The 122388-nt window shown below is 42.1% G+C and overlaps 2 protein-coding genes across 4 annotated transcripts; both read right to left on the bottom strand.

Annotated features, from left to right (window-relative positions):
- Positions 1–4028: 4028 nt before the first annotated feature.
- TNNI3K (TNNI3 interacting kinase) lies at positions 4029–98495 on the bottom strand. Of its 3 annotated transcripts, XM_059822081.1 has the most exons (25): positions 98398–98495; positions 97653–97761; positions 91838–91923; positions 89594–89691; positions 86002–86112; positions 77174–77272; positions 75558–75696; positions 67600–67744; positions 67404–67508; positions 66646–66740; positions 65845–65994; positions 63135–63221; positions 61771–61827; positions 60663–60755; positions 60519–60576; positions 60209–60403; positions 59746–59850; positions 40993–41045; positions 39542–39594; positions 38190–38322; positions 32762–32871; positions 19454–19513; positions 17435–17604; positions 10727–10806; positions 4029–5516 (listed from the first exon to the last, which is right to left on the bottom strand). In XM_059822081.1, exons 1-25 carry the CDS (start codon positions 98435–98437, stop codon positions 5440–5442), a joined length of 2508 nt encoding a protein of 835 aa, XP_059678064.1. In that variant the 5' UTR covers positions 98438–98495; the 3' UTR covers positions 4029–5439. The 3 variants fall into 3 exon arrangements, with proteins under 3 accessions (XP_059678064.1, XP_059678063.1, XP_059678065.1); XM_059822080.1 differs by lacking the exon at positions 4029–5516 and having other exon boundaries at positions 9865–10806; XM_059822082.1 differs by lacking the exons at positions 4029–5516; positions 10727–10806; positions 32762–32871 and having other exon boundaries at positions 17568–17604.
- A 10795-nt stretch (positions 98496–109290) lies between these two features.
- On the bottom strand, positions 109291–114292 carry FPGT (fucose-1-phosphate guanylyltransferase). Its single transcript, XM_059822083.1, has 4 exons — positions 114214–114292; positions 113794–113961; positions 112084–112176; positions 109291–111210 (listed from the first exon to the last, which is right to left on the bottom strand). The coding sequence occupies exons 1-4, from the start codon at positions 114290–114292 to the stop codon at positions 109766–109768; spliced, it is 1785 nt and encodes a 594-aa protein (XP_059678066.1). The 3' UTR covers positions 109291–109765.
- Between the last annotated feature and the right edge of the window lie 8096 nt (positions 114293–122388).

Here is a 122388-nt window from a genome sequence, read left to right as displayed (position 1 = left end):
AATATTTGTGCTGCTGAAACTGTATCATGCAGATACCCATGCAAAGCAAATGCCTGTGGCTTGCGAGCATGACCGTACCAAAGCCGTTTACAAATGCACGTTCACACACATGGGGTACAATTCAACTGTTGCAGATGAACAAAGGCAGAGGGAGGAGTGCGGGGATTTGCCTCAGCGGGGGTTCCCTGGAAGGGTCCGGATTCAAACTAAGGCTGTACTTGGGCAGGTCATGAACCACACTGGCTTACTTGACATTTAGCTGCTTTACTGAGCACAGGATAAAAATGTGAGAGGTAAGAGGTGTGATTCATTTGTCGTAGGCAAGTGCCCGAGTGATCTGCAGGGCATCTCAAAATACTCTTAAGTAATGCTCTTGCTCTGCAGATGGAGAGCAGCAGGAATGGGGTCCGCACTCCAGCGCTGGCTCTGCGTCGCGTTAAGGGAGCTGCAGCCACGCAGGTGCCCCGAGCAGCCCTGTTCTGCCCGAGGCACAGGTCCCGTCTGGGCTACAGCCTTGCCCAGGCACTTCTGAGGGGCTGCTCTAGAGCGTGCGCTGAGCGCCGGGAGGGCGGTGCAGAGGTGGGACGGCTGAGCGCCCCGGGCAGCGCTGCCACTGGGGCTGCCTGGGGGACAGGTAGTCCTCAGGCTGGCAGCAGTTCCTGAAGCAGGTTTCTCCTCGCTGCAGCCTCTCGCCGGCTGCCAGCCCCCACTCCCAACACTGCAGCCAGGAGGGAGGGTTCTTTCCTTGTGGGTAGGAGCATCCTGTAAAGAAATCGGCATTCAGAGCATGCTGAAGATGATTAAGTGGCATGATGAGTTCGCAGCAGCAGCAGACTTGACTAGATCCACTTCAGCCTTTTAGGAAAGAAGGCAAGAGTTGGTAACCAAGAGGCAGCTGAACTCCCAAGGCACGCTTGGGCTGCAGAAGACCTGGGGCATCAGGCAAGACCCAGACGAACCATGCAGTAGTGGTTGTAAGGAACTGGAAAGCTGACAATTCATTATTTAAAATACTTAAAATATTTATAAGTGGCACTTGTACCTATGATTTTAACAAACAGGGAAACGAATCCTTTGGTTAGGAACATGCCGGCTCATACAAGGTCTTATATTGCTCTAAAAAAATTGCACTTCAAATACTCTGGTTTTATATACTGATAGAAAAAAAATACCAAATTTCCCAAGAACACTCCATAATTTCTGAGCTCATATCATATTGATGAGATCATCTGTTTTCTCTCATGCTTCTTTCTGACAACTATATTTACAGGACAGACACAGGCAAGGTCTGATCTGTGGTAAGGAAACAGCCCTTACCCCCTCCTGACGGCTCACTCCCCACGATGTACAGGACGGTTTCCCCCCGTTCGGATACTCGCCTTTTCCCTCACCACTTGTTCCGCACGCCGGCAGTACCACGGGCAGCTCGTTGGTGCGACACGGCTGTGGTGTGGCGTGGGTCAGGTTTGTGCCTGGGACGCTGCATTACTGTTCACATGTCTGGCTCCTTTAAGGCAACTGATTTCTAAAATGGTCAGAGGACTTGAACCAGATGTGGAATTGAGTTGCATTTGGCAATTTCAGCTTCAGAGAAGGGCTCTACTACTGCTGGTGCAGCTGTTGAAGGTGTACCTTTTGTGTGCTTTCAAAACGTGGGTATGCCTGTAATCTCAGCAGGTGGAATTTTGGTAAGAAGCAAACCCATCAAAATGGATAATTTTATGGTTTTGGAAATTCTACTCATGGTGACTTCTGCTCTCCTATCCATTGCTAGTTAGTAATTAACTTCAAAGTGAAAAAATGTAGGTGGCACTTAGGGAAAAACAAGATGTGCACCAAAAAAAAAAAGGAGACTAATTATTAAACTGGACATATGTCAGAAAAGCAAACTATCTAACAGTATTGCCACTGGCAAAACTCATTTTTGGCTCATCACAAAGGTTTTTTTAACTCCCTGAACTGTCAGGTATTCTCAGTAGCTTGTCACTGGATGCTGATGATTGTGTCTCAGATGCATCATTACTGGCTTACAGAGCTGCAATCATACCCTGTGACATTACACAGGCATTTCACCGGTTGAAAAAAAAAACCAGCTGTGTACTATGGACACGCTATCAGAAAGATTGTTCAAAGTCCGGCTCCTGGAACCGGGTGCCAAGCCTCTGGCGTCGCTAGCGGGGCTGTAAGATGGCCATCTTCACAGCCGTCGCCTGGAAAGCTTGCGGCGGGGAGCCCTTTGCGGGTGGTGCGTGCATCTGCCTGAAGCGCTCCTGCTACAAGGTGGGTTTCTCCGGCTGGGAATTTTCTGTAGTGTTTTGCAGGCTCAGCCGTACAAATCAAGTGCGACCCACCCCTCCGCCTGCCTGGCGGGGCTGTGCTCACTGAAGCCGCCCGGGAAGCCGGCGGGGGCCACCCTGCCGGAAAACGCCTCCGGCCCGTGGGCTGCCCCCAGGTCTCTGCCGGCACAGCCCGGCCGCCAGCCGGGACAGCACAGCCTCTGCTGCGGAGACGCTGGACTCGCGCCTGGTTGCGGTGCAAGCCCTTGTTTGCTTGGACACCAGTTTATTTTAATCTAGATCATCTACTACTGATATGTTAAACAGTTTGAAATACTGCCACGGCTACCAGGCACTGGCTGGTCTTAAAAGCAGGTGAGAATCCTTGGAGTGTCTCATTCTTTATAAATATCTCACTGTGCTGGTCTCCTTGGGCTTCTCTGGGAACAGCACAAACTAGTTTCATTCCCTCAAACAACTTCAGAGCATGTTCTAATTCAGTAATTTACATTTTTTAGTGTTTTCATTCACTCCTATGAAACATGCTTTCCTCCTAAGCCTGATGTTTCTTCTATAGAAACTAATTAACTAAGACACTGTTTTCTTCAAGGAGTCAGTAATTTTAATTACTAGTAAAATTATTTGCAAGCAGTTGGCCTTGTAAAGAGCTTTCTAAACTATAAAAGTTTTGCCTTCAAAAGCTTTCAGGTTTTTTTTGTTGCTGTTGTTTCTGCGTGTCCGCTTCTGACACTTTCCGAGGAAGTGCTCAGAGATCATACCGAGCAGCTCAGGTACAAGTGAGCACATGGAGTTATTAATGCAAATGAAGTCTACTTCCCTTGCTCTATTTTCTGTTCTCTAATCCAGTTTAGATTCTGGTTTTCAGGTACAGCTGCTGTATTTTGGTTGGACTTGATGATCTTACAGGTCTTTTCCAACCTTAGTGATTCTGTGATTCTGTGATTAATGAAGAGTCCGCCTGATTGTTTTAAGCCAGGTAAAAAGACATAGTGTAGAGGTATTTGTAAGAAAAAAAAAAACACCTGTTGAAAAGGAAACTTAATGCTGGAACTGATTTTTCAGATATGACAATTGATCCTTTCTGCCTTGTTAGTGTCCCAGGCACTGGCCAGCGCAAAAACCAAGGAATGAGATCTAATCTCCGTCCGCCCCTCCCTCCTTCAGCTTATTCCCTACCTGTGCTTCAGTAGCTCTACCATATGAAACAACTGGTCAACTAGATAGCCAGGTAGGGAATTTTCATCAGCATTCCAAATGCACCTTCTCCCATGTGCTCCGCATGCCTTTCCTCAAAGCATGCTAATTTCCAGTGTCACTTTTACTTCTAGAAAGGATACGACATATTTCCTCCAGTTGCAAAGAAATCTGGGTGTTGCTTTGTTGCGGTTTGCAGTGTGGACATTGGATTGTTACAACGGATGGTTTTCCGAGCAGCTGCTCGTGGCGATGGGATGGTTTTCCCAGCTGTGCTTCTTATGGGGCTTGGGGCATTTCATACAGGGTCCGACAAGTCCTGTAGTGAGCTGCATCCCAGACCTTTCTGTGTATTTCTGTGTAAATGAGACTGCAAGTGGGACATGAACCCAACAGAGCAGAAAGTAACCGCTGGGTGGTACCAGGGCCTGGCAGCAGACCTGCAACACTTGACGGACAGCTTGCTTTCCCTTTCTCCCCTGTTGAATTTTTCAGGAAGCGAAACAAAACAACTGAACAAACACCTGTAAACCTTGCTAAGTGAAATCTTCCCCATTTTTATTGCTTCAGGATTGTGAAATTAATGACATGCGTGGAAGCTGTGGTAGAGCCTACTATGCATTTACAGTTCATGTGTGTCGCACTGCATGATGCCTTATCACAGACCTTGGTTCAGGGATCATAGTCATAAGAAACCAACATCCTGACTAATATCCACAGAGCAACACACAGTAATTGTGAACACTGATTTCTATTCAGCCAATAAGACAGTTGTGTCTTTCAATCCAGTTAAGGAATAATAATACAGCAGGATCACTCGCAGCTAGATTTTGCTAATTCAAAAAAAGACCCCAGAAAATAACAGCATCAATAACTCTGATTGCTTCTAGAAGAAGAGTTCAAGTTCTCCTGCCCTCCCTCTTTTTTTTTTTTTTTAATTCCCCGCGATCAGAGTTGCTGTTGCAAAGCCTGGTCGTGGCACTTACCTAGCTCATCCAGCTCAGCACGCGCTAGATGGCACTCTGCTGCAGTTTTGCCCGGAGTCAAAAATGTAACTTTGCACTCTGTTAAGATTATCATATTTGTGACAAAATTTGGCATATTTTCTTCTGGTTTAAAGTTTGTTTTGGAGTACCTGTGTTGCTTTCTGTAATACCTGAATGAAATGTCTGAATGAAAGCTTATGCTCTTTGGGAAAAACAATCACTCAAGCAAAACAAGAAAGTGGGTAAGAAAACACAAATGTCTGGAAGAGTACAATTATGATGGCCCCCCAAATATCTCTTTATTCTCAGCAAGCAGGAAAGCATCCAAAGATCAGGACTCTGAAGAGCTGCAGCCATGGGGCCGCAGTGCTGGGGACCCGCGTGAGCCCATGGTGATGAAGATGAGGCACGGGACATGTCTGGGATTGCGGGGAACTCACAAAAGAAGCTAGAGCTGGTTCAGAAGCTGGGAGCAGGAACAACTTTGCCTCTACCGTGGCCTGGATGGTGGTGGGGAGCGACAGGCTGCTCCTCTTCTTGATGAGGACTGGGCTGGCAGCTCCCCGGTGCCTACCGGTCAGGGAGGGGTCTGGTAGCCCCACACCTTAGTGCAGTCCAAGGTAACAACAACTCGCCTTGGAGCTCTGAAACTATAATAGATGCATTTTTATTTTCATCTCTTCAAATTATTAATGCTCAAGATGTAAGCGCAGCATTCCTTGTGGACATCCACTTCGTTAAAGACTAGATGCAGACCACCAAAAAGACCAACCCTCAAGCAGGTCAGCAGAGAAAGATGCTAGGGCAGAACTTACGACAGTGACATTTGCCATCAACAAATAAAGCTTTTCAGTTCAGGGACCTTCAGTGTAACAGACGATGCCTGGGAGTTAGGCTGATACGGCGAGAACTGTTGCTGCCAGCTGATGGCGAGCCTCTCTGCAGGCGGAGGGTTCATGCTGTCAGCTGCTTTCTTCAAAGCTGCCACTGCTGCTGCAGGAATGAAATCTCATGGTGCTCATGGGGTCCGACACGTAGCCTGCAAGGTGCAGAGAGAAGTTCACGTGTGGCTCAACAGAGCAGCAGTTCTCCCCCACCTTTCCCTGCAGTGACAAGTCAGCAAAATAAGGTGCGTGTCATTTTAAGATAAATAGGCACAGATCATGCTGATACCTTTTTGCTCTCTGCTAATCTCCGTCCAATATCATCTGCTGAGGAAAAATTTAAATAGGAAGTAAACAGACCCTGTCATTCATGCAAAGAATTCACAATAATCAAGCACAAAGAATCTTTGGTAACTGACATAAACCCAAGAAACTGAATGTTTTACTAACACAGTGGAAGTTTGCCATTAAAAGAAAAAATACCTTTTGTCCTTTCAACTAGAGCTTTGGAGGGCTCAAAATTAAGCATTCTCGTAAGTGTTTTTAAAATATTTTAATTCTTGACACTACAAACCAGAAAGCAACTGCTCTTGCCAGCACTGTATTTTCGATGAGCTGCTCTAACAATGCCAACGAAAACTTTTCTCCCTTTACACGGAGTCGTTGATCAGCTGCTCTCATGCTGCTTATTTTACTGCACTAACATTAAAAATCCAGTGGAGCCCACTCAAATTTCTTGATAACTAGCCATTGTACAGAGATACTCAGATGCTCGGGAAACAAGAGAGCAGAGAAACTAGGACATGAAAACTTTCTGGGGCACAGGGTGGGGTGGGAGAAGGGATAGAAAACATTGCTAAGGCTCCTGCATGCCAAATTCCTATTGCCAAGCATAAAAGACACACAGCTGCACAAAATTAAGACTCTGGTATTTGCAACAGTACTGACCACGGCATCCCTAAGCTGTAATCCATAAGCAACCTTGGTTTATCTCCTGATCATGACACACCGTGCTTTGAAAGCTGGCAGCAAAGCTTTTCCTTAAGGGCATGTCACTCATGTCCTAAATACGCTGGACCTTAACGCTGCGACTGTTCTCACGTGGGCTGAACGCGCCCCGTGAGGTGAAGGTAGCGTGTGTCATCACTGAAGGCAAAGCCATGGTGCATCACTGTGTATGTGAGGAATGACGATCTGTGACGGGGCACGTTACAAGAGCAGGACGTACTTTTGAGGGCCTCGCCAGCCGTGGTGGCAATACTTTGCACTGTGCCGCGGTACGTTGACCGTGCGGGGTGGGAGACTGTCCATGTGCTCCGCTGTCACTTCCGTTTGCCTTACTGCTGCCACAGAGTGGGAGACCTTCACTTTAATAAATGCTTTCATGTTTCCAACCCCCTTGACCATGTCCTATGTTTTTTTCTTTTCCTTCTAGTGCCCATGAGTTTCACACCAGCTGGGTTGAAGACCACGAGGATGCTTGCCTCACTCCCAGGGGTCCCTTCTTGCCTGCCAGTGATGCAGCTCCTCTCAAATGGATGGGGCCCTTTCCAAGTGCCAAGAGGGATGACGCTATGCCACACCACAGCCTGGGCTTGCACTGTCGCGCGAGTGCATGCACTTGCTTGTGTTGCAGGACAGCTTCTGTGCTGCCAGCCTTGCCAGCGCCGCCTTTGCATTTGGGAAACTTTGGTGACTGCTGCAGCAGCATCATGAGCTTGTCTGCCAGCATCTGAGAGCTGCAGTGAGCAAGGAGAAGCCAAAGTGAAGTTAAACTCCATGTTTACACCTATCTTAAATTTTAGAGGTTATATGGTTTTCTTTGGGCATTGTGTATCTGCCTCGTGTGATTTCACTGCTTTCAACATACTGTTTAACTCACAATTTGTGAAACTTCCCGTGAAGAGCAGGTCCTTTGCTTTCACTGAAGAAGTCAGGGCTGTGATTATGTGTCGAATGCCAGTGAAGAAAATTGTTCATGGCCAGAATGGCTCTTGCAGGAATGGGAGCAGGGTGCTTTTGGGGCTTTTATTGAGAAAGGAAAACAGTGAATGTATTCTTTATTGTTTACAGACTGCAAGTGCAAATGAGGATAATGGAAAACATTAGGCAAAAAGCAAATAGAAAGAAAAAAGATCAAGATGGACATGGATGGGGAGAGACAGCAGAAAAATTGGTTTATGTGGCATAAATAAAGAGTGCAAATATTTGCAATCATTAGACCAAGCACTCTAATAAAAAAAGGCTCAGGGCTTTCTGTCTTCTGGTGTGCTGTTATGCATTGCAAAGGCATGATCACTTTACCAGGATCTCGAAGCATGGGATGGAGTCAGAGCAAGGGGTGGCTGGGCTGCAGAGTGCTATGGTGGGTCTCCGGAGCAGCTGGGTTCGGTGCTTTGCGACAAGGGATGGCGATTCTACTGTTCCTCAAGATACATATCCTGGTGACACTTCAGGACTCAACTTCGAGCTGCCTAAGCCTGCTGAAATGAAGTACGTGGCAAGGAGTATCTTTTCCAGTCCTGTTGTGTCTAGCAGCCATGACCTTCACTTTCCTCTGTACCACCCTGGCTTTTTCCATTGTTACCTGCGTCAGCGCAAGGCTCAGCTTGGCCAGCTCTTGGCTGTGATCAAGCTGTGCTGCACCATGGTCCTGGTACCCTGACCAGCAATGTGGAGGTCTGGCTGGGGCCACCTCCCTTCCGCTCGCACGCTTTGGTTCCCTTCTGTGGAAACTATAATTCAAGGAACAGGTATATTTGAAAATACATCTTGAGGTCTCGTGAGTAGAGTCTGAAATCACTCCTTAATCCCACAGCTTAAATGTAGCCATGGAGAGTCTCTTCTCCATCAGCCCTTCATTCCCTTGTGTCCCTTTTTAGTACAGACTTGAGAAACCCTCTCCTGTCTTGCCTGGATGGTCTTGCTCTGGGAGTTCACTAAACATTTCTGTTTCGTTCTTGTTTTCTTCCTCCTCAAGTTTTCCGGTTGCCAGGTGCCTGATGAAAGCTGTGCCCCGAGGAACTGCTCTCTGCAGCTGTGGAATCCACGTACGACAAGAAATAACAAAGTTGTTGTTCTTTTTTCAGTTTCAAAGGTCATTACCTCACTACTCATTATGACAGCAACACTGCTCTTAGCGTTGTACTCAGTAAATATTTATATGACCAGTTTTCTCTTTTTCTCACCCAATGTGCTCAGTTCAGAGGAGAGGAGGGAGCGCAAGAGTCATGCTGAGGCCAGTGAAAAACAGCAAAGACGACAAGCTGATGAGCTTCTGATACATGCTTCAGGCAGAACAAAACACTGAATTCTCCTGGTGACAAAACGGGTTGGAAAGCAGCAGGGAAGGGAGCAGATGCCAGGAGAGGAGTGAGAAGGCCCCAGGGCAGGGGAGAGCAGCAAACTCTGAATGAGGATGGCAACAGCATAGAGTCAATGGGTCCACTCAACACTGTTCCCATTTGAAAACAGAAAAACGTATGTAAGTGTAGAACATACAGAAAACCCATATGTTTTCCTTGTACGTACTCAGCAGGTGTGCCTCGGAGAAACAGAGACTCTACACAGCTCAGAACAACTCTGCTCACAGCAAACACAGAGACACCTTCCTGCTGGGCACTCCTGGGTGGCAGCGACCGTGGTGTACGCGTGCCCTTAGAAGTCCGTGTTGTCCATCAAAGCCCAGCCCCACTCCTTGGTACTGAGGGTGTCGCTGTCGTCTCTGCCATGTCAGCCTCACAGCTCCTGCCATTTTTGTTTGTCTCCTTTGTCCATCACATGCCAAAGTCTGATACGAGTATCAATGAAGAAAACCTCTACCCAGCTTTCAGAACAGACGTGGCTGGCACGGGCAGTGTCAAAGCCTCGTTCTCTGCCTGGTCTGCGGCACCGTGGTAAGAGGGTATCGGAGTCTGGGTTTGCATCTGGTGTTGCCGGGTGTACTGCAGTGCTCTGGTGTAGTGATCCCTCTAGCAATGGTTTCAGAAGACACCTTCTCGCATTGCTCTGTCTCCAGGGCTCCCTGGACTTTCACACCTGACGAGATCCAGCATATCTGGATGGCTCCGGGCAGACGGGGGAAGCATGGTCTGTGGTGCTGTCATCGGGCGAAGGTAACCGTGGGTGCTGTGCTGACGTTTGCTCGGCAAACGCAGCAGCCACAGCGGATGGGCCCTGGCCGTGTGTCAGCACTGAGACGGGGCAGTGACGTCCTGTTGACATGGCCCTGGAGCAGCTTAGGACGTTTGGGTAAACAGATCAGCTGGTGCTGGTGGAAGGAGCAGCACCGTGGGACAGCAGCTGGAGGCTTTCCAAAATCACGCGCTCAGTAGGTGTAGTCCCACTTCAGTATTGCTGCACAGAAAGTCACTGAGCTGGGATGTACTGTTGTTTCACACCTGAACATAAAACACGTACTACCCTGACAGCATACAGTGAAAGCGGCTTCACACCAGCGGCAGGTCTTTCTAGGACGCAGCAGCCGAGCCTAGTGTGAACGAAGATCGGCACGAAGGCGAGATTAAGAGTCTGACCTTCAGATCCACACCAAGACAGGTTTACCCAAGATGTCTGAATCCAGTCTGCTTGATACCACCCTAATGCCAACTACATTTTCATATGCTCTTTATTTTAAGGTTTTGTTTACACATTATGCTGCTGGGCTAAAAACGGCTCTAAGCTGATAACCATTCTGTGCTTGGGAAACCGTAACAAACCAGGCAGTGAGTTCGTGAGCCGTTTAGAAAGGGTGAGCGAGAAACAGACTCCCAAGGAGCTGCCTGCAAGACAAGACCCGAGCAAAGGCTGTTCAGCGAGAGGTTACTGGGGATGATTGCAAACGCAGGGTCTAGGAAATGCTGGAAAGCAGTTTGTGTGGTGATACATGAACACACGCTTGAATGTGGTAGGACAGAAAGCCAGGATGGCAAGAGGAAGAAGCGGTCTGTTCACGGAGGGGAGCAAACGACGGGATGCCCTCTGAGCGAGCAGTGCGAATGGTGAAAAGGATATGTTGTGTCATTTTATGCTCCCGTGGTACTCCAGAAATAGGACTGTTGCCTGCTTTTTGCAGAAGCGGCCTTGAGGATATAATGCCACATCATCGCTTTATTCACAGAGCCGTGCATGTAGACAGAAAGGACGGACCATCCAGGTCCGAAGCGCTTGGGGCGCACATGCAGTGAAAGCAGCCATGAGCTGCAAGGGGCACAGGGTGAGACCTTGCCAGCTCCGGCTGACCGTAAGCAGCAGCCTCCACTGAACATTAGTTTTCTTGTGGGACTTTTTGGTACCTCAGGAGACTGTAGCTCTGCGCTGGTTAACCACACCAAGGTGCTCAGAGGAGTATTCTGCATTAACTCACCATTTTTGTCAATTGGTGGGTACTGGAAGTTTCTTCTCATGTCCTCCAAAGACAGACCCTGAGAAGGGTGTTGCCCAGTGCTGCAAATAGATAGGTTTAGATAAGACTGATAAAGTCACATCTGCAGACCATGAGAACTTTTTCTACAGAGTCAGAAGGAAAAGACAGTAACATGAAATACATCAGCCTGATGCCCAGCCACTGGCATTTGCAGTAAACAAAACACAAGAAAAAGTTATGAAGCAAGAACATGAAACACATGCATGCTCACATTTCGTCCATTTTTAAAGTGATTTCCCTCAAATATACTGTTTGGAGCTTCACAACTGTTTATATGCGTCTATTTTAGAAACAATTCTAGGCATCAGTCCAGGAACATTGTAATGTATTTTATGCATCACTGCTAACAGATTTCTGTTAATAAGTTTCTCTGGCAAGGAAGATTGCTGAATTATCTTCCAGTCATTGACCAAAACCACTGTCCTGCCAACAGGTATTTGTCCCTGATCCTAAGGAGCTATCACGTACAGCACTGTCCTCTACCAGCTCTTCTCAGATTACAGGCTGACAGAAACCAAGCGCACACAAGAACAAGAAGCCCAAAGCATTCTTATTTAGCCCTTAGCTCATTTATTTCCAAGAAGGTGCCAAAAGAATAAAGCAAGGGATAATGGTTACAGGGACACAGGGAAGCAGAGTAATGCACAGAGGTGCTTCAGAATGGTTTAGATATGATGGAGAGCCCACATCTCTCTGACCATATCTGATACTTGATTGGGGGACTAAAGAAGACCTAATGGATTTAAGCGTTCCATGAAAATAACATCTGAGTGCTGTGCTTTAGAAAGAGGCTCTTTCATTCGCTCTCCCTTCGCTGAGTATGCTTATGTAAACCTTGAGAAGCCTTTTAATTGAAAATACTATCAGCCATGGTTCTCGGGCTTCGACACTTTTCACGGTGCAGGCAGAAGGCACAGTACTAAACAGAACTTTATATCAACTTAATTAGATGCTCTGGTTATTATTTATTTCACAAAATACAAAAAACCAAAGGTCTGCCACCACTAGACTATCTAAACTTAACAGTGTATTCATGGCTTCTGGCTCCTAGCAAGGAGTCACTAAGATATTCTTTCCGGTGATCTCTTTGTGCAGTTTTGGCAGGGTAACAGGATTAGGTTTGCTGAATTCCACTAACTGCAAAGTAACGTGACATCAGCTTCACTTACTCGTCAAATATTTTCACTGGCAAAACTGACCAATCTAGCTTTTCAACCTCTAAAAGGTGAAGTCATGAAATGGAAAAGGTGACTCGGAGAATCGTCCAAGCAGCAGAACATGAGACATTGACAGCAGCTGGCAATGGCGGGACACAGGCTGGTTGTTTCAGGTTTCCTTGGAGCTTGTCTGCTTTTCTACATCGAACACAACTATTACTCTACCACTGGTGCAAGTGCTGGGAGGCTCAGGACAGGTCCTGTGGCTCTGGCTTTCCCAGCTTCTTTAAGAAGGGTGGACGGACGCGGGTTCCCTATAGCGACACTGCTTGTCAATGCCTGGAGCAGCATCGTGCCCCGCGGGAGGAGGCCGGGCAGCTGCCTGTCCGGCTGGAGGCAGGGTTTAATGAGGACCAGGTGTACCCTGAAGGAGCAGGGAAAGCTCACCCCACCTTTTCACCATCTCGTCCTTCTCTGTGCTGCTTCTGACTTCCCTCTCTTTCACCTCTTTCCCCACTCTGCTCCCTGCCACCCCAAAGAGCTGTCCCTCCTCTGTGCCACACAGCTCCTCCACCACCACCACCACTCACCCCGCCGCTTGCCCTGCTGCCAGCGCAGCCGCCCTCTCCCCGACCCCATGCCTGCGTGCCTGGGAATGGAAAGCCCTTTGAGGGCTGACCCGCAATGTTACGGAATGCGTCTACGTTTACTGTATCACTTGCATTATTGAAGCTCATTCATAATTAAGGACAAGAAGCCCTTCTCCGGGCAGCGGAAAACAATAAGGAGGTCTATTTTGGGAGAACACTGTCCAGTCAGAGGCTGAAGCAAAAAGCCAGTTAATGACTGGCTGGCAAATCTGCATCTGAAAGGACTGCAGAAAGCTATTGCAGCATCCGCAGGCTGTGGGAAGAGGTCTCCAGGGGAAGAAATAAAACATACACTTTGCTTGAATTCTTAGGGCAGCATTCATGGAGTAACTCCTGACGTGTTAGCCAAGAGAGACGGGCCTGGGGCCAGCCACGCTGCCGAACAGGAGGCTGGCAGTGCTGGCTGCGCCGGGGACGCCCGCCTGGAGCTGCAGCGGAACCACAGCGGTGGTCTGTCCTACGCATGGATTGCCTTAGAAAGGAGAAACTCTTAAGCAAGTTATTTGGCCTCTTTGCCTTTGGAGCAGCTCAGAGCAAAACCAGCAGACAGGAATCCTCTGTTTTTGTAAACATAAACAGAAAAAAAGATGGAGAGAATTGCTGCTAATGCACAGCTGTTGGGAGGAGAGCTATAACACAACTCTGTGATAAATAACACACCCCACTCTGCCATGACCCTGACTTTAGGAGAAGGCAGAAAATCTTGAAATCTGATGATTCTCAGGACAGCTAATGGAAGCCCACTCAGTCACTTTGCTATATGTTTTTCTCTTCAAATTTCTTGTCAGTTGGGTAAAGGTTTATGTTAACTAACCAGAAAGGCTGAAACCATTTTCAGTAAATTGTTTAGCAGCCTCTCTAGGCATTAATTCTGGAAGGGGAAGAAACAGCTGCTTGGAAAGAACCTGAAAAAAGCTTGGAAAGAGTGAACTTTCCCTTGACAACAAAATTAGAACTTTTGTCTAAGGGATAACTTGGCTTTTCTCTTCTTGCCCTCTGTTCTGTGAGAAAAGGTGGTTTGTAAGGGACCAGGCACTTGTCATCAATCCAAGAGGACAGCTGCCTGGCAGAAAGTACACTAGCATGAAAGGTGGAGAGAAACCACACGGGTGATAGCGTCTACTGCGAGTGTCTGCGGGACTGGTGCTTAGCCTGGAGAGAGAGCTGTTAGCAGGAGAGGAGAAAAGGACGTCTTTCAGATAGAGGAAATAAGGCCATCAAAATGCCTTGATTTTCTGCAGCTGTTTCCCTTGCAAATCTGCGCTAAGGCATTAAAAGCAGGATGCTGCATCCCGTGATCCCGTGATCTTTCAGAATATTACGACATAGCATGCCATGCAGACATGTACTTGCTATTTGAGGCAGCCTGTAGTATAGGCTAAAGAGCAGCCCCTGCCAAGCCTGTCGGGCACGTTAATATCACTGTGCAAAGATACAGAGAAAGGACACCCCAAATATTCCTGATTTGGGTTAATTGAGAGTTACTTAAACAAGAAAAAACTATTCTTTTGCAGATGTTGCCCTTGGACTCTGTGGGCAATGCTACAACTGTAAAAAAGTAGAAAATCAACAGTTAAAGCTTGTATACGGTGATGAGTTGACATGTCAAGCTGCCCTGTCAGACAGACAATTGAAACGCACTGCTATTGCATCCAATTCATTACGAGACTCCTGCATCCCACTATGCCAGGGAGCGATCCGCTAAACTGACGCTAAAGTTACAGGGCAAGAAACAAACGAATAAATTCAGTGCCACGGCTGTTTAACTCCATGCATGGTAGAGGGAGATTTCATCAGACAAATTGTTTCTGCCGTGATGCGGAGTTGCACGCTGCGGTGTTTCATAGGACATGAAGTCGTTGGAGCAGATGGAAACAGGAGGCAGCCCAGGAAATATAGTCCAGCTGGGGAAAAACCAATGTGACCCTTTCCCTCTGAAAATGCCTACACTTACAAAAATGAAACCCTAAGAAACAACTGTCATTAGGAAGTGAAGTCATTAATCATCTCAGTGTGTTGTATAATTGAAAAACTACTGAAACTGTGGAAAACATCCCCTTTTTGTTGAGTGTTGTGCCTCTGGGTGAATCTTTCTGTGTGCTATTTATAGATTTGAACGTTGTTAGTTTGTATGGCAGAGCATTTGATAAAAGAGCCCACCTTTAAATAACTGCTGGGGTTACAAAGGAGCCCATTTTGATGGGCTAACAAGTCTCAGTGCTGCACTGGGAACACTGAATTACAGGACAAGAGGGGCACTTGCAAGTGCCCCTTCTCTCTCTCTCATGCCTACACTCTCCTAGATATGTCATTTTCTTATTCCTTTCATGCAAATCTATTACACTCCACAGCAAAATCTGGTCCTTTACAGAAAATAAGAGTCTAGCTGACATTGCCTTCACCCTGACCTCAGTGCCACCTCCATGCCCTGCTCCAGCAGCATATGACAAAAGCAATGCAATTTATAGGATATTGCATTTTGCCAGATGAACGTTTCGGGTCTGATCTATATTTTCATGTAAAAGATTTCAGTGCCTGTCTGCAGGTCTTTCCCTTCTGCCTCTCCATACGAGCCCCCGAACAGGCAAAGGATTGATTCATTTTGCTCCTCTATTCCAGCTCCCCATTTTAGCTGATTGTATTTCTGACTCCACACCCCGGTTAACAGGGATGTACCACGAGGACTGGGCTTGCTCTGCTATTACTGTTTCTGACTGCAAGTGGTGCTAAAGGGTAAAGTTTAGACGAAGTGCATCGCTCTTCTAGCAGAGATTAAGAGCAGCATTTCATTTTCAGAATACTCTCACTCCCCATGGGATAGAGATGGGAGATTGCTAAAGATGCCCTCAAAACCAGGTCTCCCAAGTGGTATGGTAGACCGCCTCAGATATTAACTTAATGGTACAACAATATAGAGAAGCCACATGTGACTTCGCCTTAAAAAACATCGGGAGTTCTTCTTACCCCTCTGTGATCATAAATTGAATGATCTGCAATTTTTAGGATGTACTCCGATAGGAATAGCCCCAGCAATGCTGACTCCCACACATCTCTGTGAGGCTGAGATCCTTTTCCTCTTCCTTAAGGAAAAGGGACTTGGCATTTGTATCTCCTGCCCCTGTACCTGCTGGGACAGTCCGGTTTCTGTCTGTCTGTCCCTGCCCTTCTCGGCACGGACACCTTCACCTGCCGCCCTCAAGAGCAGTCTGGGATTTGTGACGGGCGCAGGTGACGGCACCAGTCTGGCGGTGCTCTCTCCTGGTACTGCAACACCATCTTCCAGTAGCACAGCCCAGTTCATTCGTTTAATCGTATCACAATTTGAGATCAAGATGAAAAAACCAAAAACTAAAATCCAGACCTGAGAAACACAACATCAAAAAATGGCACCTCTTCAATTACTTCGCTTTTCTACCACTGCCGCTGTCTGGGATCACTAGTCTCTCCCCATGTTTTATCTTCATCACAAGCTCTTACGGTCAGGGAACTGGCTGTTCTTCCTGTCCATTAAACTCTCTCTCATTAAATAAACTCCACTAATACTAAGAATCTCATAGAGCTGAGGGCATGTTAGGAAACAGTTTTCAGGCCCTTGGTCAGATACAACCTATACGCTCCATAAAGGGGACATATACATATAGATGTAACAGGAAACAAACTTCCTCCTACATAATAATCATAATGGCATTTCAGTGTGACCTTTCTTCCCAAATTTGCTTATTTCTAGGATTTTCAGCTGGGTTTTCCCAAGTGTGCCCTATTCCTCCTAATCAGAAGGATGTGTCTGCCTTGTATTTTGGCAGAGATAACAAACCATGCTTGTGATATGAGTCAGAAAACATACTTATCACATTTCTGCAGGGCTTAGATTTCTGCTGAGAGAGGTGAGCTCACCAGATATCTCTGGCCCCGCACAAGGACTAGCAAACCCTGCCCTCCTACGCTGATGCGACACACTAACAGAGCCTTCTCTATTTTTCAGACAGTATGTAGAGGTTACACTGCCTCCAGTGTAGCAAACTGGTCTGCCAACCACAAAAAGCTTTGGCAGGAGTCAGCTCCCCTAAATCGCATTACTTCACAGAAATAACTACACGAGCAGTTCTCCAAAAGGTGAACAGTGCCCACACTGTGACGGAGGCTGGTACGGCTCTGTGCCACAGTGCCACCCGATGCCTCCAGCCACGTCAGTTGGTACTGAAATGCTGCCCATGGTCTAACCTGCGCTTTCCATCTTGCCACTGATGCCACACACTGGAATATTTTTTTCTTTATTTTTTTTTCCAAAGAAACATTTGTCTTTTAGCTTTTCTTTGGTGAAATTTTTCAAACTGAAAACACATTGTGGTATAAACGCTGGCCTTCCCAGACCTGCTGGCAGGTTGTGAAGGTACATTCATCTAACGGCCACTCATCTCCGTGCCCTCGGATGGGAAGTCATCGGTATTTGTTTCATGTGGTAAAGCAGCGGTACTGCATGTAGGCAGGACTTGATTTTCTACTATTTTTATGTTACTCAGAGTGAAAATGCAAATGCTTAGCAGTTGTCTTGGCAGCAGGATGGCTTCCACAGCATTCAGATAACACAAACACCCTGTGCCTCAGCACTCACAGGAGAAGACAAGACTGCAGAAGTGCTTTCCTCGGCTGGCCCTGGCAGTGGATCAGCTCTGGGGTGTGTCTACCGCTGGTTCCCCACGCAGCCACATCCCCAGTCGGGAACAATCCCTGCTGCAGGGAACTCCCGTTTTAGGCAAGTGAGCCGCGCAGTCTTGGGGTGGACTCTTTCTGCCTCTGTCAGAGTAAGCGCTCTCCTCGGCCCTGTGAGGACTGGCACGTACCTCTGTGACCAGGCAGCATAAGCTCGTGCATTCAAGGCATATTCCAATTCAAACCGACTACGTAGTGCTGCAACGTGACTACGGCCAGGACCTCCTCGTGCAACGAGACAGTCCGAAGACGAGGAGGGAGACAGAGAGCCGCTGCTGTTGCTGGAGGCTGGAGACATTAACTGGATTTAAAAAAAAAAATAAGAAGGCAGTGTTATTACATATTTACAAGTCTCTCCTCAGCTCTTTCTCATAAGCTGTGTGTCCCACGTTTCCTTTTTAGTTGGGCTGTAAAATGCAGAGCCTCCTGACTGTGATCAGCTGAGGAGAGCTGGATGCTGCCGGCCAAATAAAGCGGTCAATTCATCATTGCCTGCGGGTTTCCAGCTGGGGTTGGATGGCTTTCCAGAAGATATGCTTTAGTTCAGCCATGAGCTGCGAGCTCCTCTGTGCAGCTGGGTGACATCACTGCCTCCCCAGCGGGAGTCACCGGCTGAGACCTTCCCATCTGTACCTGAAAGGTGGCAGTGCTGTCCTATCACCGAGTGTCCCAGGACAGAAATTTGGGCTGACGGGGCAATGTAAATGCACCATATATGTGTGTGTTATATATATCGATATATGGGTTGCGTTCAAGTTGCGCCAGGGGAGGTTTAGGCTGGATATTAGGAAAAATTTCTTTATGGAGAAAGCGGTGAAGCACTGGAAGAGGCTGCCCAGGGAGGTGGTGGAATCACCATTGCTGGAGGTGTTCAAGGAAGGTGTGGACGTGGCACTGCGGGACATGGTTTAGTGGGCATGGTGGGGTCGGGTTGGTGGTTGGACTTGATGATCTGACAGGTCTTTTCCAATGTTAATGATTCTGTGATTCTGTGTTTATACATACAGACCAACCATACAACACAGGTACCTGCAGCAGCAGGGACCTGGACTTGCTGGCACAAAAGGTCCCTGCCACTCCCGGTTTCAGAGATACTTAAAAGAAGCAGAAATGATTTGCTGAGAGAGGAGAAGAAAAAAGAGAGGAAATAAATAGAGGGAGGTGGAGAGAGAAAACTCCCCACCTTCACCCTTCGTCGGCTGCAGTACTTAACTTACTAGAGATCTTGTTCCTTAAAACTCCTCTCAAACAAGGCTTTGCCCTGGACACAGTGGAGCTTCGGTCTAACTCCCCAGCTAAATAGTGTTTTCTTTTTTTCTTTTTATGTGTAAGCTCTTGTCCCAGATTTCTTCCGCATGCACTGCTGCCTATGTATCATAGAAGTAAGGTCTCCCATGAGATGACACAGTTTCTTGTGATATAGTGCTTCACTTTTTTTTTACACTTAAAAGCTTCCACCTACGCATAAAGCAACCAGCCTCAGTCAGAGCATGAAGAAATGTAATAGATTATGTGTGTCTTTTCTGACCCTTAAACTCAAGAGGAGCGATCCATTTTAAAAGGAGGTTGGTTTTGTGGTTTTTTTTTTTAAACTCTCACATGCACACACACACACACAAACACACAGAGAAAATATAATTTCAGGAATTGCAGCCCTGAATCATTTACTTTCTGTTTGACCACTTATCTTACACCAGGCTGAAGGCTGAGACATCCGTGTCACAGCCGCAGTCCAAAGCAGGAATTACCTTTGAATTTATCCTTCTTACGTTTTCTCTTTTTACCTTTCTCCCAAGGGTCTTGGCCCTTTTGCCTTTTCTTCTTTTTAAACCAAGCGGTCTCGGGAGTAGAAGATTCTGCCCAGGCCTGCTGTGCAGTGCATCCCCACAGCTCTGGTCATGCTTTCTCTTCAGGGTACCTCTCCGAGTAGCTCCTGACAGTCACAGCGATATCTGGTCCCTGCCTCCTCCTCCTGGCACCCGTATAAACCGCTAGTGACGATGTGCCTTAAAAATGCAGCGTGTTGGCTCCAAATGCAGCTTGCAGGCTCCAAAGCCAACACCTTCCTCAGCTGCTGCTGCTCTCCCCATTTGTACTCCCGACCGCACAGCACACGCACAGACACTCCGCAGTGGAAATAAGGTCCTTACCTCAATATTGCACAGACATTCTTCTAATTTTGTGACTACTTCCGAAAACTCTGGTCTCCCCTGTGAACACAATAGAAAAAGCAGAGCTGTGTTAAAAATAGAAGGGGGGCATATCCTCTGTGATTAAACTGACTCATAGATTCGTGATGAATCACAGCTCCCCTCCATTTCCCTTCCTCTGAATTTCATGGCATTGCTTTCAGTCTGCTTGGGAATCTGATGGGAACTGCAAGTTTGCTACTAAGCTATGAAACTAAGAGGTGTGTGCACAACAACTTTAATAGCATTATTCTTCTCTTTTTTCTGTAACCATTAGATCTAAGCTAACAATGACTAGATCATAAGATTACAAAAATACTAACAATAAATTCTTGGCTCTGCTTATGTATTAGGTATGCTTCCTCTTTGCCCATAACCAAGACTTTGAACACAGCAACAGCTGTGAAGAGCAGAGGACAAGCTCCCGACCCACACTGCACTTACGGCCACCCTCTTCCTTCCCTTGCTGGGGTACTTGCATGACGCCATGTGCGCCGTCTCCACAGCTGCTCCCCGCTGCCTGCCTGACCCATTCCCGGACACGTGTCTCCATCTCTGTGTGCTTTATGTGGCACAAGAGGTTGTGGAGGCCATGGTAGGGGCAGGACCAGGCGACTGAGGGGAATGACAAATATACTCCTCCTTGTTGTTGCTGATCAATACCCTGCTGCAGTTTACACCAAGGAAGTTCAGGCTTAACTAAAGCATTGCATACAATGGTGTTTGACAGAGGAGGACTGGGAATACCTTAATTAAGTAACTGTTAAACAAGCTCCTCATTCCCATCACCACATCTTCCTCAACAAAATTGCCTGCAATTATGGTTGGCATAATTTAAGAGCTTTAGGACAAAGTCCTGCAGCCCTCACATCTATGAGCGATAGTAGAGGGATGATACACACACATAAGACTTCAGGTTTTAGCCCTTTGTGAGAATGTATAGTAGCAAAATGGGTGTTAAATGCTTTTCTTTCTCAAAAGGGTAAGAAAGAAAATGACCAGTCCATTTTAAGTTCCATAGACTTATCCTTGCCGGCAGTTATGTAGGAAAGGGAGGGAGAAGAGTGTGTTTACTGGTGTCCACAGCAGCGTCCTGGCTGATATATGCTCCTGGTGGTAGTAGCTTAAGGCAGTGAGACGATCCACATCCTTCTGCCCTCCCGGAGCAGCAGGGTTGCTCCCGCGGCGAGTCCCCGCAGGCCAGCTGCAGCGTGCTGGCTGACGAAGAGGAGCTGTGACGGGCTGCTCTGCGGAGAGCCGGGGTGCAGACCTCAGCTGGTTTCTCCTGACTTCTCCCACCAGCCTTTCTACGAGGGTGACAAGCTGGGGCAGAGACAGGATTTCTCCACTGACATTTGGCAGTGCCCTGGGCGCTTCCTTCCTCAGCCAGTCTTTAAAGCCTTCTGCTCTTCCCACTGCTTCAATCGTTGTGCCACACGATGCCAAGCACCGCACTGAGATACTCCACTTGAAAAAATACTTTGGAAAGACACCGTTCCCACAAGAATCGCAGGCTCCAGTAAGCACTGCTGTGAGTGACTTACGCCTAGGAAAGTGTTGGAGAAAACTACCACGGCCAAAACACCCTCTGAACACAGAGTCCTTCACAGGGACAAGGAGTCCTCGGGGCTGGCTCTTCTTTATCTGGGTGAAGGCTGGTGGGAAGAAGGGAGATCCCATCCGATGACTTGACTGTGAGGTGATTTCAGTGGTTCCTTTCATAAAGAATTCTGTTATAAAGCGGTATAAGACCACATTAGAGTATCCCTGAGCTCTGGTCTATAAAGTGTTCAAGAAATACTGCATTTACTGCATGTGATAAGCTCTACCAACTTCAGCGGAACTTGATCGGAGCCCATCGGATTAGCCCATTGGAGACCATGGTAGAACTGTAATATTAGAGTTGTTAATAAAAGTAAAACAATGTTTGTTTTCTTTATGGAACTAAGCCCCAGGTACTATAGCAAATACTTTGACTCTAATTAAAGCTTACAAATTAAAATAGCTAATGAAAAATGCTGCATAAGAGACACTGTCTAATTTTCTAGTCATCAGTTTGCCTTTGGAAACAACTACTGTCAAAACTTTCTGGAAAACAGATGTTCAAGTACCTGATAAACAGTAACAGTGACATGACACATGGGAACTAGTTTTAAGTCGGGATGAACCTTGAATGAAATTAAAGACAAATAAAAGTATGAATTTTCAAATTTGGAGGCATTTCATAGACATCCAGAAAAATCCATAGATATACTCCATTTTCTGCCTCTTTTTTTTTTTTTTTTTTTTAAAAACTGAGCAAATCTCTTGGAGAATTCTGACCTGTGAACACTCGTTGAGCCCCCAAATTCACCTTTTTCCCCTAACAACTAAACTCTCTTTTAAGTAAATATCTTTGTTTATGCATCTACAGCGAGATGCTGTAAAATGGATATCAATATAGTGATACTTTTTCTCTTTTAGATATTTTGCTCATGCTGCTTGTTACGGTGTTTCACTAATAGCACTCAGTCCCTCCTCTTGAGTGGTATGCTCAGGAGACATCACTGTGTCAAGGATTATTATGCATACTGGATAACTAAGTGAGACACTTTGAAAGAATTGCTTGTTAATCTCTGCAGTGAATTTACAGCAGTACTGTAGATTTGTGTTGACTCTTTTAGGGTAGGCTATTGAGTGCACAGCAAACATTACAAATGCTGACGATAGGGTGATAACACAGCTTTATTTTTCTCTGACCAGTGGCCCTCCTGAAACTATTCCAAGGCCCTCAGAAGTAACTCAAAACCTTTGTTACTGAGAATGGTAGCAAAACACCTTTAATAAAGCTCATTTTAATAAGTTTTTGCCCACATCTTGTGCAAAGTTCAAGCCATCCACTGGCTGATTGAGCTATCAATTGCTTTATAATTCTATCATGCAGCTCTAAAACATTAGCAAGATTAAGTGATGTTGGAGTGATACTGATGAGTAAAAAGTGCATTAGGATTCTGAAAAGATGGTTTCTTTTTATTTGAGCTAAATGAGCTGTGGAAATGCTAACAAGATACAGTGACTATACCCATTACATACTGCTTGCTTAAGTCAACAATTTATTATGACATCTTATTAATAAATTTAAACAGAATGTGAGTTACATCCTGATGATTATTAGCAGCTACTTTATAGTTACATGGAAAACAAACCAAACCACCCCCTCCTCCCCCCCGCCCTAACATTAGCTCATAAAGTGCAGAGACAAGAGCGCATTCAAGAATCCAGGAAACACTAATAACAATAATTAAATTAGCTACACCCTGCACTGCAAATACATTTTATCTGCAATTCTTACACTGCTATATTCTGTACATAACCAGTAAGGAACACAGTAAGGGGGCAAAGCTCGCTGCAGTCAATCGGTTGCCCAAAGTCACACAAACCTCTCTCTTCCCATGTCTTGGTAGAGCACTTGCGCGTGTTCACTAAACCAGGTAAGAAAGCTCTCAAGTATCCAGGACAAGGACAGTTTTAGGCACATGATAACCTATCTTTCTAAGCTAGGCTAACCAGAAAAGGGACTCCAGGGCACAAATACAGGGCTCTGTTTCCAGTAGGAAAGTCAAAGTCAGGTTCGGTAATATGAAGCTGTAATATGAAACAAGGCCTCCGGTAACACCAGAAAATTACACAGGTTCCAAAATGCACTCCCATTCATCAGAAATGAAACTTCCATGTTGTTCAATGAAGACCTCGAATGCCAGAATAGCGCCAGAATAGCACCAGAAACCTACCAACGAACGTTTCCAAACCCAAAGCCTACCCCTGCAATGCGTTTCCTAAAGCAGCTAACCCACTTTGTGGAACATTTTCTAAGCAAACTGAATTTCCAGTCTCTGGAGTATATTTCTTGACTTTTCAGACAGTTTAGAGCCATGTGCAAAAATACCCATGCAATTGCTGCGGCGGCGTATGCGAAGATGGCATTATAGAGCACGCAGGGTCCCTTGCCTGGCAGACACACCGAAGCATATAAAGGACCTGCCCACCTCCATAGTCCTCTGTGTGAGAGATGCTTTGTAGAGATGACAGTCATCTGGCTGCTTTCTATTTTCCATTACCAAGGAACGCTGTCAAAGCCCAGAAGTTATGAACAAACCCACCATTCTTATGCTCTACAATTGCCAGAACAGGAACACTGTCAGTTAGACAGCCCCAACTCATCTGAGCCAGCACAGGTGCCCACACGCTCCAGTATCTGCATCTGCATTTTCATGTGTAAATACACAGGTCTGTACATAATCCATCCAGTCAGGAGATACTGCTGGGAAGCAGCATCAGGAAAATGCTGGTTATCAAACCTACTTTTGAAGATTTGACCCTCAATATAAGGACAGAGATAAAAAGACTAATTAGGGGAGGGTCACTGTTGTTCCTCTACCATGGATGGTCTCAAACGCCATTAAATCCTGCTGTGGCCCTGAAGGCCTAACGTTTGATGATGACGGTGCTTTTGCAATCTTGATTTAGTTAGTTCATGTTCCCTTCAGTGCAGAAATAGTAACAGACTGCAAAAGCCAACATAGAACAATCTTTCTTTAACCACCATTTTATAATCTCAGAAGGGAACGCTTGTATATTTTATTTTCTTTAACGTTGTTGCTATTGAGTTAATTGGGATAATCAGATGGACTTCCCCAATTGTTAAAAACCAGTCACAGTTGCAGCATGTGAGAAAGGTGCTGTAGCAACAACCTTACTACAATAACTTCTTGTTAAATCAGACTCCTATCCTGCAGTCATTGCTGGGCTCCAAAAGACATTAATTACAGCTGATGCAACACCCATTTTTGAAATTCCCAGTACAATTATTTTCTATCCTAAAGAAGAGTTTATTAATTGTAACACATACCTGAGGTTTGTGTTTATCAGCATTAATCAGAGTCCCACATGAAAATTTCCAGACTATAAACTGGGGGAAAAATATTCATTGTGTTTACTATTTTAAGCCTCTGAAAATTAAATTCCATATCTTATAGGGGGAAAATTTTGTGTTGTGTTCAAAAAATGCGTGGACGTGGCATTGCAGGACATGGTTTAGTGGGCATGGTGGTGTTGGGTTGATGGTTGGACTCCATCTTACAGGTCTTTCCCAACCTTAGTGATTCTGTGATTCTGTGAAAATTGAAATAATAGGAAGACCCATAAAGAGTTTAGGCAGCTGGAATAGGAGAAGCCCATTTTAGGATTAGCAGTGATGTAGCTGATGAGAATGAGCCGCTCTGGGCGAGCAGTGCATGTGAAATGTGTACATCATTGGCTTGCACCCTGCCTGGCTCTAAGTGTTGCTGCTTTCTCACTTCCCTAACCAATGAAAAATACATCCCAAAACAACAGCAATTATAATAGTAAGCAATGTAGTCATTCTGAAATATGATAGAACAGATGGCTTTCAGTTTTTCAAACAAGTATGTCATGTCACGGCACAGCAAAAAAAGAAAAAATCTCATAGATGCACAGGAGAATTATGTGATGCTTCTGATAAATGATCAAGTGCCTGGATGAAGCGGGAGGCTGCAGGAGGGCTGGGTCCCTGCAGCTCAACCCAGGCAAGATGGAGATTATGGCAGTGAGCTGGGCAATGCAGCTGGACAGCCTGACAGAACTGGGCCCCGATGGAGAGACTGCAGCTCAGCACGAAGGGAGGGAGCCACTGAGGAACAACATTACCTCCTGCACTGCTCCCTCAGGGACTGTGGCGAACAGCATTTTCGCCATCTGAGGCTGGCAAAGAAGCGTGTGTGTGAACTTTGTCACCGCTACCCCTTCTCACCTTCCCACACTGCAGTATCTTCTCCACGGGACTGCCCTTACGATCGCTTGGGGTCTTGCCGTGTATTCCTGCAATCTCATCCTGGGAGCGGGCTACACCGTTAGCAATCACAGCTATCAGCAGGTTTCGGTGGGAATAGGGTGTAACCTTTGGAGCACTTCAGGCTTTGACACGTGGTTGTCCAAGAGACCCTCCACATGCTCGTGCACTGACGTCCCCCGTTCTCCAGGTCACAGCTGGAATGGCCCTGCTATGGAGAGGGGTCCTGCAAGTGACCCCTCATCTGTCCCAGCAGACACTGAACCAGAGGGCACCAGACTGTGATTTTCTGCAAAGCACAGCTGCCCCCAGGCCTTTGGGAAAGATGTACAGCTGACAGTATTTGTTCTGTTTTAGTACCCAAAACATATTTGCCACTGGATATTTAGAGAGCTGTCAACATTGTATGAGTACTCCTTGAATAAAGGAATATTAGTTAAAGGAACAGACACCTTCCTGGGATTTCAGAAATTAGAAAGCAATGAGTAAATTTTTTCCCCCCAATAATCCAAAAGAACCACTTTCTTTGCATTGGAATGAGTGAAAAACGTGGTTTGCCAGCTCCAAAGATCATAAATATGATCTTTTTAGGATTAAAGCTACAATAGGAAACAGAGATCAAGAGCCAGAATATTTCTACTTATAAATCACCTTCCTGTTTCTCTTTTACAGCTGCTCCTGTAAAAACTAACTCCTTAAACATCGTTATGGGAAGCTTACAACAAGTCAGAGGTGTTTCGAGGATATTCTGTGCCCCAGACAAAAGGAGCCATTCCAGGAAATGGGAAGACCCGGCAGGATGAAGGAAAAGGGCTGGAGTCCTGGCAGAGGTGGTTTCCCTGCTTGGAGCTTGGGGCGACTGCCCGGTCTGACCATCTGAGCCGCTGGTGAATATTCAGCGCTGGTTTTGAATGCGACATGCCAGGCAGCGTGCATAGCTGTCACTGTCACATCTTTTAGCTTCTTGAGGCGGCTGCAGTGTTTTCTTTCCTCAAATCCCGTATAACACTTCACACTTGTCACCTACATTTCCCTCTCCCACTGAAGTGCAGGAACACTTGTTCCTGTGTGCTGACCCTCACTTGTGCACAGCTGCCAAAAGCCATCCTTGAACATACTCTCTTTCATCTTACAGCTTAAAATTTTGCCTGCAGCCATATCACTGCCTGCAGTCAAATCACCTAGGGCTGAGATCTCGTGTCAGCTCTCAGGCTCAGAAAGGTTAGGCATAGTCCGTGCTTGGATAAAGACTGCTGGGAAGCGAAACAAAACGTGACAGCCCATCTTGGAGCCCAATGGTGTTTTCTTAGCTTCTTTTAAGTCTTCCTATCACTTGGGTTAATCACGGCTTTGCATTTGTTATTGCTGCTCATGCAGCCTTTGACCCCTGAGCCTTGCTCCCTCTCTCCCTATGGACTGCAGGACCTGTGCTACGCTGTCATCAAGTGTTTCCAGTCAGCTCTGTTTTCTGTGGATGTGGCTTCCCTCTCTTTGGCTAGACCAGTTCTACTAAGCTATGTGTCAGTAACCAAGACTATCATCTTTACAAGACAGAGAAGAAATTTTCTGGTGGAGCCATTCTTCAAAACAGCAGGGCAATTCTGGTCCACTGTTATGGCATCTACAATGCTAACAGCCCTGCCGGGAGGCAGAGATGCATTACTGATAAACTCAGCTCAGCGTAAGTGGGAGGCTTGGTAAGGTCTTCATGGCCTGAATTACCTGTGAACAAAGTTGTTCTCAGTGCAGTTTCTCAGAATGCATCATCGTCTGGAGAAAGTCCGAGGGGTCATCATGGGGTGATTAACTGTAGGGGCTAACGGGATCTCCGCACTGCTGCAGAACAGGCCTGCAGAGCTGCCGCTACTCGGCACCTGACAGACTGCGCTGCCAAATCTTATCCAGTGTGGCAAGATGATGTGTGTGCATTGTACTACCTGTGGGATGATACGGCAGAAGACTTTAATGGATATTATTATTCTCTCTCAATTCCCAGCCACTGTAGAGTACAAGAAAACTACCACAGTATTTTCAAATTTCTATTTTCCTAACAATATGCTTATGTATGCAATTTTGTCTTTTAAACCTGTTATTTGTTACAGGAGTTGTTGGTCTCTCTTGTCTAGTCTGGGCCATCTTTACCTGGAAACTTGAACGAGGTAGAGCAGATGAACACTCATCAGGAAACTCCAGATGCATCCCGGCGTGAACATGAGCCAAGAAATTATCTCACTGTGGGATCCTGTAACCACTGCTTAGCTCAGGAAAATGAAATAATAGTCATGTCTATTGTTGGGTCTGAAACGTGCCACTTTCTACAGGAAAATAGGCCTCGTGCAGTGCTAAAGGCAAATACAGTGTCCATATGCCTCCAGACATCGCGTAGGAGCATTCAGAAGGACACTGATCACAAGAGGAGTGGCTCATTCTGATGCCTCAAGCGCAGGTTGATGGAGTTGTGCTCTCCAGAGCCTGTGAATGATGAAGCAGAGGCCCTGAAAGAGGATTTCTATGGAGCTCTTACTAACCCAAGCGGTCTGGGCCAGTGGGAAGATTTACAGACCACTACATGACCTTTCAAAGACTGATAAAGGTGGATTTTCTTTTAGAAGAGAACAGAGGGGGCGGTAAGGTGAGAATCAGAATGAAATTCAAAATCCAGAAGGAAAAACAGTGTTTGATTTTCCATTGTCATGCATTTAATGAGGACATATCTGAGTAAATCAGTGGCCATAAGCAAAATTCAGGGACATGTTATACCTCCTGTATACTGGTATATGTGGCTAAAAAAACCCCAAAGTATTGATGACCAGGTCCAAGTAGGACATTGTCATGGTTTCCTAACCTTGCAGTCAGGTTAAAAATAAAACCTACAGAGAATAATATCGGACTAATATGAAGTAGAGACAGGAAAGTAGTGTATTTGGTTTGACTGAAAAGCAGAGGAATAGTACAAAGCTCAAGATTTTCCTACTCTATCCTTCAGAAAGCTGATGGATATTTTAAATCAGCAGCAAAGTTATCTTTAAAAAACCCCTCACACTCACTGAAATTACTCACACATGCACAGTACTCCCAAGTAACAGTATGCCATTGAGGACAGTGGAATTTGAACAACTTTAACACTAGAGGGGTTATTTTTAGAATAATACAATACTATCACAGCATTCTGCAATACTCTCTGTGGAAGAGATCATGAAGGGGATCCTCTACCTTCTTAAGAACAAAAGCAAGAAACATGCCCTGGTTTTGTAACTGGGATGATGGAGTAGGTTGGGACTTCTGCCAGAGAGATGCAAATTTTTTTTTTTTAAGTATTTTTAAAAGGAACCCAGAAAATACACTGAACCACATTACTTTGAATTTGAAGGCAGTTTAGAAATCAAGGTTTCATGTTAGTGAAAACAATTTCTGTTAGAGAAAAGAATCTGGTTTGCATCACCATCTCGGAGGCAAGACTTTCTTCCATTCCACATCCCTATTCCTGCGGTCCTCCTTAGTTCTTCTCTCCTGCTCCCCAGACAGGGTCTGCCTTCTCTGAGCAAATGCCCCCTGAAAGTTTGCTTCTTGAGAAAATCGTACCAATGTTAAATGATTCTTAAAAGTTTATCTCTTTCTACCACACAAACAGAGGAGAGCTAGACAGACTGTTCTTGCAGCCTTTTCACTGCATTGCACATTTCTTCTGAGTGCCATATAAAGCTGACTGTCAACTGTTACCCTTCAGCACTCCCATTCTGGTTTCACAGAGCAGCACAACAGCATCCAGCCCATGACCGCAACTTCCTTGGCACCACCACAACTTCCTCGGCACCACCACCAGCTCTTCCTCTCGGAGCTCCAGTCCGTGTGCAGGCCAGAGGAGGAGGACAGGGCGGCCCTCCCTCCCGGAGCTACATCGGCAGAGGAAGAGGGGAAACGTGCCCAGCGCTACGTCCTGCCTGAGTCACCAGTGGCCACTCACCTGCCGTGAGAGCTGCACTTCCAAAAGCACTGAGGCGGCAGTATCTCGCCAAAAACGTCCTTAACATTTACAATGAGATTTTTAAAAAAATCATGTAAATGCCTTGCTCCATCCAGCTGCAGTCTAGAGGTCTTTTACAAATACTTATGAGTCCAAGTCTTTTCAATCACATTATGCTCTTTTTTTTTTATGGTGAGACACAGCCCTTTCTGAAAACGTTGCCCTTGATGTCATTCCCTCTCTTTCCAAAGACCATACCAGGTTGGTCCAATCCATCACCCCAAGACTGTGGGCAGGTGCAAGTAGGAAAGAGTTACAGAGAAAAACCCACAACCCAACCCCCCCAAAATCCCCAAATAGAGATGCCAAAGGAGCTGTATGGAAGTTAGAACAGTAGCTGCTCTGACGTAGTTTATTTGTCCTCCATGAAGTCCATCTCATGGATCAAACTTTATTATTTGGTTTAAATAACTACATAAAGCAAAGATTTAGCCAAAGCTAGAAAATTGTCAGAAGCCTGCAGCGTCTTGGTAGTGGATGTTTATCATCCTCCCCACAATATTTCTGACATAGGAAGGATGAAGGGTCCGAAGGCAGAAGTCCTAAAGAACAAACCCACCTTACCTCTGCTCTCATCCCCTGAGACTGTAAGAAGTCTCTCTCCTGTTTTCAATCCCGAATTGCAGAATTTATTTCCCGTAGAGGGAAACTAAGATGATGTGATGGACACCACAAGATTACATGTGCAGAGACATTTAAAAAAGGAAAGAAATGCCAATTCTTCTTCAAGTCTCACTAATGAGACAGGAGTGGTAAAGAACTCAGAACAAAAAATCCTAGCATCGAATTGCGTAGAGAGTGAAGACTAGTTTTTGAAAATACAGCACAATACTTCAGCCAAAGCCAGGAATGCAAAATCCAGAGCAAAAATGTAACTACAGTAGAAATGTCAAGGATTTGGGAAGCCCATGGAAACATTCGTGAGGAGGCCTGCCTGCTCTGAATCCTGTAATTCAGCGGCTCTCGCCCAGGCTCCTGCAGAGGACGGCACGATTTCAACACAAATGAACACTGTTCCCTGTTAGTGTCGCCAAGTTTATACTTGAGCATTCAGGTTAACTGGCAGTTAACTAGAAGTAAAAAGAAGAAATTGATATTGCAGACAACCTGAACAGGACTGGTAACACTGGAGAAGATGGATCAAAACTAGAGAAAAGAGGAAATACAATGACACAATGAAAATGAATTGAAGTTGAAAACATTATTTTTCAGCACACAAATAATCTCAGATACCAAACCAGAAAATACGCTACAAATTTTGGATAATGTGAAGAGCAAAACATACCAACGCTATAAAAGAAGTGCGCCTAGTTACACCTAGTACGGCCAGTATCCTCAGTCCTACAGAAAATGGAAATATATTACTGGGCAGTGATACCAGTCTTCAAATTAACAGTGCTGCGCATACAGAAGACATGCAGGATTTGCTAGACTTTAAAAACAATCAACCTTATCAAGACAACAATGAACTCAAAGGAGCTGAAATGCCACTGGAAGAACATGAAGAGACTTTGTTACCAGAATTAGGAGACAGTAATTTTGAGGCGGAAAATGAGGTGCCTTTAATTCCTTGCAGAATAAATTAAGCTGAAAACTCCCTTACAAAAGCTATATTGCACCCACCATCTGCAGAATATGCTAATGCATCACCTTTGGAGGCAAAAGAAAGTGAGGGAAAAAGCCCATCATGACAGTGCTCTTTTTCTTTCTTCAAATCTACAGACAAACTGCCCCAGCTTCCCTGAAGGCTATTAGCATAATTGTGGTGGGAAATTTCAGTAAGTCCAAAAACATAAAATAGTTTTTGATTAAAGTACTGGAAAAAATTAAAGGTAATTCAGCTTAAGTAATTTTACTCAATTAACTGAACAGCGATTTGGGTAATGGGAAGAATCAGACAGGAACCACATTTGATTGTGTCAGAGACAAACAGAACAACACAGGATATAAGCAAGAGGAAGAAAAACCAGGAAAAGTTCACTGACTGGAGCAGCCAGTGGTGTTTATGACCTGGAATTTAATTTAATACAAAAATTTGCATTTACAGTTCTCAAAACCATGTCTGCTCTCTGCAATGTACAAGTTGCAGTACTTAAAACATTTCTGTGCTTGGCTTATTACTGTTTGCTTGACAGAAAGTACAAAATCTTTTTTTATACCTGCATCTATTAAATTCTATCTTGAATTCACATCACTTGCTAAGATTTCTGGTCTTCTTTCCCTCATAAAGCACAGGTACCCAGGAAGTTCCTGGTAACAGGGACCGACGTTTGGCTCTCTCCAGGACTGGTGCCCTTCCGTTCACAGCCTGGTAGACTGCTTTTAAGAAGCCTGGGTGGCAATCCCATAACCAGTCACTGCATGCTCTCCAAACAGTTAGCTAGAGGTGCTGCTCGGAAAATAAATTTTAACACTGAAGGAGTTCTGAGCAGATCCAAAATAATCTTAACTCTTTATTTCCTTAACTTCCAAACCTGTGGGTCTGACAATTTATCACTAAAATATCACCTTATGAGGACTAGTGTCTTGGACCAGGCAATGTGTCCTCATTGGTCTTACCTACTCTGTGTTTGAGGAGAAAAATATATTGCTTTAAAAGCAAGAAACACGGTGATAAGTAAATATATACTAAGTGTTTTTTCATGGACTGCAAATACACAAGATCAGTATGCAGAGTTTATCTTATAGCAGCTTAAGAAAAAACCCACAAAACAGTGGGAAGTTTTGGGTGTTATGAACTGAGAGCAGCTTCCATGAAGGAGAAAGCGGCCCCAGGTTGATCCCTATTTCTCTCAGAAACAGGATTTCTCATAACTTGTGACTGTGTGTCCTATCCCCAACTGTTCCCAGAACAGGGATGCAGCAATGTGCCAGAAATGCCAGGGAGAGGACTTCTGATTGCCTTCAGGTCATCCTGTCTTCTACACACCTCCTGTGCTTGTATCCTGTTAGTGTATCAGGGAATAGCCTCAGGACATGGTATAAAAGTAGTCAGAAGTTTATATGCTTCCAGGGTAACTTGGCTCATCTTTGTGATGGTACGGATTTTTTTTCACATGGGAAAAAATCAAGAATTCGTAGAAAATACCTACAAAAGTCTGAAAGCAGCAAGTATTTTTCTACTCACTCAATAATAACTCAAGTCATAATCAAAGTTACGTAATTACTTAACGTTTCTCTGAATGGCTAAATGTTAATTTACTTTCCTTCTCCATTCACCAGCTCTTCTGTATTTTTTGACATACACCGTTATCTGTCTCAGGGCTTTCTGCAATGGCACTTGCCTCGGAAGCTGGGGCTTTTGGGGAAGCCATGTGAAGTCAGGGAGGTGGTTGGCCAAAGCAGAAATACCTGTTTTCCTGCTGCCTTTCCAGCTGCGCGAGGCAGGGGCACTCACCTCGGGACAGGCGTTCCAGCCCCTCATCAGCAGGGCGGAGATGGGCTTGGGGATGGAGTACCCGATGGGCGGGCGGATGTGGTGGTATGCCATGTCCGCCGCCGCCGCCGCTGCAAGCGAACAGCCCGACAGAAACCCGTTAGCAATCACACATGTTCCCAGGAAAACACAACCTATTCACTACTGAAATACACCCCAGCAGGTACAGAAATGCTGAACCATCAAACCTGTAGATAAAGACTTGTAGCTTAAAAGAGGCTTTCCAGTCCATACTGTTGTAAAGATAGCTAAGGCAGTCCATAACCCTGAATGGAAACACCTTGCTGTTAAGACTGAGCATGGGTGAAGACAACCTAATTTAGCTTAAACCCTATAAAAACAAAAGGCCTTTGGGGGAAAAAATGAGTTAACCTTCAACTCACTTTTTCGAAAATTTGTTGTCTTCATTATTAAGACAGGGTAATAGGTACACTCCAGATGCAGATAAATTAGTAACAGACTCAGCTCTCTTAAAATAACCCATGGCTAGTTCTGTTACAGTCTAAGACAAAAATTAATTCTAAGTGTTTCTTCAGTAAAAATCTAGTGAGTGCCTTTTTATAAGTGTGAGCCGCTACTGACTGAGACAAAACCGCCGAAATGTTTTCCTAATTAGTTTACAGGTTTAGTGAATCCAAATACATAGCTATTCCTTCTTGTTCCTTTTGAGCAAAATTTTTTTCAAGTCAAAACAAACATATTTTGAACCCATATCAAAAGCTAAGTAAAATCCATTGCCTGACACTTCAAAATGATGTGATTGGAGTATATGGGATATGCAGGGAACTGTAAAATTACAACCATGAGACTAACGAGAATGGTCTAATTTTGTTTAATCATATCCCATTCTCATCACAGTATTCATCATAAGAATAGATTAATTTCAGCCATTGTCTGTCCTCATTGCAGCTTTTGTCTGCATAATGATTTTTCAGAATATTAATATCAGATAAATCCTGTGATACTGTAACTATATGTAGACAGGAGGGGCAAACACAGTTTGCCTAATTTTGATTGCACTCTAACAAGGTTTTGAAGGCGTGACTCAGATACTACCAGATTCATTGTTTGCCTAGCAGACACTATAGAAAGAGGGCAAATGCAAATCACATTAAGATAGCAATGAAAAATGCTCCTTTTTTTTCTGCTAAAAGTAATGTAGGTGATATATTATCTATTGGCAAAACCTTATCTTACCAAAGTTAATAGGATTTATTCCATCAGTTTAATGCGGTCAGGATTAGAAAAAGAAAGGGAGAAACACACTGTGTGCCTCTGTATACTTCTATAATACTTCACAATGTTTGTTTGTGCCACTATTATTTGGGGTCTCCTTCCACTGCCAGTAGGCTTTTTCTTCAGCTAAAAAAATGTATCTGTTAAAAAGTACTTTAGAATGGCTGAATTAAATGACAAGAATCCATTCTTCTCAAAAATGAGCAAAACAAAAAAGAGTTTGGGTGGTCCCCAAAACTCTAAACTTAGTGATGCTTTCCAGCTCTACTATGTGATCTCCTTGAACCTCGGGGTATTTTCTGGTTTGACTGGTTGGTCAGATCCTGCCTTTCTTCTGGGTCAGAGCAACTATAAGCCATGGGAGAAATCAATGACAACTTACCTAAAAAAAATGTTATTTCAATTTGTTCTTGTTTATGGATCAGGGGAACAACTGTAGTAACTGCAGAATGTTAATTGACATCCTCTATATTGGATACCTGCATACTTATAATCATAACATGCCATTTCCTTGTGCAAGCATCATCTTTGCATTATTTTTGCTATGTGGGATGCAATGGTTCAGTTTCTGAATCTAGTTTCACACCTATAATTTCCAGACATCTATATCCCTGTGTTTCCCCACAAAGCTCTACCCAAAGCTTACATGCCGACAGTTTTACAGGTGTGAATTGTATAACATCTCTGGAAAAAAACCAAGGAAGAGGATCTTCAGATATCAGAGGGTGTCTTCTTGCCCCCCCGGGCCTTCCAAAACATCTTTTAAATGGAAGATTGTACACCAGGTAACTGCCAACATCTACTTCCACATGCAGACTGTGCCTAGAGCACAGAAGGATGCCTTTGCAGTCATGCCTTGTGCAAGCATACATGAGAGATACATAACACAGAAATAGAGAGCTGAGCCACAGTTCTCAGGAAAACAGGACGGGATCGGCCTGGGGACCATTCATGGGTTTCGAATTCCATGACAGACCCAATCATCTCAACTACAGCTCAAGCAAGTGGGCAACAAACACATCAGCGCATCTGCTGAAGAACCTGCATCCCAGCCCCACGGTCCCCAAAGGAAAGCAGTGACAGCAAAGATCAAACACATCATCCACCTGCACTGACCTGCAAAACCGCTTCCTGTTTGCTTACGTAAGCACAATCCGGCTGAGGTGATGCAGTGTTTGTGAAATACAGCTCTTGTGCCTTCTGTGCACTTCTGCGCACATCTATTTGTGCTCCATGCTCACACGGTCTCAGCCTACTTGTGAATCCCAACTGTTTCCTAAACTGGCTACAAACCTGAATGGCACTTGCAGTGTAGCCTGGGCCTTAATAATATAATGACCTGATAACGACACAGTTAATTATCAGCTGGTTGCCTAATTGCTGTATTTGAAGTATATGCAAACTCCCAGACTGTAAAAACCTCAGCCAAGAAGTAATCTCTACATTTAATAAATATTAAGTTTTGCATTCTCCAGTTACCTCTCAGAACCATCATTCTTTGTTTTTTTCACCTTGCCTATTTTACAGGTGATTGTTGAGCCCATTCAGGTTTTCTTACTAACGAGAAGACGTGCTGCAGGCTTTGGTTCCGTAGGACTACATGACGTGCACCTCAACAAGCAGTATGTTTGACTGAATGGTGAAGTGATTTAATTGGGGAATGCACCTGCTTTAATAGAGGTTCTATTTGATAAAATAAGTAGTGACTTTGATTCAATACCTATAAAAATGTTTATTCATATTCATCAAATAGAAATCTGATGAATGGATATCTTATTCAGTATAGAGCACACCCTTCTATAATTGGATACTGTACTAGATTCAGTAGAGAACATGGAATTGCTTTTAAAGGGGTGACTGACTACTTTTATTTTAATGGGTGACATCTAGCTTTCATTATAATCAAATTTTATAGTCATATATTCTTTCCAACACCTAATTATTTCAATGAGCTTCACCAGAATGGCTTCCTGGACCTCTAAGCCTGCATGAAGGAAACTATAAACCAGAAAAAAAGTCAGTGATGCATAATTAGAGTTAGTATTCTGCAGATAACATTCAAAATTTTCAGTTGTAAACCGTGACTGTTGCATCTGAAAAATCACCTGCTTTGTGACCTTGCACAAAGCCTCAGTTTCCTTATCCACGAAGGGGAAAATTGCACTTACTTAGGCTGCTGAGAGGACCAAAATTAGGTGCTAGGTGGGCTCACTTTAAGAAGAAGAGACCTGGATCAAACCTCAGCATTTTGGAAAACTGCATCCCCATGTTTGTGGGCACCAACATGGTCTTTGGAAAATGTATTTTGTAATAGGATTCAAACAAACTGTTGGTGATTTGGAGCTAAGGAAGGACTCACCACTGCAGTGGAGGACAAGGAAAGAGCCCTTCCCTAGGCATAGTGTCTCAGCAAAGAAGAGAGAGAAAATGCTTCTCTTTAAAGCTGCAGAAACAAAAATCCAGCAAGCCCATGGAACACAGGATAAAGGGACCTTATCATTCAGCTGATGTAATACATTTAAAAAAAAAGGAGGGGGGAGGAACAGTACTCCTGTACCTTTTTTAATGCCTTTTATTTCATTTATGATGCTCCCAGTGGGCTTTAACTCCTCTCAAGTCTTCTAGTCCTATCTAGACCGTAATTTGAATAGAGTAAAGCGGTTAATTCAGAATGAACGGAGATTAATGTTTGAAATCGTAACCTTATAGAAGGCTTTGATAATATGGATGATGATGTACTAGAACTGCACCCAGGAGTGTATGGTTTGATCTGCGGTTAAATGGCCGTGAAACAGGGACCAGCGGAAAAGGAACACAAACACGAAAACGATTCAGAACTGAAACCCAGGTTCACAGCTAAAGGTATTTTATTTCTAGAACCTGAAGTGGAATTGAGTCACATGTTTGGCTTCTGCATCACTTTAGCAGTTAGAAATAAAGAGATATGAAAACCAGCTAATACGATGTAGAAGGTCATGTACAAAGCTGGCACACTAATTGCTAATGATATTCATGCCAGCTGCCTTTTGCATGCGAGGGGCTGACCTTCTGAACATCACAAAGGCATCCAAAAGAGTTTAATGGAGGTATAATCTCAAAATAGCAGAAAAGTGAATCTTTATTTAATGATTCCCCCAACGGAAACAAAAAAAAAAACAAACCAAGGAAGGAATCAATAAATAAAATGTCGCATGTCTCAAAAATGACTTTGAAAAGATAAGAGCAATGCCCTAATGAGAAAAATGCATTCGATTTAATTTAGTATTTGAGTAATTTAAAAAGCAATTGACCTAATAAGGGAATAGCATATTGATAGGCACCTAAGAAACAGAATTAGACATACAGATACACACAGAGACATAGATGTATGAGCACCAAAGGACTATACATTGTTGCTGATATTTATATTCTGCTTGGGCATAAACATTTGTATGAACTAAGAGAAATTCACCTTTTTCAAGGTCAAAATGCTGCCATAGGTCCTGCTTCTCCAAACATCAGAAAATCGATTTGAAATCCATCTGACAAACTTTGCACACCTCTTCCCCCAGCAGCTGTTCTCTTTGTACCCCAAACCCAGTTAAAACACACCAAAAGATCCCCCACGTCTCACAGCCATTTCTGTTGCTGGAGTGAAATGTCTCGGGAAGGTTCCTCCAGGCTGTCTCCTGGGTGGAGAGAGCTGCACGACTGCACAGCCACAGATCCACCTCCGGCCACAGGAGGACAGACTGCAGCGGGTGGTGTCGATGGCACGGGGGTCCAAAACCTCTCTCAGAGCCGTGCTGGCTCTTACCACAACCCACAGCACTCTCAGCCTCTAACAGTTCCTGGCAGACATCAAGGGGGCAAAATCTTAGGGAGTGCAAAGTGTAGTCCTGGGAATGTTGATTTGCTGTTGCTACCCCACCACGGTTTGCATGTGCTTTCTTAAGCTACAGGAGAATACGCTCAAGGAGGAGATGTATTTTAAGTGATGTAGATCTGTAGTGAGTAATATATGTGATTATAGTGGAATAGTTCTATGCTTTTCACTGAATGCATAATCTTAGCACTTAATAACAAACTTCAGTAAGATATTGGTTAATATTATACAGTGTAGCTACTTCTCTAGTTCAGAGAAATTTAAATATTAATTCATTGAGCATCTTACCTGGTTTCAGGTGAGCAAATGGAATTTCACCTGTTAACAGCTCCCAGAGGCACAAAGCATAGCTGAAAACATCGGCTTTTATGGTGTACCTTGTACACTGGGTGAACACCTCAGGGGCCATCCAACGTAGGTTCTGCACATCAGGAAATATCAATAATACATCAGCAGTGTTTACTTCCTCATATATACATCTTTTCCTGTATTTGTATGTTTGTTTTCCTTCCTTTACTTACTTCCTTGCCTCCATTGCCCCATAAAATAACTGGTAAATTTGCCAGGAAAAATTTTCACCTAGCTTGCAAAATCTAGGTAGCATGTTATTGCACATTATACGTAACAGCATTAGTACGGTAGCTGTCTCAACCCCATAAAGCCAGGCTGACCAGGCTTTAAACATGAGAGTAGTGCCAGAATAAAAGCAGAACACCCAGCCTCAAAGTCTGGAGACCACATCATAAGGTCCAAGCATGCCACATCATAATACCAATTAACTTCTACCCCAGCTGGTAGATGGAAAAACTGACAACTGCATTGGGTTGATGCCTTCTCTCTTGGGACCTCACCGCTTTCTGCAGAAGCCCGTTTCTGAGGCTGCTTCACAAGCAACCAGCCTCTCACCGGAGTGATGAGTTCAGGGTGTTTTTGCAGATTCCTTGCGCCTCAGTAACTTAGTCTACATTCTTTCCAAGACAACCCTTCTCAGTGAGACATCATCAAACCCCAGCAGGTCCCAGGTCTGCAGCAGCAGTACTCACTCCTCACACAGTGAGTGTGTATTACAATTTGTTAAAAAGGTGATTGCCAAACCCTGGTTTTAGCATCACCCATCCTATTCCACAATTAGTCATTATGATGATGCAAACTTTCATGACCATGGAGTGACACACGGAATGCATCTGGACTAAAACTTACGAAGACAACAATACTGTCTTGTAAAGCTGACTCTTTGTGAGCAATAGGTTTGCGATGGAGAAAAGAACTCTGAAAGAAAATCAGTGTCGAATAACTAATTCCCTGTTAGAAATAGGAACCACTTGCCAGCAACGTGTGTATGTGAGTGGGGAAGGGTAGATTAAAAAAACGACACTTTACTAAGGATTTTGGGGGCAACAGAGCTCCAAAGACAACCTTATAAAGCATTATTTTCTGTTGTAGATATTATATATTCACTCATCTCTGCTATTAAAGAGGCTTGAAGGAAAAAAAAAACACCCACAGAGAAACACTAAGAGAGATAAAATACTATACCGGTTCATTTTTTCCAAGAAAAGTATTTCTAATGTCATTTTCTCCTAACCTGAGTTTGTCTCTATGTTTTATACTAAACTTGTGGAACAAAACAAGAAACAAACCCCAGGTTGTTTTGTCATATTGTCTTCATCCAGGGATTGCAAAAATCTAGATTCTGAAACAGAAAACAAAAAAAAAATTACTGTCAAGCCAATACAGATACATACCTTATTATACAAAAATCTTAGTAAAAAGTGGTTTTGTTTTGTTTTTTCTTTTAATAACTGTGGGGTTTTGAGAGTCCAGGAGAACTGTGATAGCTGTTTTTCAACAAGGATGTGTACAGACAATGAGGTTTCTGAAACCTGCATGCCAAATTCAGCACTGGCGTAAATCCATAAAGCTCCATCGACATTAATAGCAGTTTACAGCAGCTGAGGATCCAGCTCAGAATTTGTGACCTCATGGTTATTTGTACTGGTTAATATGATTGTATCTAGATTTACAACAAACAGTCACTGGGCTCTGCATTAAGATGCAATCCCACAGAAGCCTCAGTCTTATTTAATGTCAGAAAAGCAGCCCACCCAAAAATGGCAAGATCTTGCATGACTATTGTGGTATATGCTACATTTTGTGATGCAGAAGTAAGTCCCCAAGCAGGACTTAGATGCCTTTGACATATCAGGAGAATACACTTAAGCGCGCATCTCTGTGAATAAGCGTATTGCCAGTAACACTCCGGACAAGCAGCTGCTGCCGTGCGGTCCAAGCCTTGCATTCTCTCCTTGCTTCAGCAGGCTGGATAACGGCAGGTCTGGGTCAGCACCGGCTCCCTCACAGATATGGTCACGCTGCCACCACCCTCCTCCTATGTAAAGCTGATGTTCATGCATCTCTGCTGATCACATCTCTGGGGGTACTGCACCGTGACAATGGCCATGTCTTCAGTCAAGTAGTTCCTGAGGAGGCAGGTCAAACCCAGCTCCCTACACTCCACCCTTGCACCAGCAAGAATGCATTCCCATGGAGCCTGACTGATAAACACCAAGACAACGGACGAAATACGGATTCAGAAAGTATAGCCTAGCCTAATTTTGAACACAAAGTTACTAAAGTCCATAACTGAAATAGCAAGCTACATTCTGCTCTTCTAACGAAAATGAAAGAAAGCAGTCCTATCTCCATGGGGCTTGGCTGCCAACAGGCAGACTTGCACAGTAATGCCATCCTCAGATCCTGAGCACTTGCCATGAAAAAGGAGGGCACATCTTCTATGACAGGCATTTTCACTCAACTTCTTCCTCTAACCTACTGCTAGAACTTACTCAAACGGAGATGCGTCCATCTCACTGTCATCTGGGCTTCCTTCTCAGATAAACAGTGGGGTACTCCACAGCACCTGCTAACTTAGATGAGACAAAACCCAGGGGTATTCTCATCCCCAAAAAGCCTTTTGTGTCCTCTCATAATAACAAAATAAACAGCAACCTCCTCAGCATTTTCTTAGTCAGCACGTTTCATTTTAGAGAATTTGAGGTTAATTTACAAATGTTTCATAAAAATTCCTTACCTCCAAAATCAGCAACAACTGCATGACCATCCTCATACAGAAGAATATTGTGACTGGGGAAAAAAAATATTACAGGTAATTGTTTAATAGTGTCTTAAAGATTGTGAAAATTTTACAATTTTTGGTTCATAGCTAAACTCTTGAGGAGTTCAAATCACCTGCTTAACTAGATAAATGTCCATAAATAAACCACTTTTAGCTACATCTCATATTTATTGTTATAAAGTATACATTAGCTCTGAGAAGGCAAACCCAACAGCTTCATAAATGAGAATGTCAGTTTCTAATCAATACTAGAGCAAAACAATTTCTGTAATCAGTTATAGATCAAGTATAACAGTTTTATTCGATATGTGCACTGAATTGCAGTGACGAAGTGAAAAAGATGATATTTGAATATAAACACAGTGGTGGCCTTTATATAAAATCACGTGGACTGGTTCTTTTCTTTTTTAAGGCTTACATGAGTATAAATTCATAGTGGTAACTCCTAATTTATGCTGATGTATAGAAGGGAAGGAACAGATCTGAAGAGTCCATATAGAATGGATCACTAGAAGCCATAAGAAATCCATTAAGCTGGGGGAAAAAAAATGATGACACAATGGTAAGTCCTATTCAATTTAATAACCACACTTAATAATGTTACTTTCATGAGACAAAGGTACTCTATTTCTTAATTTCTTTCTATTTCTTCTTCTTTTCTTTGTTTATGAAAAGAAGACATGTCCTTCATCCTGTAGCTTATCTCAGCGTCTAGGATGAAAGCTTCTCCTTGCTTGCACTGATGGAGATTTGTCAGTTACTAGAGGTAAGATTTCAGTCCTGCCCTCCATTCGTGTTCCAGTTCTACAGTGTCCCTTTTTATAACGTCTTTGAGAGCTAGTGGAGTACACCTGAAGATGTGTGCTAAGTTACTTTGGACCTGAACTGAGTCTCAAAGTGTCAGATTTCCACCTGCTTAGTAAGTCAGGAGCACTTAGTGATTTTTTACTGTTTCACCTTACTGTCTGTGAAATGCATATTCCTTGTCATTGTTTGATGGGCATAATCCCAAGCATAAAGTATTGTTCATTATTGGACATCAAAAGAACCACATATTGCATTTATCCTTAAAAATTACACTTGCAAAAATTACAGTGCATTTTGACTGTGGTAGTGGAACTTCTTGGTGGCATCTCCTTCCAAAGCTCCCTAGGCAAATTCGTCCATATGAGGAAATTAGCATCCCTGGAGACTGGTGGTTGCAACTGTGAACGGTAGCACGGAAGGATTTGGGCAGTGGCTGGTGCCCTGTGGAGAGTGGAGCCCGCGCTGCTCAGGACTGTGGCCGGAGCTGTGGTTTAACCAAGCAGGATTTTGCGGACAGGAATGCTGTGCAGCCCAACGCTTCCGGGAAATGCTGGAGTTACTGTGCGAGGGCTGCAGAGCTGACCTGTGTCTGTTCCCTGCAGACTGCATTCAAGTTAGAAACAGTGTTGTAAAGACGCCCGTACGTACAGTCCATGGTGTACACCAGGGACACTTTGGATTCTCTGCCTGTCCAGGCACTGCTGAACTCTCTGTCCTCTGAGAATTTAATTTTCTTTTCATGTGATAGTGATGATGTCTAACCCTAAAAGAAGAAGACACTGTGTTCTCCCTGAAGCTATCAATGAACTACAGATACTTGAGCAAGTGACTTCAAGCTCTTGGTTGTCTCCGTGATGAACGTTGTATAGGAAAAGATTCAGAGCTATAGGGCAGTTGGAACTTACTTCCCTCCAAAAAGGATACGGTAAAACTCTTGTTCAGAGATATCTTATTCCTTAATAGTTACTAAAAGGATATTGCCAAGAGCCCAAATAGCTGTAATCTCTTATCTCTGCCATACCCCATAGTTTGAGAGTAAACAAATAGCCATCAAATCAAGCATGCAACATCAGTTTATAACAAATTTAACTTAACCTTCCCAGCTCTGCCTCAGATCTTAGTTATCATTTTGCAATTTCATTAAGAAGAAAAACCCCGAACTGAAAAAAAATAGAAATGAGATTCCGTTTCTTAGTTAAGCAGCAGTTGATAACTGAAATTTACAGAAGAGATTCAAAGTGTATGTCTAATTACAGTCAGGTTTTTATATCATCTTTATCTCTATAGTATACCTCAACTCTGACTATTTCTGTTTCTAAGAGAAACGTGGGAGACTTTCACAGATGATTTTCTATAACCACGTGACAGAACAGACAGCACTCTGCTCCTTGCTGCATCGTTCCTTAAGATCACGTTTACAGGAGAGAGCGGACCCAGTTCTACACTGCTTTTCACAGGAGGGACAACAAACACAGACCTTCACACGCCTCCAACCAGCTGCAGGGCTCACCCTTGGCCATACCCCCCTGCAGCGAGCAGCAGAGGAGCCATTGCCCCCTCCTCTTCCCTGCCATTGCCCCCTCCTCTTCCCTGCCATCGCCCCCTCCTCTTCCCTGCCATCGCCCCCTCCTCTTCCCCGCCGCAGCCTTGGGGCTGCCGTGGGGTGGGGTGGGCATGTGGGGCTGTTCTGCCTTTGCCTCCAGGCTGGGCAGCCCCCAGCTGTGCTGGAGAGCTGCTGTCGGCTTTCTAGAGCTGGCCAAGTGGCTCAAAGGCATTTGGCTCACAAGCAAACTACTTTCAAAAGCTCTGTAAGGTCACGAGAAAGCCAATCGCAAAAATAAATAGATACATATATAAAGAAAAGTAACCAAGAAATGAGAACGGAGTGCTTAGCAGCTCTGCAGTACTTTCTTTGAGGACTTGTGCAATTTCAGATGCTTCTTGCTTCCTCTCCAAGCGGTGAGACATGCAGGTAAAGTCGTCATGATTCAATGCACGCTGGGTTAAAGCGACAGTTCCTCTGAACTCCTCTGAACTTCCGTCTTAGCTGAGGGAGTATTTGTATTGATAATCTTTGCACTGCCTACTCGTTGCTTCAACAAGCAATGCAGTTCCCACCACCACTCATCCCGCTCTCTCCTCTACAGTCTTGTCCCAGTCGAGAAATCTGACTACTAATGAGATCTGCAAGCGAGGACGGTGTCTCTGAGCACAGCCACATCTTGCTCCAGCCGCATGTCTATTAGCTTAGGGAGCATTTTGACTTTTGAAGGTCAGCAGTAGGGCAGGGTAATTCTTGGCAGTGTTTTTGCTTGTTTTTGAGCTCAGATCTAAGGGGCAAATTGCAGCCCATTCACTGCTTTCCGAAATGAGCCTGGAGGGGCTTGCTTGCCAGAGTCTGAATCTTTGGCAAAACAACTTGATGCAGCACTTCATAGCTAACACATGACTTGATTCGGAAGCTTCATCTAGCTTCTTTTGGTGGCAGAAGTGTTAAGAAACAGTTACCTCATTGGTATTCCTATTTCAGCAGTTTGTAGCTCAGTGGCAAACGTAAGTCTGGGCTGAGCTGCGCTTTGCCAAAGGCCAGCCACATGAACAGGAGTTAATAAAAAATCTACCACTTCCTATTTCTACTCCTGGCCTGCCTGTGATATACATAACTATACCTGTTGGTCGTGATGGTTGCATAATCAATGTTAATATATGACTTCAAGACCACAGAATTATTGATAATATTAATTAATCAGATGCAACTAACTAATATTAGTTATTTACTCAGAGTCAGGGTTTTTCTCCAGAATAAACTCAGCAGGAGAAATGACAGACGCCAATTTACAATGTGACATTTAAAACGAGCCTGGATGAGGATTTCAGAAAAAGACAACAGGGAACAAATCTGCAATGGCCTTTAGGGACTACAGCATTGATCTGATCTGAACGTCCATGTAACACAGGACATTCAACTCCCTTAAATTCTTGCATCGGTGTAAGAATTGTGGCTGAACTGGATCATATGTTTCAGAAAAAGAAGATGTGTTCCTCATTGGTGAGGCAGTTACTTTGCTCTGATGTTAAAGGAGCCAAAAGACTGTTTGACTGTACTGGCATAATCTAAACGGTTATGACATAACGCACACTGCTAAAATGTAGCCCTCTCTGGAAAGCTTTTAGCTTGCACGTGCCCAGCACATGCATTAAATTTGCAACTCATCATAAATCTGCAGTTGACATGTCACCACAATGATCTACAAAACAAAATCCCTCTAACTGACCGTGGTCGGAAAGTCTAAAAAGCTCATGCAGAATACATACACAGTCTTTCAGGCGATCTTCTACTTACACCTGTTTTATAAATACTCCAGACATTTTGTATCATATCCTCAAACCCCATTATCTCAACACAGCTACCTAAGAAGAACACAACAGCACAAGAATGACAAGAAGCTCAAGGACTTCTTGCTGATTTTCTGCTACCCACTCAGATTTATCCCTAAGATGCATAGGCATAAGTGTTAGAATTAGTAACAAAAGGACACTGGGGTGGAGACATTTGCAGAAAATTGATAATACACAAACAGAGACTAGGTTAATGTCCCAAGAAAAATTAAGCCTCAAAGGTCTCGGAAATAAACTCATTTAGTAGAGCGGGTTGGGAACTAAGCCTGGGTATTTCTGGAAATTTTCAAGATTGCAACTTTTGATTTTGTCCTGAATTAAGATGGAAAGCAGGCATTTCATAATGTCCTGTGCAAAGAAAATGCCCTTTTTTTCCCTGTAAGTAACTAAATAACCTGACTGAAGTGTTCCATTCTGAATTTATCCTCTAAGCTGGCCTACAGTATAAATTTCAGTAAATCCTAGGAGCCTACATTCTTCAACTATCAAACAACTCCATGCAAAAAGGAAAATTTTGATAATTCCCAGGGATAATTTCCATGAACTTCATTGCTTGCTGAAAACAAAACAAAAACATAGCTTCTCTGATAGAAAATACTTGAGATGGAAAGTTTCGTCAGCTCCACCAAGGTTTATATGCAGACTGGTCACTAGAGGGGGATGCAATGCACAGTTTGTAAGCAGGTCACATTATCTCTTGATTTTTTTTCATTGCGGGTCTCTGTGATATGGATCAATTATACCCTTTGGCAACACTTGTTTTAGCTTAAATGCACATGTTAGTTCTGGAGAGATAATTCAAATTATATTTACTTTGCCAAAAGTATAGAGAAAAAGAGCAAACTGTTACAAAGCAAAGGAAATGTTCGAGTAGGTAATACTTTCTTTTGCCAACTCTGTTATCTTACATAGCACTACAAATTAAGATAGTTTTGTATGTTTCTTGTGCTTGTCAATATGTTGTGGAACTAAACCATTAGGGAGTAATAGCCTTTATCAGGTATACATCCTTTTTTTAATCTTATTTTATTTTTTATGTGCCCAGTCTTTAATGGACCAAAAAAGGAACAAGACAGACAGAAAAAATGGAGAGATCCCTTTTCCCCTCTCATGGTCTCTTAATGCCCAGTGAATGGCAGTGAACATTAAATCAAATCAGTTTCTTTGACATCCTTCGTTACATCTCTCAGAGACAGACAGGTTCCCTGGTCATTTAGGAGACACTGCTGGTTTTACGAGCACTGTGACACTGCAAATACAGCTTAGGGAATCTTCAAAACCTTAATCTTGAAATTCTATCTTTCTCCAGTCCCCATTTCATGGCTTTTGACTGGAGTGTGGAACTTGAAATTAAAGCTGTTGGCAGCAGTCCTTCCTCTTCTGCAGTACTTCTTTACGGAGGGATAGAGAAGCAAAGGATTGAAGCGCTGACAATCAAATGACCAAAATTGAATCTAGTCCAAAATGTCATCTCTTTTGTGTTTTGTAAGGAGCTCAGTCTAATCTGCTAGTAGGTTTTGCCGTATGAAATGAAATACTCTGCCCGAGATAAGGTTTGAAGCCAGCTTTGTATACTATTACTAGATTTTATATAGGCATTTTATTTTGAAGTCAGTCCAACTTTGTGGAAGGTTTTGGACTAGATTATCTTGGAGGTCCCTCCCAACTTAACTATTCTATGATTTTATTAACTGTAGCTTTCCAGTGGCCTCCCTTCAATCTCTCAGCATGCAATCAGCTCTTTATGCAACAAACTACAGAGGGGTTTGCTAAGGGTATTCATTAATTCCCAAGCATTGAGTAAACACCTATATGCATATTTATACACATACGGGCTTTTGCTTCTGTGGATCCTTAAATGCCTTTTGAATGCACTTATTTCCTGCTCCTCTTCTTCTTCGTGCTATACTGAGTATACAAAATGATGTGTCATTTCACTACAATGCTGACACACTTGACAGTATATAGTTATCAGAACTGAAGTGTTCCCTCCCCATATACAAATGAATTTTAGCTACTCATGCTCAGATGTGGCTATAGAAAAAGACTCTTCGTGCCACTGTAGCAACTATGAGCACTTTTGGAGAAGGTAGATAACCAACAACAAAGAACCAGCTTCTCTCTCTCGGTTCTGCAGGCTGGAAATGCCAGGCCAGTGATTTCAGAGGTCTTTCTCAGAACCGAGGGGGTGCATTCAGTGTAACAGAATCTTAGTGCAGTCTGTGCACTACTGCTTGAGATACTGCATAACCACAGTTTTTCTTATGCAACATGAAGACAGTCAGTTGTCTTCTTAGGATTGCAGTATTTTCATATTGCCATCCACCTGAACTACAGGACTTTCACTTGGGAAAACTCCTGGTGCAACTCATGTTCACAAGGTTTGATGGAGTTGTTTATAATTTGGAAAGCTGAACACAAACATGTAACATTTATTTAATATAACAAAATTGAGGTCACTAAGAAGTTAGGAACATTAGCCATACTGACAACGCTATGTGACTTCAAAGTGGAATTAGGGTTTACAGTGGCTAAAAACTAAGATGAGCACCTACACTGTCATCACTAGGACAAAAAATGCAAAGCTTGTCTAAAAAGAGAGAACACAGTGGTTTTGGAGGGCACCTACTTTACCTTAAGAGAATAAAAGTCCTATGAGAGGCCAGTCGATAGATGTTGGTAGATCTAGGGCACTTGCAACTTTTAAAGTGGAGGTAAGCTATGAAAAGATTGATAGATTATCTGTTCCTTAATGTCTTGAATACATAGTGGTGTTCCAGCTGAAATGTGTGCACTAGTCAACCAAAGATATGGCCCACATTACACATACCAGACTCTGAAATGGTTGGTGCTAACAGCAGAGGACTGGGTTTGTTGACTTGCATAATGTCTCACCTTCCTAAGCTGAGGACGACTAAAATGATTCTTTTTGGTTTTATTATCTGCAGAGCAGGATGAAGAAGAGACTGAGCACAGTGTTTGAAAAATACCCCCCATATGACAAAAACTATGTGCTTTCATTCCTGACTGTGGAGAAACAGACTATTTTGAATCTAAGTTTGTTTTCCAGTCTTCAGAATTATTTCAGGTTCGTGTCTTGTTCAACATGACACTCTCAATTGAAGTTTTTTTGGAAAAGAAGCTGAACTGTGAGATATGAGGGTTTGGGAAACCATAGTTTGAGGTCAGTAAATTGCCAAAAATAAGGGTAATAGTTTTCAAGTAAGGATAGCTACTAGTTAGACTAAAAGGTGATCTGATTCACTTCACTCTATTTACAGCTTCTGAGATCCTTTATTCTTAACCTCGCAGTGGATCATTGCAACATCAGCATGAGATTATAGATGGTTGTATCCTGCAATGGGCATTGATTCCAGGGGAATCTATACAGCTCTATACAAAATTCTGATGTGCGACATAGTACTTATTGATTTCATCAGTGTTCAAATCACTTTTCTTATAATATTGACTTTTTTCTGCAAAAGCATATACATGTGAGAACAGTCTTCACATTAAAGCGTTTGGCTTTCAAAACAGTTAAAAACATTTCTGTGCTGCCCTTCCAAACCCTGAGCAGTGTTTCTGAATCACGTTACCAGACTGCATGAGCAGAGAAAGCAGGCTAAAAAACTCATGAGCCAGTACCTGTCCTTTGACTCATGCGCAGGAGTCCCACCGAGCTCCCTGCAAATTGAGGTTTTCAACACCTCTCCTAACTGTGGTCCTTGTTCAGGTGTAGAAATACCGATTTCATAGTTTAACGCAACACATCCTGACTTAAAACCCTTGCTTTGATTCCCTGCTCTCTCTTCTGTTTATAGAAATATAAACCCCAGAAGATTGGTGCACCATCAACATAATTTCTCAAAATGCTGAGATAAGGCCTGAGCTGAGTGATGGTTTCTCAGCTGCGTTCAGGACTCAAGACAGAGGATGTGACTGACTGGGAGATGCCCTGGCAGGGCGGCTCAAGAGGGCCCATGGAGGGAAGCCCTTGGCGGGTGCCTCTGCCAGTCTGCTCCAGAGCAGCGCCTCTCCGGGCAGATGCAGACGGATGTTACTGTCCCGCTGGGAGATGGGCTGGCGCTGGGGCTGTGTGCGTGTCACTGCAATGCTGTGTTCAATACACTCTGCCCTGCCAGCAAGCCGCTTGCCTCAGACACAGCACCACGGGCATTCTTCATTTCCAGCAACCTCAGCGCAGAGACGGAGAAAGTCATGCCTGTCTACACTGGCGGGGAGGCGTGTCTGACGCATTTCCAGAGCAGCTCTTTGCTTTCCTACCATCCATAACAGTCATATTTTCCTCTGGTCAGGACACTGTCTCTCAACCTTCCGTCTCTTCCTTTCCCTCCTGCCTGCTCCCCTGTCTGATCCTGGGATCATACGCTCGCCAGAAGCACAGAGGCTGCTTCTCCTTCATGTGGCTGTAGGGAATGGGATTGCTCCTCTTTATCCTGTTCTACTTTTCTGCCTGCTTCACTAATTTTTATTCCAGGTAGACATGTGGCTGTGACCAAACCTGGAAGACAGCATTTTAATGGGTGGTTGCGCACCCCTTTTCATGTAGGGAGACACAGCAAAAGGAAGAGGAGCCTGTGGCTGACATGAAGACACAGATATGTCGTGGTTGGTTTTTTATGTGTTTGTTTTTGTTTTAAGAGGAAATGCTCCACAGCAAACCTCCTAACATGAAGGATGGGCCAGCTGGGACTCCCATTCACACCGTCCTGAAGTTGGGGCACGCTCTCAAATCTCGATGCGACACAAGGCAGCAGCCTCTCTCCTGGGCCCTTGGCCAGGTGCAGCTCACGAGAAGGGTGATTCCTGGGGAAAATTGGTGGCACCCGGAACAGCGGAGAGCCAGAGAAATCTGGTGCTGCCCAATCAGTGCCACTGAGTAGGGACCTGAAGTCAAAGGTACATACAAGGGATGCTTTCCTCAGCTGTGCCCTCCCCTGCTCCGAAACCCAGCATCCCCAACACTCCCTTCGTCGGGCAGGGAGACACGGGGCTGTCTCGCCCTGGGGAGAAGACACTGGGGTGGCCTGATGAGGCTGCTTGGCTAGAGGGTTCCCCAGGACGGGCAGGGGGCAAGGGGCAAAGATGGGTCTTCTAAATGACCTGAAGACGGTCTGAGAACTGATTTCCTCAGATGATGGAGGTTGAAGCACATTAGTTTTGGTGGGACGTGTGCCTTTCTGAATTGATGATTTTAAAACAACCATTACAAAGGCAGAGGTGGGCAGTACTCTATCAGTCACCACTAAAAGAAGTGAACATACGCTTAGTGAAGAGGGAGCGTGGTTATAGTTCAGGATGTACAGGAGAGCTAACGTTTATTTCTGGGGTCTCTAAAAGGGCTCAATAAAGTCCATTTATTGTGACAGAAAGAAAAACAATGGATCAAAATTCATTATTATGCTAGAAGGATGTCTGGAGATGTAAGCTTTTCTTTCAAACTTTGCAAAAGCTTTAGGGATCTCAGTTTCCTGGGAGAGACTTTGTAGTTAGTATTTAAATGGAAAACAGAAGACAAACTTGTGAAGAACAGACACGGGGAATTAACAAAACTGAAGCTTTGATTATTTTTCTTTGTTTGTTTCTATGTCTGATCAAGACGAAGCACAGCCAGCAGCCGAGTGACAATGTGTGTGTTCTAAACAAAACAGTACATTTACCCCAATTTGGAAAGATCAGCTCAAGTATATCAAGATTTTGTGAAGTCAGTAGCACTGAGGTAGTGATGCAGTGCGATGCAGCACAAATTAGGATTATTTAGAAGGTACCTGTGACACTCTAATCAGCAGGGAAGTATCTACATGCCTAAGAGGAGTTAAAGTGTCTTTAAATGTGAGGGGCTGGGAGAGTGAGAGCCATGCAGCTGTGAGCACCTTTTTGCACCCAGGCTGCCCTGAGCAGGGTCATCTCTGCACAGGGATGTGGTCCCTTGTACTCTGCACAGTGCGACAGCACGAGTCTTTTATCCTAACGGAGCCACAACTTAGGAATCAGCTGTGCTTTTCCAGGCGGCTCAGAAATAGGCTCCCCAAAGTGCGGTGAGTGTCACTTTTTCTAGGAGAAAAAGAAAATCCTGTGTTTTTACACACTAATTCATTTGTTTTTCAAATCACTATGATACTATCACAGAATGCAAATACATATTGCTGCAGGGACAAGACATCTGCCATAGATGCTAGCAACCAGAAAAGCTGAAAAGAGCTGGAATAACATCTCCCCACTTCCACGCTTAACTAGGTCTAGCTGGATATCTGGCTGAAACAGCAAGACACTGTTCAATTACTGTCACGCTTGCTAGAGAAAAGAGGAGGTTCTGTACCTGCTACAGAAACTTGATGAGACAGGAAACCTTTAAAAAAACCTGGAAAAGTGAGCTGTTGCCACATTTGCAATCTTTTACAGCTCTATAAATGTTGGACAGAATCAAGCTTAGGGATAAAGACAAAATACTTGCTATTTAAATGTTTGCTAGTGAAAGACATGTGCTATGTCCAAGATGCAGTACAAGAATATAGATCATGACCATGCAGGCAAAATATCTTTTGCCTATTGCAAGATGTCATTTAGCAGGAAAATTGTATATAGCATCTATTGAAAATTGATTTACTGATTCAAGGAATCTATTGCAATTGATTTAATTCTCAGCAAAGAACACACAAGAGGAAACAGAAAAACACCAGTTGCATGCAACAAACATAGCACAAGGCTTTTAGAAATTAGCATCACAAATGCAGATTTTCAAACAAACTGGGAATGTGGGCAAAGATTCACAAAATGCTATAGCTAGGTCAAAGCTTCCAGTAACTCTGAAGATCAAGGTTTTCATTCGCCAGTCACTATGCCTTCATGGCACATGGTTTTCGAAGGGCTGAGAAAATTACGACATAAATGCGTATGAATGTGGACACAAAAATGCTCACATGATATTTGTCAAAAGGTTGACTGATCCAAGTACATTCAGGAGACTGAAAAGGATATGAAAAAAATAAATGAAAAAGTGTGTAATAGCTTACATGATGAAGGGAAAGTGAAAGTAATATTGATGGTCTCAACAAAAAAGCATAACTTGCCCATATTAGAGCTGTAGATATGAGCAAGAACAGTCAAGTGAAGAACACAAATTTCACCAGATAACAGTTTTTAGGACAGAAAAAATTTAAGCTTTCCCAACCAGGACTCCCACAAATCACTGTTTTCAAGATTTCTAGCTGCACCTAAACCCAAACCTTGGGATAAGAAATTTAATCATAAAAGTGTACTGGGTTCACACAATGTAGCCATGACTCTTTTAGCTTATATTTAATCTGATTTTAGCTCCCATATACACTTTACATCAAAATATTTAAGTGATTTGAGTATGACGTGTGGAATTGTTTTGAGACCCCCATGAGATGTCAAATGAAAATATTAATGAAATGCGAGGCTAAACTAGAGAGACTCTTGAAGGCTGTACCCTGGGTTGAATGTAGGCACATGAATCATACAGAACTATAGACTTTTCTGTGGTCTGGGTTCAAATTTGACCTCTGTCAGTAGGGACAAAAATTATTACCATTTCTCAACATGAATAAAATGTATTGAGCCCTAGCTTCAACTTCAATCTGCTCAAGGATTGTATAGAACTTGAATAAACCCAACTTGACGATACACATAGTCAAGACCTGGGCTGACAGTGTTTGTGGAGAAGCTGAGAAATCAATAAACAGACCGTTTCTGTGCACGGTGTGTGTAAGTCTTTCTGACAAAAAAACGCCGAAATGCCTGTCTTGATGCTGAGTGTATGGATATATCTGAAAGCAGGAGGTAGCCTCTGGAAGGGTTTTGTCAGTCTGATACCACCAGTGAACACTACAGTTACTGATTTTTCTTTTCTAAAGTAAAAAATATAACCCACAGAAATAAGGCTTGGAAGGTACAGCTCAAAACCACTATTATTGCCTCAATGGCACTTGGAAATTTGAAAACCACAGATGAGAAAGGAACTCGTAAGCCTCTGTTTTGAGAAATACAGCAAGATAAATCTGATCTGATCTGAGCTGACAGAAGGTTAATAATGAGTTCAGCAGAATCAGAAATTAATTGTCTTCTGTTAAGGCCACACACAGTTTGAAATGGTGAGACCAAGCATCATTCTCTTCATGAAACCATGGAAGGAAAAAAAACAAGAAAAGAATCAGAAGCGTGTAATCATCCTGGCTTTTACAAAAGCGAGTAGTTCAACGGGCTTTCCGGATGCAAGGGCTTCTCCCTCTCAGGGCAAGAGACAGGCAAAGCACATTCAGAGCGTGTCCCTTTCCCAGAGAACAGGGCCATGAAAAGATCCTTCTACCTTTAACACACTGTGGGTTTAATGAAAGGCAACTGCTATTTTAAGATTTCATAAGATTTGATAACAAAGAGGAGTTGCAGACACCATCCCCATTACCACCAGGCTTCCGTCCTCTCTTTCATCTTTCTCACTAAGCCAGCGCTCAGAAACTTTTACAGATAGTTAGAGCCATCAAAGGAAGGTTAGTCGCTCAAAGGCTTGTTCCAACCATGTTCAGCTGTTAGGGCTTAAATTAAATTGATACTAAAATGGTCTCTTTTTTATTAAAGTGCTATAATCATTGTGGCTACAATCCCTCACCACAGTATAAGTAGCAATAAGCTGATACATGTCAGCATTGCTGATAGCTGTCAGAACTTCTTTTTCCAGAACTGGAAAAGCAAAATAAAACTCCCAATTATTTTCAAAATGGAAGGATAACTCCTTTTCCAGGGTAAAGACATGAAAGATCCGTTTTCTTCTCTGTTCCGTCAAGTCATACTGCAGAATTATTTAATGTATTATGTGCATTGCATTAGATTTCAGAACTCTCAAAGAGCTGTGTGAAAATTTAAGGTAAAAAATTTAAGGCTCCTGTGAAGCCAGTAGCAAAACTTAACACAAGAGGGTCAGAATTTCACTCCTGGTCTTTCTCTTCAGTTGTCATAAAGATCTTCATCGAGTAATTGTGCCTGTGGGCTAACTGGGACTCATGCTGAAAACACGACTTCTGCTCTCACACTAAAAAGTTTCAGAAGCTAAGCTACTCTCGGCACCACACGTCAACCGCACTGATGTCCTTACAGCAAATTGTCTTTTGACCCTCACAAATATGGTCTGGTAAAAGTTCTGTGAGGTGATGGTATGCTTTTTGGCTCTCTAGTGAGATACTGGTTTGGGTTTTCTTTTGTGGAAAACATTTGAAATCCTTCAGCGCAGAACTTTTTCTAACAGCCAGGAGTGAGAAGGCATAAAGCTGAACCATAAGGTCTGGGTCCTTGCTGTCCTAAACCAGTTCCACAGGCTGCGGCATTCAGACACGGGCTCTTGCCTTGCATCACAATGGGGGCAAGAACTTCAGCTTCAGAAGAAAGCATCTGCCTCTGAGCTCCGCAGATTGGTGGCCCGAGAGGAACCTGCGAAGGGGTGCAGGTATATGAAGGAGACTGAGTGAGAAAACGGAGGATGTGCGACGTCAGAGGCAGTGGGGTGAGAAGGGAACCTTGCCTGTGAGGAGGAGGACAGGTGGTGGACATGGGTGGTATGCAATGGAGAAATGAGTCAAGGACAATGACGGGGAAAAAAAAAGAGGTAGCAAGAAGACGTTCTTCCAGTCTGTCTTTTTTGTAGGTTGAGATCCAGGTTGCTTTCTGCACAGCAAATCATAGTGAATCCACCTTATACTTTAAAAACTGGACACTCACTAATAAGGTCTGGCCTAAACAGCTCTTTTCTGTAACATTTCCAAAAGCCTTTAGGACTGGTGGAGCCATGTCGCTGTTAGCAACGGCTATTTATTTCTTTTGAAAAAGAAACGTTAATGTAGAAAAGCTCTGCTCAGTGCCAAGTTTTCCTCACAATTGAACGTACTGAAAGTTTGCAACATCAGCAGTTTCTCTTTGTTCTTAATCCAGACCTTGTTGTACGAGATGAGCTAAGATCCATTTGCCAAAAGAATAAAGGTATCTAGTTAGAAACTGTTAGCAATCGCGACTTGGACCAAAGCCGCAGAACTGAATGTCCATCTCAACACTCAGGACTTGTAAGGGATGCCTTGTAAAAGCAGAAGAGATGACAGTCAAAGGCAGAAAGCTGTTTGTTCAACGCAGCACACAGCTGGGCTGTGCGAGAGGACAGCCCAGCCATCCCCAGTTCGAACGATGTGCCTTTTGCATTAAAGGGCTAGCAGAGCTAAGAATCATGTTTTCTCTTTAGCAAAAGGAGGCATTTTCATCTAAAATCTCACAGTCCAATAGAGTTAGGGATTTCACCACCCTTCACTGAAATAAGCACATCACGAGACTATTTCCATAGCCAGAACAGCAAGAACAGATTTTCTCTGCACGCACCAAGGACTCGGTGCTTCCACTGAGGTATCACCGAAGAAACGGGATGAGTGCACACACCTGCACGAGATTTTAGCTCTTAGAAGTGATCCAATCAGAGATGCTTTTATTTGTAAGAAATGGGCCAAACAAACCAAGAAACACTCAGATGAAGGCCTGATTATGGGAAAATATTTAAAGCAAAAAAGACACAACAAAGAAAGGAAAGGAAAAGAAGTAATGAAAGGAAGTGACAAGGTGTTATCTGAAAGCATGGTGCTATGCTGAAAATAAGCTGAGAATTCTCAAATGGAAAATTAAAAAAAACGAAACAGATTAAACAAGTATTTGTATCCATCTTTCCAGGACAGTAGAAGAAAGTATTTGTCTGTGTGGAAAATCCAGTCAACAAGGACAGAAACCAATGAACTAGGTGTTCTGCATTTCATCATTTCAGTTATTAAAAAATTAGAGTCTTCATAATGACAAGATGTCAGGACCAACCGTACTCTGCACTGAGGAAAAACAGTGAGACTGGGAGACAGAAACCGAAGAAGCCTTAGCTGACATTACCAAAAGCTGACTTAAGGCAGAATATACCCCTGAAGACTAGAAAACAACAGCATAAGGCACCGGTAACACACCAGGAAATTAGAGCCCAGACGTCTCAATGCCAGTCGTGGGGCGGGCACTTGAAGCTGTAAGGGGATCAAGAGGTGCAACATCTGCCGCACTGAAGCACAGCCTGGTCGGGAGCAGCCGATGGCTGCAGGGGGAATCTCCGCGCCCCACCGATCCCTGGGGTTCCCCGTGGCTGCTGCTGCCGGGGCAGGTGAGGTGCCGCAGAGTGGAGAGCACGGGGCTTTTTGGGGAGCAATTGCTGCCCACCTCGGCTCTGCGGGCGAAGGTGAGAGCTGAGACATCTCTGCCAGCCCGATCACACTGTGGAGAGCCCTAACGCTGCTCAGGAGAAGGATTCCGATGGGATCAGCGCTCACCGGTGTCATTCACAAATGTAGTCAAGAATATACAGTTTGTGCTTTCCCGTCTAAGATTTCCCTGAATTCCTCCCAAATCGCTCAGAACTGGTTACTGCAAAGCTTTGCAGTCTAATCACTTGATAATGAATTGTAACTAGTTCAAAATGTATTAAAGAGAATTTGAATTGCACTTAAGAGTTTAACTGTCCTAATATCTCCTGCTAATTAATGGAACTATTTGAATAAGTGATTTTAATGGACTGTTTCGTTTTGCATTGACTCAGAACATTTTATGGAGCTTAACATCATTGACTAAAAAGTGGGGAACAGACCTTTCTTGTCAACAAAATTTTACTTGTTCATATGAAGATGAAACATTCAATTTTTTTTTTTTTGAGGTTTATTTGATAAGTAGAATTATATTTTAAAAACTTGAAGTCTGAATTAGAGTTAAAAAATTAAAAACCTAGGAAGAATAGAAAAAATAATTTAAAATGTCAAAATGAAGCATTTCAAAGGTCTCTGAAATGGGGGTTCAGGCTTTCTTAGGCTAAGAGAATTTTGATAAGTGACAAGGTTTTTGAAAGTATTTAGTCAATCCAAAGTGCATTTAAAATACTCTTCGACAGACAAATTTTATGTAGCTCTGCTACAGTAAAATTGCAGAATATGGCTTATATTAATATACTTAGATTAACCCTCCATATAGTCATTATACACAGATGAATGTATCATCAGCAATATTCTTCTAAGCATCATACATTTACCATATCCATGCAGAAACACCATATCTGCACATTTAAATAAAGTAATTGGGTATGTAATAGGCAGTGGTTAACAGCAGCCATTTTTATGGGCTTGTAGCAGTTTTAATATGAGGAAATGGATGCACTCATACATTGGAGTAGATGAATAAAGCCAAGTGTGCTAAAATTTGCAGTCAGAGTGTAAAGCAGAATTTGTGCCAATATTGCTAGCCTAGGGCACGTAAATCCCAGAAGACTGGCTTGAAGTGATCTGGTTTGTAGACCGCATTTTTCAGACTAAAATAAAGAAATGTGCAGTTTCTTTTGCATTAGTGATTTGATTTTCTTCTTCAGTCTGCAAAGATATTTTTTCTTTCGTAACCACAAATACAGTTATTCTTTCATTTAAAAAATGACTTCAAGAGCAGATACTCAATTTTGAAAGTACTCTTTTGAACCCAAAGTTCTTGGGCGCTGAGAGAGAATTCAAGACATTATCATTATGTACATGCCTGGCTCTCAAATTTGTCACTATGGGCTACTGCCAGAGGCAGGACACTGAGTTCGGTGGGGTTCAGCTTACACACCTGTGACTGGTCTTATATATACACACACTGTGTCCTCGCTATGCTTCAAATCCCAAGAAACCTCCCGTTTATAAAGGACAAATACCACATTTGAAGTCCCTCCCTTCATAGGTGTCCTTTGTAGGGCTGTCAGTGTAGGCACACTTGGAGCAAGAAAACAGAACTGTCCACGTGTGCAAGCCGTGCTGTTCTCCTGGAGATGCCAACAACAATGTCCAGAAAATTGCTGCTGCCTCATATTTTTTCAGAATTTCATACCAGAACCCTGAACTGGGTATAGTCTCACAATCAGTTTACTTCTTCACCTAGCAAAGGGAAAAACCCCGCTCCTTTTTCCAAAAGAATGAGTGTCTTTTGCAAGGAATCTTTCACTGCAGCTATCAGTGTCACTAGGAAATTAAAACTTACAGCAAGATGCAGGAAAATGTTATTTATTATATCACCACAACTCTATGGGCCTGGTCACTTGAGATATAAACAAAATGAACATTTTTGTAATTTTTTTTTGAAACAAGTAGTTAAGCTAGTGGAAAATGAAGAGTCATATGTCTGATACTGAAGAAAACCCATTTTCGTAGAATCATAGAATCACAGAATGGTTTGGATTGGAAGGGACCTTAAAGATCATCTAGTCCAACCCCCCTGCCATGGGCAGGGACACCTTCCACTTCACCTTGGAACTCACTTCATCCTACTTTTTAAGAATTCTTTCTGTAGCATCTTGCTTGTCAAGGTGCTCATACATATGAAGGAGCTTTTTCCAAGCAAACTACTGCAGCTAAAAAGCGCAATAGCTATTCCGCACTAACTTTCTTCGCTTGGTTGCTCTTCTTTAAATACACCTACAGGTAATTTTGGTTAGTCCTCTTCCAAAGTAGAAGTTAGTGCAGAATGGCTACTGTGAGTGATTTCTGATGTAGACGTAACACAAAAATTCCGCTCACTGGAGAAGATGTTTCCTGCTTCTAACAAAGACTGAACATTGGTGGGCCAGATGCAAGAAAATACTGGTTTTTAGCAGTTGCATCCTTTAATGACAATTACAGTTCAGCAAATGTGACTCATAGTGGTTTGTATAAAAACTGAGGTTTTTCCAATCCAGTTTCATTTCCGGAAGGAAATCTGGATAACCAACTCATGTAGACTCTCTCCTACTTCTTTGCCAGTGGCACTGTTGGCTGACTCCCGGGCTGGGATTTACCTACCATACCTGTATAAGTGTCAGCATTAGGCACTTGGTCTAAACTAGATGGCTACTTTCCTCCCCGTAACAAGCACAGGCTCATCCAAGGTACCTCCCTTTTCAAGACAGGCACCTAAAACGAGCAGGAGGGATTGCCTTCTGGAAGTCTCTCGCATTTCTGCGTTGAACTTAGGGGATCTAGTGACTAGTTTAAATTAGGCACTTAATTCTTGGAGGGGCAAAAGTAGGTGAAATGAATCAATTAATGTTTTGGATTAAAAAAATTATACTGGGGAAATACACTACATCGCATAAATTGTAAAAATGTATGCAACTAGGGTATAAATATTTTGTGAATTTTAGATAAGATATCTGTCAGTGAAATTATTATAAGCATGAAGTTGACTACTGTCTGTCAAGTCATTCAACTAAAACGCATTAAAGCATCCAGTGAATGTGAAAGCATCGTGCCCCAATTCCCCAGTCCAACTGATGCACCTCCAAGCTCCGTCAGTGTTAATGAGATACCGCACAGTTACAAGGGTCTGCAAATACAGATGAGACTGCAGACCATTGCTGTTGTTCTGAGACTTCATATTGCCTGAATTTTTAGGATAAATAAAGAAACTTACCTGTTCAGATCACGATGTATGATTGGTTGTGTGAGATTGTGGAGGTACTCCATGCCTTTGGCAACATCGACAGCAATGATTAATTTAGACTGCAGATCAAGAGTTCTATATTTTGAAAAAAAACCCCAAACATTACTCAAAGTTAATAAACAGACAGAAATTATCTGTAAATTTTTTATATCTGTAAATCATGAAGCCTTTAAAATTGTTTTAAATGTGAAATAATGTTCTATAATCTATGTAATGTAAAGGTATATAATGTAAAATAATGACTAAACAACAATTTTGTGATTACTTATTAATTTCCCTTGTACACCCAATAATCTGAATCAAAGCTAAATTTTTTCTAGTGTGTTCCTTTCTCTATTGTTTTATACTGAAATGAATAACATGTACATCAGCATAGGTTTACTAGTCTTCCGAATTCTGTACCACAAGTCCAAGCAGAGAACGCGCGGAATACCTCTTCTGTTCATGAAGCAGGGAGAAGAGCGATCCTCCAGAAATATACTGAGTGACTATAGCAAACTGACTTGGGTCATCTAAGCAAGCTCCCACAAACTGGATGACACAGGGATGATTCAGTCGGCAGAGAATGGAAACTTCACGGCAGAACATGTCCACATCAGATTTGGAACAGTAGGTATTGGCTCGATAGCTTAGAATTTACAGGAGAGAAAACAGTAAGGCAAAAATACAATACAATATGGGGTTTTTTAATACTTCAAACTAGATCATTGACCAAACAAGATGGAAAAGTCTAATAAACTTACCGTTTGATTGCGACAATTTTATTTCTGCATCGTCCCTTATATACTTTTCCAAAAGACCCTAAAATGGTTTAAAATAAATAAAGCACAAAGGTATTTATTATGAACATCAGACATTTAAAATGGATGCATTCTTATTTCTGGTACCTGAGCCGATAATCTCATGGAACTCTATTTCAGAGAGCTGAAGATGGAAATGTGATGGCAAACCAGCACGGAGGAGAAGAACATCTGCCTTTTCTGCAAAAGAAAACACTTATCCTGTTTGTAAAATGCGGGGTCATGGGAAAGGACAGAACATAAGCATTTAACTTCACAAAACCGTTGCACAGTAAAAGCTGATTTTCCTCCTGTAAACTGGTTGATTGGTAATCCTATTCCCTCTTCTTTCAGTGACCACAGTAAACTCCAATAACAGACAAATACTTGCAATGCTGCAGTTGCCTTGGGCTTTCTTGGCTTTAAAATCTTGATGAACACTGTCCCATAAGCATATTCTGCCTCAATCATGTCATGGTTGCATAAAATTCTTCATACGGAGAATTAGTTCCTTTTTTTCTGTATAGCTAGTGCTCTTTACTGATGCAGGGGATGTTATTCCAGATCTGACTGACTCTTTAGTGACATATGGAGCTAAATTTTGCAGCTTCTTGATCTTTCTGGTTTATTACTATGAAGTTTATCAGAATATTTCTAATTGGAACATTTCAGTGCTGCTATGTAAAGGCTGTAAGGATTTGATTATATCCAGAGTGAATATTTGAGGTGGAAAATTGAAAGCACCATGAAAATTTAAATATTTAAAAGTACAAATATTCATCTGAATGTTTTATCTCTACGTGTTTCAGATTAACACAAATTATTTTTGGACAGAATTTTTCTTGTAAAGATAATCTGGGCATTTTGCAGTGGAATAGAATAAGATATTTGTTTGCATTCATGGATATGTGTGTATTTCATTAGTCCTAATTCACAATCATATCCTTTTCTCCAAAGAAATAAAAATAAATATGTTTTTAAAAGTAAATTAAAATAAGATAAATACAGGAATTATCATGATGCTGAGGAACAAAGCTAAGTATATTGTTTCCTAAAATTATCCTAAGGAAATATAGCTGCTGCTTTTGCATCTCATTACATTTCTCAGCAAAGAAAATTCCAGGAATAATGAATCTTGCGAAGTACATCTAGGCTGACAAACACCTTGGGTAAAAAGACCATAAAAGTTCAAATTTTCCCTTGCCATTGAGAATACCTTTAGTCATGCTTTTAATCTTTCCTAGAGGGGATGGAACTGACACATAGGAACCATCTGAAATAAAAGAACAAAATGAGTTTTATGGGATTCAAAGACAGTATAAGTATCTGCACTGATAAATTAATGCGGCAATGATTGCTTAAGGAATAAAAAATAAAGGGGTGAAAATACACATAAGCACACAAAGACATATGATTGTGACGTTATATTGCTGCATTCTTGACAGCAATTTGTATATAGCTGCACTAACTTCTATAGAACAATATTGACTTTCACTGGTGTTAAAGAAGGCCAGTGTAGCTTTTATATCAGCTAGATTTTGTAAAGCAACTCAGATTAGATTAACAAATTCTGACAGTTGGGCTGCTAGCATATTGCACTGTTTAGTTCACTGACTGGATTTTCCAAAAGACCTCAGCTTTCTCCACGTACCAGAAATGTCATCTCTTGTTTTTCAGCTTAAGGGGGAGCTGAGTTCTTTTAACAACCAGCATTAAAACAACTGTCTGGGTGTATTAATTGCTTGCCAAAATAAATTTCCAATGCATGTATAAACAGTCCCCTAAAGATTTACACGCACTTGAGATCTACTAAACCTAAACCTGGAACAGGTCAAACTATGTAGGAAGCAGATGGATCCTGCTGCTGATGGTAGGGTTCACAGAATCACAGAATCATTAAGGTTGGAAAAGACCTGTAAGATCATCAAGTCCAAGCATCAGTTGGACAGGAGGAACCTGTTTCCATGGCAGGAGGAGTCGATGACCTGGACAAGCTGCAACATATAACATATTCACCCTCTGTAGGCAGCGTTCTCCACACACTGCAAAATGTTCTATTTATCTAACTGCTTCCATTAACATTCTTCTTGGCACTTGTCATTTAGTTGCCGATACAAATGAGTATTTTTGTAGCAAAATGGATAATTAATTCTTCCCAAGGGGGAATTAGATATCCAAAGATATTAAAAAACATGAAAGGGACTGAGTATAGAAATATACTGGATGTCAGCAATCAAAGAAACATCAGAGCTAAACAACACAAAGAGAATAGCTGAATAAGGTATTAAGGATGTAAAAAGGTATGACTAATGATTACTAGGGATTGATCTTCATCTCACAGCTTTCAGCTTTTCTTTCTAGTGAGTAAAACAAAGTGACAACTCTATTTTAAGATAAAGGAAGACTTTTGACATAAATAGAGGGTACCTGGAAAATGGGGATTCTTATGACACTAATTTTCTTTGTGCCAGACAGAACTGATCCAGAGCTCCCTGACGTCTGTGGAACATTCCCAGAGACTTCAGTGGTCTTTGGATCAGACCCTTCAGTTAGAGAATAAAGTGATTTCTCAGACTGTACCTCCTCCAGGTTGTGAGTATTCATTACAGGGTGATTCATCTTGAGGTCTCTTATAATGCTTCAGAAGGGTCACAATGGCATCATGACCTAAGAAAGAAAGAGGAAACATAAGGATCTGCAGGTGAACACAATAGTCTCTTTCTTTTTAAGTGAGCTTGCCAAGCCGCTCTCCATCATTTATCAACAGTCCTGGTTAACAGGGGAGGTCCCAGACGACTGGAGGCTTGCAAACGTGACGCCCATCTACAAGAAGGGCCGGAAGGAGGATCCAGGGAACTACAGGCCTGTCAGCCTGACCTCGGTGCCAGGGAAGATTATGGAGAGGTTCATCTTGAGGGCGCTCACAGGGCACGTGCAGGATGACCAAGGGATCAGGCCCAGTCAGCACGAGTTTATGAAAGGCAGGTCCTGCTTGACTAACCTGGTCTCCTTCTATGACAAAGTGACACGCTTAGTAGATGAGGGAAAGGCTGTGGATGTTGTCTACCTAGACTTTAGTAAAGCCTTCGACACAGTTTCCCACAGCATTCTCCTGGGGAAACTGACTGCTCATGGCTTGGACAGGCGCACTCTTTGCTGGGTAAAAAACTGGCTGGACAGCCGAGTCCAGACAGTCGTGGTGAATGGAGCGAAATCCAGTTGGCAGCCGGTCACAAGCGGAGTCCCCCAGGGCTCAGTTTTGGGCCCAGTCTTGTTTAATATATTTATGGATGATGTGGATGAGGGGATTGAGTGCTCCCTCAGCAAGTTTGCAGATGACACCAAGTTGGGAGGGAGTGTTGATCTGCTGGAGGGCAGGAAGGCTCTGCAGAGGGATCTGGACAGGCTGGATCGATGGGCCCAGGCCAAACATATGAGGTTCAACAAGGCCAAGTGCCGGGTCCTGCACTTGGGTCACAACAACCCCAGGCAACGCTACAGGCTTGGGGATGAGTGGTTGGAAAGCTGCCTGGTGGAGAAGGACCTGGGGGTGTTGATCGACAGCCGGCTGAATATGAGCCCGCAGTGTGCCCAGGTAGCCAAGAAGGCCAACGGCATCCTGGCTTGTATCAGAAATGGTGTGGCCAGCAGGAGCAGGGAGGGGATCGTGCCCCTGTACTCGGTGCTGGTGAGGCCGCACCGCGAATGCTGTGTTCAGTTTTGGGCCCCTCACTACAAGAAGGGCATTGAGGTGCTGGAGCGTGTCCAGAGAAGGGCGACAAAGCACAAGTCTGATGAGGAGCGGCTGAGGGAGCTGGGGTTGTTCAGTCTGGAGAAGAGGAGGCTGAGGGGAGACCTCATCGCTCTCTACAACTCCCTGAAAGGGGGGTTGGTCTCTTCTCCCAAGTGACAAGTGATAGGACAAGAGGAAACGGCCTCAAGTTGCGCCAGGGGAGGTTCAGGCTGGATATTAGGAAAAATTTCTTTCCTGAGAGAGTGGTGAAGCACTGGAAGAGGCTGCCCAGGGAGGTGGTGGAATCACCATTCCTGGAGGGGTTCAAGGAAGGTGTGGACGTGGCACTGCGGGACATGGTTTAGTGGGCATGGTGGGGTTGGGTTGGTGGTTGGACTTGATGATCTGACAGGTCTTTCCAACCTTCATGATTCTGTGATTCTATGATTCTGTGATTTGTACAAAATCAGGGGATTTTTAAAAAAATGCAGAATGTGCCTATAAAACGTGAACAAATATATAGTGGCGCTAATCTGAAACATGCTATGATTCTTAACTACAGAAGTATAGGGAAAAACCTGCCAATAAACCCAAACATGTTGTTTTCAGGAGTCCACCTAATCCTAAAATGTGATACATGGCAACAGAAATAAACCCTGCTACAGAAATCCTAAAATGGAAGTCGACAATAGTCTTCAATAGGCCTTAAAAGGAAACCAGTGCCTGAACACACTTCAGTTCTGGTGTCCTACACTGGACAAAATTTGTCTGCTATATTGCTGTAGACGGTTGCTATACTCATCATTCTCCTTTGCAAGGAACCAGAAGAGAGTGGTATATGCACAACATGCTCACGCACTCAGATCTTTGATGCACAAAGTTCTGTTTGGCAACATTCAAAATTCTTTTCTAAACCATTCTAACATGAATTTTCCCTCAGTAATTTCATACAGAGTATTTTGCCAATATCAGTTTTTTAAAAGGACTTTGAAATCCATAGTTTTACGATATTACAGTAATTCTCATAATAAACGGTACTGCAATGGTTTTGAAAGAGGGAGGAATGTCCCAGAAGTCATGGAGTCAAAAACAGGACAGAAAACTGACACGTTGCTGTACATGTAGGACGGTGTAACAGGAACCATGGAAAATGCCTTGCTTTGATCCATATTTGCAAGAATTTCAAATTACTGACTCTGATTCATCGTTCCTTGTAATGCCTCCTTCAGTAATAAAATTAAAACTCTCATGCACATACCAGAAGGAGAAATAGCCTTTTCTGAACAGGCTGTATGTTTTCTCTTTTAGCAGCATATAAATACTCCTGTCCTTGACTTTGTGTTGAATTAAACTGATGTTTAACAGAGTATCTGAGAAAATAAAGAAAAGGGCTGGTTTTTATAACCCTTCGTGCCAGGAACTGGAAAGCAGATGGTGAGAGCTCTTAGTCTACAGGGACTGAGGGGTTATTTTGTCCTGTTCTCTCCTTCCTGTACTGTTCTCTCCTCCTGTACGATTCCTATGAGTTTTGTAGCAGAAACTGGAAAACTGAAATACCTTTCTCATAAGCCCACATCAAACAGGTCTGCTCATCCTTTTCTCCACTGGACCTGCTGGGATCACAAGCTACCAGATTCATATCAGCTCCATTATCCAGTAAAAACTGTACAAGTCGAATATGACCGTGGTAGCAAGCACAGTGTAATCCTAGAACATCAGAGAAGCATGGTAAATACAACTGTCAGAACATCATGATAGGACTTGCAGCAACAACTATAAAGCACAAATTGATTTCCTCGATAAAGAAATATATTATCAAAAAAATACCTGAGGCAATAGGTGAAAATAAAATATTAACGCTGCAAGAACCAATCTATTGCCTGCTACACAACATGTCAGCATTTACTCTACCACCTGCAAATCACATCTAACAACTTTGTACGTGAGAAAAGCAAGTAGAAACAAAGAAGGCTTTTTTTTTTCGTTGCCTATAGTAGGGACGTGGAGGTGTGCAGACCTTCAGACACCATATCCTATATGCCCGGTGCCCAGCAGAATAATACATGGGCCCAATTCTTAAAACTGCTTGGAAGCCTAACTATGGGAGACTCAGTTTTCGTCAGGTTTTGTTACTCATATACAAGCTAATGAGCCTGGCACATCCTCACTGAACTCTTACCACTTCTATGCCTGCCTGTAAACATATTTCAAAAAAGTTGAGATCTGTCTGAAAGGTAATTGGACGCTGATCATTGAATTACCACGGGAATTACCGTGGAAATCCTGATTGTGGATACGGCTTCCAAATTGCTTGGTGCTGGTATACGCACTCATACACTATAAGGTTAATGATGTTACCTGTATGTCCATCTCTTCCCTGGTGATTGATGCTTACAACATTCTGGTCAAGAAGAAATTTTACAAGTTCTATGTTCTTTCCATAGGTACAAGCACTGCAAAAATAAAGAGAAAAATGATTACTATAGTCCAGAAAAGGACAAACACTTTGGGTAGCCAAAAATTTTAAAAGAATTACCCAGAGATAAAAATATAGTAATAGAATAAAAGATCTTTTAAAATGTGCAAATGCATGATTAGTCCACCAAAGCATGTTCATTTCTGTCATTTCAGAAACATTCTAATTATTCTTGCATAAATTAATTTTGCACAGCTATGTAAAATTAATACAGTCTGTTTTGCAATGTGCCTCTTAAATAACACTTTACAAGCTTAGAGCATCGTGAGCAAACTGCGTTCTGCCACCTCATTTCTAATTCAGACTATCTAGACTCCAGCAGGTTTCTGGGCAGAACAGGCTCTAAACTCAGCTTCCAAACTGGGCAGAAGGAGGAACTGTTATTCATACAGATGTTGACGAACCTGATGCCTTTCCTACCTTTCTCTCTTTAGCTGTCTCTCTCTCTCCCCATTCACTGTCTGGTTCTACCTCTTACTTCATGTCCTCTCCTGTATCTCAAGATACAAACTTAACAACCATGTCAAGCTCAGTGCTTGCTTAGCTCCTCATCTGGCTGCTGGTGAGACATTTGTTATTTTTGTTACTGCATGCATGTGTAAGTGGAACTCTATTGATAGTGGCATTTTAAACATCTCACCTGTGGAAAGCTGTTTCACTGAATATATTTTCTTTAGTGAGACTTTCCGTTCCTGAGAGCTGAATGATTTCCTTGACAACTTCAAACTTCCCATTGTAACACGCACTGAAGATGAAGTCAGTAAAGAGTTGTTAACAATACCAGCTTTCTAATTAGGTGCAAAGCATGTAAAACAGGGCTTCTCCATGTGACTCACAGATGCAGCGGTGTGTCTCCATAGATATTCACCACATGGGGCTGAACTTCAAAGCTGCTCTGGAGTAAGAACTTTACAATTTCATGGTGGCCAAATCGACAGCAGAAGTGCAGAGGAACGTGATCTTCATTGTCCTGAGCATTCACTGCCATTTGACCCAGAAAGAGACCAAAGAAAGTATTTTGTACTTAACATCGCTTGTTTTGGATATGTAGTAATGCTTTATGTGTTGTGCATATACCTTATGAAATCTCCTGCTAAAACATTTATGGTCCTATTTCTTTAAAATCGAAATTTCTATGAGCTTTCATATATCAAAACTACATTACTCAGTGTCATCTGTAGTACACTGTCACGACAATTTTTTGGGCTTTGGATATAATTGCTTTTGTTCAGTAGCAGAAGTATTGAATGTTTTGTGTAGCTTTCCATGAATGAATCACAAGTTATAAATGATCCTTAGAAAGAACAATTGCTGTCAGTGTATTACAGGGTGAAGCAAAAGTAAGATATGTAGTTACTATACGTAAGAAAGCAATCCACTGAGTTATTCCAAATGCATGGAACAATAGTTATTAATTACAAATACTAGGAAGAAACATACTTCATTGTTGCTCTTAGGAGAGGAAAATCCAGCTGGTTTTAAGGTTTATGTTAGCTTCCTTGAGTAGGAGAACCAAGAATTCTTGATATAGTTACACAGTGAAAAAAGAAATTTAAACAAAATAAGAGAGAGACAATAAGGATATATTTTTCATAGTCACTATTAAAATAGAAATACATAAAAGACAAGAAAGGAAGATGAGAATTCATTCAAATTTCTGCATTACCAGTGTTTTCATTTTGCTTAATGTTTCTTTACACATGCAAGGATGTTTATGCATGTGCTTCATATATTTAAGAGGATGGGAGTCTTCTTTGGCATAACATGAAACTATGTAAAAGAATGAGCTAAATTAGAGACATAGCGTGTTATTGTTGGGCAGGAATGGTATTTATCTCTGTTGGTTCAATATAATTTCCCACAGGAAACATACAATGTGCGATACGAAGGTCTTGTTCTGTGTAAGAGATTTGCCCTTCCAGTGCTTTATGTCACAAAATCATGCATTGTGCACGTTGCACACAACTTATGAAAATATATCCAATAAAAGTATTTTTTGCTAAATTTCTGAAGACCAATTCTTGTATCCTTCTACCTGCAAAACCAGTTGCTTTAATCAACACAAACAGCATGAGATTAAAAGCAAAAGAAAACAAACTAATTCATTCTAAATACCTCTCAAATAAGAATATATGCATTAAGGATTTGAATTTGATGTGATTTCTTAAACTCCTGGCTAGCTCATATTCTCGGTCATTTTGGGAGAGATAGTAGGGTTGTTGTAGGATAGACAGTATTAGCAAGCAACAAGGGAATTAAAAAAAATTCGTTGATTCAATTGGCTTTCAGTAAGACCAAGGTTCTTTCTTGAAGATTTGGGTCCCAGTTCAGCAAAGCACTTGGAAACCTATCAGTAAGTGATCTGTTACATCAAAATGTTGTTTCAGTTAGCATGCAGAAGCAGATTCATATTTCTGAAACTATCTAATTTTGACTGCTGTTTTAGTATGGCAAACACTAATATTACACACTTTTTATCATGAACTTGTTTTTTAAAATGATCCAGTAATAGAACAACATAAACCCAACAATTCTTGAGAATAGTTATTATCAAGTGAACAGTGTGAGACTATGGCTGCATGTGTACGAATAACATAAATATGACTGGGAACATTGCTGGCATTGAGGCCAAGATCGCAGAGCTGCTGATATCTGCTGATACTATCAAACTATTTTAAAGGCAGTTGCATGCAATCTGTCTAGTGGGGAGCTGTCCCTGGAAGATCCTTGACCCACAGCTGGGAATTGTTTGAGACTGCCAGTTATCCTGGACCACATCCATGCCAGGGAGCCTTCTGCCTGTTTACAGGATAGGCAATTGCATTCCAGCACCTGGGAACCTTCTTAGGCATGCCTGAAATGGGTATGGATATAGCTTATACATCTCTTTCTTTATCTAGCTAGAAGGAAGCAAGGAGAGGTTGGACAAGGTTCTAGGCAGAGTTCTCCATTGGTACAGAGACATACAAATACTGTTTTTACTATCCGAAAAAGATCTTTATTCAGTTTTAAAAGAGAGCATGTATTTCTGTGATTCTTAATGCATTTCTTTCTATGTTTAAAGATAGAACAATCGTAACTGGTTGACACCATAGCTGATAGAATTGACAAATCCAGTCTACTTTGTACAACATTTAGGTCTCAATTCAGTTTAGCACCAGATCTTTGAGACAGTTTACAAGAAATTAATAGACTACTAAGGAATAATCTGTCCATCAGAGGTGTCTGAACCCCTGTACTACACAGGTTTTAAACACAACTTTGACAAACATCTCTCAGGAACAATTCTTTCCTATAGCTGAGCCTCCTTGGGACAAAGGGTAAACCTTTGAGGTTCTGTCTTCTTTTGGTTTTCTGTGAGTACAGGAACAATGAAAATGAAAATAAATCCCTCTCTTAAAACCTTTCTGAAGTAAAGCTGAATGCTCACAGAAACGGGCAGTCCTTTAAAATGAGCTGAACTTGTACCTTCACTGATGTCTAGTGACAGTTCCAAAGATGAATCCTGTTTCAGGCCAAAAAAAAAGAAAAAAAAGGAATTCCTGTAACTAATATTAAGCTTGTGGCCTGCAAATTTCATTAACCACCCCCACTAACCTTCCAAGCAGTCTTATATTTAAAGGAGTAAAGAAAAGTAAACTGTTTTATTTCTCTGTTCTAAAACAATTCTTCACTTCATAGATTCATGTGACATGTTAGCCTTTATTTTTTATTATGATATAGTACCAGACACAGATTCATTCTGAAGTGCAATAAATAAGAAGGGAATAAATGTCAAAGTTTTATAATAATAAATGTCAGCGTTTTAGAATATGTACCCACAGAATGGCTTGAAGGACATCAGGCGTCTCAGGGCCACGAGCTTCTACAACACAACAAGGTGTAAGGTGGAGCAAGGAAAGAAACATGTATCTTCTTTGTTTATGCAGTTGGAAATGATGTCAAACACTTGCAAGCCATTTCCTTTGCCTCTGGAAGTATATATAACTACAACATGGGATGATGGTTTTTGTTTTAATTGATAGCTTTTTGATTTCTAAATGAAACACAACAGGTAAACTGGAATATTGTCTTAAGAAGAAGTTCAGAGTCAAAACAAAATGAAATTAGTCAAATACACTTTAGAAGAGAGTTATGGCAAAAAAATACATCATATTGATTCAGGAATTACTACAGAAGAGTACAGGAGAGTTCTTCAAATTGAGATTTTAAAGTATTTTTGTATTAAATCAAGGCTAGATAGTACAACTGTCATGGCAGTCAGAGACTGAAAATTCAGGTTGCCTTACAAGTAAACAGTAAAAACGAGCAAATGTGAAGTTCTTGTGTGGAATAAAATGGAGTACTGTAGAAATTTTTTATAGGGCTGAGACATTACTTCAGTAGAAAGTAACATGTGAAACCATTTCTGTAAGTAAAAGGATGAAAAAAGACAGTGTAAGTCTGTTTTAAAAAAATAAGGGAAATTGCCCAAGTCCCAATGAGTGATAACTGTTTAATATTCAGAGAAACTTGATTGAATGTGCCTGGATTTTTAATATCAAACTCTGGTTTTAAATTTAAAATTGATTGTATTTGGCAGAGGTGATAGTGATTTTCAAAGATACTTGGAAAAAGACAAGCTGCAACTCTAAGTAGCTCAGTAGTCCTGAAAGCAGACAAATTTTATTAAAAGACTATAGGAGTTATAAAGACAAAGAATATATTTTATATCATGTGGTCCCTGAAAGAAATATCCGGGACCACCAGTTTGAAGAATAATAAAAATTAGCATTTAGCTTATGCGAAACAAAGGAAATGCTTGTTTCCCGGCCACCAACTAGTTCTCTAAGTTTGTAGATACTCTGTTTCTTAGCTTCCCCATCAGGCTATAAAACAGTTTTTAAAATATGAACTTTTTCTTTCATTTTGAAAGGAACCGTTTTTGAAGTCATGCAAACATCTACATTAGAAGTCCTACTTCTACATCCAAGCATTTGAGAAGCAACTGTTTCCAGGCCCTCCCTGATTTCCAAGAAATGGCACATAAGAAAGAGTGGAACATACTGATAATTCTAAATTACCAGTAATTTTTAAAAAAAGCCCACCCTTCATTCGCCCATTCCTTTTTCTGCTGGAGTGCTGGGACACCAGCAGAAGTGTGGCCATACAATCAGGCCAGCTGATAACACAACAACAGGTGAAAACCACAGCTCTTTGTTTTCAATAATCAAGTTTATCCTCCTTCATGTAAGTGGCAGATGAAACTGAGAAACAACAAATAATTAGATGACTTGGACCTTGGTTCCGAAGTCAGCCCTCCTCAGACCCAAACATGTACCCTTCTGATTACCTAAAGGGCTCAGCAGCTCAACAAGACACCTCTCAAGGTCAAGACCATACCCAGCCCACTGCTAAAACCAGCGAGTCATCTGGATCTAACATGCTGCTGAATATTCATTCTTAGAAACTATATAGAGAAAAGTCAGGTGTGGATGTGAGTGTAGTGAAGCTACAAGAAAAGGAAGAAGGAGACAAAAGGAGTTCAGTCTGATGAAATGAGGAAAGAGAATGGCTGTTTAGGAATACTGATGGTTTCTTGTTGTAATGAACTTCATTTTCTAATTTACTTTAAGAAAAAAACCCTTCTCTTTGTCTTGTTTATTACAATTATCCTAGAAAAAAATCTACCAGGTTACAAGAATGAATCAAAAATTAGGAAGTGATACTTTGTACCCCAATTATTGCTACATCCTACCATTTGGACATTCTAAAACATAAAACTGAATTTCCTGACAGAATAAATAATGTGAATTGGTAGTGATCATATTGACTCAGTAATGCAAAAAATCTCTAGGGGTTTGGAAGGCGTGAAAAAAGAAAGAAGGAAAAAACGTTGCTAAAAATAAAAACAGGAATGAGAAATTCCATACTAAATCAGTTTGAAAAAATCTCAAGATACGTAAGGCACTTTAAGTGACAGCAGCTTTTAACGGCATGCTGGTCTTTGAGATATATTAATGATCTCAAAATGAATTTGGAGCTTAAAGGAATCTGATCAATACCTCCAGAAATGTGCTTGAAAGACCTTATGTGATTTCTGAAAATACACAGAATTTACTTAGTCTTTCCCTACAGTGTGTATGTTAAAACAAATTATGAGATTAGTATCTGGAGAACCAACTGTACTTGTGACATGGTTTTGTAACTTTGTAACTTGGTTTTATATACGTGCATGTGTAAAATATGAACATTTGTGATGATATATACGTGGGCAGTACATTTCTTCTATAGATTTTTCTTATATATTGTGGTTGGGGTGAAGAAGAACTTCGGCTCTAGCTAGAATGCAAATGTTGCTATATTTCAGCAGCGTTCTGACCTTTTCAGTCTGATTCAGTGGTCACTGTTTCTCTTCAGTTGCCATGGCCCCAGAGCTGATCAACAAGTCAGTCAGGTTGCGTTAAAAGAAATAGTTCAAGTCTATGACACCAATTACTGGTCTGCACAGAACACTGCCAAAATTTCTTCAGGTTATTTCACCAATTACTTTCATTCCTAGGCATTTAAGAGTTGTTCCTCTGCTGCTATATTTATACCAAGTTTCAAAGTGTGCTGCTTTGTGAGCAGAAGACTTCTCGCTTTCAGTCTCCTTTTTCTTTTTCCAGTGCTGAAGATACTGATTTTAAAGAAAAGAATCTGAGACAGTGTTCCAGATTCTTTTCCTTTTGGAATAAACTATCTAACTGATAGTGAACCTCCCACTGCCTTGTTATGGTGCGTGAAGGTGTCTTCTTTCCCCCTCTTTATTATAATCATATCAGTTCAGTGCACACATATCGCGACTGAAACATCAAGAGCTCACTATTGAAAAAAGTGCCTACAAATCTGAGTCATGCTGTTTCCCTCCACACTTTTTTTACTGCGCAAGTAGGATGTGTGTACTGCAGGCAAGACTCACAGAGAATATGGTAAATTTATGCCGTTAAAATCTAGCAAAGAAGAGGAAACTGGGGAGAAACCGTGTCCTAGTGCCACTAGCAGAGTAGGAACAGGGGTACATGAATGATGCTGCTTTTGGCACTACTGGGCATAGTGAGTAAGGAAGAAGCCTCATGGGCTCTTGTCCCTGCTTTAACAATTGTTAAGGAATTAGAGTGCTTTACAGAGTCTGCACTGAAGACTGTAGGCTTGAAAACACACAACTTGTGCAAAATGACCACGTGACTGTCCTCTCCTGAAGTCAGCTAAGAGGCGTCAGGGGGGTCTTGGACCAGGTGAGATCAGGAAAGAACTGAGCCCGGCAATTTAACATGCTTTTCAAATGTGGCTGTACAGCATCCCTTTTTAACCTTTCCCTGTTATGCTCTGTTGTTTTTAATTCATGAATAGCTGTGTGCATAGACTGGAACCAGACATCGTATAGGATACTACATCGGGAATCAGCAACTGAAGAATTTTGATAACTTCTTGTTCTTTCTATAACACGCAGGATTCTTGCAGCAAATGCTTTTTTTGTTTGTTTGTTTCTTGTTTTTCCAGTTCTGCTTTTCCAAGATCAAATTGTGATATCCCTAGGCAAAATCCTAAGACCATTAAAATTAAGTTAATCGAAGTTTTGCCATAGACTTCAAGTGGACCAAGATTTTACCTTGTGTATTGTGGCTATAAGTTAACAAGAGAAATGATGTAGTCCAAAGATGTATTAAAGAGCAGTACTTTTGCAAGTAATGCACTGTTCCTTTTCAAAAAACTTTTCTTTCTCTTACTCTGAGGATAAGAAATTAATTTCCAAATAATTTTAATGTTGTTTAGTATGTAAGACTCTCTGCATTAATATTCTTAATATGCGCAAAATTTGACCTCTAAGCTTTAACATTTATAAGACTTTGTAGGATGTGGCCACAAGTGTGTATGCACATGCCCATGATGCAAATGTCACAGCAATGGAAAAGTAAGGCAGGAGCGTGGCATGTTTTGTGCCTTCTACATTGCTGAAACAGCATACGGAGAGGGAAAAAAAGAGTGAGCATAAGAATTCAGCAGTACTACTAGTTGCATGCTAATACTAATTACAGTGGAAAATATTTCAAATTGCAGCACATGCAAAGTATGCAGCACTGAACTGTAATGTTGTAGTCTTCCTGGCATCAGTGTGAGATCACCTGTAAAAAGAATGCACAGATTCCTAACTTTCATAGAACACCAAAAGCATGCTAATAGACTTTTGTACCTGTCCAACCCGTTATGTATCTCTCACACACACTTTCTCTTACAGAAGATGTCCCACAATGAAGCGTATGAAGCTTGTGTAGCATAATGAAGCATGTGCTTAGAAGGTTCCATTTTCTGTGGAATTGCTTGTGAACCATTTGCAATTTCTCATCTGAATTATTTTAAATTACTTGCTGTATAATTTTGACTTTAAATTCTTCATCTGTATCTCATTCACTAGGAGTTCACCATGCATTGAAGTAATTTTGATTGGAGATACCTACCACACAGCCGCGTGTTCTCTGACTGGATAAGTGTCTCAGTAGTAAGCTACCTCTGTATATTAATCTTAATTTTGTCTTCTGCTGCCGTTTTTCACCTCTAACTTATTAATGGAAACAGAACGGAAGTGAGATGACAAACCAAGCATCCTTAAGAAGTAAAGAAAACTCTCCAACTGCTATTTTTTTGTTTCAGTTGCCCAAAGATTATACACAAACACACACAGAGTATATGTTGGGAAGCTAAATTCAAGATTCAAGGCTTGACTCTGTTTATAAAATACAGTGTTAAAGTTGTTTTTTAAAATATCTTTTCTTACCATCAGCTTTGCTTCCCTCTTCCATCAAGAGCTTTGTAATGTTGAGAAAGCCTTTGGCAGAAGCCAAATGGAGAGGCCTGTCTCCAACTTCACCACTTGCATTCACATCAGCTCCGAACTTCAGTAAAAGGTGGGTTACCTAAATATTTCATCAAGGCTAATTAAAATATCATATGAAAATAAATCTTTTTATAAAATCAGATACAATATTGTATTGGGTAATAATATATGTGGACAGCTCTTTAAAGTTGAAACAGGGAGAGGAGAGTCAATAGAAAACTCATTTTTAAGTTACATATCTATAAAAACATTAAAATTCTCAAAAGCAAGTGGTCATTCATTCTCTAAAGTATTATGTATGGTAAAGGGCTAAACACAAGACACATGTACTTGTTTAACTGGCCAGTCAGCATAATAAAACAAATGCCCTCGAAGTCCACAAATGTCAGAGCCTTAGCTTCCTTTCTGAACGGTCTCTCATCACCAGAGCACCATATGCGCTTTTAGCATAATTTCACAAGACTGTGGCTATTTGTTCAGAAGTGGCTTATGGCAAATAAGCAAACTAATCTCTCAGCCCAACACGACAGGAGTTTCTTAATGTTACTGGATGATGAGGCTCATATATATGGAAAGAAGGATCTCAGGAACACATCCATGGTTCACACCCTTGCTGTCACTCAGCCACAGAAGTAGAGCATTTTCAATCATCTGTGCATCTGGACTCTGTTTATTTCAAAAGCTTTTCCTACAACAACTCCTCAATGGGCTTGAAGTAACGTCACTGAAATGACAAATGCACTCTACCTAGAGGTCATCCTTTGAAACTTGAAAATATCCCAGAATACATGCTTTTAGCCAAAGCCATGTATAGGGAATGACTTGCGTAAGCCAAAATAGACCCGTTATTACATTTCACATCAAAGGCCTGTTCAGGGTGGACTGCTAGACTAACCAGGCGCCAATTACACTTCAGTAAAAGCGAGAGACTTGGGAGGTTCGATGCCAGCGTTGGTCAGAACTTCAGATTATGTTTCAATAAGTCTGTGATCTGTGTGGATGAAGCAAGCAGTTGGACTTGACATGTGCACAGTACCTCATGGAAAATCCTGTTCGCAGAATGATAATTTTTTCCGTTAACTTAGAAGCGGCCACAATATAGCTTTTCAAGTCCAAGGAAAACTAATAGAATTCCCATTTAATTATTACTGGGAAGTGATGTTCACTTCCTTGGAGAGGTTTAAGAAAGCTTACTCACATTCCTTATGCAATCTCTGAGATATGGGATGAATAAACATCAACTGAAATATGCCTCTGGCTCCAAGTCTGTTTATAGGTTATCAAAGCTAGCGAGACAATAATTTGTTTCAAGAGGTCTAGAGGGGAAGATACCAATTTTTGCTGGGGTCTAGCACAGAAGATTAAAGTGTAGAAATTTCCTGTTGATATTCAGACTCTTAGAGCAACCAGAGATTGACTTAGAAGTGTAACTTCAGTATGTGAGACCTTTCCATGGTAGGACCCTCTGGAATGTAAAGTAAAAATACCTAACACTAAACCTATAGTTGCCTCAGTGTTCCACTTCTCAGCTTTCTGAAATTCCCCCATTTAGTTACCTGTTCATGGCCATAATATGCAGCAATGTGCAAAGGGGTGAAAAAAATTGCATCCTGAACATTCACATAAGCTCCATGCTGCAAAAGAATATCAACAGCCTAGAAGGAAACAAACAGAATGTATATGTGGTCAGCTAGTAAAACAAGATTTCAAAACCTTACATTACCAGTTTAAAAAAAAGCAAAAAGCCCCAAACAAGCAAGCTATAACGGTGAAGAACTGCGTACAACATGTAAAAGTGATTAACTTACAGTACTTTAACTGAACACTGAATGTCACTGATGCGTTATAAATAAGCCTGAAAACGTGTTTGCCAGTACAAAGACTGATTTATGAAGTAAAAGGCACAGAAATTACTATCTGGAGTTTCTCAGAATAACCTTTAATTTTCTTTTAACCATTATGAACAAAGAGCAGTAAACATATCAGAGTTTTTACAAGTAAAAAAGCCCCCAAAATGAAAGATCCTTTTAAACATAAATGTGTGAAGGTAAATCCTCAAGCATAATTCCCTCAGTGTGTAAAGATTTCTTTGTATTTTAGAAGATAATAGCCCTTTGGCGTCAGTAAATACCCCTAAGTGTTTTCTTTCAAATTTCCACATTTTTGGTCTTTCAGGAGGCCAATGTTTTCCTGGACAGTTATGAATTATCAAACATTTGCTTTCTGAGTAACTGTCAATATAGAAGTCTGAATGAAACCACTTTGGATTATACATTGAAGTCTACGGGCTGCTAATTTTTTTGAAGCACAAGGGAGCCTTTATGCATGCTAAGGGGCTTGTGCCATGGATTATTTGAGTAGTTCTACATATCATTTTGATGAATGCTAATTTTTGAGTCTGATGATGATGAAAGATGCTGGACCGTGAATCACCCACAGTACAGTGCACAACTGGGAAACACCTCCCTGGCAATCAGAAGAAATGACAAGGGGAAATGGCCAGTTTTGATGTTACGCTATTTATACCTGTACCTCCTCACTGAGACTTCCACCGATGATGCCAATTAATGCTAGCTGCGATGACACACATTTCTGTCAACCGTTATCTAAGCTGAGACCACCAAATCATTTCACACATGCAACAATGGGGCCAGTCATTTGAATCCATGTCATTCTCAAGTACTCAGAGAATGAAAACCTGTTACCAAGCAACATTAGTATACAGGGATTATTTCTTTACACAATTCAAACTGAAATAAATTTTTTTCCCATGTGACTGCCTGAATACATTTTCTGTGTAAGGTCCATATTCAAGTGTGTCTATTTACCATTAGTTTTAACAATTTTGCTATCATATCAGCTGTAAGTCCCCCCTGCAAGCAGTGCTGCAGGGCCAATTCTGTCTCTTCAGAACCCAAAGGCTTCAACAGCTCCAGCACATTACAGGAGGCACCTAAGTGTTGCAAGGACTAAGCCCTTCTGTTGAAGACAGGCTGGAGGAGGTGAGGATTGCTGTGTTCCTATTCTTCAGCACCTCTCTGAGTGCAAATGATGGGAAATGATGGCTGTCTGTGCCTGATATTATTTTCCAGAAGCTAGAAGTATCCTGGGAGCATGCTAGGCAGGGACAGATGCAATTCTGATGTGCGTGGGAAAAGCAGTGAGCGTTCTCTGTGAGTTAGATCACAAAGAAGCCCCACTAATGCTGACACTTGTCTTTGGCTGCTGTGGTGATGCTCCAGAGACAGGTGAGTTCCAAGCACGTGGCAAGGGAGAAGGTGAGAGCTGGCAGGAGTGAGAGGACTTCTGAATGAAGGCAATCCTGGTGATGAACAGCATCCCAAGCAGCCATAGCCAGACTCCACGGATGATACAGAATCACATAACCATTGAGGTTGGAAGGGAGCTGTGGAGATTGTCCAGTCCCATGCCCCCACATAAAGCAGCAGCTCCTAGAGCAGGTGTCTCAGGGCCATCTCCAGTCAGGTTTTGAACAGTGTCCAGTCTCTAAGGGTGGAGACTCCACAACCTCCCTGGAAGCCTGTTCCAGTGTTTGAGCACCTTCACAGTAAAAAAGCCTTTTCTTCCATTTAAATGGCATTTTCTGGATGTCAGTTTGTGCCCATTGCCATCCATCCTGTCACTGGGCATCTCTGAGAAGACTCTGGCTCCCTCTTCTTTACTCCCCCCCCCCCCCCCCCCCGAGGTATTTGGACACATTGATAACATCCCAGCAGAGCCTTCTCTGCTCCAGGCTGAACAATCCCAGCTCTGCCAGCTTCTCCTCATATGTCAGATGCTCCAATCCACGAACCATCTTCATAGTCCTTTGCTGGACTCACTCCGGTATGTCCGTGTCTCTCTTCTCTGGGAACCCAACACTGGGCACAGTACTCCAGGTGCCGCCTCACCAGTACTGAGCAGGGGGGAATAATCACCTCCCTCAACCTCCTGGCAGTACTCTTCCTAATGCAGCTCGGGATGTCTTTTACTGCAAGGGCACACTGCTAATTCATATTCAACTTGTTGTCAACCAGAACTCCTAGGTCCATTTCTGCAAAGCTGCCTTCCAGCTGGTGAGTCCGCAGGGAAAGTAAAGCTCACACTTGAAAGAAATAGAGACAAGGAATCATAGTAACATTTGGGTTGGAAGGGTCCTCCAAAGGTGTCTAGTCCACCCTCCTGACCAAAGCAAGGACTAATTTCAAAGATCAGGTTGCTCAGGGCCTTGTCGAGTTGAATTTTGATTATTCCCAAGGATGGAGGTTCTGCATCCTCTCTAGAAAGCTTTCAGTACTGCATCACTCTCACCGTGATCCCCCCGCCCAGAATTTCCCTTGCTAAATCTCATGTGCATTGACATCCTTTTGCTGTGCATCCTTTTGCTCTGGATCTCAAAGAAGAGCTTGACTCCATTAAAAAATCTTATGAAAGATCCCCTGAGATCTGCCTACCCTTATATCAGCTGAAGAACAGCTCAGTAACAGCCCCCCATTGTGCATCCCATGTCCAGACACTTTTCAGTATACTAATAGCTTGCTGGTCCAGAGGTGGGGAACACAGAGCCAGTTAGTGTCTGATTTAATGGCTTGGTGACTTTCGAGCGATTCATCTTAGACATTTTTCAGCAAACTACTATCATAAAATTGATGTCGTAACTGTTGGCTCTGAAAAGAGATGTCTGGACCTGTAGCTTGTACAAGAATTTGGTTGAAACTTCTTTGGATAGGTTTGGTTTTCATTTAGGCATGCAACTGTGAGGCTGTAACACACTCAGGGATGTGACCACAACTCCAATTCTCCGTAGTCTCTTTGGAAGCTGGAATTCAAAGTGTAGATTCATCTACAAGCTTCAAGGTGTATCTTCAAGATGAAGAAACTGTGTTGAGCAATGTGGATCCACCTCTGCTGATAAACATAAAACTGGATGAATTTTGACACATCTTTGCAGGCTGTAGAAATGGCAACCATGCTAGCTACTTTGTGATGTCCTGATAAAAAGAATTTTGTGAGTCATATTAAGCAAACTCCACTCAACTGTAAATGACAAGAGGGGTACAGAGACAATCTTGATAGTTTCACAGACAAGTTATCTTTCTAAGAAAGACGAATGGAATCTTAGAAAACACTGAAGGTTGTCACAGGCGTTACAAGTAGGTGGGTGTGCTGGAGTGATGTGTGAGGATAAAATTACTTCGAAAGTAAGGGGAAAACTTCTGATGCAAAAAGAGCTTTAAGTTCTTATAGAAAGACCAAAAAAAGACTTTTATCCTTTTATTTATAGACAGACTATGTCTAAAGGTGCAGCTCCTAACCTACGGGAAATTTTCAAGCTGCAGAGAAAGCAGCTCTTGCTGACTGCATTGAGTGTTGCAAGGGGTCAACAGAACTGAAAACTGCAATGATCAGCTAAGGTCTGTAGTCAACATCATAACCCAGAGGGAAGGGAAGGTAAGGTAAGGGAAGGGAAGGCAAGGCAAGGCAAGGCAAGGCAAGGCAAGGCAAGGCAAGGCAAGGCAAGGCAAGGGGAAAGGAGAGGGGAGGAGAGGGGAGGAGTGGAGAGGAGAGGGGAGGAGAGATCTTTAACCTCTCAGTGCCTCAATGTCACTGGGTACAGTCAGCACAGATTTACCAAGGGTAAGTCTTGCCTGACCAACCTGATTGTCCTCTATGATAAAATGACCGGATTTTTGGGTGAGGGGAGAACAGTGGATACCATTTACTTTGACTTCAGCATGATTTTCAACACTGTCTCCTGAATATTCTTGTAGCAAAGCTGAGACCTTATGGTCTGGATGGGTGCAAAACTCGGCAGGTGAAAAAGTTGTTAGTTGATGGGGGTTGGAGCGTAGGAGTTAAAAAAGTTGTACTCTACCTCAAGGCTGGTATCATGTTGAGTACTACAGGGGTCTATACTGGGACCTGTCCTGTTTAATAGCTTTAGCAATGGTCCTGGAGGCAGCAGTGGAGTGCACTCTTGTCATGTTAGCAGAGAACATCAAATTATGTCCTCAGTACACTTGAGGGTGGGGCTGCCATCCAGAGAGACCCAGACAGCCGGAGGAATGGACCAACACGAGCCATACGAAGTTCAGCAACGACAAACACAAAATCCTCTACTGTCACAGCCTGGCCGGGGAGCAGCTCTGCTGGAAAGGACCTCGGGACCCTGGTCAACAGCAGGCTCAACTTGAGCCAGCTGGGCGGTCTGGCCGCAAAGGCGGCCGGCAGCTTCCCGGGCTGGGTTCACAGAGGCACAGCCCGTAGAATGAGGGAAACAACTGCTCCCCTTTTCCTCACATAACCAATTTTTAATTCAAAATGATACTTTGCATCTAATTTACCTTGTAATTTTTCTTAAAATTCTCTTATGAAAGGTTGATTCAGAAGCTTTTTGAACATTCAAGTCAATTATGTTAACTTCAAAGACAATTAATTAAGCCACTCTGAAGGTCAGAAGGAGTCAACAAAATAAAACATAAGACAGACTATATAAGGCCTTTGTCTTTTGGACAAAGGCAAGGGATAAGAAATCCTCTAAGAAAATAAAATCAATGATTATTGACTTTTTAGCAGGTAAAATTTAAATGAGAAGACAACTTCAACAATCAAGGCCTTTACACCAGTGCTAGCCTCTGTACAGACTTACACTAAAATATCTAAAGAATCTATCATGATTTTCAGAGTTCCTTTATCAATTAAGCTATTAAAATTAAAATATGATTAGTGGCAAGCATTTGCCTAATTCCCTCCAATTTAGCAAATGTAGATATGAGCAGCCATGTCCTGCAAAGTGTCTTTGCATTAATTTATTACAACTCCTAATTCTCCATGTATCTGTAAGAATTTTAGAACAAACTCTATCAGACTGAATGAAGAAACTGCTAAAGAGGGTTCTGAATGTTTTAAATACAACTTGCTGATGAATGTACAATTAATTGTCTTTCTTAGGAAAAAGTCTACTGAAATATTTAATATATGCTCTTCTGTAAGACGTGAGGACAGACATCAGACCAGCAATAAGCTTTTGCAGGTTCTTTTCTCTTAGCTGTTTCAATCAGATGAAACACAGGTCACAGATAAATCATTAATGAAAGATGCAGGTACTGGTGTCTTGAAATATAAAGCTCTCCTCAGGATTGCTTTTGCTACTAAAAGATAACTGTTCTGGGCGAAGAGATCGCTGTAAATTTAACAATACCATAGTTTAAAAATGTTGCATTTATTTTGACTTCTTCTAGCTTAAAAATGGGTCACACATAAATTTTCTGCACAGGACATTCTTGGGGAGAAAGCACAACCAGACCACAGTGTTGTCAAGGTTTGTCACAGTTTGCAGACAAGTTAGCTCTTCAGGGTAGTGTAAGCTGCTTTACTGAGCCACAACTCAATGCTTTTTCACTTGTGTTTACCAAACACCTCGTGCTCCCATTCGTGGGCTGTAAAAGGCTTCCTTCGCTTTATTCAATTTGGACAGTTTGTCGGTAGCTATTAAAAATAGCTATTGAATTAAAAACTCGTGAGTTCCAGCCCTCTTTGTCACTGCTTGGATCCTCAGACAGGCAAACTCAGAGGATCTTTGATTCACCATTATCTTGCAGCTTGTGTAGTCTCGTATATTGATGCCATGTGAATACCATTTCTGCATTCCTGGTTCTAGAATGATTCTGAAAAGGTCTGAGAAATTGGTGTCAGGTAAAACAAAGGGCTAGGAAGATGCAGCATTAGCATAAAATGCAGGGAATGAAAGAAGAAAATGGAGACTTTGTGAACCATTTAAATAGGCTCACATAAATTTAATTTTTCAAGGCTTCTTAAATCATTTGAACATACTCCTATTACTAGTAAAATTCCAGTGAAGACAGGAGGTGACAAACATGCTGATGTAACATATGACTTGTAAATGAAAAGGGATTTATTACTGTAGAGAATCTATAAGATGGGACTAACTCCTTTTTCCTCAAAAGATCCTTGCTACAAACACATTCACACTTCAGTCTCAGGTGTGCAGGTTGCAAAAATTAAGTAGCACTGGTTCATCCCGCCTGCAACCCTCAGGCCAGTTCACACATCCATAGATGTTGTAATCTCAGAATGACAACTTTAATTTACAAAATGAAATAGGCAATGATACTGGTTTTCCAGCATGGTAATACTGGACAACACATAAATGTGTATGAGGCACATGCATTATTTATTTAGCGATGACCTACCTGGGCTGGAAACATTTAACCTCTTCAAAAGAGCAGACTCGAGAGATTTATTAACTTTATTCGGTGATGTTTCTGGTATGGTCATCAGCTTATTTTGTAATTTTTCATTAATTTTTCATTCTTCTCATTGAGAATTGCAATTTCCATTAATAGATAAAATAAGCAAACAGCATAGTTTTGGTGAAGTAAAATATGGCACTAAATCATAGAGCAGATGAAATATTTATACACCACAATGGCTCAAATGAGTTGGAACATCTAATTGATGTTGACAGCCTTCAGTATCCTAATTTCAGAGAACCGATCACTCTAGTGGTTTCAGGTGTGGTGATGGAGCAAAAGCCATAGACTGACTCCTCAGGGAAATGAGGAACAAAGCAATTTTTTCCCCAGTTCTCTCTATCTGTCTCTTAAACATAGTCAGTCCTCTTCCATAGTAAAAGACTATGTTGCATAGACTGATGTGTACACCTCTGCTATTTAGTTATTTAACGTTATAAATAATTATTTATCTTATTGGAGTTAGGGAGATGACAAAAAATCTTTTTTCTCTTTCTTAAATTTATTCTATTTTTAGGGGGGTTGAAAAAATTATTCTGTATTTCCAAGAATATTAATGAAATTGCGGACAAAATAAGCTATTTAATCTAGCAGAGGAGATTCTCAGCTGACTGAAAATTTCAAAGGTATGTAAAGAAGGAAAGAAAAAGCCTGCACTTGGACTACAAATCTTCAGTCCCCAGACCAGCAGGTGAACCAAATACAGAGTCCTGCTGCATTTATGGAGAATACTTCTGAAAAAGATCTGATCATTCCCAAGGAAGAAATAAGGGGCTTCTCAAAACAATAAGTTATTTCTTATCATGTTAATGGTCTTATCCTTGTTGGATTCTGAGCACCCTCATTTTTCAATAATCTCAGCAGGAGCTAAAGACGTGAGAGAAATAGCAGGCCTTCCTTTGACATCTGCAGGACAAGGCCCAGACATTTTAAACATTACTTGAAACCCCAATGCGCAGAGGAGTACAGAGAGGAGTGAATTTTTAAGTCTAAGATGCACAACCGAATTCACAGCTTAAAGGTAAGTATTAATATCATCTATAATTCCTCCTTTGTACTTAGTTGTTTTTTCTTGCATTCCTTGCTGATTATCTCTCTCTAAAGAATTTCGAGGTTTCTGTCTCCATAAATTAGTCCAGCACGCTGTATAAGTTAAAACTTTCAGTCAAGCAGAGGACAAAATCTTTGCTTTCTTAATGGACCCGAAGGAGATAAAAAACGAAGTACCTGAATTAATGAGTACGTTTACAGTCATAAACCCTTCATCACCAAGGTAATTTTGCACACCCAGTACTTTAAGAGATTAAAAAAATAAATAAATTACACTGAGTGAGCTGTTGCCAGGGTGACAGAAATGAGATGATGTGTGAAATGACTGAACTGAGGTGGTAAATGACAAGAAAACAGATTCACGACTGACAGCGTGTCTAGAAAGGGAAGGGCCTGATTATAGGTATCTAGGGAATCTCATCCCTCGCTTCCTTCCTCTACTCCCCATAGTGATAAGTCTCCAGCCCATAGGAGACTAATCAATATGGAAGTTTGAGATTGATGCTAGTCTTACCCTGACAACAGTTTTCTCTGCACTAACCCGAAGTATAAAACAGCTCCAAACTGAGAACCTCTGTCCCTTTCTGAAGTGAAAATCACAGAGCGGTGAAGCAGGGCCCGTGACACCTAGAAGAGGGAATAAAACTCTTTCACTGTGCTTCCTTCACACTCAGAAAGACAGTATTTGGAAGCCTCGCTCCATATCCAGGTCCAGAAATCCTGACATGCGTGAGTGAGTGTGTTTCATCATGTATCTATTGGTTACCACTTCTGATATTTAGAAAACAACGATGCCATTTATTGCCAAGACTTTAAAGACATTTATATAAAGGCAAGAGATGTACAAACAGATCTATGTCCTTTCTGGATGCTTGTTCAATGTAAAAATATATGCACAGTTGTGGTTTTCCCAAAATGTACAAAAAATTAAATAAAGTTGAGCTGTACTAAGCCAGTTCTGAGTTTTGTTTTGAAAGGCATCAATCTAAAATAAAATGACCTGCTAATATTAGCACTCACTTATGCACACTTATTTCCTGCACAGACAAGGAGAAGCCTACCTTATGATGACCGGCGATTGTGGCAATGTGAAGGGCTGTCAAAGCTCCATACCCGACTTGCTGAATGTCAGCTCCACCATGCAGCAGCGCTGTTAACAGTTCTGCATTGTCCTGAAAGGGACGCATTTAAAACATGTTATTTCTGGGACACAGCTCGAACAATCACAGGGAGGGAGCCAAAGAGAGCTGTGTATGTCTAGGCCTCCTCAGCTATTACACCGCTGCATTTCAAGAAAAGGGACTGACCATGACCCCAGGAGCACGAGTGTGCAGGGAACGGAGTGGAGGGAAGCTTTGTCCTGGGCACCAGAAGCCTCTTTTGCTATACGAAAGCCTGCCTCTTTAAAAACAGTCTCTATTCTGATTTTATGATGTCTTTAAAGATGTCTCAGTCTCCAAGCCATTATTAAATGCTCACACAAACTGGTTAAATGTCAAAACACTACAGTACCTAACATAGAAGAAGGGCACCTGAGGAGTTCCCAGGATGAATATATAGCATGCATGCCAAATTCTGAACTGTGAGCTTATTTTTCATATTGTTTCACATCTTTCCTGTTATATACACAATTTTTGCTATGACTTCTTCCAGGTATAACAGCAATGGCCACTATCAAATGATAGTAATAAAAATAAAGTTGAGAAACACATCGAGAGTCATAATGCTCAGGCAATATGACCATTAATAAATTCTCCTTTACAAATAGTGAAATTAAACACAGAGAAGTGAAATGAGTTGTTCGGGGGCAGTGGCAGAACTCGCAGGAGAAACCAGGCCATCTTTCCCACCATCACTTGTTCTCACTGCACCAACTAGAGCTATCATAATTTTCACTTCTTGGAGATGTGCCTTCCATCATCCAGCCCAGAGTTGAGCCTTCTCCAATTAATTTTCATTGTTTCCTAAGAAGAAATGCACACAACACAGGGGCAAGTGATGCTAAAGGCTCCAAACTTCCTCATTGCTCTCCACCTCTTCAGAGAAGACACTAAAAGAAGGGCAAGAATGAATCTATGCCAGAGAAGCAACAGTTAAAATATGTCTGTGAAAGCATAACATTTGTTCATACTGAAACGGTTTTCCTATTTTCAGGAAATATAAGGAATTTTTCTTTGATAATAATGGACAGTAGAAGTTTATGTCACTTTTCCTATCAAGTAGTTTTATACCCTGAAGCATGGTACTTGGTTGCATAATGGTTTGGATATTATGCAGCCTGGGAAGACAGGCTGAGTTTGAAGTATCTTGAAACGTTCTGTTCTAATTAGTGACTCAGTCCAGTTCACTATTATGAGATGCCACAAAATATTCAGATTATAGACGAGAAGTAGTTAAGGAGTTCCACAAGAAGTTGCCCTGTCTCAATATACATTGCTTTATTGTTTCTGAGGAATCTCTAGGCTCCTTTATATTTTACTTAGAAAAGAACTATAATACAACACAAGCTGTCATTGGGTAACTCATGGTAAATCTCGAAGTCTTAAAATGTCACTTATGGGAGAAATGTTACATTGCATTTTATTTTACATCCCAAAATTCACACTAGTTTGCTTAGCTTTGCGCAACCTGGAAAATATATTGGATATTGTATCACATGACTTGAGTGATTAAATAAGTTGCTGATACAGTTTTTTGCCTAAGTGGATACGAGACATTTATAAATTTTACAGTGCAGTGAAAACAGACAAAACAAGATTTGATAGCAAAATGAAAACTATTCCCAAGTAATGAGAACATCCCAGAAATCTGTTATAAAACTCCTATTAAATGAAGGAATTTTTTTCAACTAAATTATTAATTGGAAACCATTCACTGACATTGACATTGAAGAAAGGCAGAGAAACTCTTCTAGGCAATTGGCTAATTATGCAACATTGCGCATGGGGGAAAGTTTCTTTTACGATTGCTGTAAACCATCACTTCATCCCATGATGTATAAGATTTGATTATTGCCATCATTTTATAGCTTACATATCTAATTGGTACCAGTGGTTGTAAAATTAAACTAACACAGGAATTACAAGACATAATACAAGATATAGCAAGCGCTCGTATTATAGTAACTAGGAGAGGTAGCTTATGGTGCAAATATAAAGAGTTAAGCCATGGAGCTGCAGAGCATAAGGCATCCACAACATCCACAGCATCAAAACTTTTAGGTATATGGCTCCATGATTGAGTCTTCAGCCTATTTAATGACCACCTCTCTACACACACCTGGGGCAAGTTCAGAGTTCCAGTGGTGGGATTCACGAAATCCAGCCTTTGGAGCAGGGAATTGGCCTAGCTTGTCCATAGCAAACATTGGAAATAGGGCGGTGTCTTTCTTCCCATCTTCAGACAAAATTACAAAAGCTGCTGCTTGCATCTCTTCTTTCTTTCTACTCCTACTCCCCTCTACAATAGCTAAAACATTGCTACATTGGGGGTTCAGTGTCTTCCTCGCACAAATAATCCTCATGACTGTGTGCCACGTGTCCCAGGCTATACTGTCATGACTCAACCTATATTAGGTTTTCCCTTCACTCTCCCTGTTCTAATGACCCTCCCGTTCATTTCCATGGGGAAGCTGATTGCATGCTCACTCCAGGACAGCCATAGCCTGCTGATTGGCAATATGAGTTTGGGTTCTCTCCAAGACTGTGGTCTTCTCTCTGGGCAAATACTATAATTATCAGATTATTACATAATAGAAGGCAAACCATCTCTTCTTCCACAGGTGAGATTTTGGAGGAGAATGACTGTGACTGTGATGATTCCTGCTGTATTTGGAATTGGGTATTTGGATTAAAGACCATCTACCACATCTGTGTCCTCTTGCAACAGAGTGAGGAACACCACTTATGGATCAAGAGTGGCACACAGGTGCCAACCTACTTAACCTTCTATCAGCTTTGAACATGCAGCAAATCAGAATGGTATCTGCCATGAGAGCTTTGCAGAAGAAAGAGGCTGTTATGGTCTTGTGGCACCTATGGGACATATAAGGATTAAACATTACACTGTAGGATATAAACTCCTGAATTTGATCTGAGTTCTCTCTAAAAAGCTAAGTGCTTTTGGGGCTAGTCTATACATGGATTACATTTCTAAGATGCTACACCTCAAAATAAGAATCATAACAATTCTTTAGGAAAATGCTGGCTTTGTCCACTTTATCCCTTGCTACGGTCATTGTTGAGTCTTAAAAGATAAATATAACAGTGAAGAAAACTAGTATTGAAGCTGAATGTGGAACTTGAGGAGGAACAACAAAAAAGAAGAAAAAAGAAAGAAGTTGTAAAATAAAGTCCTTTGCGAGTGTTTCTATTAATAGCTATAATAATGAAAAGAACATTCCTCTACCTTGAGTTGCACTGCATGATTTAATCAATATTTCTAAAGCTATATCATATCCTTGTGGATGACACTGCAGAAGCACATGCTGATTTCCTGTGCATGGGCTCTTTCTAGGTGATTTTCTTATGCACTGTAAATGTGAAATTTGTATTTTCACCAGAACTCGCAACTAGAGAGTTCAACTAGATAGTTCAGACAAATAAGCTGCTCAGTTCTGATTTCTTTTCATCAGTTCTATTCAAAATAATTTACCTTATAAGCTGCCAAGTGCAGAGCTGTAAATCCATTTCTTGTTAATCTGGACGGGCGCAGTCCTTTTAGCATAAGAGTTCTAATATGTGATTTGTTACCTTTAGGATGAAAATTAGAAAACAAAGGCATTTACAGAAAAGAACATGCAGAACAAGTAAGCAACTTCTGTGTGAGTTTGAAAGCCAAGAGAAATAGATAGCTCATCTGCTGATCTGAGGCAAGTCATAAAATATATCTTGTGAAGTTGTGAAGGCTCAAAATGGAATTAGGCACCATCTCCTTATCCATTTGGACAGTTGCAGACCTGGCCGTGTACTGGCTCACTGGTTGTTCATACTTTAATAAGAATTTGTTAAGTATAGTTGAACTTCTAAAGAAGCAAACTCCTCTTTTAACATCCAGACCATGCTGCAAAGAACTCTATAAACTAGCAGATGCTTCCAGAATCTCTGGTTTCTCAGACTTTTAACTTTTTTGTCCTTTCAGAACAGAAGCGCTGCTCTCCCCCTCTACACATTATTACAGGGACAGTCACTTTGAAGGATGCTAATGAATGTCAGGATGTCAGCATGGGCGAGTAGCTTTACTCCTACCTTTCTCATCCACAGTGATGATCTCAAAAATGTATCTGCCTTCTGAATACTTATGACAGTAATCAAGGACAGAATCACAGAATCATTAAAGTTGGAAAAGACCTGTCAGATCATCAAGTCCAACCATCAACTAACCCCACCATGCCCACTAAACCATGTCCTGCAGTGCCACGTCCACACCTTCCTTGAACACCTCCAGCGATGGTGACTCCACCACTTCCCTGGGCAGCCTCTTCCAATGTCTGACAACCCTTTCAGTGAAGAAGCTTTTCCTAATATCCAGTCTGAATCTCCCCTGGTGCAACTTGTGGCCATTTCCTCTAGTCCTGTCACTAGTCACTTGGGAGAAGAGACCAGCACCCACCTCCCCACAACCCCCTTTCAGGGAGTTGTAGAGAGCGATGAGGTCTCCCCTCAGCCTCCTCTTCTCCAGACTGAACAACCCCAGCTCCCTCAGCCGCTCCCCATCAGACTTGTGCTCCAGACCCCTCACCAGCTCCGTCGCCCTTCTCTGGACACGCTCCAGCACCTCAATGTCCTTCTTGGAGTGAGGGGCCCAACACTGAACACAGCATTCGAGGTGCGGCCTCACCAGTGCCGAGTACAGGGGCACGATCCCCTCCCTACTCCTGTGGCCACACTGTTTCTGATATAGAAGGACAATGTCCTTCAAGTGTTCACACACCATACCTAATTAACTAACATTGTATGTTTTCTTAAACTTCCTCTCTGCAATCCCACCAATTGCTCTAATGTTACTAGGTACTGATGTCATCTTAGGATGTGATCTTGCACATTCTGAAATTGAGAGTAGAGATCCACTTGGTTTTCAGCAGTGCAGGATCAGGTCCTCCTTCATGGTAGCATCTAAGATTGAGCAAATTATTCATACATGTTATTATTAAGTAGTTGGCAGAGCTGAAACCTTAGGGTAAAATTCTCTTTGCCTCTCTTAGCTCATTTCTGCTGAAAATTGTATAAGTGTAAAGTGTGTGCATGAACTAATGACTCAGTCACTACGTGGATAACAGAGCAGGAATGTGGATCGGAGTGGAGAATTCCGCAATTAGTGTGTTGTTATGATCATCTCAGAAGACATCTTACCCTCTTTTCTTGTGTACTCTGATTTGGTACCTGCAAAAATCCTGTCAGCTGACACTTTTTGCTAAAGTATTTGAGTTATTCTTCTTTTAATCACTATGAAATAAAACACAGGTATTTTCATTATACTAGAAAAATAGATGTTGTATGAAGGGCAAAGTATTGCTAAAACTAAGTCCCTATCCTGAAGTCTATACCATGTACAGAATTCAGAAACGTACAGCAATGCTACACGATGAGTATGGATTGACTAACTCATATAGCAAGTAATTTTGAATTAGTTGAACACCTGTAGTAAAACATGCTACATTATCAACCAAAACTTTTCTTGGACTGGAGAATCAGCCATAACGGGGTTCAGTGTAACTTGATTCAGCCCCCTTGGCAACAGAGTTTAGAGTAAAGTTTATAGATGCTTACACAACTGTCAACAAGGACAACACAGAAAGAAATTAACTGAAAAGATAATATTCCTGACAGTTATTAGTCAGAACAAATCAGCAGCCATGTAAATAAAATGTTAAAAGAACATGATATTTCAAATACGTACCCCCACATATGCAACATAAATGAAGAAGAGAGAGCCCATTTTCTGTGCGGTAATTTAAATTGACTTTGCAGAAGGCTTCATCAGAGCTGAAAAAAGAGATGATTACTGTTTTCATCCTTTAGCACAGTTTCTTTCATTTGGAAAAAAATTGAAAGACAAATCTCAATATAATTTTTTTGAGACACAGGGCTAAATGTATACCAGTTTACACTCTAAATCTAGAAATACTTTACTGATATTGAGTGAGTAGTCCAGATTTATTGTTTTCTGAAAAATCCTGCTATTCAGTCACATCATCCATATTCTAAAATCAGCTAAATTAGAGAAAAAAAGAGGAAAGACACTTTAGGAATAGAAATAATCCCCACAAAACTAGTTTCTTTATTAATGCAATAATAACTAAGAAATATTTTAAAAATCTATGTATTTGTTCTAAAATGATGAGCAGGACATGCACAGGACTAGAGGCAAACAAGCCAAGTCAAAAGAATAACCAGAAAAAGCCTTTCAGAAAGTAAGTTTATGTTCCCCAAATAAGATCATAGAAACACTATACAACCAATACACGGAAACATCTCTGTGAAAACACTACAGAAGCACATACGCGGAAGGAAGGCAGCCAAAGCTCAGACAAAAGTTTCACCATGATTAGTGGAAAAATGTTTCTAAAGCATTTTGAGGAATGAAGTAGTCTTTCCAGAAGTTACATTTCTGGCTGAGGATTTGCGGTTCTAATGGCACACTAAGTCCTAAGGAGACCTGTGAGTGCCTGAGGTCTGAGAGGACAGGACAGGAGGGGCTGGAGCGAGGCAGGGGCGAAGTCGTGCCAGGACGGGACTCTCACCTTTGCTCAAAACACCCATTACTGACAGTTACTTTAAGGCATCAGAAGGAACACGGACCTTGTAATGCTCAGCAGACTGGTGTGATTTTATAGCTCTGTTTTTCTGCTTTGGTTTATTGCACTGGAATGTGATGCATTAAAATAGATTTAAAAAATAATATATAGAACATCATTTTGACTTCCCATTAACTTGTAGTCATGTATTTTTGGTTTTGATATAAACAGTCAAAATATTACAGTTTGTACTCACATCCTACTAAGGAAAGGCATGCTTGCACTTAAAATTCTCAGACAACTAAATGTCACTCACATATTGTGACACTGACAGAATGAAGCTCAATTTAATGTTTAATTTTCTTCCACATTTTTGGTACAGTGTCACATTTTTATATAGCTTAATGGTGTCATAGTGCTTTCTAGGCCACACAAGGATGAAATGAATAATTAAAATGAAGTAATTATTATTAGTACATTTCTAATATAATAACTCCTAAATAGGATCCATACCAAGTATGACTCATTAAAAAAGACATTCAGAATTTGTATTTCATGTTTTATTCTTTTTTAGCAAAAAAATAGAACATACATAAAAATGTTACAACCTAAGCATTTTTATAGTTCATTAATTTCCATTCTCCTTTTCCTGTCATACAACACCTGTCAAAGCTCAAAAATAAAGTACTTCATAAAATAAAGCTAGAAAAGCTGGCAGTAAACAGAATGGATAGTAACCTAAAGATGCTTCCCATTTTACAAAGAAAGATGAACAGTATCTTTGTATAAGATCGTGGACAACGCGACTGGACATCTTTATTTCACATAGTTAATGCCCATTATATGATAAGAGAGTGGTAACCTCGCCATAGCTAGACTTATACCCACCTCTGATTATAAGTCCTATCTAACTGTGCATTACAGCTTTACTGGAAAAACTCCTGAATGCCTGAAGTGTCACATTTATTTTTTGAACAGTGAAGGGAGTTTCTGAAAGGTGTGAAGGAAAATGATCACTCCAATATTACTTACAGATTGATAAATGATTACCATACTCGAAAGTTTTAGCTTTAGTCGTTGAGCCTCGTGGATTTCCTTTAGCACAGATCAATTTGTTACTGCTCTGTCAAACATTCTAAGTAAATACATTTGTTGAAAATTGAATATATGTAACAATTAATATTTTTGTGGAGAACGCCTATTTCGGCCTGTCAATAGAAGTTTGGGGGTTTTCCCATTCAGTATCAGTATATTAACGATGATGGTTTAGCAGAACACTTAGATTTGTATATCTATAAACCCACCCCGAGTGAGTAGCACTGTTAAACATATTTAACAGGATTACAATTAAAAATAAGGTTTTAACACTTCTCTTTCCTTTTAAAATGTAAACCTACGCAAAGCTCCCCTTAGCAAGATGACCCCTGTTAAGCCAGGTGACACTTAGGCCTCTTCTTTCAATACATACTTCAATAATTTATTCTTTAAATAGAATTTAAAAGGCAGACAAAGCCAGACACTTGTCTTTGCTTCTGTTCTCTTAGTTAAGTCTAACCTAAAAGAAATTCTGCTTGGTCAATGTGTGTTATCATTCTAAACCCGGAATAAAACCTGTATTTCCATATTCTTTTTCATGAAGCATGACAAAATTAAGTTGGAAATGTTAAACCACTGCATTTTTCTGGGTTTTATTTTGGAAGAACCCATATTAACTTCCAGAGTTTGGAAGCTACTTTTCCCCTTTGGTGGAGTGGTTTGTGAGCTATTAAATTGCGAAGTGACACATTCTAACCCCCAGAAGCTGTAGTCTGGGCTCTGTGTGGTCTTTAGAGGGCAGGCTCCAGCGCCGGAGCTCCTCCGCGCTGGGGCATCCGGAGCCATGATCCCTGCAGTCACTGAGGGACTGGGCGGAATGCGGGGCACCCACACTGCAGCCCAGGAGCAGTGTGCCTCCAGGAACCTCCCTCCACCAAAGAAAATGGTGGTGGGAACTACAGACGTACAAAGCGTGCTGGTAAGTGAATAATTCAGCGATTCTAACTCAAATGAAATGAAATTGTAATTAAATATTAAATACGTAAAACTTAAATCATTTCCTTGTGAGAAATGTTGACTTCTTTCCTTGTGAAAACTAGCTTTTTGGAAAATACTGTTTCTGTCGGAAAGACCCCTTTGATAGTAACTCCTGACTGACTGTTGTCGACACTGAGTGTTTCATAATGCCCACAAACTGCGTGATTTGAAAAGGCTACGGGCCTGATAAAAATAGAGCATAGCATGTATTTATAAACGCAAAAATTGGGCTTATTTTGCCAAAACTGTGTGCTTCAGTGAGCTCAATTCTTACACCAGTCTAGATTTTCACACGTATTCCTTCGGAGGGTATCACGTGTTAAGGAAGCTCATTTTTCTAAGTCATAATTGTAAACCGCTTTTGCATGGAACATTTTTTCACACATTATAGTCACATTTACCTTTGTTTGGTAGATGTGCCCTTCATCTACCACTTCCACTTTACTAATGCGGAAAATGTTTTGCTCAGTAAAAATAAAACCTCACTCTTCAAATATGTTTTAACTTCGCGTAATTCTTCTCTAACATACTGTGATTAACGGTAGTGATACAAGGCTCATCTATTCTTCAGGTTTTCCTGCAGGGGCAACTGAGGGAAAAATAAATTCCACATTCTGGGAAACAAGTCCTTTTGGTTGACTTGTCTTTGCTGTACCCCGTTGGGTGTGCATGGATGTACGACCACAGGTAGCGATGCACTGCGATGACTGCTCGGGGGAGTGGATTGCTTTGTTTGAAGGACGAATTCTGCAAGTCTCAGAATCACACAATATTATTGTGCTGTAAATGCATGTCTCCTGCTTCAATTTTCGTCTTTAGAGTTACATTAAAAATTCACATTCCTAGCACTTAATGTGTTGTTAAGAATCCAGGTTTTACCATTTTAGCCTTATAATTACATTTTCCTCTTCTCCCAGTTTGAAAAATAATAATAAAAAGTTTCAGTTTGTTTTCTTAATGCTATTCAATTTTAATATGATTTGAATTCTTACGAACTGGCAAGATTTTAATGTTTTTGTGGGAAAATTTTGCAAGAAACCTTTTATATTTTAAAAGCTGCACTTAAAAGGCCTATACTGAAAAGGAAAACTAACTCAAATGACTACACTCAGGGCCCAGTGTTATCTAGATCTCCTCTTAATTCCTTTCTTAAGACTTAACTGCATGTTTTAGGGAAAGAAAATTCTGGCTGTTTATTTTTAGGGTGGTCTGTTTAGCAAACCATTTCACTAATAGCTCTGAGATACAGGAATAAAATCGGGACAACTTTTACCCAAAAAGTGACAGGTGCTGTGCTTCTTACAAATTTACTTCTCACTCGTGCAACTGTTGTTTCCCTTTCTGTGGCACTGGACAATTACCCACTGACGTGTGCATGTGTTTCCTAAGTGTAAAACGGGGATGCTGACAGTTCTTTCCTCTGCTAGGCTTTGTCGCTTTTGTCCTATTTATGTTCCAAATCTCTCAGAGCAGGGACTTTCACAGCTACTTATTGCATTTCCATCAGGCAAATTACCTTCTTTGCCTTAGCTTCCAACAACCATCCAGTTTCTCAGTCCTAACCTTTTTAATAAATGGTTTTGTTGTAATAATGGGAGAAAAACCTATTAATTCCTCTGGTACTTCGGAGATGAGAAGTCTTCCAAAAATAGCCACTGCTACTGTAGGAAAGCTTTTCCTATAGTCAAGACTGACTTCTTACACAGGCCAGATCTGCATTTTGGATACTCAGAAAATCTGACTGATTTCATCACTCCTGGGTGAAGGCAGCTTTTGGAACTGAAATCACTGGCTGATTCCTCAAGCCCGACAAAAAAAAAAAAGCCTTTCCAATGCACTGTACCCAGTATTGATAATTCCCACTCTTCCCGTGGAAAAGAGCAGTGCTCTTTGCCTAAGAAGCAGAGTTTGGCTGACATCTTAATGAGACTTACATGGGGCAGTAATACAGACTGATAACCTGAACGGCCAAAGGTCTGCTAACCTTAAAGCTAATAGTTTATTTTTTCTTATGCCTAATGCAGGAATTAAGCACTTTCACCATGTACTCTGTTGTCTTGCTTACCTAAAATAGAGTACTCTGGCTCCAATTTGTTAAGATAATTTGTTTTACTGCTAAACAGGCTTAAAATGAGGCAAATACCGAAGTACCTTGCTGGATGATGGCCAAAGTGGTCAGCATATTGCAGTGAAAGCCCAGTGTCGTCTTTCACTTAAGGGGCTCAAACAGTGATAATTATGTTAGCTGAAAGTAAGCATGATGTATAATTTACATGCCCTGTTTGGCTTTTTTGAGCTTGTGGTTTATTTCTGACTAGAATCCCCTATTTTTTCAAGTGGTTTTGATGTCCAGAATGATTTACCTGATCATTTTCTTAACTTATTCACAGTCAATGAGCTGGGTGTTTTGTCTATTCGAGCTTTTCAGATAATGAACATGCAAGTATGTTATTTGGTTGTGTGAACTTGTTTGTTAGCATGTGCTGTCCTGAGAAAGTGATTATAATAATGAATTAGTAATCCACTTCCAGAACATAACCTGCTTTTGTGGTTGCTTAGAATTTGTTACTTCATCAGTATTCTTGTCTGAAGCAACACGTTAGCAAAACTGAAAAGTACACAACAAAATTAAACATCCCATTAAAGCTAATTAATTTACAAAAGTATATAGGTGTTTGTTATAAAATTTTGGCATTAGTAATTAACAGCCACTAATTCTGGTACTATGCTGTGGGAATCTGGCCCAGAACTGTAATGACATATTGCCAAAAATAGACATTAAATAACATGCATTCCATACGTGAGAAACTCCTTCCATAAGAAAAAAACTGAAGCTGAAAATACTGTTTAATAGCAGATACTCATTTGAAAGAAATTCATAAACAGGTTGTTGGAATATTTTACCTAAAAACGTGCTTCAGCTCCCCCAGCTCCTTTTCTTTGATTTGCAGGTCATCTTCTAATCGTTCTATGATTATAGCATACGATTCACTAACTTTCTTCTTCCATTCATCTAACAACAAAAAAACCCTGATTCACAAAACACTTCAAAACATATAAAAAACAGGAACTCAAATCATAATATGCCAGTAACCAAAGCACTTGATTTTTAAACATCCAGTTGTACATTGTTTCATATAGTTTTCTATTGAAGTATGAAAGTTTAAAATATTACAGCTATTAAACCGTTCTTGCTGCAACCAATATAGACACATATATACTGATTTCATAGACAACTAATACATATGAATCGTTACAAAAAATATTTTTAACTTGAACAAGAGAAAACTTAACCCTTAGGTTGCATTTGTTAGCTCTTATTTCCTAAATCTTAGCATAGACACACAGCACAAAAAGGTTGGAAGTTTAAAGGTTTTCTAATGAAGTACGAGTTAAATCAGCATAACAATCTAAGTTATTATGATCTTCTACGATTGCACAAAGAAATTTAGTTTACTAGTTTTTTGTCTTCTTCTACAGACTGTATATGCAATTTGGGTTAAGCCATTCTTCTTGTAAGCCACGAATAATACAATACCTTATCCTTGAAACCAAGAGTAAATTAGCAGTGAGCTATTTCCTGAAATATCATTTGCTTTTTGTAGATGGAGGTATGATATACTGGATTTAAAAAAGCAACATTAATTACCAGTGCAAGTTTGGGTTGGTCTAGATTTATAATTTCCCATTTGTCCAATATATCTTCTTTGTTTCAGCAAAGTTCTTGCAGTAATATGATTCCTTGTTCAAGAGCAGTGACAGTCCTACTGAAAAATACTTTTGATAGTCTCTGGCTAAAAATAAACCCTGTGCCAAATGGAATGTCATGCAACAATGACATGGAGCAAAACAGCCTGTGCTGTCAACTGTAAAAAAAAAATACAGGTACCCAATCAGCTTACTTCAAAATCTACTGTCTATTTCAACAGAAACATTGGCTTTCATCTGTTGAATACCTGAAACTGGTGGGAAGTGGGTAAGTTGGCAGCTTGGTACTGATTTTGTAGAGAGCAAGGCATTTAAGAAGCTGAATCCCAAGCATACTTTCAGGATCTCCGAGGAGTGCTGGGGGTCGCCAGTTTGGAGAGGCCGGAGATGATCTCAACTCACAACGTTAAAGCGTATCCTAACGTAGCGGGTGGCTTTGTAGCATCCGGGTGTTTTAGTTACGAAGTGCAAGTTGTGTCGCACCAGAGAGCACTGACGTGTTGCGGTTTGGTAACATTTGTACATGCTATTATGCCAAGGAGGTCTCACTGAATTAGGCCAGGACGTGAGCTGGCTGTCAGGAGGTTGGCACGCTTACCCGGGGCTCTTCTGTGGGCACACACAGAACCAGCACTGAGATCGCCCTCCTCGCACCAACAGGCAGCAGCAGCAGCTCGGCCGGCTAAGCCGGGCTGGTCGCCGCTTACAGACGTGCAAAGAAGGGAGGAGACTCTTGAGGTCGTTTTGCTGCTGTTCCTGCTCTAGGTAGAATTTCTCCAGAAACGAACGGAACACAATCAAGCTCCTTTGTTTGTGTTCCAAGCAGACCATGTACGAGCCAGCTGAGGGCCAGGATGCTGTGCTCGGTCTAATTTGTCCTGTGCGTTAGCATTTTAGCTTGGACCCAATGTCACAGTAATGCGGTAAAAACCTTGTTGCCACAGCTAGCTGGAAGGGTGCACTGAGTAAAGTGGGCTCTGTGTGTGCACATATATGCAACTAAACCATGACAAAATTAATCTAGACTGTGTGCACAGATGCATTCCTGTAAGTGTCTGTGCTTGAGAACTGTGAAAAATTGGTTAATAGCAAAATAACACTGCTTCTCACTTGCACAGACTGAACCTCCTCAGTCATCTGGTTAGCTCATCTATTGTCTACCCTTTTCATATCCATTTTCCCGTGTTTTCTATCAAATGGAACTACTTTGCACATATTTTCCCAGCCAATTATGGGATTCACGTTGGTTTCTGTATGTGTCTCTTTTCCTCCTTTTATTGTTTTTTTAATTTATTTGATAGACATATACTCATATGTGTATAAATATACACACATACACATTTATATATTTATATATTTTATAGAAATATATTTTTTTTTATAAAAATATATATATGTATATATTTAAAGTGTGTTGATTGACCTTGGCAGCTGTTCTATGTACAAGTTCTTATTTTTCTCAGTTTAGGATTTCAGGCAAGAAGTTATGTAAACATAATACACATACATAAAGTCTTCAACACACTGCATCCCATGGTAAACAAACTTGCACTCCTGTGATAGTTCCTGACACAGCACGATCTCGTCCATTTGTTTGCACTGATTTACACATAAAACCAAGGATGTATTTCAGAAGACTTTGAACTGCTTTGACAACATGCCCTGTGATACTCAACCAAATATTTGCAAAAAGGCACCAGCCTTGTAACTGATCCTCCACATCTCGTTGCCAAGCAACTGGAAGAGCTGGAAGTGCAGCACGGAGAGGGGTATCTCCTCTCCCACTGCTTTTATTAGCTGAGCGCTGTTTGTTTTTCTTTGAATGTCTAAAATGCAGCCGTAGCTTTGCTACAAGTGTTTTGGCCATCTCTCCCACCCGCTAGAGAGTACTGGGGTAAAAAGGCCTGCCAGGACACCTCCGCTTCAGCACACACCTCCCTCGGCAGCTTGGACTACGTCAGGAGCTCGGCAATGGACGCATTTTGTCTTTTTTTAGCAGCGGAGCTTTCTGAACGTTTTCTGATCCATTCATGCAGGAGAGTGTTGATCGTATCAGGGCTTTTACCTTTGATTGTCAAATGAGGTAGAGCAGCCTTTTTCTTCGTAAGCCGTGCTTTTAGGAGCTGCTCTGAAAGAAGGGCCTGCAGCTGGACGAGACGGGGCTTCCTGCCGCTGACACGGGGTGTCGCAGTGGCGGTCGTGGCCACCACGGCAGCGCAGTGCTTGTGCAAGTATTTGCGGTCCCGCAGCATTTACGCAGCCTCTGCTGTGGATATTGCCTGCTCAGTCCTATCAGTTCTCAGGCATCTGAGACTCAGCCTTCTCCTTTCCACCCCACATGTGTATGCAGCACCGCATTACGGCCTCTGCTCCACGCCGCCTGCGCCAGCTGCATGGCCGCAGAGCAGCAAGGAAGCTGCACCGTCGCCCATCACCTGGAGCGTCTCCCCCTCACGCCACCCAGCCTCCAGCCACCTCCCCTCACCGCGTGGCAGCCCTCAGCGCCGCCTCGCGCCCCAGGGACACAGAAGATACTGGGAGCGTGCGCCGTGGTGCCTTTGCCTGCCCTCAGCAAACCTCCTCTGCCGCCGCTGCTCTGAAGGCAGCTCAGGTTTGTTCAGGGGAGCCGCAAGCACCTCCCGGCTGCAGCGGAGACCAGCTGGCGGGCAGCCGCCTCCTGGGACAGTACGTCTTGCGCGGATCGTTCGCACGGCATCTCAAAGGCAGGAGATACGTGCCTTATGTTTCACTTTTCCACTACTGTGTCACGCGATCTGGGTAAAAGCACTTCAGTTTTCACCGGAGCGATAACAAAACCTGTAATAATATTGTCCTTTTTTGCAAAAGCCTTGAGATGGATGAAAGAAACTCTTATGATCAAGGCTGTAAAAATGCAACCCTCTCCCCTCCGAGCCCCTGAACGTACCAGGACGGACCCTGCGGCTTGATTTCCACATGCTTCTCTGTCCTCACCGGGCTTATCCCCGCGGAGCAGCTGAGGCCGATACCAACGCTGCCCGCTCAGCCTGGGCTGGCGGAGGGGGAGCCGGGGCACCGCAGAGGAGTCGACAGTACCCTGACCGTGGTGGGAGACTCGCCGTGGTGGTGACTTAGCTGCTCCACGCATGTAAGGACTTCAGAAGGGCTCACCTTCAGCCTGCTGTCACGCAGGGGCTTGGATGGGCAGTACAATCCAAACGGGAAGTTTGTCAGTTTAGGTAAAAATCACGGGATAGCCTGAAGGAGACCCGGGAAGCTCCCCCTTTTCTGTCTGGCTTTGGTGCTGCAGCTCCCGCTGCCGCCGGGGGAAATCCCAGGGCTGTTGTCAGCCCAGCGAGGGGCTGTGCCGGCCCCACGTGCCACGGGCAGCGCCTCCGTCCCGCTCCCGCGGGAGCCTGCAGGGAGGAAAGGAGGGAAAAGGCTTTCACCAGCAGCTAAAGGAGAAGCAAGGCGCAGCGAGCTGAAGCAAGGACCGTAAAGGTGAGGTGAAGAGTGGCGAGGCGAGGCGCGCTCAGGCGAGGCACAGCAGCACTGGGGCGAGGTGTGTAAGCTGAGGAGAGGCGCCGTGAGCGGAGGAGAGGCGAGGCGCACAGCAGCGAGGTGAGATACGTGGAGGGATGATATGAGGCGAGCCACAGGGCAGAGAGGTGAGGAGTGGAGAGACAAGGTGAGGTGAGGAGAGGCCTGGTGAGACACAGGGAGGCAAGAAGAGGTGCGTTGAGATGGTGTGAGGCAAGGTGCAGCGCAATGAGGCACAGCGACAGAGGGAGAGGTGCGGCGGCACCGTGAGGTGAGGCATGGCGATGGGAGGAGAGGCATGGCGATGGGAGGAGAGGCATGGCGATGGGAGGAGAGGCATGGTGACGGGAGGAGAGGCATGGCGATGGGAGGAGAGGCATGGTGACGGGAGGAGAGGTGCAGCACCGTGAGGTGAGGCATGGTGACGGGAGGAGAAGTGCAGCGCGGTGAGGTGAGGCACGATGACAGGAGGAGAGGTGCAGTGCGGTGAGGTGAGGCACAGCGATGGGAGGCAAGGTGAGGCTCCCGTACTGTGGCTGTGACAGGGGTGGGATCCAGCAGCTCTAAGAGCAGCTACAAGCTTAGTGAAAAATCGCTTGGTGAAGTGGGACGCTCCAGCAGCAGTGAGGTGAGGGGTGATTACTCAGAGCAGGGAGCAAAATGCCAGGAAAACGCAATCTGGAATGGGCAAAATAGGTTTTGGCACTCCTCATGGCCTGAAGAACAAGACTTTTCTTCCATCCAGACCAAGCAAACTGTGACAGAAACAGGACCAGGACAGACTCCAAAGCCCATGAAATGTTCTGTTTGCTTCTGCACAGCAAATGCGTTTTAATACAACAGCTTTATAAAGTAAGAGCATTAAATTTCCATGATGAGATAGAGATAAAATGATTTGCTTTAAAAGAAGTAAATACCTTGCATATTATTTATATTCTAGTACCATCTACTTTATGAAAATGTATCAAAAAGAAGTCATCAGTTTCTATACCATATTTTCATTCACTCTTTGCAAATATTTGCGTGGGTGAAGATTCATTCATATGGACACTCAGGGAAGACCCCTGGAAACTACAACACAGGAGGAATAGCCAGTCAGGCAGCAAAATCAATGCAACAGCTTTGTTCACCATGAAAGTGACTTCCAGGCGAATTCTTGAAGCATTCACATCACAGGCTATGTGAAGCAGTTGCAGAATAATTTAAACTAGGGGGAAAAAACAAAGGCAAAAATTAATAATAATTGCAGACTCTGTTTGCAGACCATTTGCAAACAGAGAAGAAAGGAGTCACTGCACTGATTACTATGTCAGGCCAGTTCTAATTAACATCTGTACAAGTAGCACTAAAATGTCAAGAGCAATATTTTTCAGTGAGTGAAGCCTTCAGATGTAATGTTTACAGAATACTGAGCTGTATACATTTCTTTGATTAATTTTTTAGAAGTTTTATTGCAGTTTTACCTTTGGAATGTGCAGCTGTCATGTCCAATCTTACAAGAGAAATATGTGGAAAATTCTTTTCCCACTTCTGGTTTTAAATGGCCTTCACAGGAAGGCTTTACAGGATTAAGTGCTTTGAAATGCTCTTTATTTCAAATTAATTAGAACATATCTGTATCTATCATTTACTTCGAGAGGCTGTAAGTTGCTCCTATACATGTCAGTGTCATTCTGGTGACATTCAGGTACGTCACAGAAAATGAACAGGGTGTTAAAAGGAAATGCATTTTTACAAAAATAAAGGACAAGGAACTCTGTAGCCCGTATAAGGAAACAGGTGTTTACAACGGCGTCTCTGTGGCAGCGGATGAAAAGAAGCGTACAGAAGAATAGCACTGCTGGTTTTGTTCTGACAATACTACAGTGGCATTTGCACAGGGATTAATTTTCCACATGTGCAGAGAGGAGAAAATGAAGCTGTTGCATCAGATTTAGGAACGAGAAGAGGCTGGAACTGCTGAGCTCCAGTACAAACTCCTGTCCAAGTCAAGGACATTTCTACGCAGAGCCAAACAATTGTTGGAGCTTACTTTCTTTCGTCAGTTCCCCAAATCCTTCTGGCACAGATTTCTTTCAGCTGCTCATTTTTATTTCAGCTGCCTTCCCTTGTGTTCTTTTTTAAGTGCCCAGTTTCTCAGATTTCAATTTCCTGCCTAAAAGGTTACTGAAATAATCCTCCTCTCTCAAATTTCATAGTGCAATATATACAGTGTGGCTAAATCTCTGTTCATTATAGCATGCTCTCAAAGCATTCAGGGAAATCATTAAGATGATGTTCATTATGAGCCCTATTATTGCACTACACAGCAAAACTAATTAAATAAAGAAAGCTGACATGAATAAAATCATTAAACGCTCATCTTGGCTTTATTTGAGACTGTACCAGCCTGAGTTGCATTTCAGGATAGATGGAGCCAGGCAACAATCTAGAGCTCCATATGAAAACTACATCCAGCTAGGAGACTCAGTAAGCCTTAACCAAAATCAAACTCCGGATTTCAATAGATGCCTCTTGTTAGAAGGTCCTACTTGACTGTCACTGTCAGCGTTGCATCCTTTATTACTCAGACTGGAGGAAAATCATGAGCCAGGATGCCACGATGGCCTTATTTTCAGAATCTGATGCTAGAAACCAGCAACCCCATAATTACTATTACCTCGCTGTTACATTTTACTGTGTCGCTTTGCACAAGTCTCTCAGTTTCCTTGGGACAAGTTTATCCCAGCTGGTTGCATGAGAAAACTGTTGTCATCTACCTTAACAGCAGACCGTGAGAAAGATAGATTAGCTAAAGTTTGTAAAATGCAATACAAACAAAATACATACACAAATTGTGTACATCAAACAGATTATTATTGTCAGGAAGTGTCCAGTCTGAAGTCTTTTTGATTTTGATAAGATTTGATCACACTATAACATAGCCCTTGTTGTAAGGACTACAATTTGTTATAGCTAAAAACCACGCACACTTCATAAATAGCTGCAATACGTACAGCAAAGAGCTATCTCCTGCCTAAAGACACTGTTTTTCAAACGTGTCATCAAGGATACACACAAGTCCTTGCTTATCTGTCATCTCCACGCTCTCTCTCCTTCTTCTGACAGAAATACCATTGTGTTAACTCAAAAATGACGTCACATCCCCTACAGACTGACTGTTCTTGCCACGACTCCTGTGTTCCGCAGCTCCAGTGCTTTCCTCGCCTACTGATCCCCAGCTCAGCCAGTGCCCAACAGAACCCCAGCGGCTGCCCAGCAAGGTGCAGGACATCAGCGGCGGTTTGGCGGGCGTGCGCAGGGTTACAACGCTCGCTGTCAGGATCCTCAGCGAGAGCTCTGCAGCTCTTCTTCACTTCAGAGATTCCTGTCCCTGGTGGACTCTAGAAACCTTTGCCCCATCAACATGCTTGCCAGGGGCAAAATCCTGCCCCTGCTTAAATGAAAAGCAAAGCTGTTAGTGACTTCAACCAAATAGGGCAATCATCCCAGGTTTTCAGATTTTACACTGAAGCTGGTAGAGGAAAATCAACAAAACTCGCTACTTTCTGTAGCTTGACAGGGTAAAGGCACATTTCAGCATTTAAAACTCACAAAAAAGCCTGCAGAAAAATATGCCTCATGTCTACCAAATCCTTTCAACAACATTCAAAGTGCAATGGATGTCTATTTTAATTTTTAAATGTCACCAGCCCTTGACAGATGGATGCCTGGATTGCCAATACCATTATCAATTTTCATGTGCTAACATTCTCTGTGGCATGGTCCATTTTCTCTGAATATTTCCATGAACTTTCTAATCTCATACTTCACAATCAATTTTATTGATAGTAAGAAAGACCAGAAAGGATTATGGAAGCATTAGAAATTTAACCAGCAAACATGCACTTCCCGTGGCTCAATGGAAGTTATTTAGTGGAAGCTTTATATATAAAAGTGTTTATTCCTAAGTGTGGAGTCCAAGAATGATCATACACACACATAACCCTATATGATATAAATACATATAGGAAAATAGTTAATAGAGCTCCGCATTAAATAAAATATAATTTTAAATAAAATATTAAACTTGATTGTTGTTCAAAAATGAAAAGTATTACAAATCCAGGTATTTCAATACCTGTGGAATAAATTCTTTAAGCCTGCTGACATTACCTATGTGTAATATTGACCAAAATCTGCTTTCTAAAATTTGAGACAAAAATATTTAGTGTGAAAGGAAAGCATGGAGTGGCATAGACTTAAAGCAGTCTAATGTTTCTTACCTAGTACATCAAATCAATGCTTATTCCACTACAACAGATTTTTTTATTAAGTTCTTTGCCTCAAGATCTAAATGTTTCATTTACTAACAGGGCAATTCATTGACATGCTGCTAAGAACTGTTAAATGAGACTGGACATTATACGCTTCACAGGTTTGCAAAAAGAGTTGTCTTAGGCCTTTATTCAAAGGTTAAGAAAACATTTCGAGCTCCTCGCTGAAGTGTTGAGCCACAAGCTATTCAACTCAGTCACGTCTTTTAAGAGCTATAAATGAAGCAGCGTCTGACCGCACATCTGGCGTGTTTAATTGCAGAGACCATTTGTTGAAGCAATAGCTTCACGGGGCTGCGCTCTACAAACTGCAGAGCGGAAGAGAAGATCACGAATAGGAGAAATTTCATGTTTTGAGGTATGCCGACATCCAGCTGTTTCGTGCACTGCCTGTGGTACAGCCACGCTCTCTGGGGCCGCAGCCAAAGAATACTTCCAGCAAATCTTTAGAGACCTTTTCCTCATGTAGATCCTTGACAGCAGGACTAAGCACAGCGAAAGCGTTACTGCCCTGGGTGAGAAAGACACAGCTGTGCTGTCCAGCAGTTATCTGTCACTTGTGTGATCCGGGGTTTTTATGAGCATTTGCTGTTTGCAAGTGCCAGGCTTCTCTGCAGACCCAAACGAGCACCCATCAGGCTCACAACACTCACCGCAAGAGCGTGCGCCTGGGCTTACGGTCAGACCTGCAGGCTGCCAGCGTTACGGGATTACCAGTGGAGACTACCGCCCCGTCAAACCGACACAGCCACCCTCCGACACAGTATGTCAGAATGACCGAATTTTTGTGTAACACTTACCGTTTCACAGTAACTTGGATCATTCTGACACAGAGGCTGGGTTAAGGAATGACAGTAACGGATAGCACATCCCAGAGGATACTACTTTCTGCAGGGGTGGGAGTAGTTACTTCTTACCCACCCTGGTTGCAGCTGGGCCAGCACGTCTGGGCAGTCCAGGGCAGGACAGCAGCACACCAGGAAAGATCTGAGAGAGAATTGCTCCAAGAAGTACCTCTTACCTTTCCTTGTGCACTTGGTGGCCTGACAGAGCCCGAGGCAGCCCGCTGACTCAAGTGCCAGGCATGGCAGTCTAAGACTACAACCAGGATTCCACTCCGGTTCTTTTTTTCTTGGAAGAACACTCCTTCCAAGACCATAGCAGCTGCTATTTGATCAAGTTTACCCCAACACTTTCCAGAAGCCGTTAGGTCAGTATGCTTTTCCTCATTCTTTTTTCCCATTACTTATGTGTCAGAAACACATCCATTTTCTATTTATATCCAGATTGCTTTCAGTAATGAAATCAATACACGGCACTTAGGGAATTTAGAATAAATGCAATTGTAACAGTTAAAGTGAATAACCACGTTAAAAGAATGCAACTTCATTTTACTGTTACTAAACATCCAGGAAGCTTGTCTAGCAGTAAAACAGTCATCAGGGAAGTCTTTTCAGGACAAAGTTTGGTCTCCAATTGAAGATGCAAAGTTTATGCCAAACATTTGTTTTTCCCAGAACATTCTGTATACTCTACAACAGACGAAGATTATGCAAATAGGATGACATACAAACCACAGTTTCATGCTCCATGACTATTTTTACTTTGTGACTTTATGCATTTGTCTTGGACCTTAATGTTCTCAAATCTACTGCTGTTTCCATTGTTAAACTAATATTTTTTTAGTGACTTTCAAAACCTCTGTTTGCTCAGAAATTCTCCTTATTCCTTTGAAGTCAACCTCAGCAATTCCCAACCTCCACGTCTAGGTCCTTTGTATTTCTTCTTGCTCAGAAGAGATCCTGGGGAAAAATACTATGTCTCTTGAAAGGTTTTTTTATCAATGAGGAAGAAACTTGGTGAAGGTTAAACCACCTTGGGCAGTATCAATGAGATACTACACTACTACCTTGTAGGTGGCATAAGAAAGATGCCATTAGGGAGTTCAGTCAGTAGGGAGATAAACACTGTTATAATGAAACATTAAATAAAACATGGAAAGCCATAGATAAACACAAGAGAAAAAGATGCATTATGGTTGCAGTCAAATTACATTGATATAATACACAGCACATTCTTAAAAATAGCATGGAATGGAAAAATTAAAAATGCAGTCATTATAAAAGCATAATTAAAAATAAATTAATTGAGGTATCTGAATATAAACTTAGGGTGAGCAAGATTGTGAAGGTGAACCTTGTAGCACTAAAGTATATACTGATTGTTTATGTAATGAGCTGTTGAAAACACAGAGGATCACAGAACTGGATAGGCTTGCATGCTCTCCCTGCACAGCGTCTTCACGGTGCCACAGCCTAGGACAGAATACAGGGCTAGACGGTGCACTGGCATGACCTCGTATGAAACTCCCTATATTTTTAAAAAAGGGGGGCGGGGAAGAGGGAACAGAGAAGAGTGCATTTAAAGTTCTACACATAAAAAAGGTACTTTCCTTTTTGATCAGGCCAGAACAGAAAGTATAAAAAGCATACTTATCTACTTGGAGCTGAATCTTTGGCACCTAAACTAGAAAAAAAAGGACATCTTCATTGGCAAAGGGTGGAGAAGGGGAAGAGAGACTAGATACTGTATGTTTCTCTGAAGACGTGCATCGTGGTACCACTCACACTAGTTAACCTCTCTGTTGTTTACTCCACTGGTCTGCATGAGGATTAAGCATCACTCCAAGGACTCTGACAATTCAGTTTAGAGAAATACGAAATGCAGGTTTTCATGTGGCGCATATCAGTAAATCTGTGGGTAACAAAAAGTTGGTAGCTGCCCAATCAAACTACCAACTTCCAAGCGACTAACAGTAAACAAAAATACATCACTCTTGATGCTAGGTTTGACCCCAACATTATTAGTCACAAGGGAAAGAATGATCTGTCATGCAAATCTTTTTCCTCTGATGAAAAACAAGGAAGTATGAAAAAACCCAACAAATTAAAAAAATAGAGAAAGAAAATGATTAATGCTTAAGGCAGTTTGTCTTGATTTGAAAAGTACTTTTAATAAATTTATCTCTACCCATTTGAAACACTACTGTAAAAAGGCAGCATGAAAAGAGAGAAAGATAAGTTATTGCTATATCATTCCATGTTGCTGGAGCCAATGTTCTACTTTGAAAAACTTTTAAAGCAGTTTTTAGTCAAATTTTAATTAATTTGTCATGTATCATATTCTTACTGACAAAGACTACAAAACATAATAATGTGCACCCCAAGAAAAGTCACCAATTAGTGTTTTCAGAGATCTGAAATATTTCATTACTTCATCAAAAGAATAGTTTATCTGCATTTGCTGCATTATTAATGTTACGCTACAACAACATTGTTAATGCAATTTCATTATTTCTACTTCAATGAAATTAGAGAAAAGATCTGTGTACTTTTTTCTTACGATATTTACAAGCTGGGAAGTAATCAATCATCCACAAATGAAAACAGGAAATTTGTTCAAGTACTGTTCCTTCTACAAATCAGACTTCTCTTTTTGTAGACAGATTTTGTCATAAATTTGCTTTCTAAGCTTCAACATGTCTTCTACATCTTTGTAGGCGAGCATTTCTTCAACAGACAGGAGCTTAAAGCCATTCAATTTAAAAGCTGACATGTGCTGCACAGAATTTAACATTTTTAATGACATTCTAACTGATTCACTTAAAGTAGAACAAACAGGAAAAATCCTAGCAGTCCACAACCCCAAACGTGTGTTCTCACTGGAGAAGAGCTGGCCTGAAACCTTTACACCCCAGAGGTCCAAGCATTCTAGTAAGCTGACTCCAAAAAACTGGAGTGAACGTATCTCTGACAACAATTTCACAGTCTTTTTCAAGTCGTCTTCTACACTAAACACCATACTTACATACCTTACTTGATTGTTAATTTTTATACTTAATGAACTCATAAAACAGTTTGAAGGTATGTCTACTTTCAGATTTATGTACGATCCACTAATAATGCTGTTCTTCCCTACTGAGACTTCAGGTCCAATTCTAGAGTATTCAATAACGGATCCAGGTCCTATAAAACATCCAGGCTCAAGTATGCTTTGAATAATACTTGCCGATTGATCCAAGGTCTCAGCTTTGTCAGAAAAGATGCTAAAAGCCACAGGCAGTAAGTCAAGCTCAAATTTCAGTTTAGTATCAGATGCAAAATGAAACAAATACTCTTGAGTAGTTCCAATGTGATAGAACTTAGAGTTGTTTAAAACTATAACATTAAGTGTAGTGCCTTTCAGAAGAGAGTATAGCTTCTGCCGTACTTCTACTAACCGCGATTCCTCTTCTGTGACGTTACTTGTATTTTCTATGTATTCTTCAGTGGCTCCAGGTCCCAGGGCCTGGAGGAAGTCACCATATGCATCTATTTCACAGCAAAGAGTGCCCATCTGCTTATAAAATGTCAGTAATTGTTTCGCAGTGCTATGATCAATGTAAAATATACTGTCTGTATACACACACTCCGAGTCCATTACTGAGTCACTGCGGTCCCCAGAGGAACTTAGCTGAGAACAATTTCCTCCTACGCATACTGCACCACACCGGCGCATCGTCTCGATATCAGGCTTGTGCAGGAAATGATGGCAAGACGTGTATTCAAGTCCTCCTTTTCCTGAAAAGCTGGATGGATCCATAACAAAGACTCCGTGAGTGGTCCCAACTGCCAAATCTGAAGGGTGAGCTAACGCAGTAAATCCAGGTTTATCAAATGTGATGGTTTCTGTAACGCCAGTGCTGTAAAGTTCTATGTCATCCGAACACGTAATGAGGATTCCTGGTTTCATGTGGCTGGGAAAATCAATGTACATGGCAAGCTTCAGTTCCAACATCTGGTAAACGGGATCGCCAAAAGGCAAAGCTGTGAAAATTTTTCCCAGGGCACTTGCATTTGGTAACCGTTGACTGTAACCACCTTGAAGAAAAAAGGTTTTAATTATACAGAGACACTGAATTCTTACTTACATTCTGTGAATGCAAGCAAGCAAAAACTAAACCTATACAGGTATTTTACATATACACAAAGGTATAAAAAAACCCCCAGCTTGGTCATATACAATGTATTTCTCAAAAAACAACAGATGTAAAAATATCAATCCGTCATTCTTCTGCAAACATTTCTCAAAGCAGATCTGACCTTATGATCAAAATTTAGCATGCCTTAAATAGCTTATATTAAAATTGTGGTTGATTTCATTACCTTTAGTTTGCTTGAGAGCTGGAATATGGGCCACTTGTCTATAACTGAAGTGAAGAAAGCAAATGACGCCTGCGTTTCGCTTGAAAAAAAGGAGGACCCCCACCCAGAACTTTAAGTCAGAGATGAGTCAAATAAGCAGTGATTTGGTCAGGTGACTTGTTATTACCTGGCTTCTTTCTCCGCTGCAAAACTGATGCCCCTTTTGGAAGCGCTCTGACAAACTGGGTAAGAAGGCAAGTATTCAGTCTGCCTGTAGTTATGAGGACCCCTAGGTCCCCTACAGAGAGGGCCATGCTCCTTAAACGGGTATTTCAAGGCAGAAGCTTAATTCAGATACTCTGAATTACACTTCTTTCTCCACTGTTTGACTGAACAACTTAAGTGCCGAGAAGAAATGCTTAAGGGACAGTCGTATCTCCTAAGTACCAATCTAACTTCAAATGATCAGATCAGATACATTTGGGATTACTTTTCTGAGGGAACTGTATTTCAGAACTTTGACTCCTCTGCCATCACATTATTTTCAGAAAAAAAAAAAAGGGGCGTGTGTGTACAATTTTCAAGTGTGAAACGTGAAACAGAATTTACCGGAATGAATTAGCAGCACAATAAAAGAAGTCCATTTATCACCATACAGATCTTCCAAGCATCGAAGAACATGAAGTGTTGATCCACCATTTCCTAAAGAAAAAATATTTTAGTATCTGCTGAAAAGAGCACCAATAATATCTGCACTGACATGTGAAGCATACTGGGATCTGGTGCTGTGGTAGGGTGATCAGGAAGCGTGTTTTAAATGCTGCCTTCTGCTGTAGAAAATAAGTTGTCATTTATTTTTAAAAAGTCCTTATGACTGCAGAGATGATCTTTTAAACAAAGCGAGTGTCAACGGGTGCACAGATACCTATCTGAAACTTCCTAAACCAGTTCTGACAGAACAGTCTTTCTACTGTATCGTAGTTGATAAAATCATGCAAAGGAGGTGACGGACAGTCACTCTGGAGGCCTTGTGCACTCAGAGGGGAGGGCGCCCTGGGTAGCCAGCTCTTGGGAAAATACCGTGCTTTCCCCTCCCAGTCACTCTCTGAACGGCCCCAGCATTTGAAGCATTTCATCATTTCAACAGGCCATAACTTAACCATAAAAACTAGCTCCAGTAGGAAAGAAGTCACACAAAAGTTCACTAATGACCTGGGGCAAGCTTTCAAAAGTACTTTTGACATTTACAACGTGGAAGTGAGGAAAAACGTTTGGGATATGAGGAAATGGTTTGGGATATTCTTATGTGCTCCTACAACTTAAAATCGCTAGATTTCTGGAAATTAATCTCTGTCTATTATTCTATACTGCAGATAGACTACCGAGATTAATTACTTTCCTCATCAAAGTAAACAGGAAGATATTATGGACAGTCAGACTTTCTTCTACATTTTTGCTGCATGTTGGGCAATATATTAAAAGATATTCAAATAGTTCAAATCTAAACAATCAGGTTAAGTTAAGAGGTATGAATTTATAGAAAATCTGAGTTAGTGATATTCTGTATTCTATACGGTACACTTAGAAGAGCCATATAGTACCATCAACATGCACTCATTCAAAACCACCACGACGGGGTCCCAGATAGCACAACGGGAAGTGTAATGGCCAAAATTAACTTACATTAAGTCCAAAAAGCAGCCAACCCATGATGCTAGCTGTTGCACGACTAAATAGACACTACACGCTATTTAATGGCATTAGAACCTACGCCTGGGGTTTAATTAGTACTTCAGCAGTATTTTGGAGCCCTTTCAGTGCAGGAGACAGCACGCAAGCACAAAGCCTGTTTCCACCTGACCGAAAATGAGTATAATTACATGAGTGCACATGCATTAAACGACTATATAGTATATCAAGCGAGTGTAAGCTGTAGGGTAACACAGCCAGGCGCTGCGCCTGCTCCGCACGCGGCGTGCCGGCACCCCTGCGGCAGCTACGCCAGCGCTCGCCGTGCGGGCTGTGTCCCGCTCCGTGCCCGTGCCCGTGCCCGTGCCCAGCACGGGTGCCTGCCAAGGGCCGGACTCTCGCCCCGCGCCGCGACCCACCCTTCTTTTTAGGTCTGTGCCAAACCCCGCTTGACCTCAAGCGGGAGCTTAAGGCTGGGCAGCCCTGGGCCGGGGGGCCAGGAGCGGCCTGGCCGGAGTCTCGCAGCCCCTTCCGCCCCGCTGAAGCCAAACCAGCTGCCCGCAGAGCTGACGGCCTTGGCCTGGGCAGCTGCTGCCCGCGGCAGCGAGAAGCCGGCAGCCGGGTGCCCACCGATTTTCGGTCCAGGCGGATCCTCGAAAACGTGGTACCGAACCCCCAGTGGAAGCTCCCTCCTGCTCAGCTTCTCGGCCAGCTGCTGCCGGAAGGCGAGCGCCTGCTGCGCGTCGGCGGCCGTCAGCGCCACGACGTCCCAGAACTCGCCGGGGCGGGCGGCCTTCCCTGTCGGCAGAGCAGCCGCCGCGTCAGGCGCGCGGCGGGGGGGGCACGAGCAGCGCACCCGCCGGGGCGCCGCGCCAAGGCCCGAGGCGGCCCGAGCTCAGGCAGGGCGCGCCCGGCCCACGGGACCCCCGCGGGAGCCCCACGGGAGCCCCGCGGGAGCCCCGCGGGCCGAGCGCCCCACAGCCCCGCGCCGAACGCGGCTCGGCGCGGCCGGGCCCCCGCCGCCGCCCGTCCCGCCTGGGGCCGCCCCACCTCTCAGCGCCGCGAACCGCGCCAGCCGCCGCCCCGTGGCCTCCCGCCGCGCCGCGCTCCGCTCGCCCGCCGCCGGCATGGCCGCACCGCTCTCCAGGGGCCGCGCCCCCGCGCTGCTGCCGCCGCCGCCGCGGCGTGAGGCGGGCCCGGAGCGGCCGACCCGGAAGAGCCGGGCTGGGACCCAGGGCGGGGCCCGGCGGGGGCCGCCTGAGGCGGCGCGGCGCTGCCGGGGCCTGGGTCGGCCCTGCGGCGCGGCAGCGGAGCTCAGCCCTCGGGTCGCGCCCAGGCCAGGGCGGGATGGAGGAGGGTTTGCCGCCTGCCCCGCTCCGGAGCGGACGGGAGGCTGTCCTTGGGCCGCGGGGGGCCAAGCGGGGGCCCCGGCAGGGAGCCGGCGCGGGGCCGCTCTCGGGGCTGGGCCTGCCCGCTGGCGTACGGAGAGCGGCCGCTGCTGCACCTCTCCTCGGCTTCGGCTTCCCTGTGAAGGGGTGCCTTACCTGGGTCTCTCTCGGGTCCGGTGGGGAAAGGGCCGTGGCAGGACGGGCTGGATGGAGGCCTTGTGTGCCCGGCCACCGCGCTCGCCTGTGCGCCGTTCTTCCCCCCTGCCCTTTTTTTTTTTTTTTTTTTTTTAACAGTACCTGTTCACTCAGTTCCCGGTTCTAAAGATGTTTCAAGTGGCGTTTTGTTCAGAAGGAAAACACAGCGCTTCTGCAGCCTTCCTCTCTGGAGCGCTGCGACTGCGGGCCGGTGCGCTTGCCCGCTGAGGGGTGTACCTTCACCTGCCCGTGGTCTGCCGTGGCCCTTGGGTGATTTAATGCAAACGAGGATTTTTAAGGAAAGAAATTTCTTTCCTGTTCTTTTTAGTTATACAACTCGTAGAAAATATATTCATGCATATGGGCTCAAATTTGGAAGTACTTTGCTGCCTCAGAATGGTGGTTCCGTGTTGAGCTCAGCATCTGAAGGGTCGGGTTTCCCTTGGGGCTGACGCCTTTAGGCTGTGTGTGTGTAGAAATAGGTCATCGTTTTGAGGTTTGGCGTACATCTCCGTGGCAGTCACAGGAGGGAGTAGGATGAGTTAGGTTGCTGGTTTGGTAATCTAATTAGGAACGGAATCCTAATTGCACATGAACTAGTCTGCTTAAGTCTTGTGCCTGACCTGTTTGTGTTTCCTGTGGGACTCCCCAGCCATACCTGGAGTACGCTTGCTGAGCACTGGACTGAGCAGGGCTTGGATTGGATGAATGGATCCTACAAGGACTTGCTGCGGGCTCTTGTATTGTGTGTAATTATCTGGTAGATACGGGCGATATTCACTCAGCTGAAAGTTTTTCCCACTGCATTTCTTTGCCCTGGATGTTGTGATTTTTGATCTGTGGAATTCATCTGTCTTCCTAAATTTAGAGTCTGCTGAGACTACAGATACCAAATACAAACATGAAAATGAAAGAAGGGTTTTTCTTGATAAGAACTCATTATGCATAAATCTTACAATAAAAAGTAGCTGTAAAATCACTATAGGAGCTACTGAAAAAAAAGAATTTAGGAAGTTAAAAAACAGTTACAAAAAATCCATATTTTTTTATGGTTGTAAACCGCCGACAGAGAAGATTAAAGAAAAAAGATAAAAGATGAATACTTCAGTGCTGCTTTATCGGTTTGAGACTTTTCTGTGATGCATGCGATAACAGCCTTAATCAGAGTAATGTACACCACAAAGATCTGTTCGATTCTTCCTTATGTTCTCAACTTACTCTAGTAAGGAACACAGTCTGTTTTGTTGAAACTATACTGTTACTCTTTTCTTCTGCATTGAATTTTCGTTGTTGACAACAACTCTATTGACCTCAATGAGAAAAAGTTCCTGGATCCTAAGTCCAGCATTAAAGATGTAAGGTTTAGTTACAACAGGTGAAGATTCACTGCTTTTTACAGTTTTGTTTTTTTTTTTTTTAAATACTGTTTTCCCCTTTCTTACCTTCAGGCTAATGTAGCGTTAGTGATAAATCCTATAAATTGACTGTTTCTTGAACCCAATTACAGACTGCATCACCCCGATTACATTAAAAAGTGCTCTAGACATTAAGCAAACATCTTCTGTTTTAAGTCAGAAGAATGAGTGATTCTTAACGAAGCTGGGAACCCTCACATATTAACCAGCAAGTTTTCCTGTGTCCCATTCCTTATGAGTAATTTATTTGCCAAGGGAGAATTGCTAGCTTTCTGAATTGGAAAAAAAGGAATTGAAGTTGGGAAATCTTTTTATTGTATTATGATAGATTCCTCCTTTATTGATTGTGCTCTTCTTAACCTATCTCTGACTCATGTGTCTTAAGACATTGTATATAATAAGCACAGCTTGGGAGAGGTGTCTTTTATAACTCACATATTTCGCTCAGTAGTGACACAGTTTTCACAGTGTGATTAAAAATGCATGCTAATTTACAAGTCATTTAGGAAGCTACTAGAGATACAAAGTAATTAATGGTTTACTGACAATAATACTAATTTCTTTTTAACTGCAGCAAGCCTATGAAGCGATAATTGGGACCCTAATGCTTGCAATGAAATATTGCTGCAGTTCAGAATTTTTGTTTTGAACTTTTCATCACTAGTCAGACTTCCTAATGCATACATTTCTGTTTGCGCTCTCTAAGATAATCCAAGTCTAGAGTAATTATTAAATCCAACCATTCATGGTAATAATTTCTTTTAAAATTGTTTCAGTTGGATGGTTATTCATACTTTTAATTGTAATACTTTATAATCACTTAACCTGATAGTTGATTCCAGGAAATAATAGATTTTCACCAATACTGCATTGCTCTGTCTCCCAAAATTTCAAATAATACATGAAGTATGTATGTTGGTGATTCATTAGAGTCAGTGGTAGAGCCAGTAAACTGCTCGAGGAAATACATTTTGCCCGAGTGATGAAAGTGGAGGTGTTCACCATTTCTGCCTAGTGAAAAGTGCCAGGAGAGCTTTTGTAAGAGCGAAAGTATTTACGCTGATACTTAACTGAAGTGTAAATCCCCCAATTGAGTTTCTCTGCGGAGGTTGTGGTTACAAAATAGCAGAAAACACATACGTTGTTGTGTGTTGCTGACAGCTACCGCACCTCCCATCTGATCATGCTGGTCTCCCTTATCCTGCTGTGTTTGGTGCAAGCAGCCTTAGGCACAGCCCAGCTCGGCAATCCTTGTGTCAGGTGGAGAAGATGGATTAATACGCAGCTCATTGTGTTTGTGTGTGAACATTTGGTTGAGTAAATAAAACGTGAGTGTTGTGGAATCATGCCAGCGGTTAGCAAAGTACTTTCTGTGACCCTTTGGAATGCAATATGTCATATACAATATGTTGTTATCACAACAGTATTTCTTACTTAAACAATTAGTGCCACTGGAGTTTGTCCTACCCTGTGGGTGTATGGTATTTCATAAGTAGTATTATAACAAATACCTGGATATTTTCTTTGGTTATCTGAAATTCTCCTTTTAAAGCTGAACACATAGCCTTTTACGTAGTCTTTGTATTCCTCTTTTCCTGGATCTCTGAGGGATGAATCAAAGAAGGGAGCTTATCATGAAGAAGTTAACTGAATACTGAACATGTTGTTTCTACTTCCAAAAATCTGATGCTGTTGATCAACAAACTGTTGATCAAAGTCTGTTGTAAAAAAGTCAGAAGGCCTGGTCATAGTTCAGTTAAATGGGCTGTGTCTGAAGAATGTGGGACATTTGCAATATTGTTTTTTCACTTAACATTATTTGAGAGGATGCATATTTTATCAATACTGATTCACTTGGTGTTGTGCTGGAGCTCCATGTGTGTCAGGTAAATAATAATACTTTGTGAAGATGCCAAAATTAAGTTGATTTGTCTTTAGACTTGTATAATTGTATTCCTGAGGAGCAATATGTGTTTTGAATAAAGTATGATTTCATCATGGAGGAAGATCTTCTGACTGAGTATATTAATTTTTTTACTTGGAACAGGTGGTTACTTCTTGGGCTCATAGAATTTTGCCTTTTGTGATAAAAATGCAAGTGTTTTTCCCATGCCTACCCTGCTGTTTGGTGAGAAGGCCTGATACCAGGAGTTTCAGTGCTTGGGGTCTCCCTTTTATAAAGGAGTGGAAAGGGTGGCAATGATAACACAGTTAGTTACATGTGAATTCAAGGTTTTTCAATATTGAAATGGATTTGGCTTAAGGGCTGTAGTTTGAAAAAAAACCCAACCGTCTTTGCTGTACAGAGAAAATGATAAAACAACTTTTTGCGAGTATTTTGTACATATTCTAAATGACATAAATAAACAATAGGAAAAGTCTGTATGACAGCTTACATATTGCAAGCCGGTAATGATTTATTGTTCCTACTGTGCGTTGAAGTGCTTCATCTGTCTCTCTGTAAATGGTTAAACCAGGAAGGCATCTGCTGCTTCTCCTGTCCCCAAACTTACTTGGAAGGTTTTTCTGTAGATACTTGGTATACATTTTCCAGTTCTCAGTTTTAATCTGCTGTTAATCTACTATTTAATCTTCCAGTTCATGGAGCAAAAGTTGAACTTTAATCTGCAGTTTCACATTTGGCCTTCTGAGCTCTGTATGTGCTGGAGATAAAATGAGACAAAATAATCCGGAAACAGGAAAATTCTGCAACGCTGCTTAGAACAACCTAATCTAAAATTCTGGTCTAATGGATTTGCAGTAAGTGCAGTTTTGTTAGAGGTGTAAAAAGATGGCGCTGTACTGAATGGCTCACAGAGTACCTGGTGTTTCATAGCTGCTACAGTGAGCTCTGAGTTTAGCGCGATCATCCTGCGGTTGTGAAGGCCAGGTTCAGCCCTTGCCTAGTCGGTAAATTTACTGCTATTTATTCCAGTATTGAGCTGGCCTGCATATGATTGTGTTAATAAATTACGTTTATCTGAAGGATGAATTTTCATCATTATTTCAGATACGGCATCTTCCAGGTGCAGTGTTTTGGGAAGGCATGAAGCAATTAAGTCTACTGTATCTTCGTGATAATGAAATGGGAAAAATGGCTAATGTGCATTCATTGTCTTTCAGTCCTAATCTGATAGGCCTCACCCTGTTTGATACTTCACTGAGCCTGAAAATAGCCTGTAGGCATATTGTTGTTAATGGCATTTTCTCCCTTAAAGCACTGGGTTACTGTGTAATTTCTGATGAGGAAATTGTTGGGAGATGTAAACTTTCTGACAAATAGAAATGTGTTTGCGATTGTCTTCTCCTTGATGTCTCTCCTGTTGCTGGAGAGGTAAGCCAGCTCGTAGCATGCTATTCTTTAAAAGGGTCGGTCGTGAGAATGTTTTTTTCTAATTGCATGGCTCTTGTTTGATTAGGGAGTCATTAACACAATATTTTATTGAACTGTGTTCAATCTAATAGGATTAGGGATCCATTACTGAACATGTTTCTTTAACGTGACTGCATAATGTTTTTGAGGTCAGGCAGTGGAACTGTATGGTATCTTTTTTTTCAGAACAAAATATTTATGTATTAAGAAGAATGCTTAACTGAATATAGGTAGTCCACTTAGCTCACACAAAATTCCTAATTCTTTTGTCCTTCATGTTTGTCAGCACCTCCTGGTGCATCCTTTGGTTGAACAGACAGGAGATCATATATGACCTCTTTGTATGTGTTAAATCAATCGAGCTTCTCAATTTGAGAAGATAAAATTTTTGCAGCGCTTGCGCTGGGTCCCAGTACTGGGGTCCTCTTTCTAGATTCAAAGAAATGGTCCTTGCCTTGCGGTGTGCGGTTAGAGCAGCCGGCCCACGCAGCGGCCGTGGCAGCAGCCGGGGTGACGGGTCCCCCTTGGCAGCAGCCCGGGGACCTCTGCTCTGAGCCGGGCTCAGTCCCGTAGGCTGCTCTGCGTGTCGCTGCCTTCCCACAGGTGAATGAAACAGGCTGGGGACATTGCTCTGGCCACATGGCACACAGGGAGATCTCTGCTTACTTAATAGGGCGAGAAACACGCAGATGTAGACAGATAGGAAGGCCGTGTTTATTGCTTTCTGGGGTTTCCTTCTGACTCTGGGCTATATTGTCCCATCTTTCCATACATTTACTTGTCTGTTTTCTTTAGAAGTCTTTTCAGCGTGCCTTTTCTCATCTTGGCTAGATTTACAGCTAAACGAAATACTTGTTTACTACAAAATCATACTAATTTGTTTTCCTCTATATTCAAGGCTTTCCATTGGGCTTTTTAAAACATCCCCATTTATTCTTTGTGTAAGTCCTTTCTAAACATTTCCATTATCATTTCTGTTACTTTGTCTTTGTGGACCCCAAGTCCTTTGCCTGAAAGCAGGTAGTGAAAAAAGCCATTCTCCTGCCCCTCACCATTCTCTAAGCCTAGTAGTTATTGTAAAATATTTTCCATTTTCTAGGCTAGTGGGCATAGGATAAATCTTTCATCAGAACTGGCTACCTGGAGACATTTCATGATAAAGCTATTTTTTTCATTACAAATGTTCATCAAAATCCATGACTTAAATACCGATGGGCTCTCGCATTACTGTTTGCATATAGGACAATATTTTTTCATATGCTATTTGTAAATTGATCATTGCCTTAGTGACTAAGGATAGCAAAGACACCACCAAAAATATTTAAACTATCTTCTAAAATTTCTGACCGTGTTTTTGTAAATGATCACTCAGTTTTACTCAGGTCCCTTTTGATGTAACAAATCTAGTGCTTATGGAAATAATTTCAAGGGCCTGTTAACGGTCAATCATTATTTAATCTATACAGTTTTAAATACGCTAGTGATTTAAAAAATAATACTTTCAGAAGTAAAAAAGAAGTATGAGAAATTCTGACGATAGAACAGACCATGCTTCTACTTAACATAGCATAATTTGATTTTATAGGCTATGTAAACCCACTGATGTTGCGAGATATTCTGCTTTTCCCATGGTACGGTAACATGAAATACTACCTCAAAATAAAAAATCCACAATGACTGTACTGTGAGCCAGAACATTGGATCTGCGCAGCTCTCAGCTTGGTATCTTTCGTACCATATGCTTTCAAGGATGTTATAGTAGAACTATATGTATTAGAATTACACGAACGCTGCATTCAACAAGATATTTCTTCTGCCATTGAGGATGAACTTTTGGAGTCTCAGCATTTGTTTACTAATATATTTAATTTAATTTGTTAAAGTCAGGTGAATGGCAGGAAACAAGTACTGTAATAGCATTGCTACTGCAGATAAAATGAAAATGCAGTAATGATTTTATCTCTTACATTGTTAAGAAGTTGATTGTATTTCATTGTGAAGATGTAAAATAACTTCATTTGCATATAAAACTGCCCATACTTCATAACTACAAGAGCAATCACTCCAGTAATAATAATATTAAAAAGCAGAAAGAATTTGATATCTATATTTACTCAGTTGGATAACTTTATCAAAAAGTTTGTATATCAGGATTGTAGTGTTTTGTCAGATCCCAATGCTGAAACTATTTGCAGAAATTATCCAGACTTTGTGTGTTTTTACTGTTTGGTGATGTTAATAGATGCAGTTCTGTTGGTCAAAACATTTCTTCAGTCAAGCCTTTTTTGATAAGTCAGAGTAGTGCATCCTGACTCCCTAGGTGACATGGTTTATTTTGTGTGCTTTTCTCTCTAGCTTGTTTGTTTAGCTCTGCTTTTACCGGGTACGACAGTTTGTCCTATTCCCCACCGTTACTTGTGCACTTGGATTGGAGTCGTTTTCCTGGGCCTGGAGGATTTCTGCAGTTTGTTGGCATTTTAACATATAGTTGTTGTCTTATTTGCATGAAATAGGCTATTTTCTTGCAGCTTTCTAGAACAAGGGTGTACCTTACGCTTTTTCTTTAACATCTCTACTGTCTAATATAAGAATGTATTAATGGAACATCAAAGTATTAATATTCTTCAAAAGGGGGAAGAGAATTGACTTCTTTTGATTCTCACAGGCTTTGGTAACCTGTAATGTGTTTATGCACTTTTCGCTGGAATGAAAGAATGTTGTTGTGAGCAACTGAAGACGGCAGTGCGGAAGAATGCCGGTGGAGGAGGTGAAATACACAGTTACTCAACACCGTTCAACATAGACAATAAAAGACTGGTTCTGAGGATAGATTACTCCTTCCCTCCCCAAAACA

This window comes from Gavia stellata, chromosome 10 (genome assembly GCF_030936135.1).
Source record: "Gavia stellata isolate bGavSte3 chromosome 10, bGavSte3.hap2, whole genome shotgun sequence".
Lineage (NCBI taxonomy): Eukaryota > Metazoa > Chordata > Aves > Gaviiformes > Gaviidae > Gavia > Gavia stellata.
Note: the sequence above shows the minus strand (reverse complement) of the source record. Positions and strands in the feature narration are given on the sequence as shown.

Bases quoted from the DNA above. Each gene is read 5' to 3' on its own strand.
- TNNI3K (XM_059822080.1), bottom strand. From the start codon at position 98,437: ATGGGAAATTATAAATCTAGACCAACCCAAACTTGCACTG. The intron at 67,745-75,557 runs GTAAGAAAAGAT...GTCAAATGGCAG, and splicing joins AGAGGGAAGCAAAGCTGATG to TGAATGCTCAGGACAATGAA. The intron at 10,807-17,434 runs GTACGTGCCAGT...ATCTATTTGCAG, and splicing joins TATGCTGCCTGGTCACAGAG to CACTGGGCAACACCCTTCTC.
- FPGT (XM_059822083.1), bottom strand. From the start codon at position 114,292: ATGCCGGCGGCGGGCGAGCGGAGCGCGGCGCGGCGGGAGGCCACGGGG. The intron at 113,962-114,213 runs GTGGGGCGGCCC...CTCTGCCGACAG, and splicing joins GCGGTTCGCGGCGCTGAGAG to GGAAGGCCGCCCGCCCCGGC. The intron at 112,177-113,793 runs GTGGGCACCCGG...TTTTTTCTTTAG, and splicing joins TCCGCCTGGACCGAAAATCG to GAAATGGTGGATCAACACTT.